This window comes from Crinia signifera, chromosome 5, assembly GCF_055691185.1.
Source record: "Crinia signifera chromosome 5, ASM5569118v1, whole genome shotgun sequence".
Classification (NCBI taxonomy): Eukaryota; Metazoa; Chordata; class Amphibia; order Anura; family Myobatrachidae; genus Crinia; species Crinia signifera.
In genome coordinates, this window is record NC_139221.1 from 313,720,727 (window position 1) to 313,837,027 (window position 116,301).

The window sequence follows — 116,301 nt, forward strand, 5'->3', positions numbered from 1 at the left end:
ACAGCAGTGAGGATGGAGACATGGTTCAGCCTCAGCAGCACAGCAGTGAGGATGGACAGATAGTACAGCCTCAGCAGCACAGCAGTGAGGATGGACAGATAGTTCAGCCTCAGCAGCACAGCAGTGAGGATGGACAGATAGTTCAGCCTCAGCAGCACAGCAGTGAGTATGGAGAGATGGAACAGCTTCAGCAGCACAGCAGTGATAGACAGATAGTACAGCCTTAGCAGCACAGCAGTGAGGATGGACAGATAGTTCAGCCTCAGCAGCACAGCAGTGAGGAAGGATAGATAGTTCAGCCTCAGCAGCACAGCAGTGAGGATGGAGAGATGGTACAGCTTTAGCAGCACAGCAGTGATAGACAGATAGTACAGCCTCAGCAGCACAGCAGTGAGGATGGACAGATAGTACAGCCTCAGCAGCACAGCAGTGAGGATGGATAGATAGTTCAGCCTCAGCAGCACAGCAGTGAGGATGGAGAGATGGTACAGCTTCAGCAGCACAGCAGTGATAGACAGATAGTACAGCCTCAGCAGCACAGCAGTGAGGACGGACAGATAGTACAGCCTCAGCAGCACAGCAGTGAGGATGGACAGATATTTTCAGCCTCAGCAGCACAGCAGTGAGGATGGACAGATAGTTCAGCCTCAGCAGCACAACAGTGAGTATGGAGAGATGGTACAGCTTCAGCAGCACAGCAGTGATAGACAGTTAGTACAGCCTCAGCAGCACAGCAGTGAGGATGGATAGATAGTTCAGCCTCAGCAGCACAGCAGTGAGGATGGAGAGATGGTACAGCTTCAGCAGCACAGCAGTGATAGACAGATAGTACAGCCTCAGCAGCACAGCAGTGAGGACGGACAGATAGTACAGCCTCAGCAGCACAGCAGTGAGGATGGACAGATATTTTCAGCCTCAGCAGCACAGCAGTGAGGATGGACAGATAGTTCAGCCTCAGCAGCACAACAGTGAGTATGGAGAGATGGTACAGCTTCAGCAGCACAGCAGTGATAGACAGTTAGTACAGCCTCAGCAGCACAGCAGTGAGGATGGACAGATAGTTCAGCCTCAGCAGCACAGCAGTGAGGATGGAGAGATGGTACAGCTTCAGCAGCACAACAGTGATAGACAGATAGTACAGCCTCAGCAGCACAGCAGTGAGGATGGACAGATAGTTCAGCCGCAGCAGCACAGCAGTGAGGATGGATAGATAGTTCAGCCTCAGCAGCACAGCAGTGAGGATGGAGAGATGGTACAGCTTCAGCAGCACAGCAGTGGTAGACAGATAGTACAGCCTCAGCAGCACAGCAGTGAGGATGGACAGATAGTACAGCCTCAGCAGCACAGCAGTGAGGATGGATAGATAGTTCAGCCTCAGCAGCACAGCAGTGAGGATGGAGAGATGGTACAGCTTCAGCAGCACAGCAGTGGTAGACAGATAGTACAGCCTCAGCAGCACAGCAGTGAGGATGGACAGATAGTACAGCCTCAGCAGCACAGCAGTGAGGATGGACAGATAGTTCAGCCTAAGCAGCACAGCAGTGAGGATGGACAGATAGTACAGCCTCAGCAGCACAGCAGTGAGGATGGACAGATAGTTCAGCCTCAGCAGCACAGCAGTGAGGATGGAGAGATGGTACAGCTTCAGCAGCACAGCAGTGAGGATGGATATATAGTTCAGCCTCAGCAGCACAGCAGTGAGTATGGAGAGATGGAACAGCTTCAGCAGCACAGCAGTGATAGACAGATAGTACAGCCTTAGCAGCACAGCAGTGAGGATGGACAGATAGTTCAGCCTCAGCAGCATAGCAGTGAGGATCTACAGATAGTACAGCCTCAGCAGCACAGCAGTGAGGATGGACAGATAGTTCAGCCTCAGCAGCACAGCAGTGAGGATGGATATATAGTTCAGCCTCAGCAGCACAGCAGTGAGTATGGAGAGATGGAACAGCTTCAGCAGCACAGCAGTGATAGACAGATAGTACAGCCTTAGCAGCACAGCAGTGAGGATGGACAGATAGTTCAGCCTCAGCAGCACAGCAGTGAGGAAGGATAGATAGTTCAGCCTTAGCAGCACAGCAGTGAGGATGGAGACATGGTTCAGCCTCAGCAGCACAGCAGTGAGGATGGACAGATAGTACAGCCTCAGCAGCACAGCAGTGAGGATGGACAGATAGTGCAGCCTCAGCAGCACAGCAGTGAGGATGGACAGATAGTTCAGCCTCAGCAGCACAGCAGTGAGGATGGAGAGATGGTACAGCTTCAGCATCACAGCAGTGATAGACAGATAGTACAGCCTCAGCAGCACAGCAGTGAGGATGGACAGATAGTTCAGCCTAAGCAGCACAGCAGTGAGGATGGACAGATAGTACAGCCTCAGCAGCACAGCAGTGAGGATGGACAGATAGTTCAGCCTCAGCAGCACAGCAGTGAGGATGGAGAGATGGTACAGCCTCAGCAGCACAGCAGTGATAGACAGATAGTACAGCCTTAGCAGCACAGCAGTGAGGATGGACAGATAGTACAGCCTCAGCAGCACAGCAGTGAGGATGGACAGATAGTACAGCCTCAGCAGCACAGCAGTGAGGATGAACAGATAGTGCAGCCTCAGCAGCACAGCAGTGAGTATGGAGAGATGGAACAGCTTCAGCAGCACAGCAGTGATAGACAGATAGTACAGCCTTAGCAGCACAGCAGTGAGGATGGACAGATAGTACAGCCTCAGCAGCACAGCAGTGAGGATGGACATATAGTACAGCCTCAGCAGCACAGCAGTGAGGATGAACAGATAGTGCAGCCTCAGCAGCACAGCAGTGAGGGTGGACAGATAGTTCAGCCTCAGCAGCACAGCAGTGAGGATGGACAGATAGTTCAGCCTCAGCAGCACAGCAGTGAGTATGGAGAGATGGAACAGCTTCAGCAGCACAGCAGTGATAGACAGATAGTACAGCCTTAGCAGCACAGCAGTGAGGATGGACAGATAGTTCAGCCTCAGCAGCACAGCAGTGAGGAAGGATAGATAGTTCAGCCTCAGCAGCACAGCAGTGAGGATGGAGAGATGGTACAGCTTTAGCAGCACAGCAGTGATAGACAGATAGTACAGCCTCAGCAGCACAGCAGTGAGGATGGACAGATAGTACAGCCTCAGCAGCACAGCAGTGAGGATGGATAGATAGTTCAGCCTCAGCAGCACAGCAGTGAGGATGGAGAGATGGTACAGCTTCAGCTGCACAGCAGTGATAGACAGATAGTACAGCCTCAGCAGCACAGCAGTGAGGACGGACAGATAGTACAGCCTCAGCAGCACAGCAGTGAGGATGGACAGATATTTTCAGCCTCAGCAGCACAGCAGTGAGGATGGACAGATAGTTCAGCCTCAGCAGCACAACAGTGAGTATGGAGAGATGGTACAGCTTCAGCAGCACAGCAGTGATAGACAGTTAGTACAGCCTCAGCAGCACAGCAGTGAGGATGGACAGATAGTTCAGCCTCAGCAGCACAGCAGTGAGGATGGAGAGATGGTACAGCTTCAGCAGCACAACAGTGATAGACAGATAGTACAGCCTCAGCAGCACAGCAGTGAGGATGGACAGATAGTTCAGCCGCAGCAGCACAGCAGTGAGGATGGATAGATAGTTCAGCCTCAGCAGCACAGCAGTGAGGATGGAGAGATGGTACAGCTTCAGCAGCACAGCAGTGGTAGACAGATAGTACAGCCTCAGCTGCACAGCAGTGAGGATGGACAGATAGTACAGCCTCAGCAGCACAGCAGTGAGGATGGATAGATAGTTCAGCCTCAGCAGCACAGCAGTGAGGATGGAGAGATGGTACAGCTTCAGCAGCACAGCAGTGGTAGACAGATAGTACAGCCTCAGCAGCACAGCAGTGAGGATGGACAGATAGTACAGCCTCAGCAGCACAGCAGTGAGGATGGACAGATAGTTCAGCCTAAGCAGCACAGCAGTGAGGATGGACAGATAGTACAGCCTCAGCAGCACAGCAGTGAGGATGGACAGATAGTTCAGCCTCAGCAGCACAGCAGTGAGGATGGAGAGATGGTACAGCTTCAGCAGCACAGCAGTGATAGACAGATAGTACAGCCTCAGCAGCATAGCAGTGAGGATCTACAGATAGTACAGCCTCAGCAGCACAGCAGTGAGGATGGACAGATAGTTCAGCCTCAGCAGCACAGCAGTGAGGATGGATATATAGTTCAGCCTCAGCAGCACAGCAGTGAGTATGGAGAGATGGAACAGCTTCAGCAGCACAGCAGTGATAGACAGATAGTACAGCCAGGGGCGGATTTAGGGATGATGGCGCCCCTAGGCACAACAATAATGTTTACTAAGTAGGACAGTTTATAGGGGCAGTATCTGCATGTCCTATCCATTTACACTCTATTTAAGATGGAATATAGTACAGTACAGTGGATATTTTGCAGTTATTGGTACATTTTGGGCTGACAGTACTATCACAGGCATCCAAGTGCCGCCCCCAAACATGTGCCGCCCCTAGGCCGGTGCCTCACGTGCCTAATGGGAAATTCGGCTCTGAGTACAGCCTTAGCAGCACAGCAGTGAGGATGGACAGATAGTTCAGCCTCAGCAGCACAGCAGTGAGGAAGGATAGATAGTTCAGCCTTAGCAGCACAGCAGTGAGGATGGAGACATGGTTCAGCCTCAGCAGCACAGCAGTGAGGATGGACAGATAGTACAGCCTCAGCAGCACAGCAGTGAGGATGGACAGATAGTGCAGCCTCAGCAGCACAGCATTGAGGATGGACAGATAGTTCAGCCTCAGCAGCACAGCAGTGAGGATGGACAGATAGTTCAGCCTCAGCAGCACAGCAGTGAGTATGGAGAGATGGAACAGCTTCAGGAGCACAGTAGTGATAGACAGATAGTACAGCCTTAGCAGCACAGCAGTGAGGATGGACAGATAGTTCAGCCTCAGCAGCACAGCAGTGAGGAAGGATAGATAGTTCAGCCTCAGCAGCACAGCAGTGAGGATGGAGAGATGGTACAGCTTCAGCAGCACAGCAGTGATAGACAGATAGTACAGCCTCAGCAGCACAGCAGTGAGGATGGACAGATAGTTCAGCCTCAGCAGCACAGCAGTGAGGATGGAGAGATGGTACAGCTTCAGCAGCACAGCAGTGATAGACAGATAGTACAGCCTCAGCAGCACAGCAGTGAGGATGGACAGATAGTACAGCCTCAGCAGCACAGCAGTGAGGATGGATAGATAGTTCAGCCTCAGCAGCACAGCAGTGAGGATGGAGAGATGGTACAGCTTCAGCAGCACAGCAGTGGTAGACAGATAGTACAGCCTCAGCAGCACAGCAGTGAGTATGGACAGATAGTACAGCCTCAGCAGCACAGCAGTGAGGATGGACAGATAGTTCAGCCTAAGCAGCACAGCAGTGAGGATGGACAGATAGTACAGCCTCAGCAGCACAGCAGTGAGGATGGACAGATAGTACAGCCTCAGCAGCACAACAGTGAGGATGGAGAGATGGTACAGCTTCAGCAGCACAGCAGTGAGGATGGAGAGATGGTACAGCTTCAGCAGCACAGCAGTGATAGACAGATAGTACAGCCTCAGCAGCACAGCAGTGAGGATGGACAGATAGTACAGCCTCAGCAGCACAGCAGTGAGGATGGACAGATAGTTCAGCCTCAGCAGCACAACAGTGAGGATGGAGAGATGGTACAGCTTCAGCAGCACAGCAGTGAGTATGGAGAGATGGAACAGCTTCAGCAGCACAGCAGTGATAGACAGATAGTACAGCCTCAGCAGCATAGAAGTGAGGATGGACAGATAGTTCAGCCTCAGCAGCACAACAGTGAGGATGGAGAGATGGTACAGCTTCAGCAGCACAGCAGTGAGTATGGAGAGATGGAACAGCTTCAGCAGCACAGCAGTGATAGACAGATAGTACAGCCTCAGCAGCACAGCAGTGAGGATGGATAGATAGTTCAGCCTCAGCAGCACAGCAGTGAGTATGGAGAGATGGAACAGCTTCAGCAGCACAGCAGTGATAGACAGATAGTACAGCCTTAGCAGCACAGCAATGAGGATGGACAGATAGTTCAGCCTCAGCAGCACAGCAGTGAGGAAGGATAGATAGTTCAGCCTCAGCAGCACAGCAGTGAGGATGGAGAGATGGTACAGCTTCAGCAGCACAGCAGTGAGGATGGACAGATAGTACAGCCTCAGCAGCACAGCAGTGAGGATGGACAGATAGTGCAGCCTCAGCAGCACAGCAGTGAGGATGGACAGATAGTTCAGCCTCAGCAGCACAGCAGTGAGGATGGACAGATAGTTCAGCCTCAGCAGCACAGCAGTGAGTATGGAGAGATGGAACAGCTTCAGCAGCACAGCAGTGATAGACAGATAGTACAGCCTTAGCAGCACAGCAGTGAGGATGGACAGATAGTACAGCCTCAGCAGCACAGCAGTGAGGAAGGATAGATAGTTCAGCCTCAGCAGCACAGCAGTGAGGATGGAGAGATGGTACAGCTTCAGCAGCACAGCAGTGATAGACAGATAGTACAGCCTCAGCAGCACAGCAGTGAGGATGGACAGATAGTACAGCCTCAGCAGCACAGCAGTGAGGATGGATAGATAGTTCAGCCTCAGCAGCACAGCAGTGAGGATGGAGAGATGGTACAGCTTCAGCAGCACAGCAGTGATAGACAGATAGTACAGCCTCAGCAGCACAGCAGTGAGTATGGACAGATAGTACAGCCTCAGCAGCACAGTAGTGAGGATGGACAGATAGTTCAGCCTAAGCAGCACAGCAGTAAGGATGGACAGATAGTACAGCCTCAGCAGCACAGCAGTGAGGATGGACAGATAGTTCAGCCTCAGCAGCACAGCAGTGAGGATTGAGAGATGGTACAGCTTCAGCAGCACAGCAGTGATAGACAGATAGTACAGCCTCAGCAGCATAGAAGTGAGGATGGACAGATAGTTCAGCCTCAGCAGCACAGCAGTGAGGATGGATAGATAGTTCAGCCTCAGCAGCACAGCAGTGAGGATGGAGAGATGGTACAGCTTCAGCAGCACAGCAGTGAGGATCTACAGATAGTACAGCCTCAGCAGCACAGCAGTGAGTATGGACAGATAGTACAGCCTCAGCAGCACATCAGTGAGGATGGACAGATAGTACAGCCTCAGCAGCACAGCAGTGAGGATGGACAGATAGTTCAGCCTAAGCAGCACAGCAGTGAGGATGGACAGATAGTACAGCCTCAGCAGTTAGTATGGACAGATAGTACAGCCTCAGCAGCACATCAGTGAGGATGGACAGATAGTACAGCCTCAGCAGCACAGTAGTGAGGATGGGCAGATAGTACAGCCTCAGCAGCACAGCAGTGAGGATCTACAGATAGTACAGCCTCAGCAGCACAGCATTGAGGATGGACAGATAGTTCAGCCTCAGCAGCACAGCAGTGAGGATGGACAGATAGTACAGCCTCAGCAGCACAGTAGTGAGGATCTACAGATAGTACAGCCTCAGCAGCACAGCAGTGAGGATGGACAGATAGTACAGCCTCAGCAGCACAGTAGTGAGGATGGGCAGATAGTACAGCCTCAGCAGCACAGCAGTGAGGATCTACAGATAGTACAGCCTCAGCAGCACAGCAGTAAGGATGGACAGATAGTACAGCCTCAGCAGCACAGCAGTGAGTATGGACAGATAGTACAGCCTCAGCAGCACAGCAGTGAGGATGGACAGATAGTTCAGCCTCAGCAGCACAGCATTGAGGATGGACAGATAGTTCAGCCTCAGCAGCACAGCAGTGAGAATGGACAGATAGTACAGCCTCAGCAGCACAGCAGCGAGGATGGACAGATAGTAAAGCCTCAGCAACACAGCAGTGAGGATGGACAGATAGTAAAGCCTCAGCAGCACAGCAGTGAGGATCTACAGATAGTACAGCCTCAGCAGCATTGAAGTGGATGGACAGAAAAGTCAGCTCACCACTGGTGTGGTTGTCAGAGGCACACAGCTCTGTGACATCTGCTGTGAAATGTTGTCCGAGGCACCACAACAAGCACCCTTATGAAAGCCAAAACCGAAAACAATGTTTTGCCTCATAATGGAATCCAAGCCTGGTGGAAAAATCAGACCTGAAGCCCAGGTTCCCTCAGTTTGATGAAGTTTGGGTGGGCTTGGTTTTCAGAAAACAATGCGCACTTATAACCCTTGCACAGCCGAGATTCTTAACCAATGGATTGCTGGGTTGGTGGGGAGGAACTAAACGCGCTTCAATTTGAGTTCTGCTCCTAGGAAGCACACGGTATTACTCTATAGGTCCCCGAGAAATCAGTGAATACAAAATAGGATGTATGTCCCACTGGGCGATCTCCTAGTGAGGATACCGTGCAATCAAACAGGTTCTGTCCAAGTGATCTTTATATTCAGTCTAGTCACAGGGGCTAAGGTATAAGATATAGAAAAGGTTGGATCACAAACTGTATGATAAACTGGGCCATATATATTAAGCCTTAACAAGTGATGAAGTGAAGGTGATAATAGAGTGATAAAGGACCAGCTAAGCAGCTCCTAACTGTACATTTTCAAACCCGGTCTGTGACATGGCAGTTAGGAGCTGATTGGCTGGTCCTTTATCTCGCTTAATACATTTGACCCAGTGGGGTAGATGTATGAAGCAGTGATAAGGGAGGAGAAGTGAGCCAGTGGTGGCCCATGGCAGCCAATCAGGACTGAAGTAACATCTATAATGTGCATACTATATTATTAAACAAAGCAGCTGAGCGGCTGCCATGGGCAACTTCTCTACGCTTTTCGCTGCTTTATACACCTACCCCAGTGTTAGCTGACCGCCTCAAGCCAAGCCCGGACCACCCACTCTGACATTTGGTTTTACACTTGCTCACTAATGGGAGCACTTGGCGGAGTGGAAGAGCAGTGGTCAAACTTGTATCCTGCTGTGAACCACACAAGTGCTGCTATACATGCGGGTGCCCCTTCAGGGCCCGTGTGCAGACTCCAGGTGGGCCCCCTCCTCTCCGCACTATCATAGACTCTGGCATTGTGCCAGAATCTACTGCACATGCCTAAGTATCCGGAAACATGGTGCCCAACATGTTCCGGAGACAAAAATTAGTACTGTAGTACGGTAGCCATTTTGGTGCCGATTTTTGCAGCAAATGCAGTGGCCAGCACGGGACTCTGGAGAGGTAGCTATTAAAACAATAGTGCAGTGGGTGCAGTGTAGCCCCCCCTAGGATCAGGGGCCTGTTTTCACCGCACACATTGCACCCATTATAGAAACGCCTATGGTCACATTGCTCTAGATCACAGTGTTCTTACTATTTCTTCCCCTTCGATGATTGATTATCAGTTTATTGTCCTGTAATAGAGGTGAATCTGATTCAGAATTAACCAGAAGATTTTTGCTGAGGCATCAATTTTATTGTTTGATGCTGTGACATCAGGGATCAAGATAATGGAATCTAGAGCAATAGATTATTCTACAGGTATCGAAATATGTTCTCTAGGCATAGCCAAAACCTTGTCCTGGGTTCTTTTCAAAGTCATGCAGTAATAACCCCTAGCAATGAATTTCAACATAACCAGATTCCTCAGCATCTTGGCCTCCGGTTTATCACTGCAGAATCTCAAAACTCTCTAGTGTTTTCTTTATGTTAGTGTTGAACTGATGGTTTTGTCATGAGACCAACACTTCTAGGTAATGAATGTACTGACTGCAAATGGAATATATAAACTTAATACAATCATCCGCTTGGTTAATTCTATCCATTGTAAATACAAATTCTGGTTTCTTGCCTGGACCTGGAATGAGCACGTCGTCAATGTATCTTAACAACTGATTGATTTTGTGGTATCTGGTTCATTGAAGGATAGATCCTCCCCAAGTGTAAACATGAAGGCATTTGCAAAGCTCAAAGCCACACAGAAGCCCATTGCACAGCCAAGTCTTTGACTATTCAGTCGAATAAAAAATAATTCCTTGTTAAGGTGAGCTCAATTAAAGACATGAAGACATCTATATCAAGAGCTTTCGTGGGATGGACAGATGAAAGACCATTGAGGTTGAAATGTTTGACGAGCCTATACTGAGAAGGGGAGGAGCTGTGACAAGTACATGTGTGGGTGTGGTCAAGGCCATGTGGATGCATACACCCCCTACACTATTAGACCCACTTGCAAAAGCAAGAGGGGCCGATGGTGGGCCGGGCTGGACACAGAGAAAGCCAGGATGGCTACGTGCAGTGCAGGTTCCAGAATCTCAAAGTTTTCTACTCATGGCACACCCCCATCAGCAGTGTCAGTTCTCCCTGTAACAGGCACATGCTCGGCCAGAATTGCCCCCATCAGCAGTGTCTGAGCAGGGCCAAAAAGTAGCCCCAGTAGCTTTATGCCACCGGTATAAACAAGTGTGACTCTATCTGTAGTGCCTATTCTTCGCTCAGCCAGATACCTTGAAATCAATCAGTTGTTATATAAGATTCATAGATGACGTGCCTTTTCTCGTTCAGGCAAGAATTTGTAACTACAATGGATAAAAATGAATCATGCGGATGATACTATTAAGTTTTCATATTCCATTAGCAATCAGAACATTCATTACTTAGCTATGTCAGTCTCACTACAAAACTATCACTATAACTGTATTAAATAATACATTTTAATACACTGCCATACCCAGGATTCGACCTCATAACATATTGCATTCCAGTAAAATACCCTACCCATTTAGCAATTTGAACAAAGATGAAAAAAGGTGCGTTCAGGCAGTGCAGCACTGCCTGTCTGTGTGTGTTCAAAAGGTTTATAGATATGTGTGTATGTCCATAAATATATATAGATATACATATGTGTACCCTAACACCCCTCTCCACACCCTTACCCTATGCATACCTCCCAACTGTACCACTTTCCGTGGGAATGTGCCGGTTTTTGGGGACGTTCACGCATCCCGCCTGGGGCAGGAGTGTCCCGCGGCAGGGGGAGCAGTTGGGAGTCCCCTCTTGTTAGATGGACAAAACCATGTGCACTGCAGGTGGGGTAGATGTTACTTGTGCAGAGAGAGTTAGATTTGAGTGGGGTTTTACTTCAAAGTGAGATCTATATTGCAGTGTAAAAATAAAGCAGCCAGTATTTACCCTGCACAGAAACAAAATAACTCACCCAAATCTAATTCTCTCTGCACATATTACATCTGCCCCCCTGCAGTGCAGTGGTTTTGTCCATCTAAGAAGGAGTGAACCAGATTAATCCCCAATATGATTCCCTTTGTTGCAAGAAATGTATCCAGTTTTACTGTAAACTGATTTACCGTGCTTGCTGTTACCACATATTCTGGCAAAGAATTCCAGAACTTAACCGCTCCTATGGTGCAAAATCCCCTCCTCAATTCAGTACGAAATGTTATTTCCTTAGTTCATGCCCTCGTGTCCTAAGTAAAGTCATGTTACTGAATAAGTCATCTCCCAGCTCCTTGTGATTTCCAATACTGTATTTCAGGGTTGCCGACCCTCCCGGAATTTGCGGGAGTCTCCCGAAAATCGGGTCCTTCCTCCCGGCCCCCGGAAGGGTGGGCAACCCTCCCGGAATCAGGGGGACCCCCACTGAGCCCCCCGATCGCGGCATTTATATGCCGCAATCCGCGGGTCTCAGGGGAGGGGGCGGAGCTAAAACGGCACAATTGTGACGTTTTAGCCCCGCCCCCTCCATGGATAACAGTTATTTTGGCTATTTGTCGTAATGAGGGCGGGGCTTAATGACGTCATAGTTAAGCCCCGCCCCCAAAACGCGTAATGCAAGATTCCTCTCCGGGCTTCTCCCGGAGAGGATTTTTTTAAAGTCGGCAACCCTGCTGTATTTGAACATAGTAATCAGATCGCCTCTCAGCCTTCGCGTTTCCAGAGAATACATATTCAGCCTGGTTAGCCTATCCCTATATCCCAGCGACTGAAGACCCCTTATTAGTTTAGTAGCCCTTCTCTGTACTAATTCAAGTTCCTTAATGTCTTTCTTAACATGAGGTTCCTAGAACTGGACAAGTATTCTAAGTGCCGCCTCGCCAATGATTTATAAAGAGGCGCTATCACACTAGCATCATTTGATTCCATTCCTCTTTTGATACATGCTAAGGTCCTGCTTGCTCTTGCGGCAGCACTTGAGCATTGTTCTTTATTACTCATCCTATCATCAATGATGACCCCTAAACAGTGGCTTAACAATAGACCCCGTAGTTGCTTGGAGGCGCTTAGTAAATTTAGGTGCCGGGGGTCTGTGGGAGCTATTGCCAGGACGGATACAGAGTGGGGAGAGAGACGGCGGGGAGAGAGTTGGCGGCACCGGCAGCTGCTGGGTTTCTTACATATTACTGACATGCTCAGCTACATCTCCCTGGCTCCGCCCCTGCCTGCCATTGGCGGAGACCAAGCCATGATCAGTCTATCACTTCCAGCCCCGGGGGCACCCTGTATATCCCCAGGCTGGACCCAGCGGCACCTGTAGCAGCACTGTGTATGGCCCTGGCCCCAGGACCCAACGCCGGCAGCAGCACCATGTATATCACGGGCCGCGGTACCCAGCCCGTGTCAGGCAGATAGCAGCAGTAGCAGCAGCACAGGACTCCGGTGCGGCCTCCCTCCTCCAGCAGCAGCGTATACCATAGATACTGTAGCTGCGCCTAGGTGAGATGCTCTGTCTATATTGACTGGTATATATATATATATATATATATATATATATATATATATATAACATATGGTACTTGTGTATTATCACGGCGCCCATCAGGTCCCATCGTATACCACTAATTAAGGTATACGATGGGATGCGATGGGACCCGATTTTAGGGTTTTAAGAGCAGACTGTACAATTTTAATATCGCGTCGCATCGCATGCCATTACAATGGCATGCAATGCGATGCGACTCGATCAGACCCGATTTTACATTGTACAGCCACCCTGATGGGTGATTACTATGTTAAATGCACCCCCAGACCCGATTTTTCATTGTACAGGCACCCTTATGGGTGATTACTATGTTAAATGCACCCCCATTGTTAACACCACCCCCACTATCAACGCCAACCCGACGCGAGGGGCGGCAGTACGCGTCCTCCGACCTTTTCATACCCCCACTATCCACGTCGGCGTAGAGTTGATGTTATATAGTGTGGCGAGCCACCGAGCCCGAAGCGTGGCGAGCGGACGCGGATTACTTCACATGTATTCCGGAGAATAGCCGGTGGCCGTCGGGACCCCGAGTGTCGGAGTTTTGACTGTCAGGATCCTGAAGTTGGGGTAATGACTGTCAGGATCCCGACTGTCGGGAAACTGTCCGGCACCCCCGGCTCAACCTTCTCGCCGAAGGAGGCCAGGCCATGACAGAATCTTCCACCCACGTGTTTCCCTCTTCGTGATGCCTGATGACGAGGTACTAACTAGGTACCGTTTACCAAGAGTCATCCTAGACACTATCTCTTTAATAGAGAGTGATCTAGAAAGTTGTCACCGGCTCTCAACAGTAATACCACCGCTCACCCAGTGGTTGGCGTGTTGCATTTCTGCGCCTCAGGATTGTTCCAGCAAGTGGACACCCCTATACTTCACGCCCAGGACCCTAAAAGTGTACCATCTTGCCCAGTGTGGACTTTCGGAAAGCAGGTACCCCCTTGTTACCAAACTACATCTGTGTGGCGGACACTGCTCTACAAGTCCCCCGGTGGCAAATACCAACTAGCCAACCAAGTGGGAAGGACCCTGTGAGCAGAAGCCCCTTCCAGTGTCTTTCCATCTCCTGGCGGACACCGCATCTTGGACCACCCTGGGGGCTATGATCCAATATAGACCATTAGGGCAGATTACCAGCAGAATAGCGGAAGCCTATGGTTCATTCCTACTTCCAAACGGCTTATAAATTACCATGATCAATAGTGAGGATAAAGACCGTTTGTTACAAAAGTGGACTTTCCTGGATCAAAAAGGTCACCCAATACCGGTAAAGTGCACTTACCTGTGACCCACTGTACCCCATTGCCCCTTGTTCCCCTGGGCCAATCCACACTCTATCCATTCTCCTGTGGCGTGATTTTAACATTTATTTTATATTGTGTATTGTATTGTGCATCTATTGTATACTGTTTACATATCTGTTTTTTATTATAGTAAAATATGTTTATTATTCATTCAACTGAGTCGTGTTATGTCTGCCATATTTTGGCGCAAGGGGCACTTCTTGGCAATGGCATTTGACCAGGATACACTTGATAGGTGTAAGCAGCAATTTCACCACCTTGCTGGTTTTCCTAATGTGATAGGCGCTGTGGATGGGACACATGTACCATTTGTGCCACCATCACACAGCGAGGCCATCTTCCGTAACAGGAAGATGTTCCACTAGCTGAACGTGATGGTGGTCTGTGGCTGTTTTCTGCACCCATTTTTTTTTGCCTAAACTCAATCTGGTTCCGTGCTGAAGGAACCAAGTTTTGAAGGTTCTGCTTTCTAAATGAAGGACTCCTTGTTTTGTTTTGCAAACCCTGGCTGCCATCATTAGCACTAGCAGGACATTCAGTATTACAAGGCCTCGCACTTCATCCCCTATCTGTTATGGGCCAGATGTAGCTGATGTGTGAATATTTTGTGATGCCTGTGTTTGTTTTGTACAGTTCCATTGCTTTATTTTATTTACATTCAATATTTAATATAAGTCCCAATGGTGTGGTGGTTAACACCAAGCAATACATTGTGTGTTATTGTGTACAGTATTGTCCAATGTTGTCACAACAGTTTTTAAATTATATGTAGTAGTGTGTGTGTGTGTGTATGAAGGAAATGCGTCATGTTTGCAGAGCTGCCGCTAGGAATTTTGGGGCCTGGGATTGATTTTCAGTCCACCCCCATCCATTCCAATGCTCACCCGGTGGTTTTGGCAGCGGCGCGGCATCACCCTCCTGCACCGCCTCAGTTCTTCTTGCGTCTCCTTGGTCGTGAGCGCACATTGTACAGTGCAGCCTGCAGAGTGCCGAGCCTGGGACACAGAAGGGAGCACCCGGATGGTGCTGATCGGCACTCCCCCTCTGTGTCCTGGACTCAGCGCTCTGCGGGCTGCCCTGTGTGGTGTGCGTGCTTGGCTTGCTGGCTGGGGAGCCGCCAAGTGGGAGGCAGTGTGCAGGCATGGGGGTGGCGCCGTGGACAAAATGAGCTGCCCGGGCCCTTCTAGAGGTCAGGGCCCTGGGAGAGTTGTACCCACGACACCCCCCTGTCGGCGGCCCTGCGTGTTTGTAGTTAACAATTTAACACTGCATCAGGGGATAATTTTGGCTATAAATAAGGCCAATTATGAAATTAGCCTTACAAGTATTTGCATGAAAACACAAGATAATCATGTGTATTTGCTTGAGAACACATTTCCACACGTAGAAAGACCAATGCGTATCGACATTGACAAGGTCCAGCGGACATTCCATAATCCGTAAGGCATTCTTCCACCTCCATCAGTCCCTACAGTTGAGACACGATACCATTTTACAAATGCCAAACCTAGGGGATATGTTAGCACACAAGAGGACATGACAGCACACGTCCACTAACACATCCAAAAATGTCATAATGGTTTTGCTTTGTAGGCTAATGAAATAATGCTGTTATCAATTTTTAGATCAGTAAACACATGTGTAGCATTGAAACGATCAACATTGATGGATGTCGACATTGAGTTGCATAATCAAATAATGACTTCAACTAAAACCAACATGTAAATGTATGAAATATTTAGTAACAGTCAGATATTTTTACACACAATTCTGGTGTATAAATTCATGAGAACATAGATGTGTGTATTGTCAGCACACCATCATGCAGGGGCAGATTGGGACTGGATTCCGGCCCGGGAGCGGAGAGGGCGCAGGGTGCGGCTGTATGTAATGCGTGGGGGGCAGGTGGCGGTGTTATGTAATGCGCGCGGGGGGGTTGGCGTTATGTAATGTGTGCGGGGGGGTGGCGTTATGCAATGCGCACGGGGGGTGGTGAGCGGCTCACCTGCTGCTGCTTCCTTCAGTGAGTTGCTGAGCGGCAGCTTCAAGGCCCTGAGAGGTGCTGTGCGCGCATGCGCAGCAGCCTCCCGTGGCCATTTTGGATTTGGGCCCAGCCAGCCCAGGGGGGGGGGGAGCGCGGCCGGCCCCTTTTTAAAGAGTTTTGTGCCGGCCCACCGGGAAATGGCCCGGTTTCCCGGTGGGCCAATCCGCCCCTGCCATCATGGTTGTATTGGTTAACAACTATGAGAGTTGACATATGTCGACTTGTAATTGTGAATAAATTTGAATAAAATTATATGAACAAATGTGTGTTGACATTAAGCAAGATGATAATGTGATGGTACAGAGGAGCAATTATAAATACTGGTGCAAGTGTGTTTTAGCACATGAAAGCTATATGTGGGTTGTGACAGTGTATAGGTGGAAGATGTTTGTCAGAATTATTTTCGGTCATTATGGTGAATTAGTAGTGATGTTCCCAAATAAAAGTGTCCACATGCAGAGAGCAACAGTTTATAAAGCGAATGTTATGAAGGCGTTACATATGCGCACACATATATATATATATATTAGATATGAAGCATGAAAGGTAAAACTGTATAAACAGCCTGCTGCCGCAGCGGGCTGTCCCCGAAAATTTCCAGGCATACCACTATTTTAGAATAGGTGCACGCCAGTGGTGTCCAGGTGTGCACAACTGGCGCAGCACCTCTAGAGCTCCCCACCCCCACTGTGTGCAGGTGCATGGGTGAGTACTGCGTGCAGGTGCATGGGTGAGTACTGTGTGCAGGTGCACGGGTGAGTATTGTGTGCAGGTGCACGGGTGACTATTGTGTGCAGGTGCACGGGTGAGTATTGTGTGCAGGTGCACGGGTGAGTATTGTGTGCAGGTGCACGGGTGAGTACTGTGTGCAGGTGCATGGGTGAGTACTGTGTGCAGGTGCATGGGTGAGTATTGTGTGCAGGTACATGGGTGAGTATTGTGTGCAGGTACATGGGTGAGTACTGTGTGCAGGTGCATGGGTGAGTATTGTGTGCAGGTGCATGGGTGAGTACTGTGTGCAGGTGCATGGTTGAGTATGGTGTGCAGGTGCATGGGTGAGTACTGTGTGCAGGTGCATGGTGAGTACTGTGTGCAGGTGCATGGTGAGTACTGTGTGCAGGTGCATGGGTGAGTATTGTGTGCAGGTACATGGGTGAGTATTGTGTGCAGGTACATGGGTGAGTATTGTGTGCAGGTACATGGGTGAGTATTGTGTGCAGGTACATGAGTGAGTATTGTGTGCAGGTACATGGGTGAGAATTGTGTGCAGGTACATGGGTGAGTATTGTGTGCAGGTACATGGGTGAGTATTGTGTGCAGGTACATGGGTGAGTATTGTGTGCAGGTACATGGGTGAGTATTGTGTGCAGGTACATGGGTGAGTATTGTGTGCAGGGACATAGGTGAGTATTATATGCAGGTGCATGTATTTTAGCTATTGTGCATGCTGATTGGTCTTGCGCACGTTGGTCCGCTAAGCTGTTGCCCTAAAGCTTGAGAGTCACTTTATTCTTGCGATGGATTTTGAGCTTGAGAACTCTGATGCTGCTTTCACATCGCAAAACCTGCTTAGACCCTGTATTTAAAACGTTTCTTAAAACGGGTCAGAGCAAGTTAAACCCCTTTCACATAGCATGTTGTAAACTGTATATTACCCGTTTCACCCATAGAAAACAGGTGGGGTGTTTGGTGCTCATTACATATGCAGGGGGTGGTGACTCATTCATTAAATATGCACTGCGCTGGGTCCCCACTCATTAGATAAGCACGGAGCAGGACCAGCTCGCTGCCTGGGTACTAAATACCGGTTCAGACCCGTTCACACTACACAAAAACCGTCTGAACCGTGTAGGATCCTTCTATTTTACCGTTTTCAAATACCGGTTTTCTGGAACCGGTAAATTCACTAGGGCACTTTCACATTACCGTTTAAAAACATTTTAAAATAGGAAAAATCCCGGGGTTTTTAGGTGCGATGTGAAAGGGGTATGAGTGTTCACACCACCTAGCACTTGTGGGCAACACCCTTATATACACCCCAGTTTCCGCCCATTTTTGCCCACTTTCCGTGACACTCCCACAAAAACATCCCCATCACGCCTACATTGGTAGTGCTAGTTTGCAAGTGTATTTCTTTTCGCAAGGGTGCGAGCGTGTACGGGTGATCAAACTGCGGACGATATACATGCGTATTGAGCAAAAAAATGTGCTGCGTGCGAATTTGCATGTGAACGATTTAACCTGAATAACCCCCACAGTGCAGAATACAGTGTGGGTTGGATAGAGTGTGGGTTGATACTGTAGAGGTTGGATACACTATGGGACAGATACATTGCATTATACATTGCAGGTCAGAGACACCATTAGTGCACTGACTGGGACATGGGGTGCCAACGGTGTCCTTAGTGTGGGGTGTCAGTGGTGTGTTCAGTGCTTGGGTACTGGCGATATCGGTACTGCTGAGATATCTGCAGCATGGGAGTGTCAGCTGTATGGGGGTGCTGTCTGTGCAGGAGTGCCAGCATTACCCTTGTTACAGGAGTGTCAGCAGTGTGGGGATGCTGGCAGTGAGGGGTGTCAATGGTGTCCACAATATGAGGTGCTATGACGTCGGCAGTGGGAGGATACCGGTGGTGTAGGCTGAGAGACACCATCAGCGGTCACCCAAACCTTGAGATCCAACCGATGGAACTCGCAGCTTTGCCTTTGATAGGGATCCTCGGATCCCCAAAGTTCAAGCAAGTTCAGATTTCTTATAATCAAGTCGCTTTTCTCTAGGTAAAGTTTTTATTCACTGCAACTTTCTCAACAGCAGGAAACAAATATTTTTCTTAGAACAAAGCAATCAAGGCAGTGAGGATTCCTGTTCAGCCTCAGCCAATGTACACAAGAGCAGTGGACCTGTCTTAACACTAAGGGGGAAATTTACTAAGAAAACAAATGCAAAAAGTTGCATTCGTATTCTTAATACGAATGGCTACGATTGCATACGGCGTATGCTAAGTCTTGTTCCGGAGGGGGATTTACAAAGCAGTCAAATACGACTGCTTTGTAACCCTCCGATGGCGTATAAATTCGTATTACCGGCCGTATATACGGCCGGTAATACGAATTAGTGTAGGCAGTCTGCACGGATCAGTCAGATCCGTGCAGGCTGCAGTGTGTAAAAAAAATAAATAAATTAAAAAAAAAACCGCGTGGGGTCCCCCCCACAGCTGTAACCAGCACCAGGCTGAAGGAGCCGGGCCGGTAATTAAAAATCAGGGAACCCGACAAGTAGGGGTTCCCCGATTTTTTACAACCAGCCCCAGGTTCCAGGTCGGGGCTGGTTCCCAAAATACTGGGGACAAAATGAGTAGGGGTCCCCCCGTATTTTAAGAACCAGCCCCAGGCCAAACCAGCCAGCAGGGTAATGCCACAGGCGGGGGGAGACTTTTTACACAAGTCCCCCCGGCCAAAGCATTAACCCCCTAACCGGTCAGCCTGGCCAGGGGCCCTGGGGGAGTGGGGAGCCCCCCAATGAAGGGGTCCCCCCCTCCAGGACTTACCTGACCAGGCTTAAGCCTGGTGCTGTCCCCGGTGGCCCTGGAGCGGTGGCCACCGGGCTGATTTGAGTGTAAAAAATTGAATAAAAAACTATTGTTTTTTTACTGTGGAACTATGAGTCCCATCAAGCCTCCCCCGCAAGCTGGGACTTGGAGAACCACAAGTCCCAGCCTGCGGGGCATTAAAGGGCCCGCTGGCACTTGTAGTTCCACAGTAAAAAAAATAATAAAATAAACACACGGACACACAATAAAAAATAAAACTTTAATACATCCAAAGCCCATACATACTGATACTTACCTATCTTGAGCCCGTAGGTAGGTCAATGGGTCTTGGTCCGGTGCCTTGTCCTGGTCCGGATCCATGTCGGCATTCGGCTCCATGTCGATGTCCATGTCGGCGGCGTCTGTCGGCGTCCGGTCCGGGTCCAAAGAAATCCATGGGGGACCCGTGGAAGGAAATCCAACTCACCCAGGTCCTCCTGTGAAGATCTGTAGTCTTGATCCGCCGTAGTCCTGGACTTCTGTCACCTTCTGTGACCTGCCGGCGACTCCATCAGCTCCCTGCATCGGACTGTTAGAGGCGCAGAAATGTTTCATCTTCCGCGCCTCTCCATCGAATGATTCTATTGGCCACTAGGCGGCCAATCAGGAGCTGAGAAAGTCGGCTCCTGATTGGCCGCCTAGCGGCCAATAGAATTATTGAAAAAGAATCCTGTGAGTTCAACCATTCTGTAGCAGTGATAGATGCTGTGTTTGCTGTTCTTTGCCAGTGGAAATGTTGTGAATCTAGATAATGATCATGTCACTCCCAGCAGAATCAATCTTGATAGGCTGAGAGTCTTGTTTTAATCCCTTCCAACCAGTCCACTCCAGACGAGTAACTCGGTACGAGTTCTGTACATAGAGTGATTATCGGTTTTATGTTTGTGTTTTTTTTTAAATAAAACGATATTGCACTATTGGGCGCCCCCCTGTCTCCTTCTCTTTTTCCTAGAAATCACCAGGTGCCTTTGGATAGGGCCCTATGCAGTGGGGAGCAGCGGTCCAAAAAAGAGGACAAGTGCATATGTAATTCTGCTATCTGGAGAGCAGAACAGCCCTGGGAAGGACTAATTAAAAGCAGGTGTCAGTGCTCCATCCCCAAAAAAGGTTTTTTGATTGCCTGTCTAGACCCGTGATCATGATTAAATATTAAAAGACGGATCCCCACAAACCCCAATCCATTTTTCAACGGTAGTGATGGAAATAATATAACCACAAGCAAGTGAAAAGGACAGGAAAGAGGATCGACAGACCTGTCAACTTACAACAGTCATATTATATATAATTATATCTATACATGAATATAAGGTTCCGCAATAATTGCATCAATTTTTTAATTAATCCCAGGATCAAATTAATCAATTATTTATGACAATACACTTTTTGCACTTTCAATTTGTGTTTTATCCACCCACACTATATTAGTTTTATTCACTTCACTTGTTTATCACAGTCATAATAATGAAACTCTATCTCTGTATATACAGCAATAGGGATAATAGAAAATCTGCACACCAATAAATATAATATACACTACATTAATCTTCCCACACCGTCACATGATCTAACACTGTACAACATACATGACGTTATGTGCACAAATATAAGATGTCCCTCACACTGCACATCCCAATTAACCAACAACATTTTCTATAGATGATCATAGAAATAATTGGTTAAAAGACAATAAAAAATATAAAATAAAATATAAAAAATAAATAATAATAAACAATAAAAAATTAAAAACCAACAAATCAAAAATCCATTCTTTATGTTCATGGAAAGACATTAATAAATTGATTTAATAACATGATAAACCATCACAGATAAAGATGGATTGCCACCCAATTATTTCATATAAATATATTAATATGAAACACTTGCAATTCACGGGGCAGATAGTAAAAACACAGAGAACGGGACCAATCTATTATCAAATAACATCTTCATGGCAAATCTAATGATTATCATTGGAAGATAAACCTGCCACTCAACTTGAGAACATAATCAACGCCACACAATAAGGTACAACCAACCTGGTCACTCATTGGATAATGATCATGTCACTCCCAGCAGAATCAATTTTGATAGGCTGAGAGTCTTGTTATAATCCCTTCCAAGCCGACAGCCAGGTTGGACCTATGATTAACCCCTTACCGCCGCAGCCTGTTTTTGCCTTCCTGACAGAGCCCTTTTTTTCAAATCTGACATGTATCACTTAAGTGGGGATAACTTTTTTTTGCTTTTACTTATCCCAGTGATTTTGAGATTGTTTTCTCGTGACACATTGTACTTCAAGTTAGTGGTAAATTTTGGTCGATACAGTCTGTGTTTTTTTGTGAAAAATACCAAAATGTCGTAAAAAAATTGAAAATTTTGCAATTTGCAAAATGTTAAATTTTCTGCTTGTGAAACAAATAATCATACCACTCAAAATAGTTAATAACTAACATAGACCATATGTATACTTTATGTTTCCATCATTATTTCAACCTCCTTTTAATTTTTTTGGACACTAGGAGGCTTAAAATATGAATAGCAAATTCTCAAATTTTCAAGAAAATTTCAAACACTGATTTTTTTAGGGACCAATTCAGTTCTGATGTGACTTTGAGGAACTTGTATGTGAGACACCCCCATAAATGATGCCATTTCAAAAACTGCACCCCTTACAGTATTCAAAACAGCATTTTGGAAGTTTGTTAACCCTTTAGGTGTTTCACAGGAATTAAAAAAAAGTGTAGGTGAAATTTCAAAATTTCATTTTTTTTGCAGATTTTCAATTTTAATACATTTTTCTAAGGAACACAGTAGATTTTACTAGAGAAATGTGACTAAAAATTGATTCCCCCAAATCTTTTGTTTTCATAAATATCCTATATGTGGCCCTAGTGTGCACGTTGACCAAACCACAGGCTTCATAATAGAAGGAGCACCTACTTGATTTTGGAGCCTCCTTTTTATGAGATTATTTTTTAGGCACCATGTAGGTTTCTAGGCACCATAAGATGCTAAAAGTTAGGAACCCCCCCACAAGTGACCCCATTTTGCAAACTACACCCCTCAGGGAATTCATCTAGGGGTATAGTGTACATTTCAAACCCCCAGGGGTTTCACCAATTATGGTACAACTGGGCTGTGAAAATGAAAAATTACATTTTTTACACAAAAATGCAGTTCTGGCTCAAAATTTTTCATTTTCACAAGGAATGAAGGAGACAAAGCACCCCAAAATCTGTGCCCCAATTTCTCCCGAGTACGGCAATGCCTCATATGTGACCAAAAAATACCATTTGGGTGCATGGCAGGACTCAGAAGGGAAGGAGTGATATTTGGATTTTGCAGCACACATTCTGGTGGAATGAATGGTGGGTGCTATGTCGCATTAGCAAGACCCCCGAAGCACCAATACAGTGGAACCCCCCCACAAGTGACCCCATTTTGCAAACTACACCCCTCAGAGAATTCATCTAGGGGTATAGTGTACATTTCAAACCCCCAGGGGTTTCACCAATTGTGGTACAACTGGGCTGTGAAAATGAAAAATTAAATTTTTTTACACAAAAATGCAGTTCTGGCTCAAAATTTTTCATTTTCACAAGGAATGAAGGAGACAAAGCACCCCAAAATCTGTGCCACAATTTCTCCCGAGTACGGCAATGCCTCATATGTGACCAAAAAATACCATTTGGGTGCATGGCAGGACTCAGAAGGGAAGGAGTGATATTTGGATTTTGCAGCACACATTCTGGTGGAATGAATGGTGGGTGCTATGTCGCATTAGCAAGACCCCGAAGCACCAATACAGTGGAACCCCCCCACAAGTGACCCCATTTTGCAAACTACACCCCTCAGGGAATTCATCTAGGGGTATAGTGTACATTTCAAACCCACAGGGGTTTCACCAATTGTGGTACAACTGGGCTGTGAAAATGAAAAATTACATTTTTTACACAAAAATGCAGTTCTGGCTCAAAATTTTTCATTTTCACAAGGAATGAAGGAGACAAAGCACCCCAAAATCTGTGCCCCAATTTCTCCCGAGTACGGCAATGCCTCATATGTGACCAAAAAATACCATTTGGGTGCATGGCAGGACTCAGAAGGGAAGGAGTGATATTTGGATTTTGCAGCACACATTCTGGTGGAATGAATGGTGGGTGCTATGTCGCATTAGCAAGACCCCCGAAGCACCAATACAGTGGAACCCCCCCACAAGTGACCCCATTTTGCAAACTACACCCCTCAGGGAATTCATCTAGGGGTATAGTGTACATTTCAAACCCCCAGGGGTTTCACCAATTGTGGTACAACTGGGCTGTGAAAATGAAAAATTACATTTTTTTACACAAAAATGCAGTTCTGGCTCAAAATTTTTCATTTTCACAAGGAATGAAGGAGACAAAGCACCCCAAAATCTGTGCCGCAATTTCTCCCGAGTACGGCAATGCCTCATATGTGACCAAAAAATGGCAGGACTCAGAAGGGAAGGAGTGATATTTGGATTTTGCAGCACAGATTCTGGTGGAATGAATGGTGGGTGCTATGTCGCATTAGCAAGACCCCCGAAGCACCAATACAGTGGAACCCCCCCACAAGTGACCCCATTTTGCAAACTACACCCCTCAGGGAATTCATCTAGGGGTATAGTGTACATTTCTAACCCCCAGGGGTTTCACCAATTGTGGTACAACTGGGCTGTGAAAATGAAAAATTCCATTTTTTACACAAAAATGCAGTTCTGGCTCAAAATTTTTCATTTTCACAAGGAATGAAGGAGACAAAGCACCCCAAAATCTGTGCCACAATTTCTCCCGAGTACGGCAATGCCTCATATGTGACCAAAAAATACCATTTGGGTGCATGGCAGGACTCAGAAGGGAAGGAGTGATATTTGGATTTTGCAGCACAGAATCTGGTGGAATGAATGGTGGGTGCTATGTCGCATTAGCAAGACCCCCGAAGCACGGTGAAATGATGAACCTAATAATCCATAGATGTGTGGTATATTTTAAAGCACTCCTTCATACATAGGCCGGGTTTGTCGGGGCAAGTTTCACATTGGAAAAAAGTTTGCTTTCGTATTCCCTTTTTATAGCAAACTTTGCACCTTTTTTGTGCCCTGCCCTTTTTTCCAGTGGAGGGGATTTCGTTAGGAAAATGCTGCCCTGATACAATACGGAGGCCAGGACTAGAAGTACTGGGGCCAGTACTAGAAGTACTGGGGCCCTCTGCCTGCTGGTTCCCAAATATTAGGCCCTTTATGACTTCCTCTTGAAAGTGCATAAATGTCCCCGTCTGGCTGGTAGAACGGAATACTACGTAAGCGTTATACAGTGCCATCTGGATGATATACACGGCCAGCTTCTTATACCATATTTTTGTTTTCCGCAGGGCACTGTACGGCTTCAGTACCTGATCTGAAAGATCCACTCCGCCCATGTACTTATTGTAATCTAGGATACAAATAGGTTTTGAGGTGTGGGTACTGGTACCTCGTACAGGGACGGAGGTGGTACTGTCTCCGTGAATTGTTGTCAGTATAAGGACATCCCTCTTGTCCTTATATTTGACCAACAACATATTTTCGGTGGATTGTGCCCTGCTTTCACCCTTTCTCAGTAAATGGGCAACGTGCGTTTTTGGGAGGCCTCTTTGGTTCTTGCGCACAGTACCGCAAGCTGCTGTACCTCTTGAACCAAGGGCCTTAAACAGGGGGATGCTGGTGTAAAAGTTATCCACATAGAGGTGATAACCCTTATCCAGGAAGGGGTGCACTAAATCCCAGACAATCTTTCCACTAACACCTACGAGGGAGGGGGGGCATTCTGGCGGTTCAATTCTTGTGTCCTTCCCTTCATATACCCTAAACCTGTGGGTGTACCCTGAGGTACTTTCGCACAGCTTATACATTTTTATGCCATACCTTGCCCTCTTATTGGGAAGGTACTGGCGGAATTTAACCCTTCCTTTAAAATGTATAAGTGACTCGTCTACACAAATGAATTTTTGGGGGATGTACATCTCAGCAAATTTGGCGCTGAAATGATCAATGACCGGCCTGACTTTGAATAGCCGGTCAAAGGTGGGATCATCTCTGGGTGGGCACTGTGCATTATCGTTGTAATGCAAAAATTTAAGGATCGTCTCAAAACGAGTCCGGGTCATGGCCATACGATGAAGTGGGGTGCTGTACAGAACATCTGTACTCCAATATTGCCTAATTTCTGGCTTTTTAACTATGCCCATATGTAACACCAGACCCCAAAACGTCATCATCTCTACTGCATCTACAGGGGTCCACCTAGCAAATGATGACGTGGGGTTTTGGGCAATAAACTGCTGGGCATATAAATTACTTTGGTCCACCATTAAATTTATAAAATCATCAGAGAAAAAGACTTTGAAAAAGTCAATTTCTTTGAGGCCTGTAGTATCAAATTGGATTCCTGGGTTGGCCAAAAACTCAGGAACCTGGGGCTCAAAATTGTCTGGTAGTGGGGTCCATACGAGATCAATAATTGGGGGGGGAGTCTCAGCTGCTCTACTGGGGCGTCTCATCACTAGAGGAGGAAGAGAAGCTTAAGACGAATGCAAATTCATCGCTTACTTCACTGGCTGTGTCAGTGTCAGAGGCAATAAGGGCATATGCCTCCTCCGCTGAAAACAGTCTTTGCGATGATTGGGACATTTTTATTATTTTTAAGTGTAGTGTTTCAACACGTGTATAGTGTAGGGGGGGGTACAAACTTTATTTCAACACGGGGGGTATGTAGTGTGTATGTAACACGTGTAAGTTAAAAAAAAAAAAGCTCCTGCGCCAAAAATTGAGCACAGATGTTGGTCAGTAACGTCCGTCACTGATCAGCGCTCAGCGGGCACAGGACACCCACAAAAGCACCGTGGGTGTAAAAAAAAAAAAAAAAAAAAAACCCACAGCACCCTCAAAAAAAAAAAACTGCTGATCAGTGATGCAACACTGATTAGCAGTGAGGGGCAGCAGGCACACAAATTTGGGTGCAACCTGACAGGGTATATATATAAAAAAAAAACCTGCACCCCAAAAAAGTTGCTGATCAGTTAGTTTATACTGATCAGCACAAAAGGGGGGCAGCAGGGGGCAGCAGATACAAAATTATATCACACAATATATATCTCTGACACAATGACGCTGCAGCAGCAGCAGCACAAGCAGCCAGGAAGCAAAAGCAACCACAGCAACCAGGATGCACCAGCAGCTGGCAGCACGGATGCCACCAACGCTGATCAGGTCAGTATAAGGGCACAGATTGGCACGGAGACCGCTCTGCACGCTGTTCCTGACCGGAATGGCGGCTGCAGGGCTGTCTCCGTTATTTTCTGTGTGGTGTAATGGCTGTGATTGGTCCGTCGGTCCGACGGACCAATCACAGCCTTTGGGGGCAGGTGGGGTGAGGGGGGGTGACCACCAGTGACACCTTTACACCCGGTGGTGATTGGTGCTGTACTTAACAGCACCAATCACCACCGATCCCTGTGTCACCGAGCGACATTATTCGCCGGTACACAGAAAACGCTGTAATTGGCTGTTCACATTGAACAGCCAATCACAGCGATCGCCGATGGGTGGGGGCATCGCTGCCCCCCCTGGGCAATGAGGGAAGATGTCTGCTGTCAGGGACAGCAGACATCGTCCCTCTGTCACCGCGTCTATAGACGCGGTGACAGTTTAATGGCATGACGTACATTTATGCCATGTGTCGGGAAGTACATCCCGACCATGACGTAAATGTACGTCAAATGTCGGGAAGGGGTTAAGCGTAACTGCGAAACGTACGTCAGGCTATCCAGTGGGATGCGGTGCACATAGTCAATGTGACCGATTCCGCCTGGTAGTAGCTGACCGCGTGGAGCGTGTATTCCTGATGCATTAAGCATTTAATTGTTAATTGTACTGTGTGTTGATTTATTTGTTTGGTACCTTGCTCCCCATCTCACTGACTATAAGTGACGGGGATCTGTGTTACAATTAAAGGCACAACGTAAAGCCTGAACCCGCTACCATAATTGTCGTGAACTTACCAATGTATGACATTGAAATATATCTGCACGCTGTGTCACCTCACCAGTTGGATCACCCTCTTCCCGATTCACTGACTGTCAGCCAGCAGGGGGCCGGAGCCGAGCCGCTCATTAGATATTCATATATTCACTGCATCCGATCATTACATATGCACGATCGGGTGCAGTGAATACTGGGTCCCCCGCTGGCTATAGGGGGGCCCTCCTCCCCTCCACATATGTTCTGGGGCTGCCAGGGAGACTTTAATCTCCCTGGCTGCCACCGTCCCACAGCTCCCTGCCAGCTCCCTGCCGCGGACGCTCGTCCGCTGCAGGGGTTAAGACTCGCCGCGAGTGGCGGCGAGTCTTAACCACATTTAATAGAGGGAGCAGGAGTGGCAGCGAGCCCTCCGGAACAGGGCGAGTGCATGGCGAGAGAAAAAATCTCTCGCCATGCACGGCAAATTTTTTTCATTGAATACTGCCCTATGGCTAATTGGAGAAGTGAATATATAAACATTTGATGTGCACAATACACGTCCACTATATAGACACAATACTGCAGCGGTTTCATAATGGGGACATAAAATCTCCTGTGACTATGTGGAGTTGATAAATTAATATCATTAAGAACCCCTTATCAGCTGGTAGCAAAACAATCTGTATTACTAACGCTGCAGTTTCCTTGTGTGTCTGTTTCCTGGTAGTGACACGGGACCCCACAGGGGAAGATTAATACGTGACACTGTGAATCAGCAGGCATGACGATTGTGCAATAATATTCTTATTCACTCAACTCCCCGTATTAAACTAACTGTCTAGTAATAATTAATGGTAATCCATTGTTCTGGATCACTACATAAGATCCTAATAGTCCAGTGACACATAACTGCAGAGTGCAACAAGGTTGCAGAAGCTAACTACAGTACATACACTGTAGCTTCAATACCATAGCAATCCAACAACCTGCAAATCACTGGATTTTGATGATCAGTGGCATAAGATATAACCATAGTCAATAGAACATCTGTGTACCACAACACCATCACACAGTTGCAGGACAGTCATTGTACTGTAATTAAATACACGCACACGACGGTCAGCTCCATTTTTTATATTTTTCTGTCACTTTATTTACATTTGTCACAATGGTTTTAATATATTTCACAGCTTCTTTTTAGATGCAATTAATAAAAGTTAAATTTTAATATACTCTTCTTGGGACACCATATCAAGGTATAAGATAGCTGTATTTACGAAACAAGTCAGCTCCGAGTGCCCCTTGTAGGAATTCTTTTCTTTTTCTCCAGTGCATGTAAAAAGTGCAAGGTACTGTACAAGGTGCAAGAAGAAAAGGCCTCCTTGGCCAGGAAAATGTCGATAAGAGCAACTATGTAACTTATGACCTTCTTATACTAATACAAGCATCTTGTTTATGAAATCCAAGGAGTGCAGAGGGGCTTGGGGTATGGCCAGCAGCTCTCAGCAGTGTAAACGGGGTGTGGCTTCCTGGTTGTTATGCGATTCGTAGGCCACGCCAAATGATTTCTCTTGCCTTCGCAAGTAGAAGTCAACAAATGAAAACGGAATTTTATTTGCGAGCACAACGCTGAAGAAGGGGTGGGCGGCTGATGTCCCGTGACGTTAGCCACCCACCCTCAGCAGAAATCAGCCTGTCCGCGTACTCATGGGAATGCCCAGCATTTCCATGGGGACACTCATAAAACATTGGCCATTCCCTAGTCCAGCAACGTCAAACCCACAGCCCTCCCTCCCCACAACGAATGGCTCGGCGGTGTGTAACTCGCCAAAGCGTTCCTTGCCTGGGTCTGCACATGCGTAATTACTAGAGATGAGCGGGTCTGGATTTCCAGCATTGGAGAGGGTTGAGGGACATTGTGGCTCTGTGTGTCTCTCTCGGTAGCTGGCGTAGGGTGGCTATCTGGTCGCAGTGGGAGTGTCCTGTGCAGTCCAGTCCTCAGATACTGTGCTATCTGCAACCGGTGCTGGTGTCCTGTGCTGGTGTCATGTGCTGCTGTATAATTCCATGCAGTGGTGCTGTGCTGTCTAGTGCTGCCATTAAGTCCAGTGGTACTGCCATTAAGTCCAGTGATACTGCCATTAAGTCCAGTGGTACTGCCATTAAGTCCAGTGATACTGCCATTAAGTCCAGTGGTACTGCCGTTAAGTCCAGTGATACTGCCATTAAGTCCAGTGGTACTGCCATTAAGTCCAGTGATACTGCCATTAAGTCCAGTGGTACTGCCGTTAAGTCCAGTGGTACTGCCGTTAAGTCCAGTGGTACTGCCGTTAAGTCCAGTGATACTGCCGTTAAGTCCAGTGGTACTGCCATTAAGTCCAGTGGTACTGCCATTAAGTCCAGTGATACTGCCGTTAAGTCCAGTGATATTGCCGTTAAGTCCAGTGATACTGCCGTTAATTCCAGTGATACTGCCGTTAAGTCCAGTGGTACTGCCATTAAGTCAAGTGATACTGCCGTTAATTCCAGTACTGCCATTAAGTCCAGTGGACATCCTCGCTTATGCAACCCCTGAAGTTCACTCATAAGTCACTGTTTAGTTCTGAAACTGTGGCTAGGATCGTAAGCAGTCAGGTACACCTAAATCTCCTGATCCTGTTGTATCCAAGCACCTGAAAACCACACCAACAACTCCCTCCTCAATTTCCTCCTTGATCCAGATCAGAGGTAGTCCTGCAGGCTATGTCACCAGCATGACTGACTCCTCTTCTATCCGGGATCCTCCGCAGGATCCTGCAGTGCTCCGCCCACTGCTGCCACTGTTGCTGCTGGGAGTCATTCATCATCCCAGAGGGACTGTCCAACAGTCATTTGCGATGACGAAATATCACAGCGGTCATCCTATGGCAAAGTGGATAACTGCAGTGTTGACAGCTATGTTGGTATTAGACATGTGTCCAGTGTCCGCCATCAGTGGAGTGGGATTTAGACGATTGATGGAGGTATTGTGTCCCCGGTACCAAATCCCATCTAGAGACCACTTTACTAGGCAGGCTATTCCCATGATGTACAGAGACGTCCGATAAAGTGTCCTCAGTGCCCTTAAAAATGTAGTTGTACCCACAGACACGTGGACAAGTGGTACAGGGCAAAATACAAACTAAGGACTATATTACTGTGACAGCCCACTGCAGATTCATTGCCTTCCACAGCAGCAGCATCTCCAAAATGCCAGCTCCTTCCAAGGCAGGCTACACTGTGTATCACCAGTTTCAGAGGAGCATTGCAGACACTTAGACTCTCCTGGGGATTTGTGGTATCGAACAACGCCAGTAACATTGTGCGGGCATTACATATGGACAATTTCCAACATGTGCCATGTTTTGCCCACACAATAAACTTGATGGTGCAGCATTTTCTTAAAAAGTGACAGGAGCATGCAGGAGATTCTTGCGGTGGCCCGCAAAATTGCTGGACACTTTCGCCATTCTACCACTGCCTGCCAAAGACTGCAGCGACATCAAAAACCCCTGAACCTGCCCTGCCATCACCTCAAACAAGAGGTTGTGACATGCTGGAACTTTACCCTCTATATGCTGCAGAGGATGGAGGAGCAGCAAAAGGCCATTCAAGCCTACACAGCCACCTACGATAGGCAAAGGAGCAGAGATGCTCTCGACTCATGCGCAGTGAAGACTGATCTCAGTGTTGTGGAAGGTTCTGCAGCCATTTGAACTAGCCACACGTGAAGTCAGTTCCAACACTGCCAGCTTGAGTCAGGTCATTCCCCTGATCAGGAAAAAATGGGTGGGGCACCAAGTGTCCCGTGAGGGCGCCTATAAACGGGTAGCTTTGCTATAGCTGCGGTTTCTTAAGTAAGGGAGTCAAGCCCAAACAAAAAGTATAGGGAAAGAAAAGGGTGTGAAACCGCGCTTTTATCTAATGACATGCAGCAGGTAGGAGATAAAAATACATTTATTAAAATACACTTTAAAATAGTTATTGTATATAGAATGGCTGGTACTACAATGATAAAAGGTAGAGCCAAGATAGTCACCCAATTTTTCCAAGGAAAAGTCCCAGTGTCCGTTCTTATAAATGCTTCCTGGTGTTGTCCCAATTCAATTTGGCCGATGGTGAAGGACAGTTGGGAGTGATGTTATCCTCCAACCAAGGGAGCACCTGATGGTGTTAGGGCTCAACCTGGTTTGTAGTTGGTACAATGTCCTGATTATATGCGGCTGATGTTATTTGCTGTGGAAGCTGGTCCGGTCACAGCGGGAAGGATGAGACAGAATTCCAATAGTGGGTATCTGGGCTCTGCCACACCGACGCGTTTCGCTCTTGGAGCTTTTTCAAGGTAATGTGGTCCACATCACCTTGAAAAAGCTCCAAGAGCTAAACTTATTATCGGGTCCGTGGATGGGGGAGGGGTTAAAATGATGCGAAATGCCCCGATTTGCGTCCTTTTAGCCCAGCCCCTTCCCCGCGGACGCGAAATTCTGACATTTTTACCGCGGGGAAGGGGGGAGCAGGGGCTGTTGCTACAATGCGGGAGACTTGCCCCCCTTCCCGGGGGGCCAGGAGGGGGACCCGATTTGCGGGACCCTCCCGGCCATTCCGGGAGGGTAGGCAAGTATGCCCTAAAAGTGGCCGGTGCACATCCCTGGTAAATACCTGCTTGTGAATGTGCAGACTCCCAAACATCGCAACGGGCTGAATTCGCCCCGTTCTGAGCACTAATGAATCGTAGCCACACTCATTAACTCTCACATATCAAACATACACACTCACACACACACACGCACGCACACACACACGTAGTTTACAGTTATAGCTCTGGACTCCTGACTTTTACGTTCCAGTAGACAAAGCATTTCTTGTTAGCCGGACTATAAAGTGACAGAATGTTCTGTGGCAGCCATTGAGGAGAAGACAATGTATAGCAGGAAGTGGGCATGTATACCAGCTTTGTTCTGCCAAGGTTTATGGAGAAGATGTTAGAGTGTAAATATACATACAATGGCTGCATACATCTCTGCAGAGACAACGTCTTATAAAGCTGTTTGTTTTATAGTAAGACTAATTAGTGCAAGAAAGAAACCACTTATCTATTAGATCAATTCACTGACTGGTTTCTCCATAACCCAGCACCATAGCTGCCTACCCTCCTGCATTCTGCAGGAGACTCCCTGACATAGCAGCAATCTCCCTCTCTCCCTCATTAGTCTATAATCTCCCTCATGTCACCTAGCCCACATTACACTGTTACATCATAGTTACCTCCCCTCCTGCATTCTGCAGGAGAATCCCTGACATAGCAGCAATCTCCCTCTCTCCCTCATTAGTCTAGCAATCTCCCTCATGTCACCTAGCCCACATTACACTGTTACATCATAGTTGCCTACCCTCCTGCATTCTGCAGGAGACTCCCTGACATAGCAGCAATCTCCCTCTCTCCCTCATTAGTCTATAATCTCCCTCATGTCACCTAGCCCACATACACTCTTACATCATAGTTACCTGCATTCTGCAGGAGACTCCCTGAAATAACAGCAATCTCCCCCTCGCCCTCATTAGTCTATAATCTCCCTCATGTCACCTAGCCCACATACACTCTTACATCATAGTTACCTGCATTCTGCAGGAGACTCCCTGAAATAGCAGCAATCTCCCTTTCTCCCTCATTAGTCTATAATCTCCCTCATGTCACCTAGCCCACATACACTCTTACATCATAGTTACCTGCATTCTGCAGGAGACTCCCTGAAATAGCAGCAATCTCCCTCTCTCCCTCATTAGTCTAGCAATCTCCCTCATTTCACCTATCCCACATTACACTGTTACATTTGGGGGGGGGGGGGGAGGAATGAGCGATAGATACATTTACATTGAATCATCAGCAGCATTTCCCAGCACTTTACCAAGTATAGTAGCTCTTACTAGCTGCTTTGGGGCTCATCTACATTTGGATATGTCATATTAAAAGATTCCTCTCAGATGTAGCAGTACACACCCACGCTTCTAGGTGCCATGTTCACAATCTCTTTTCACAATCTCTCCTTATATGGAGCATGACACGCCCCCTCAGTGAGGTGCTTTGCTAAATTCTATTACCAACTATAATCACCCTGAAACTAGTTTTCAAAAGTAGGCAAGTATTCCCAGCACACACTCACACTGTTACTGTCTATATATCTGTGATATTGTACCGCAGTATCTACTGTATCCGGCCCACTAGAAGCAGCGTATGGTCAAAGCAAAGGGGTATATTCAATCAGTGTCGAAACTGCCGTCTTGTTAAAAAGACGGCAGTTTTCGACATGAATACATCGGAAGGGGTTCCGATCTATTCAATCTTATCTTTTTTTCTTCGGCATGTCGAAATGTTTCGACATGCCAAAAAGCAGGTGGATTGATGGAAGAGCTGCTAATTCACCTGCTTTTGACGGAAACACAGCCAAAACTGCTGGGTTTCTGTCATTCTCAATCCGCCATAACAAGATGCCGGATTGAGGCAGGAAGGACGGCGCCGGGTGAGCAGCAGCAGCTTACACCGCACCGTATGTATGAATTGAATAAGGGATGCCGGATCCATTCCGGCAAAATAGATCTGACATCAATTGAATATTAGTCTCTTCATCACAGGCATGCCAATCAGTTACTTATTATTTATTTATTAACAGTTTCTTACATAGCGCACACATATTCCGCAGCGCTGTACAGAGTATAGTTGAACATTCACATCAGTCCCTGCCCCAGTGGAGCTTACAATCTATATTCCCTACCACATGTACACACACAGACATTCTAGGGTTAATTTGTTAGGAGCCAATTAGCCTACCAGTATATTTTTGGATTGTGGGAGGAAACCGGAGCACCCGGAGGAAACCCACTCAAGTACGGGGAGAATATACAAACTCCACACAGTTAGGGCCATGGTGGGGATTGAACCCATGACCTCAGTGCTGTGAGGCGTAATGCTAACCACTACACTATCCGTACTGCCCAGTTACTTGGGTACATTATACAACATGGAGGGGTATTGGCCATAGGGTTGACACTATAAAGGTTGACCACTAAAGGTCGACAGGGCTTATGTTGGCACATTCATTAGGGAGGCCATTGGTGATTTCCGGTATATGCGGCTGCCAGGAGGGGAGGTCAGTTTGCTGGGTGCTTACTGTGTTCGTCTGTAGTCAATGGTGCTCATAGTAATGCCTGTGAGAAGACAGGGCAGGGGGATGCGGTCATTTGGTCTACAGCATGATGGTCGACAGTCATTAGGTCGACACCATTAGGTCGACAAGGGAAAAGGTCAACATGGGTCTAAGTCAACATGGGAAAAGGTCGACATGGTTCTAGGTTGAAAGGTCGTTAGTTCGACAGGTCGTTAGTTCGACAGTTCATTAGTTCGATAGTGTCTAGGTCGACAGTGAACAGGTCGACATGGGGTTATTCACTGTTTTTTGAGCCGACATGTGCCGACAGGCGGTATTTCATGCTCTGCCATCCACTAGGGCATGGTGGGAGAATAAAACAGTGTGCCGAGCGCAGCAAGGCTCCGTGCCCGACGCATAGTGAGCACAACGAGCGATACGAGGGGATGCGGTGCACTTTAAACTGTGTCCATGTAGACTGTGTTGACATTTAGATAAACAACTGTGAAAATCCCCATGTCGGCCTTTTGACTGTCGACCTAGACATTGTCGAACTAATGACCTGTCAAACTAACGACCTTTCGACCTTTTCCCATGTTGACCTAGACCCATGTCGACCCAGACCCAAGTCGACCTAATGGTGTCGACCATCATGCTGTAGACCAAATGATCCCAACCCGGATTTATATACTACCAACATAGGAGTACATTTACTAAGATGAGAGTTCTATTGAAGATGGGATGTTGCCCATAGCAACCAATTAGATTCTATGTATTATCTTCTAGAAGGTGCTAAATAAATAAGTAGAGTCTGAATGGTTACTATGGACAACATCCCATCTTAGTAAATGTACTCCTATGTTGGTAGTATATAAATCCGGGTTGGGATCATTTGGTCTACAGCATTATGGTATATAAATCCTGTATAATAAAAGACTATAAAGTCTCCTCACCACTATGGGGGTAATCAAGTGTTTTGCACACGGACAGCCACTAGATGGTGCTGGGAACTAGTACAATGTAATTATGTAATCATCTCTCTGACCAACTCCTTCACTGCAGTGCACAGCGCGTTAATGGTTTCCTTCCCCTCTCTCTCTCTCTCTCTCTCTCTCTCTCTCTCTCTCTCTCTCTCTCTCTCTCTCTCTCTCATATCTATATATATATATCCTCCAAAAATGCAGAGGGCATGTCATAGGGTAACAACGTACCCAAAACACATTTATTTACACAAATGACACAATACAATGAAAGTTTGTAAAGAAAAATAAATCCTTAGGTTTCTATGGGGGATGTGAAGAAAAATAAATCCTTCGGGATGGATCTAATAACGGGGGAAGGACCTCTGGCCAAGAAGAAGCTCCTGCTGGTAACACCGTCCACACAGGGATCGACTGGATTTCCTGACGAAGGTTACAAGTAAAAAAAATATACGGCCGCATTTATCAATCAATCTTTGCGGTTAAATCCCTGGAAACACCCGTTTTCTGGGGTTATCTGCAAATATTGAGTACACCCCAAATGTATCAGGAGGGACCGCCGCAGGAATCTCAGATCCCTGCTGCGATCCCTCCTGCACCGTCCACCTCCCCGATAGGATTCAATGGGAGATGTGAAGCCGCCCGATGTATCGCCATTCTGAGATGACGGTTACCCATTGTAGCGTATGGGCTACACACAGCACTGCTGCCGGGCAGTGCATTCAGCGGGGTCGGCAGGGGGTCAGCACCTTGCGAATTAATATGCGTGCTGGGTAAATAGATGTGTGCAGCCACAAATCTATTCACAGCCGAGCAAATACCGTATGTCCGAAACCCATGGTAACAGGCGCACCATCGAATGATTTTTTACATTGGGCACCGCAGGCTCAGAGTAGGCAAAGACTTACTCCGCGGTGCGATAGATAAAGGCCTATCCGGCCTGGAGCTGACGTCACCCTCCACTAAAATGCTCAGGCACGCCTGCGTTTTTCTTAGCACTCCCACAAAAGGACCGGCTTCCACCCACAGACGTCTACTTCCTGTCAATCACCTAGCAACCAGCTAGCGAATAGACAAAGTTGCAGAACTTCATCGCAGCACAGCCTCGTTCTTAACCCCTATTAATTACACAAGGAAAAAACAGCATTAAAAACAATGTTTTTTGGGACAGTGGTAACAATGTATTAGATAATATCATATAGGCAGGGGTGTCAAACTCAAATTCATCGGGGGCCGCATCAGCAGTTTGGTCACCCTCAAAGGGCCGGTTGTATCTGTAGGTCCCCCTGTATAATTATAATGCCATGACACCACAGGCTGCTCCCCCTGTATAATATAAAATGAATGCCATGACACCACAGGCTGCTCCCCCTGTATAATATAATAAAAGTAATGCCATGACACATAAATGATTATACAGGAGGAGCAGCCTGTGGTGTCATGGCATTATTATTATTATACACGGGGACACCTCAGGAAACAGCAGATATATATTTTTTTTTATTGTGAGTGTGATCCTCATCCTCACTTACTGTTTCTCCGTCTGTCCTGCAGCTGCTGCGGCTTCCAGCTTTTCTTTACTGCTTGCTGCGGCCACACTGTCCCCGACTCCCGGTCCAGCTTCCCTGCCTGCTCCTACTTCTCTACAGACGCATGGGCGGGCGGCGTCATCGTCATGACGTCCCCACCCAGTGTCTGTCACTGCCGGGCATCAGAGGGAACAGGCGGCCGAGCCCTTCTCCACGTAGCCGTGGAGGCCGGCGGCCATGTTTCTGTAGCCGCATACATATGTGCCTACAGGAACATGGCCGCCGACAGTGGAGGAACAGGTAAGGCAGCCGCGGACGTGGACGCGGCCCGCAGCACTCCTGTTTTAGACACACTGCCCCTGCTCCACACATCTCCTCGCACGGGCCACATGACGAGGTCTGGCGGGCCGGATTTGGCCCGCGGGCCTTTCATTTGACACCCGTGATATAGGTTAAATGAATAAAACCTTCACAGCAAATACCGGCCGGTATATATTATCTAGTACTGTACTGACTAATTAAATAGAATAAACATCAATAACTACTCAAATCAATTTGCATGTATAGTATTTACTAAAAACCAGTGGTCGAAGTGGAAATTTTGAAGTGGGGGTATGGAAATTTTGAAGTGGGGGTATGGAAAAGTAAAGAGTGAATATAGCGCGCACCTTCGGACACCCCCCTGTCCATCAACGTCCCCTGCCAGACTGCCCCGTTGTACAGGGGTATTACAAAAGCACAATATGTGCTGCTGAGTGATCAGAGAGCATCCTGAGGGGGAAAAAAAACTTTTTTTTTTTATCTTCAGATTAAAGTGGGGGTATGCCATACCCCCGTATACCGCCCCACTTCGACCACTGCTAAAAACTATGATGTTAATTTAAAAAGAAACAATAAAAACATATAATTGATGCAATGAACTTCTAATAGTCTCACAATTGAATAATTGTATTTTCTGTAGACTGGCCAAGTGTATCCAGGCGTTAGTAAAGCTGTGTAGCCCAGGTTATTACAGGGTTAGGACGCAAAGCAGATGAAAAGAGCAACGCAGGACTTTAATTAGCAATCAAGCATATACAAACTATTGTAACTCCATGATACCGCTTTCACACTGCCTAAACGGTTAAAAACCGGTATTTTGAAACTGTATTTAAAACGGGTCTGAGCCTTCACATTGCAGTAGGTTACTGTTTTAAATACCGTTTAAGTACCATTCATCAGTCAACCCGTTTAATTCCCTGAACACGTTTCAAGGCAGAATACAGGGGACAGCCTATCACAGGTCTGTAATCTGTTGTTTTTACTAAATACTGTTTCAGAGCCATTCAGACTGCATAAAAAACGGCTCTGAAACGTGTCTTTTAAACGTTTTGAAATATCGGTTACCTTTAACCGGTAAATGAACTCTGGCGCTTTCCCACTGCAGCCTTAAACGTTTTAAAATGGAAAAAAAACGGCAATATAGCGTTTAACAAGTGCGGTGTGAAAGGGGTATGACTTTGAGCGCCATTGGTTTTCTGTTTATAATGGTCATGTAGAGAGGTCAGGAGTATAAGGAGATGTTAAACACAATATTTTAGCGCAATAAAACTTGATCCAAAGTAAGGACCGGATTCTAGTTTTCTCAGTAAGCTACGAACGTCACAGTTTACTGAGCACCGGAGACGCCACCCGGCCGATTAGCTGCTGGTATTACTAGCAGTTGAGCAACGGGATGGACGGCTTCCCATAGCGTCCTTCTATGGAAAGCTGTCCACCCCTGGGAAAATCGCTAAAATGGGAGATTTTCAGCCCAGTGATTTTCCCAATCATCGTTGTGAATACACGTTGGGAAAAATCACCCAGTGTGTATGGACCTTTAGTCCACCTTTCGAATGGAGCTCGCAGTTCAAGGCTAGGCTTCCATTACACATCTCCAAGGGTATTTCCCAGCTGTTGGTGCTTATCCATAAAAAACAGCCTTATCTGGAAAGGTCCCAGGGAATGTTTGTATAATCCGGCTGGTAAGTACCTGCAGTACCCGTATTATGCGTTTCTCCGCCTGGGGTAGGATCAGCGGGGTAGGATAGCTTGTTGGTTGTCATCAGCTCTGCCTTTCCCAAGGGAGTAGCCCCGCCGTATCCTAGGGTGATGGGTACAGTTGTAATGAAAGGAATAATGAAAAGTGATAATGTATTTTTGGCGTGATTCAGGTTGGTTTGAAAAAGCAATCTCCTTCTTTAATGATGTATCATGTGCAGAGAGAGATTTACATTTGGGTGAGTTATTTTGTTTCTGTGCAGGGTAAATACTGGCTATATTTAAACAAGGTGATAAAGTTACCCTAATGGTAATGAAATGCGTTGGTGTTTCACCTTGGGACCCACTCATCACTTGCTGGGATATTCACCTGCTCAATTATCTGGACATTAGCTTCTCTTCTCTTCCCTGGAGCCCCCTTTATACCCTAGGACTATAGCCGGACAATAGTGAGGACTTGCTGGATGCTGACCAGCCCCCTCCTCTGGGACTGCTACCTCTGAACGGCACCAAGTGGAATTATCATATCGGACTCCATCTGCTGGGAAACAATTCACCCATCCAATGCAGGTTATACCACCACATATACCCCGCTAGGGTCCCAAGTTTCTGATTTTAACGGCATTACAATTATATTCCCGTACCCATATTTTGTGTAATATTAAATTGTAAATTATTATTCCCTTATATATTTTGAGCGCTGTTTTTCTTCGTTTTTGTTCTTTCTTTATTTGGGATCTGACTAATCCCCAGAACAGCAGCTGTTCTTGAGCAAACAGCCCTGACTAGCGCTCAGTACAGTACCCACTGTTATTTTCCTCTCTTTTACGATATGTTCCTTGTTTTCCCAAACGCTGGCCGCTTCTGTCCCACTCCCATCCCACAATTCCCTCTGCCTGCCAATAAGGAGAGGGCATTCATATTTCTGAGATGCGATTACAGGTCTGCACATGTGTAGAACGCCTCCTGCTCGTGCGCTGTTTGCTGATAGGCAGGAAACTGTGGGTGGGATGGCTTATGCGATCCAACCTGAATGGCCCCATTTCTAACCAGTTGGCTTGCTGAAACAATATACTACTGTATGTATGGCCGGCTTGGTATGTGGTCCCTGAGTCGACAATGTCTAGGTTGACCACTAATGGTTGACAGTGGCTGACATCCCGTAGGTCAACATTGACAGAAGGTCAACATGGACATGGTTGACATGAAAAAGGTTGACATCAGTTTTTCACGTAGTTTTATATTTTTTAAAAATTTGTTTTTTTACATACTTTACTATTCAAGTGGGCATTGGGTGACCGCAGCGAGTCATGCGGCGGGACGCGGGACACTTATACGCTGTCCATGTCGACATATGTTGACATGGACAGCAACATGAAAAACTCATGTCAACCTTATTCATGTCAATTATGGCTATGTCGACCTAAAGCTTGTGGTCAATCTATTTAACAGGTTGACATAGACACACGAAAAGGTGGGTGTGAGTTTTTAACTTTTTTTGGTGTCAATGTCAGCACTAGTCGACATGGACCCCCAATTAGTGTGACGCGTACCCTCCCATGGCTTCCTTAATTCACTTGGGCCTGATGCCTCATTTTGGCCCTTATTCCGATCTGATCGCAGTATAAGTTTGTTCTCAAAATGGGCAAAACCATGCTGCACTGCAGACGGGGTAGATGTAACATGTGCAGAGAGAGTTAGATTTGGGTGAGTTATTTGGTTTCTATGCAGGATAAATACTGACTGCTTTATTTTAACACTGCAATTTAGATTTCAATTTCAACACACCCCACCCAAATCTAACTCGCTCTCTCTGCACATGTTACATTTGCCCCACCTGCAGTGCACATGGTTTTACCCATTTTGAGAACAAATTTGTACTGCAATCAGATCTGAATAAGGGCCTTTATTCAGTGCCAATACCCATACCCCTTGATTAGGCTATTCATTTATGAGTACTCCCCCCTCTCAGTACTTACAAGTGGAGTGGAAGTGAGCAGTATGCTTGTCCTTATATTAAGGAGTAGTGGAGGAGTAGTGTGCGGTCAGGAATCGGGTCCCTCTGTGTCTGGCTGCTGGCTGTGTACTGTCTCCGGTAGCGGAGGAGTAGTTTACGGTCAGGAATCGGGTCCCTCTGTGTCTGGCTGCTGGCTGTGTACTGTCTCGTAGCGGAGGAGTAGTGTGCGGTCAGGAATCAGGTACCTCTGTGTCTGGCCGCTGGCTGTGTACTGTCTCCGGTAGCGGAGGAGTAGTGTGCGGTCAGGAATCAGGTACCTCTGTGTCTGGCTGCTGGCTGTGTACTGTCTCCGTTAGCGGAGGTGTAGTGTGTGGTCAGGAATCGGGTCCCTCTGTGTCTGGCCGCTGGTTGTGTACTTTCCCCGGGGTTCCAACTAACACCTGCAGGATTAATGCCGCTGCCTCCTCCACCCACGTCAGCGTGGCACAGATGAATGCTGATGTCTGAGGGCAGAGTGGGTAGCTACCAGTGGATGCCTGGTCGGTCAAAAGCACGAGGAGACACAGATGACGCTGCAGATGGAACCCGTAGTGATGTGGCGTGGATAACCTCCTTCTTCCATCATCGAGAGACATCTTCTTTTTCTTCCGTCATTAACAATAATATTTTCCAGAGCCCCCAACCGGTCTGCAGCATACCCCCCCAAGGGTACACATACCCCAAATAATACAATAATACAATTATAAATAATAATACATAATTCAAACATCACAACAAATCCTGGGTGAATATTTAAAAAAAAAAATCACTCAATTTCACAATTCTTTTCAAAAAGACCCCAAATTCATAGCTCCCCTACGTCACCCTACTAATGTGCTGCTTGGATTATGCCTTCAATCAGCTTTACTTGAAGTCTGGCTACGGCTCTTATGAGGGTGTCGTTTAAGTGTTGTAAAAAGAGAAAGTGATTGTGAAACGCTGCGTGTACAGTACAATGATATCATGTATATTTGTTTTCATCTTAATGCAGTGTTCTGAAACTGGTGTGTGACTAAGCCAACAGCACCCGGCTTGTAAAGTATTGTATTTTAATATGTCTTTTTTAATCCTAATCACTTAGAAATCAGATCAAATTCAACATTCCTTTCAAAGCAATTCAATTAACACGTATTGCTTATTAGACTGAACTAAGTGCAAATTAAACTTCCCTTACTATGACAATGGAAACACAAAAGAAGTTGCTACCACACAGGACTGTGAATATACACACAGTAATTGATCTCAAAATACATACAGTAGGTTTAACCTTGTGTGTTCCACAGGATCTGCAGTAAGTCGCCGGCTCAGTTTATTGTAGTAATAAAAAAGTCTGGAACTTGTAACTGTGTAAGAGTTTAAATAAAGTTATACATATTGGGGGGTATTCAATGCTGTGGGCGAGCAGCGACAGCGAGCAGAGCTACCTGCTCGCTGTCCCCACTCACCCTATCAGTATTCAACGCAGCCCCCTCATACGCCAATTCCCCCTCGCTCCATTTTTTGTGTGAGGGGGAATTGGCGTATGCGGCTCCAGAAGCAGCGAGACTCGCAGCTAAATACAGCGAGTTTCCTGCATTATCCATGGGTCTCGCTGTTTTGGGGAATTCTCGCCGTCCTGTGACGGCGAGGATTTCCCCAGAACATTGAATAGAGCGAGCGGCCAGCGCGGGGGTTAAACAGCGAGGATCGCTGGTTTTCTGCAATCCTCGCTGTTTAACCCCCTCCCCGGCCGCATTGAATACCTGCCATTGAAGGGGGTTCATGAAATATATAACATGGTTGATGATGTAATTTTCAACTTTATCCCATTCACCAATAAACTGTAATAAGGTCCGAGGTTCAGTGGAGGGTTATACACAGGGTGACAAGGGTGGTCACCCCGGGGCCCCCACATAAACCACACACACCCCCCCCCCCCCTTCCTCCCCTGGTACCTAGCCAGCACGGGGATCCGGGTAACGGGTTCCCTGCGGCGGATGGGAGGTCAGTGACGGGGTCCCTGCTGCTGATGGTAACTAGTAGCGCCACTGACTGCCCATCCACCGCAGGGACCCCCCTGCCTCCCCAGCGCTGCATGGACCTTGCTGCCCAGATCACCGCACTGGCCAGGTACCAGGGGAGTTTAAAGTCGCAACCAAGGCATGTCCAGCATGCCCCACCTCTGGCAAACTCAAACCCCGCTACATATGCCCCAAAAAATGTAGTACTTTATGTGACTTTTAGGCTTATCTGTACTGGTGGTGGTGGAAATCCCACTGTTTTGACACGTAACTATAGTAGGTGCGAGGAGTGCCATTGCTATGGGTTCCAGAGGCTAGAGGGGCCATGGTGTAAAGCTGAATGTCTCAGATTTGCCTGCTAAGCAATTGGATCTGATCCACTGCCCAGACTGCACTGAGTGACATTACACTGTTAGTGAGAGGAGTGTGTAGTGGGTGTCATGGTAAGGGGGCACTGCAATGCAGCACAATATAATCCGGAGTACACTATCATCTAATCTGCTCATTGTCATTTGGAGGGTACTGTAAGGTTACATTATAAGAACTGGAGCACTTTCCTGTGGCACAATATTAAATGAAGGAACTATAGTGTGGCATATTATGAACTGGAGCACTGTATGCCTTAATGTGTATTTGGGATACTGTGTGGCATAATGTGTACTGGCATCCCTACAATGCGGCACTACTATGATTCAGAAAATAAACTACTATGAGGGCATACAATTATTAACTGCTGTGGAGAGGGTCTCTCTAGAGACACTGGGGCATGGTCCCCCTCAGCATGTTGCTATGGGGCCCACAAAGTTCTGGTTGCACCCCTGCTTGGGTGTCATGTCCCATGGGGGAGGGGGGATTGCCTCAGAAGTAAATTTGCTGGTGATGGCATTCCGTCACTGTTATTAAATAATTCTGAAGGTGCCCATACATCAGGGCTGGGCAACACCGGCCCTCCAGATGTTAATGAACTACACATCCCAGGATGCTTTGCATTAGTTTTGCTATGTGGCCATGCTGAAACTGACGCAAGGCATGCTGGGATGTGTAGTTCATCAACATCTGGAGGGCCGGTGTTGCCCAGCCCTGCCATACATGGTACAATTGCCGGGTGTGATGAGATGCGCGCTCCCGGGCACATTCCATCGCATGACTCAAAAAGTGTGCTTACTTTTTGGACTAGATTGCATCTCATTGGATTGCAAAACGTATGTGATGCGATTTTGTACAAATTGCATACGATAATTGTACCGTGTCTGAGCACCTTAAGGACTCAAGGGTCTGATTATTAATATTGTAGATATTACAGGTCAGGAACAGTAATATTAAACAAAAACTGGTTTTCGCCATATTTAAAGACAATTTAAGGACATTTTAAGTAAGGACAATGTTGACTGATAATAATCACTGCACCCGGTGAGGGTGCAGTGATTATTATCAGTCAACATTGTGGTGGGAATATTAACTCTTTACATAAAAATCCCCATATGGAAATTGTCAGTGGTCCTACTTCAGTCCCTAATGAGGATACCAGGGACTGCGGTCTGAAGCACTAATTAGCGACAATACATAAAATCATACAGAAACTTCCAAATGTTATAGAAAATGGGCATGATAAATGATTATCTTAGTAAATGATATATGCTACATACAGTATCTATGACATAACTATCTGGAGTTTGTATGTTCTCTCCGTGCTTGCATGAGTTTCCCCTAATACTCCGGTTTCCTCCCACAATCCAAAAATATACAAGTAGGATAACTGGTTGCTGGAATATTTTGACCACATCAACATGGTCAAAACGCCGACAGGTGAAAAGGTGACTGTTTCTAAGGTCAAAAGGTACGAAAGGTTGACAGTCTGAAAAGGTGAACATGCTAAGGATCGACACACAAATAGTGGACGTGAGTTTTTTTAAAGGCTCATTGCTGGAAGCGTGGCGAGCGAAGCGAGCATGCGAGGGTACACCTTTACAATAAGGGGCTTATTCTGGTTTACTCGCAAAGGCACAACCACTCTCTAATGGACAAAACCATATGCACTGCAGGTGGGGCTGAAGCAACATGTGCAGAGAGAATTAGATTTGGGAGGGGTTTGTACTTTAAACTGATATCTATATTGCAGTGTAAAAAATAGAATAGCCAGTATTTACCCTGCACAGAAACAATAAAACACCCAAATCTAACTCTCTCTGCACATGTTACATCAGCCCCACCTGCAGTGGTTTTGTCCATTAGAAAGTGATTGCGCCTTTGCAAGTGAACCAGAATAACCCCCTACATGTGGACACAGAATGACACCCAAAATACTTAAAAAGCTTATGTTGACCCTTTTCTGTCGACCTTTGACCCTGTCGAAACTTGTGTATCTGTCAAACTATTACATGGCGACTGTAGGGGCCCCGACCTAGTGACTGTAAATCTTAAACCTGCAGATCTATCTATCTACACTCATAGAAAGGGCAGATGCACTAAGCAATGGAGAGGGAGAAAGTGGAGCCCCATGTTGACTATATAGCTATGGGTGTGACGATGTTGGGGTTGGAAGGTCGACACAAGCTATAGGTTGACAATGCAAACGTTGACAGTCAACTATTATATTCTCCCACCATGAAGAGGTGTATGGTACATGTCGGCACATGTCGGCTCATAAAAATGTGAAAACTTTTGACTGTCGACATCGCCATTGTCGACCTAATGATTGTGTTGACCTTCCAACCCTGTCGACCATAGCCATGTCAACCTTTAGTTGTCCACCCTCTGCACGTTGACCTAACTAGGGTTGACTCAATCCAGTACCCAGCATAACTGTTAATAAATAAGGGTATGGTTCCAAAAAGTCGACAAACACAAGGTCAACATAGGAAAAAGCTGACACATGAAAAGGCCGGCATGAGGTTATTTGATGTCAGCTTGTAGAATTGAGCACATGGACCCCCAGAAAGTGTACCACGTACCCCTGCTTCGCTCATCATGACTCGGGCTACAACCGTGGTGGCCTGGCACACTTTACCTTTCCCAATTGTTGTCAACGTCAAATGTAATAAAAATTGTGTAAAAATCACGTCAACCTTTTCACGTGTCATTCATTACTACTGTATGTCGACTTTTTGCTTCTGGGCGACCTGGCTTGCAAACCCTTTCCCACTTGCAGCCCAACCCAGCATAAAGCTGGGCGGGTGACATCATTGGGAGCGGCGCTTGGAGATGAGGTGGCGCGGCGGCTTCTGTATTGCAGTGAACGGGAGCCGGGTCGCATCGACCCGGGTTACACCCGTTTCCACCGCTCCTGGACCCGGGCATCGACCCAGGTTATTGCCAACCCAATGTATGTCAACCCAAAGTCAGAATCCCAGTAAATAGTACATAATGGGCCCGATTCAGACCTGCTTGCTGGGCTGCGAGTGTTTAATGCCCAGGGCAGGTAAACTCTGCCCTGCAGCCCCGCCGAACGCACTCCGCCCTCCCCAGTGCACACAGGGGGGAAATCATTCACCATCAAATGATTTTCACTAGACTCACCCAGAGTTGCGAAGGCCGCGGGGTGACGGAGGCTGCTCCCTCCCAACGCGTCCTGGCAAGCGGATCTGAATCAGGCCCAATATGCAGTACATTTACACAGCATGTCATTTGGGACACAGTCACTAGGTCAACCCTATAAAGGTTACACGGGGTCGACAGGGCTTAGGTCAACACCTGAAATAGGCCGACATGACTAATGTCAACATTCAGGACAAAAAAACATGAAAAACTCATGTCAACCTTTTCACTGTCTACCTTCCCATTGTCAACCTAATGCTCGTGTCGGCTTTCTGACCACGTCGACCTATTTCAGGTGTCGACCAAAGCCCTGTCCACCTTCAGTAGTCGACATAATGTATGTCGACCTTCACTGAGTCGACCCAGTGACCCATACCCTGTCATTTTAGTACACATCTGAATCTATATGAAGTGCATGCTATTATACTGTATGTGGAAACATGACAATGTACTCTGTACATACATGTACACTAACACAGCAGCCCTGCAGAATCCCCCTGATGTACAGTGCTGTGTACATGATGGCACCATTGGTATACACGGTGCACTGTACCTGTACCTGTGACCTGCATCAGTCTCCTCAGTGTGCACCCTGCTCAGATGGAATGCACTTAGATGGGGTGTAATGATATGCATGACATCATCACCTGCCACCTGGGGAGGGGATAATGGGTGAGTTCCTGACTTGGGACCCTCCCTGCATGTGCTTATAAACTGCAGATGCTGAGCTATGCTATTATATAGGACACAGCCCTACTGTATGCCTTCATTACCACACACTGCTAAAAGTAATGGATCTCAGTTTAAGGTGAGCCAGGGCTATCTGAGACGGAATACCCAGGCAGCAGCCACTGATAAAGGAGGATTAATTGCAGCACCTACACTTCCAGCAGTAAAGGAGTGGTGCAGGCTACACACAGTACAGCATGACCTGGTGCACACCGTCACAGCTATAGCAGGGACAGCCAGTGCTAAGTATACCTGCTGCAACGTAATCTGCTCCACCTGCATCCCAGCGCAATAGCCCACCATGCAGAAGACAGGAGTTTACCTGGCTGTGGTGAGCTGCCTGTGCCTGGCATGCGTCTCAACTGTGGTGGAGGACAAGAGCTCCACTGCCACTGATACCAGTGCCCCCGCCAGCCTCCAGATTGTCACCTTCAAGTGGCACCATGTCCAGGATCCTTACATCATCGCCCTGTGGATTCTGGTGGCAAGTTTGGCCAAGATTGGTAAGTCCCCATTGCTGATGGTGTCAATGCTAAAACCTACCTACCTGCAGTTTATTCTATGGGGAAATGTACTAAAATACTAAAACGAGAGAGCTATTTCAGATGAGATGTTGCCATGGGCAACCAATCAATCTATTATCTTCTAGAATGTGCTAAATAAATAAGTAGATTCTGATTGGTTGCCTATAGCAACATCCCGTGTGAAACAGAACTCCCATCTTAGTATGTCTTCCCCCTATGTGTCTGGTATTGATCACAGGTGCCTTTGTGCCTTTCTTATTGTCACTGTGTGTAACTTATTGTTAGTGTGTTACATTGTGTCCTTGTAGCAACTCACATACATGATGGCTGCTTTCAAGTGCCCATTGGTTGCCAATAGCAACATCCCATTTGAAATAGAACCATCTTAGTAATATTCCCCATTAGTCATTAGTGAGGAGGTGGCGTGTGATTGTATTCTGTAATCTACCTGGCAACACCGCTGATATTGTTGTAAACTCTCCATACCCACAAGTGATGCAATGTACCTGGTAGACAGCCTATATACATGTCACTGCATGAGGACACACTTCCACACTGGAGGATAATGTGAACAATATCGCTCAGAAAGGGGCTTCTGAGCGATATCCTTCACGATATCGTCTAGTGTGTACACTCAATATGTTTAACAATGAGCTCTGCCGTGTATCGTTAAAGATAATTAATGAACAGGCGATAATTTACAGTTTGGTTATAAAGCCAAAAGACCTGCCTGTTCAGCGAGTCCCAGTGATGTCACTGAACGATATCGGTGTCCGATATTTTTCAGTGTGTACACGCAATATCGGGACCCGCAGATGATATTGTTAATTATTTTGTCCTTTTGTCCGTCGTTTAGTGTGTGGGGGGGGGTTTCTTTTAAAACAATATGCATGATAACGATATCGTGGATGATATTATCGAGCATATCGGATAGTGTTCTCAGTATATTGTTTGGTGTGTACGCCCAGAGCCGGCCCTTGCCTAAATGACGCCCTAGGCAAGATTTTGGCTGGTGCCCCCTAGCACCGCCACTAGTTCCGCCTCTGACCCTGCTCCCCTTTCCCAGCACCACCAACCCTCATCATAGCAGTCATCATTTTGGTGCTCCTACCCGCAAAATATTTTAAATAGAAACAGCGCACACATTCGGTGCGCAGCACAAACAGGGGTGTGTTCTTGCTGGGAAGGTGCATGGCCACACAATAGTTCCCCCAATTCAAATTATGCCACACAGTAGTACAACTTTATTCACATTATATCATGCGATGGTGTCCCTTATTACCGTTACATCACACAGTAGTACCACTTTACCTTATATACATTACTCCTCACATTATTCCCATTATACCCTTAGAAAAAAATCCTGAGAAAATATTGTATTTTAAGCAGCTCTATGGCCACACTGCAACCCAGCACAAAGCAGTGTGTGCTGGGCAGAGGAGAAGAGCTGCAGCTGCTGCTGTCACTTAAGGGGAGGGGGACCGGGGCCCCCACTGGGCCCTTCCATCAGACTTTGGCCTGGGTAATTTGTACCCCCTACCCCTTTCTCTCGGCACCCCTTATAATATCACACAGTATTGCCCCTTACACATGACACACATTATTAATGTCCTTATAACCATAATGCCCTACACATTATGCCAACTTTTATTAATGCCCTTCATACATATAATGACACACATAATGCCCCTTACACATATGCCAAACACTATTACACAACCAACCCACCCGCAGACCACATTTGCACAGCCGCTAACACTGTGACCTCTGCCTCGGCTTGGATACAGATGTTTCCACATACATCTTGCCTCAATAGGCCATGCAGCTCCTGGCCAGTTCTGCTAACGTTGGGTGCCTTTTTTGCTGAAAATTCATCTTCTTTGCATTTTTATGTGACCAGGACACACAAGGAGCTTCCATGATTAAAATGATATGTGGTATGGTTATATTCTGTGTGCGACTGTGGCTGGTACAGGAATGCTATGTTACAGTGATTTCCATGAATACACAATTTCATATGCAGATACAGCCTCACTCACACACAGAATATAGGCATGTTGCATATCATTTTAATCAGCAGAAGCTGCTGGTGCCCCTAGGCATTCCAAATGCTCTAGGCAAGTGCCTAGTTTGCCTATGCCTAAGGCCGGCTCTGTGTACGCCCTGTATCGTTCGTCCTGGAGCACCGCCCATATTGCTTACGATCACTGGCGGATTACCCATGGGTTGACAGGGGCGGTCGCCCCGGGGGCCCCCACACCTGCCACCCCACTACTGTGGCGGTGGCGGGTGGGTGCCAGGCAGCGGGACGGGCAGCGGGTGGGTGCCAGGCAGCAGGGCGGGCAGCGTGTCCCTGCGGTGTATGTGAGGTCCGCCGTGGGGTCCCTGCTGTGGATGGGAACTAGTAGTTCCCATCTGCCACAGGGACCCCGCTACTGACCTCACATCCACCGCAGGGACACAGCGCAGCACCGATCCCCACAAGGTACCGGCTGGCTGGGGGTCGGGTGTGTGGAGTGGAGTGTGTGTGGAGGGGAGGGGGGGTGGGGCCCTGCTTACTATACCCCATCAGAGCATCCATGTAGCGCCGAGCCTACACTCCCTTTCTTGGTAGTATGACAGCCTTGCTGGCCTACAGTACTGTATTTGTCAATTTGGCATTTTGGACAGTTTGGGTCTGATTCTGGTTCATTCAAAAAAGCAAATGCTCTCTCTTAAGGACAAAACCATGCTGCACTGCAGGTGGGCAGATGTAACATGTGCAGAGAGAGTTTCACTGTACCTTAGTTTCACTATTGCAGCACAGCAGGAACTCAATTTGATACCTGCTGCTACAATTTGTATCTCTTTACTATATTTGTAACATAAGGCAGTGGATACATCATATGGTTGATACATATTTAGACCATCAGAAAACTCTCAGTCCCACTACACTGGAGAATTCTCAAACAGTCCATTTAATGGTACAACAGTTCTGAGCACGCAGCAGGTTATAGCTGGGTTCAGAACCTCACCCAAGTATTGATCTTACAGAGGGTGGCTCCTTCTCAGATCCTAGCAGATCATACAACAAATACAAAGGCCCCGATTTATAGGTGTGCATATAGCCGATGTTTGCGGATATGAGCGATGTATTTTTGGACTGCGCAGCGATAGATTAGTGGCAGCGTGTATGTGATGTACTGGGAGTGGATTATCAAATGCGAGCATGTCAAAAGGGTTTGATGGGTGTGTCCCAGCCAGTGACCGTGACATTCGCAGCTGTACTGGCCCCCGGCGTCTTCTATTCAACGGTCATTCGAGCAGTCATAGTTCGATGATGTGACCGATGTTGCCGATGGTGCATGTTCTGTATTGTAGTGGCAGATTAGAGACGCCATATTTTCACAGGTCCTCTGAGTATAGGATCGCAGTGACAACCCAAAGTCTCATCATAGTCCTTTATTCAGCCCTATACTGGGGACTGAGTCGCTGGAGTTTCTATAATGGGTGCTAGATGTGCGGTATATGTGCACTGGAGGTGTCCTTAGTAATGCAGTGCGGGCACCATGTTCCCGGAGACCTGCACATGTGCAGTAGACTCTGTCATTGACAAGTGTGCATGTACTTGCTGATGCCGGCACCCGCCATGTACTCGTCGCTACCAATTTCGTTGGTTACACAGTCTCGGAAAATCATTGGTCGGTAGTTCTGTTGTAGTCTTGTGCTGTCCCTCACACGGCACCAACTCATTCAGACAGCAGCACTATTGGGATTATTCAGACCTGTCAAATGGATTAAACCATGCTGCGCTGCAGATGGGGCAGATAGAGTAACATGTGCAGAGAGAGTTACGCTGGCAACAAGCTTATTTGATTTATTCATTGAAATCAAGCAAATCACATGTGCTTTAGATCTGACCCGATGTGCGGTCCCGCGTGCATCGGATCGGAGGTCCTAGATCACAAGTGCAGCACGTAGGATTTGCGCGGATCGGAATGATTCCGGCAGCACTTGCCGGGGTCACATGCTATACGGGTGGGGTGTTCAACCTGAAATCTAAATTGCGGTGTACAAATAAAGCAGCCGGTATTTACCCTGCACAGAAACAAATTAAACCCACCCCAAATCTAACTCTCTCTGCACATGTTACATCTGCCCTACCTGCAGTGCACCATGGTTTTGTCCATTTAAGGAAAAAAAAAACAGCTTTGCGATCATGTTTGAATAACCCCCTAAGTGACAACTATAAATGGGTCAGTGGGGGCTGGGTGCAATTAAGTGGTTCGGCTGCATTAAAAATAGGTTAATGAAAAATCCTGGATTCAAATAGTCTAGAATAGGAGCAGCACTGTTATACGGAATCTAACTGCAATCTAGTGTTCTCTTTATGGTATAAGCAGGAAAGTCGGTGTAAAATCTCATGTGATATTGGGTTTTTTTGTTTCTTTTTTTATTTGCTAAATTTAAAAATATTTCCTGTGAGAAAAATGTGACAATGACTGTTCTACAGAGCAGACTTCTGTTTTGTACAGTTTTATGGATAAGAACAGGGGGGCCCAATTCAGACTTGTCTGCTAGGCTGCATATGGTCGCAGCCTAACGAACATGTAAACGCCGCCCGGCCATACGCTTGTCCCTCCCCCCCCCCCCCCCCCGAATCCCCGCTTACACATCCACTGGTATGTGGCCGCACGAGTGAGAAATCATTCGGCTGACTTTTATTCTCTACAGAGATGGCCGAATTCGGGCGGACGCTGACGTCATGTGACATTAGCGCTGAGCAGGCATTGACAGGATTGCGAATTGGCACGCCCTGTGTTTTTTTTAGCCCCCTTCCCGCCATCGCAAAGTGAACAAGGGTGAGTGTGATACTTGCCGAAGGCATTCGCAGACCCGCACAATCGGCCGAAGAAGTGAATTCGGACCTGGCCGTCCAGGCCTGAATCACCCCCAGACTGTGGGTCCCTATTGAGGCACTGGGATGAATATGATTGAACCACTGTATCTGATGTGAGATGGACATAAGCCCCGTACACACTACAGGATATTGTGAAAGATATCACTCACTCAGAAAGAGGCTTCTGAGCGATATCTTTCACATTAACATCTATTCAGTGCCGGTCAGTGGCGTAGCTACAGGGGTCGCAGCGGTCGCACCTGCAACCGGGCCCCTGAGCCAGGGGGGCCGATGGCAGCAGGTCCCCCTCTGGATGGGCCGCGGACCACAAGACCAGTGGCGTCACTAGCCAGGTGCGGGGGGTGCGGGCCGCACCGGGTGTCACCAGTCTCTGGGGTGACACCCAGAGCTCTGAGTTGGCCGGTGTTCTCTGTCCCGGCCCTGGCTGTCAGTCACTCTCAGTGACAGCCAGGCCAGGGCAGCAGGCTGTGTGCGACTGCGGCGGCGCACAGACCAGGAGGGGGGGGTGGGACTACAAGTCCCAGCATGCAACACACTCACTCAGCATGATGTCAGTTGAGCACCCGGGCCGCACCGCACACACAGGGGGAGAGGGGGGCGGGTCGGCATAGCATGATGCGCACTGCGCATCATGCTATGCCGACCCGCCCCCCTCTCCCCCTGCTGTGTGTGCGGTGCGGTGCGGCCCGGGCGCATTGCTAAGGGAGGCTGGGCGGCTGGCGGCCGATTGTGGGGATTGGCCACCCCAGGGGACGGAGGGAGGGACCACCTTGTTTGGGCGCGCAGGCAGCCTGTGACGTCACTCGAAGGGGAGAGGGGGCGCTGGATGATGCTGGATAGATGGGGTCAGTAGAGCAGTACTAAGGTAAGCAGTGGTCAGTAGAGGTAGATTAGGGAAAGCAGGGGTCAGTAGAAGAGTACTGGTGGAAGTATTGGCCAGTATATGATGCTGGATAGATGGAGTCAGTAGAGCAGTACTAAGGTAAGCAGTGGTCAGTAGAGGTAGATTAGGGAAAGCAGGGGTCAGTAGAAGAGGACTGGTGGAAGTATTGGCCAGTATATGATGCTGGATAGAAGGGATCAGTAAAGGAGGACTAAGGGAAGCAGTGGTCACTGCAGCAGGTGAGGCTTCTGGCACTGTGGGGGCATACAGTATGATATCAGTGTCTGTCTGGCACTATGGGGGCATATGTGAGTGTAATGGCCCAATGGGCATCATGGTGTCGGGTATATGTCTGGCACTGTGTGGGGGCATATCATATCTGGCACTGTGGGGCGGGGGCACACAATATCAATGTCTGGCACTATGGGGGCATAGGTGAGTGTAATGGGCATCATGGTGTGGGGTGTAATGGGCAGCATTATGGTATGGGGAGTATTGTGTATTAAATAATTACCATCACACTGTGGGGTGTAATGGGCATCATGGTGTGCAGTGTAATGGGCATCACGGTGTGCGGAGTATTGTGTAATTGGCATCAGGGTGTGTGGCATAATGGGCATCATGGTGTGCGGTGTAATGGGCAGCATTATGGTATGGGGAATATTGTGTATTAAATAATTACCATCACAGTGTGCAGTGTAATGGGCATCACGGTTGCGGCGTAATGGGCATCATGGTGTGCGGTGTAATGGGCATCACGGTGTGCAGCGTATTGTGTAATTGGCATCACGGTGTGTGGTGTAATGGGCATCACGGTGTGCAGCGTATTGTGTAATTGACATAACGGTGTGCAGCGTAATGGGCATCATGATGTGCGGTGTAATGTGCATCACGGTGTGTGGCTTATTGTGTAATTGGCATCACTGTGCGGCGAGATTTTAATTTTGTTGTATGTAGGGGGGCCCCAAGCTGACCTTCGCACCAGGGCCCATGAACCTTTAGCTACGCCCCTGGTGCCGGTGCTCACCGCTGCATGGAGGGGGAGGAATACGGCCGGCGCGCCGATCCAGGGGGGGGGATTCGGCTGCCATGTTGCTCCGGGGGCCAGGGGTGCGATGCGACCCAGCGCGCTGATCTAGGGGGGGATTCGGCTGCCTCGCTGCTCCGGGGGCCGGGGAAGTGCGATGCAGCCCGGCGCACTGATCTGGGGGGGGGGCATATGGCCGCCGTGCTGCGCCATGGGGGTGTGCGATACGTCCGGCGCGCTGATCCAGCGTGGGGGGGGGGGGGCGAATAGGGTGCAATGAGGTTGCTGCGGGGTGGGGGGGGGGGGGAAAGTAGTGACCGCCGCTCTCAGCTCCATCCGGGGGTCCCTGCTCTAAAAACTACCGCCCCCCCCAGTGGCGCCGGCCCTGCATCTAGTGTGTACGCTCAATATCGATAACGATGCGCGCTCTCGTGCGTCGTTAAAAACCATTGATGTCTTCTGAACATACAGGGCCATTTGGCTATATAGCCAAACGACCCACGTGTTCAGCGGCAATGAAACGGGACGATATAGTTTACTGTTATCATTCAGTGCGTATGCACAATATCGTCCGCTCGCAGCCTGTCTAATGAAGACCGGTGATTATGTTATTTTTTTATTTTTTCTTAATTTTTTTAGTTTCTAAATGGCGGCGAAGATAGGGAGGTGAGTGGCAGGGGGCAACGGTCTGTAATTTGTAGTGGTGGAGGGTCGGTGAGGTTGGGGCTACTTTGAAAGTTGGGAGGGATCAGGAATGGCCCTCACATAAAGCGGACAATGTTGTGATGGGGGGTGAACCAATATTGGTGTGCCTACAGGTGGCCTGACCCCCAAATTCTCCCCAGCTTACTGGGGAATTCTTTGCCGTTATATTGGAAGGATACATAACCCAGGTGCTACACAAGAGATATGGGCCCTTATTCAGATCTGATCTCAGTACAAATTTGTTCTCAAAATGGGCAAAATCAGGTGGGGCAGATGTAACATGTGCAGAGAGAGATAGATTAGGGCGGGGTGTGTTGAAACTGAAATCTAAATTGCAGTGTAAGAATAATGCAGCCAGTATTTACTGTGCACAGAAACAAAATTACTCACCCAAATCTATATCTCTTTATACATGTTACATCTGCCCCACCTGCAGTGCACATGGTTTTGACCATTTTGAGAACAAATTTGTACTGCGATCAGATCTGAATAAGGGCCATGGTGCAATGTGTTAACAACCTCCCGGGGTCCATGTATTTGAGTGCATTTCGCATGTGTCAGTGGTGAGATAAAGAAAACATGGTAAGTTCCCCAAAGACTACTGTATACTAGCCCCATCTGTGGATGCCTGACATTGCAGGGTACCTCCATGGTAAATCCCAGGGTTCCGTTATATTACATATGCCCCTAAAACATAATTAGCATTGTTAACTCCATCCAGTCCAGGTTCCTTTAGCATGCGGCAGAGAAATGTATGTGTTATGGTCTATATTATAACGTAGTATCAATTTGTGATGTTGCAACTCTTCTAAGATTAATAATTGAAACCTGTAGCTGCACAATGTGGTGAGTCCAGGAATCCAACACAAAGGTTTAGGAGTGTCGTGCGGGACAATATTGGCCGAAGTCTCATTTCTAACAATGCGCTGTGCTAATATCAGCTGCTATAAGGTGGAAACAGCACCAAAAGGTAGTATCTTCTATCCAGGTCAACTCACAATCTTGGGGATCAATTCAAATAACTAGTCCCATATATGACCTAATCGGGCCCTGACTTGGGAGGAGGTACCCTTAATGCTGTTACTCAACCCCTTGGTGGAGTTGTTCTGTACCTGTTATTAACCCTTTGAGCACCAGCATATCTGTAAGAGATGTGCAAAATATCCACTAAACATACCAGCGTCGCTCACATTTATTATATCAATTCAAATAAAAAATGTTGTGTGAAAAAAGATTATATTTCCCAAATAAGGTAACATTACAGGTCGTTATGACGAATTACAATGTTTGCTATCCAATTTTAGCATCTGCGCATGCTCCATTATCCGCATGTGCAGACGCTTGGTGCATCTTCACCATCGCACACGCACCTAGCAGTGCGGGCGGGGGGTGGGGGGCGGCGGCAGAGGGCCCAGTACATGGGAACGCTGAACTTTTCATGCTGGGCGTTCCCATGGTAATGACCCGGTGATGCGGGTGCGGGAGCCTGGTAACTGACATCAGCAGTTGTCAGCTGCCCCTCGAGTTGTCTCAGATCTGCGAGCACTAAAGATAACATTCAATGCTCGCCGACCACGCACCCAAGGATGATTATGCAAATCATCCCTTCGTAGCCTTGTGGGGAATCGCGGGTCCCAGGGGGGTGTCGGGTGGCCCGCAAGGGCGGCGTCTGGGGGACTCGGAGGCTGCAAAATTCACAGACTTGCGAGTCAAAGAGAATAAGGTCCCTGACTTTTTTACCCCAAAAATAGGGATTCTCCACAACTTTTCACTTGCTGACACCAGCTATTGGTCTACAGGCAATATATGGACACATGAAAAAGGTCAACATGGTCTTGGTCCGACATTGACAAAAGGTCGACATTTCAATGGTTGACACAGCTAAAGGTCTACACTAGTTTTTCATGATTTTTTTTGGTACTCTTTACCTAGAACGGCGCCCATCGCGACCATCGTATGCACTAAAAAACGGGTGCGATGCGATGCCCGCGATGGCCGCGATTTCCCATAGGGATCAATGTTAAAAGTGAGATTGGACGCGATTTTAGTGTTCAATGCCTCAATGCCCGCGATTTTTCCATAGGAAACAATGTTAAATGGGCCACAGAGCCCAAATAGTCACCCTAAAGTCTGAAATGGCCCCCACAATTGTTAACGCCACCCCACGATCAACGTCAACCCGAAGCGTGGCGAGCGCAGCGAGCCCGCGAGGGGTGGCGGTACGCGTCCTCCGACCTTTTCATACCCCCACTATCCACGTCGGCGTGGAGTTGAGAATAGAATAGTGTGGCGAGCGCAGCGAGCCACCGAGCCCGAAGCGTGGCGAGCGCAGCAAGCCCCGCGAGGGGACGCGGATACCTTCACAGGTAAACGCGTCCCTTCGCAGGCTTCACAGGTATCCGCGTCCCCTCGCGGGGCTCGCTGCGCTCGCCACGCTTCGGGCTCGTTGGCTCGCTGCGCTCGCCACACTATTCTATTCTCAACTCCACGCCGACGTGGATAGTAGGGGTATGAAAAGGTCAGAGGACGCGTACCGCTGCCCCACGCGGGCTCGCCAAGCTTCGGGTTCACGTTGATTGTGGGGTGGCGTTAAAAATTGTGGGGGCCATTTAAGACTTCAGGGGGACTATTAGGGCTCTGTGGCCCATTTAACATTGTTTCCTATGTAAAAATCGCGGGCATTGAGGCATTTAACACTAAAATCGCGTCCAATCTGACTTTTAACATTGATCCCTATGGGAAAATCGCGGGCATCGCGGGCATCGCGTCGCACCCGTTTTTTATGTGCATGCGATGGCCGCGATGCCCGCGATTTTTTTACCCCCGACGCCCGCAATTCCAATCGCGGGCGCCGTTCTAGGTAAAGAGTACCTTTTTTTTAATCGCCTTACGGTCCCAGTGGACATAGAGTCAGATTATAATAGTGTGCCCAGAGCAGCAACACTCCGTTCCCAAAGCAAGGCGAGTGCAGACATAGGGGGTTATTCTAGTTCACTCTTTCTGACAAAATCCTTCTTAGATGGACAAAACCATGTGCACTGCAGGTGGGGTAAATGTAACATGTGCAGAGATATTTAGATTTGGGTGGGGTTTTGCTTCAAAGTGAGATCTATATTGCAGTGTAAAAATAAAGCAGCCAGTATTTACCCTGCACAGAAACAAAATAACTCACCCAAATCTAATTCTCTCTGCACATTTTACATCTGCCCCCTTGCAGTGCACATAGGGCCTTATTCTGATCAGTGCGGCCGGATCCGAATATGCGGCCAGGACCGTGCGTGCAAAACCCCGCCTTCCATACGGATCGCCAACTCCGTCCGTACGCGGTAAGAAGCTGGCCGAACGGACCGCACGTGTATTTTTCACGGAATACGCCTCCTCCATCTCAGGGAACCTCCCCCATCATTCGATGGTCGCACAGGTGCGTCACGGCCGCATTACCATACGTACGCCCAGCGTTTGCATGGGAACGCCCATGAAATGCGGGGCGTATGCATATGGTAATGAGCCCAAATAGCCCTTCACGCCCCTCTCCACCCCCTGTTCGGAGTGTTCACATATCATGCGGGATTTGGCCGTACGCCCCGCTCGCACATGCGCAGAGACGCCTCTGCACATGCGCAGACACAAAACATCGGCGGCACGAACGCACGCGGATATTACCGCACGAACCAGAATAAGGCCCATAGTGTTGTCCATCTAAGAAGGATTTGTCAGAAAGAGTGAACTAGAATAAGGCCGATAGAGACCAAAAATAAATGAAAACCATAATCCACCCTTTTTTCTACATCTGTCTCCTGACAATGGCCCTTATTCAGATCTGATCTCAGTACAAATTTGTTCTCAAAATGGGCAAAATCATGTGCACTGCAGGTGGGACAGATGTAACATGTGCAGAAAGAGAGTTAGATTTAAGGTGGGGTTTGTTGAAACTGAAATCTAAATTGCATTGTAAAAATATTGCAGCCAGTATTTACCCTGCACAGAAACAAAATAACTCACACAAATCTAACTCTCTCTGCGCATGTTACATCTGCCCCACCTGCAGTGCACATGGTTTTGCCCATTTTGAGCACAAATTTGTACTGCAATCAGATCTGCATAATGGCCATTGTGTAATACAAAAAAACTTTTAAGAATAATCAGTGCCATTAGTAAATACCAACAAAGTTAATGCATTTACTTTCACATTATTTCCATGTGATTCTATCATTTAACCTTTGAATGTGTTTTGTCACAGAGGTAGAAGTGTGCAGAAACAGGTGCACTGTTACCTAATGTATTTATGTGCCCGAAGGGCTGGCGTTCCTTAAATGAGTAATACTCCACTAATGCTGGTTGGACAAGTTGTTTATTGCTGACCTTAGACTCCAGTTGTAATTGGCGTATTTCATAGTCACTGATGTGGAAATAATTGCAGCAATTTGGAGGTGTGCAGTTACTTAGTGCAAACTGTAATTTACTATTACATGGGGCATTTTTAAAAATACAATGAAACAAAAAATGATTCTATTTTGCAATTTATGGTACTAGTGTATTATCACGGCCGCAGATACGTAGTCAGCGTAGTGTCCCTGTCAGAATCAGCCTAGTGTTCCCGTGGCCAGTGTAGTCAGCTTGTGTCTGCGACTGTGTGTACGTTCGCGCCTAACCGGAACTTACGCAGTTAGCATAGTGAGTCAGCGTTACACAGTTAGCGTAGTCAGCCAGCGTTGTGTCAACGCTTATTACATTGTGTTGGATCCATTGATCATTTTTAACCTGCCTGACATGACAGGTTTGAATGTGTTCCTGAAACAACCCCACTATCCACGTCAGCCCGAAGTGTGGCAAGCGCACGCGGTACGCTTCCTCCCGACCTATTCATACCCCCACTATCCACGTCGGCATGGAGTTGACTTTCTAAAGTGTGACGAGCGCAGCAAGCCACCGATCCCGAAGCGTGGCGAGCGCAGACAGCCCCGCAAGAGGACACGTAAAACGAGCCTGACGCTAGGAATGGCCATCGACCATCGATGATTCTAAATCATTGATGGTTTATGGCCGATGTCGAATACTTTTGCCATCGATGGGGGAGAACCAGATTTCCCTCCATCGATGGAACAGCAAAACGATATTTTTTTTTTTTTTTTTTTTAAGTGCCGGTACACAGAGCATAGCTCCACCCCTGACACCTGTGAAGCCCCGCCCCCAGTGTTAAGATTGGCCCACAGGCCAATCAATCAAACACAATGGATGACCATCAATATGTAAAAATGTCGATGGTCAGCCATTGCATAGTTTAGCACTATCGATGGCCAGTTGCAGAATTACCATCGATGGCAACCATCAATGGCAACGATGGCCATCCCTATCTGACGCATCCTGCCATACCCTGCCAGACGAATTACTGAGACGCACAAGCGTATGAGACGCTCGTGCGTCTCAGGCAGATGGAGCGCCTCTCCCCACATGATCGCACAGGATCTGGTGTGAGAGGCGCTCACTAGGCTTACCAGCGATGCGGGGGACAGAGCTGCAGCTCGTGGGGACAGTGCGGTAACTACGCTGCCTGGCGGGGACACTACGCTAACTAAGCAGAGCTGCTGCTGTGACACTACGCTATGCTAAGCTGCCATTGGGCTACACTGACGGCATAACATAGCTCGCCTCCGTGAAACTACACAAGTACCTAAATGATTAAATTCAACTTAAATGCTTGAATCTACTGTATATTTTTACGTTTAACCCTTTGAGCGCCAAGGGGATTTGTCAAAATAGGTGTGAAAATTGCCAAGGAAACATTTTTATTCATCACAATGACCTGTAATGTTACCTTATATAGGAATTATAGGGTGACATTTAATAGGATGCGATTTTTTGTTTGCAATTTTTTTGCGGCTGTTTTCGAACGTTTTCTGTAAACCGCACATTTAATAGGATGCAATTTGCGGGGGGGGGGGGGGGGGGCGGATCACACTTTTTGCCGCAAATTTGCACATTCTGATCTGGCGATTTTTAGTAACACTTACTAAACGTTACTACAAATTGCCAAACAAATAGAGCAGGTTCTGAAAGGCGAATTTGACAGAACCATGCACAGATCATTGTGATCTGTTCATGGTTCTGTCCAAAGAAAGGATAAAATTAATAAAAAAATTGTGTGGGGTCCCCCCTCCTGAGCATGACTAGCCCCGGGCTCAAGGAACCAGTCCTGGTTTCATAAAATCAGGGAGCCAAATAAATAGGGGTTCCCTCACTGGCGTAACTATAGCACCGCAGCCCCCGCCACCGCGGGGGGGGCGCTGTGCATATGGGGGCGCCGGGGGTTGCGGTGCTATAGTTACACCTCCCCCCAATCCCCCGCAGGCTTACCTATTTCGCTGGTCCCGGCGGCTCTGTTCTCCTGCTGAGGACCACCACAAAATGGCCGCCCCCATATAGCACACAGTTCTCTGAAACTGTCTGCTGTATGGGGGCAGCCATTTTGTGGTGGTCCTCAGCAGAAGAACGGAGCTGCCGGGACCAGCGCGAAAGGTAAGGCTGCGGGGGATTGGGGGGTTTGAATGGGCGGCGGGGGGGCGCCCAAAACGTAGCTACGCCGCTGGGTTCCCTTGACTTTATAAAACCAGCACCAGGTTCATGGGCCGGTCCTGGTTCCCAAAATACGGGGGACAAAATGAGTAGGAGCCCCAGTATTTCAAGAACCAGCACCGGGCCAGCCAGCGAGCAGGGTAATGCCACAGCCGGGGGAAACTTTTTATACAAGTCCCCCCGGCCAAAGCATCATCCCCCTGACCGGTCAGCATGGGCAGGGGTCCTGGGGGAGTGGGGACCCCCCCCCCAAACAAGGGTCCCCCCTCCCTGCCCATGCTGAAGCCCGGGGCTGTCCCCAATGTCCATGGGCGGTGGCCATCGGGCTGATGAAAACAGTAAAAATAGAAGACCCTAATGTGTATTGCTGTGGATCTACAAGTCCCAGCAAGCCTGCACCACATGCAGGGACTTGGAGAACCATAAGTCCCACCATGTGGGGCATGAAATAGTTAAATACACACACACACACACCTGAAAAATAAAACTTGATTGCATACGGAGCCCATACATACAGATACTTACCTATGTTGATAGTAGACCGGTCCCCTTGTCCAGTAGTATCCATGTGGGATCCCTGTTGAAGGAAAACATACTCACGAGCCGCCTTCGGACTTCTCTGAGACCCCTGCACCGCTGTATCCAAGAGACGGTCTTCTGTTTACTTCTGGGGCTTCGCCCCCAGACCGGGGGTTAGGCCTGCCCACCAGCCAATCATGGTCCGCCATCGGGATTTTCCAGACCATGATTGGCTGATGGGAGGGTCTAACTCCCGGTCCGGGGGTGGAGCATTCCAGCTAAGCCTGCCAGAGGCTGTAGCCCGTGCGATCTTTGGCTAAGATCCGGTGCGCATGGGACTGTACGTCGGATCTTGACACTTTTCATCCAATTTCTCACCCCGATGTGTTGGAATAGGATGAAAAAGGCAAAAATAGTGCTAGTGTAAGGGGGCCTGGACACTATGCGCATACGCAGTGTCAGTTTCTCAAGAGAACGCTTATAAAAATGTGAGAGACTCCTCTAATACCAATTATTGCTTTAGTTTCTCTGTGAGTTACATTGAGTGCATAGAGGAAGAGACACCTGATGCACACTCTGCATTAACACCCCCGCCACATCCAAAAATGCAAGGTCTCACAAGGTCCTAGTTTTCAGCACTTGGGGGATGGGGGAGGGGCGGGTCATTTCCATAATCTCGGAGATACTTTTTGCTGTTGGAGTCTACCGTAACTGGACATTTTGGTGCCCTGTTCCAGAAAAGGGAATCCCCCCCCCCATATATTTAAAAAAGGAACAGTGTGCCAAAAATGTAGGGGCGTGGCTTCACAGTGAAGGGGCTTGGTCACATTATAGTAACAATAATGCCCACAGGAGTAGTGCCCTTACACACATAATGCCCACAAGACTAGCACTGCTTGTGCACACAATGCCCACAGGAGTAGCATGTACATGTGTGAGCATGTACACCCCATGGCAACGAGCGTGTGACCCCCTGGCAATAGGCATGTACAGAGGAAGCTGGCTTCATTCTTGAAGGGGCTGGCGAAACTATCACCAGCCCCGCCAGCTCACGCCAGGGGGCGAGCGCACATGAGACGCTCGCACACCCTGTGGCAACGGAGCTCCCCGCGAGTCCCCGCCACCGCCACCAGTCCCCCTCGCTGCCCTGAAACCCCCCCCATAACCCTGCCAATCTCCCTAAAGAGGAGACGGGCAGGGACCCGCTGCCCTGCCACCGAGAGACTGGGACACACATGAGATGCACGCACATCCCAGTTTAATGGAGTCCCTGTCCACCGGTGCTGGCCAGAGGGGAGCAAGGACAAGGGGCGCTACACCTGTAACTCTCTGTCAATGAGTATGTAACCCCCAAGTAACAAACAAAAACCACTGGCAATGAATAGCAAACCCCTGGAAAAGAGCATGAAAACCCTGGCTATGAGCATGTAAACCCTGGCAACGAGCATGAAACCTATGTCAATGAGCATGTCACTCCTGTCAATGAGCATGAAACCCCCGGCAATGAGCATTTAGGTAAAAAAATAATATTAAAAAAAAAATGTTTTGGGCAGGGGGGTACAAAGTTTCTAGTTACGCCACTGCTTATGAGAGAGTGCTGTGTGTGGTGGATCCTTCTGCCTCTGTATTATATCACTGTAGAGCCAAAGGTTTGCAGGTCACTTCTAGAATGAAACCCGGGTTCTACCTCTGCGTGCTGAACTCAGTGGAGTGTGGCTCGCATTTTAAGTGCTAATTACCTCTCTATCCTTGAAAAACTGGATGGAACCTAACTGAAACCAGAATGTTTTAAGACCAAATAAAGCTATACTTGAAGTATACAGCTGCGAATATGTTACACCTTAAGATATAAACTTGCTCAGTCAAGGTTACTTTTCTTGACATACGTACAGGTTCCAGGAACCTATTAAACAAAGTATATAGGAACCTATTAAACGAAGTATGTCTTATAAAGTAAGGAACACAATGGTAACACTGATAGCTCCATCAGTGGTGTTTGTGCAATAATTATCCTTTATATATTGTCTACAAAAAACCTGTATCCTGTATATCTACATTTAAAACTATGGGGGAAATTTACTAAGATGAGAGATCTATTTCACATGAGGTGTTGCTATGGTAATCTATCGGCACACCTCCTCCCACCCTCAATCCCATGGGAAACGCCCGGCATTTTCATGGTGATGCCTAAGAAGCGCTGTGCGTTTCCATTGGCGCGAGCCGGGCCCGCTGTCCCACGCCCCCCATCCGCACTGCTCCATGCAAACGGGCCGGCTACAATGCAAGTCGCCGAGTCCATTCACCATGATAGCCTGTACATGCGCATAAATCATTATGCGAATGTGCGGAGGAGCGATAGAACCAGTATGACCCCCAGTATCTGATTGGTTGCCCATGGCAACATCCAATCTGATATACTGTAAAACTCCCATCTTAATAAATGTCCCCCTACGACTGAGTAGTTGAACCCGTATACTACCGATAGTCTCATGATTGATTTCACTTGTTAATCATTATTGAAGTTCTTCCCTGTCACTTTCCTTGGGAAGAGGAATCAGAAACCTCTATCAATATGGTTTTGAAAGTAATTGTCAATCTCTTCTGAACTTTCCTTTAAACCTTTTACCTCTATGAAGCCCTTTGTCTGGGTCCTTAACTTCTGTAATGTTCTAGAGCTGAGTTTAACATTGAGGTGACCAAATCAAGAGTTCTAGATCAACGAAGTCCAAGTTAAGTCGGATTAAAGCATAATAACACTTTAAACACTGAGCGACCATATTGCCAGTGATTTTTTGTGCTGCGGTGATATATCGCCGGGTGCGCGCTCCCGTGCTCAGCCCCCTAATGGTCGCTGGTCACAGGAGCTTGCTCCTGCGACCAGCTGTTTCCAACTGCGGCTCCCCCAGCAGAGTCTCCTTTTCATCGCTGATGAAAACGGGACACTGAGCAATGTATGCAAAATATACATTCACATGCGTGCCGGAGAAAGCAGCGCGCGAGGGGGTGTTTCAATGGCTCGCAGAGTTGCGTAATTCACAGCTTTGCGAGTCAACCAGAATAAGGCCCTTGGTCTGTTAAGTACTCAGTTCCTCCATTAAGCTGAGTACATTCTACTTCTGGTGTTGTGCTGTGAAGATATCCGTAGGCTTAAAAAATTTAATATTTAAAGGGAATTTAATACTTAAAAAAAAATCTTTATTTTGCTTTTCTTGAGAACCAGGATTTGAACTTCAATTACTAAATAATTAACTAGTTAATAGACTTCTGCAATGTATTTTCACTTTGAGCTGTGACAGTTTTTATTTTCCAGTTTTGAGTTGTGACAGTCCTTATCTGCTCCTCAGGGCAGCCAAGAGGTATGCCGGGCCCTGGTAAAATTTTGGGGGTCTGACCTAATCACGGGAGGCGTGGCAACCTCCCAAGATTAGGCCACACCCCCAAAATGTTTAGAGGGGGTGGAAAAAACACTCTAAAGTCAGTGAGATGTTCTTGCTGAGCCTGCTGTCAGCACACCACATGCTGTGTGCTGCTGCCCGGGAGGGACATGGGTGTCGAACCAGGGCCCCCACCAGACCCCTCCAGCAAGCCCGGGCCCAGGTAATTAGTACCCGACACCCCCCCCCCCCCCCCCTTCTCGGTGGCCCTGCTGCTTCTACCTCCAATCTGTCTTCACAGCTACCTCTCTCTATAAGTTTGCAACAGATCAATGTCCTTGCAAAAATTGCTTTCAGTCATTTGTTCCGTTGCGCGGCCAGTGACGGCACTTTAGAAATATATGGATGTCAATACCCAATGAAACACCTATTGAGATCGTTTCACTACTCCTGGAAGACATTGCCTTCTTCCATGTGTAGGGAAATGACCTACAACATATACCATAACGGTTACCTCTCCCCACACAGACGTTGCGCCATGGGTATTGCAGAGACTGACACATGCCCGAAGTGTGGCTGCTCGGGAGCAACATTTAAACACTGCATGTGGGATTGTCCGCTTATACACCGTTTTTGGAGACAGGTGCAGGGGTTCTCTGTAACTTATCTACTAAATAGCCTTCCCTTGACGGCGGAGTGGGCTCTGCTGGGAGCGTTCCCTCCCAATACGCCGATATTGCCAGACAGCAAAAAGATGATGCTGATAATCTCGGCTGTTGCCCGCAAATGTATTCTACACCGGTGGATTCATGCGGACCCTCCATCCGTCCAACTATTCAGGGCTAAACTTTTCCATGTCTTTCACATGGAATGGATAGAGACATCCCTCCAGAAGGAAGAACACACAGAGAACTTCTTTCAATTATGGGAGGGTTTTATTGATTCCTTACATAGGCGTGTGCACGGGGGGTGCCGGGGGTGCACAGGCACCTCCTAATGACCGGCATCCCCCCCCCGCACGATTGCAGCTCCTCCCTACTGGCAGCAGCAGTGCAGCTTGGGGGGACCCGACGTAACAGCAGAAAATCCCCTGCATCCAAACCTTTTGCTTTATGGTTTAAAATAATGTCCCTCGTCAGCAGCACAATGAAGGGGGAGGAGCACCAGCGTGTCATTGAGTCCCCTCCCCTCTCCCCCCTGATAGCGCCGTTGCTGAGGCTTGACGTCACAATCTAGTGACAGCCCCGGCGCGAAAACCAAATGTACCTGCTGCCAGGCCAGCGCTGTGACCAAGGGAGTTCCGGCGCAGTGACCTTTAAAGTCCCGGCATTGTGTCCCCCTGAGACAGCGGAGACCTGCGCCTGATGGAGACGCTGTGACGCTGTCTCCGTGGCAGAGACTGAGCTATGTGCAGGAGATGCGCCACTACTAAAGGTAATTGTGCTGTATGGGAATCTCTCTCTCTCTCTCTCTCTCTCTCTCTCTCTCCAAAAAAGATAGCACTCACTACTCAAGGGGACAGGGCTGACACAGGGGGAGGGGTACAGGGCTCAAACTATGAGGGGGACATGTCTGACAAAGGAATGGGGACAGGGTTCTCACAGGGGGAAGGAATGGCATAATGTGTAACAGTATGCCACACACCGTAATGACTGTGTTATGGGCATCACAGTGTGTCAATTAATCTGTAATGGTCATCACGGTGTGTGGCATAATGTGAAATGCGCATCACGGTGTGAGGCGTAATGGGCATCATATTGTGAAGTGTAATGGGCATCACGGTGTGAGGAGCAATGTGTAATAGGCATTACGATGTGGCATTTGGTATACTAGTGATGGTGTGTGACGTGTAATAGGCATTACGGTGTAATGGGTATTACAGTGTGTGGCTTTATGTCGAATGGCCTTTATTTGTGATGGACATTATGGTGTGTGGCATTATGTGTAATTGGCATTACTGTGCGTGGCATTATGTGTAATGAGCATTACAATGTGTGGCATTACAGTGTACATTTTTGCAGCGCGCAGTCGGCGGGCACTGTCCCTGTTTCTAGTATGTGTTGGGGGGGGATGATTCATTCCGAAATGCATATACATAAATAAGTCACCTTCTATTTAGTTTACATTGATGCCCTGTAGGCGGTGATGGACACGCCCAGTAGGTGGTGAAGGACACGCCCAGTAGGTGGTGATGGACACGCCCCTCTAATTGTGCACCCCCTAACAAAATGGGCTGCGCACGCCTATGATTCCTTATCAAACAATACAAATCGACAGATGTTTTAGATACACACAATGGTACGAAACTAGAAATCTCTTGGGAGAGGCTCCTCTGGACCTTCCAACAGGCCAATAGCCATCCTGAACTCAGGGGGGCCTCCAAACCGTGTCCACACACATAGCTATCGCCTGTGTAAGAAAGAACAGAATAAAAATAATAATAATTGTAACGTACAATACTGTAACCTGATTTACATTATTCCTTTTTTCCTTTCTTCTTTTTGTTGTAACAAACGCAAACATGTTTACTGAACGTATTACTTTAATGCTCAATCCGGAATAAAAATATTTTGAAAAAAAAAAAAGAAATATATGGATGTGTTGAAATAATTGCTAATACATTTATATTTTGTTTTTTGTTTTTTTATAGTTTTTCACATATCGCACAAAGTTACGACCGTTGTGCCAGAAAGCTGTCTCCTGATTGTGCTTGGTCTGTTACTGGGCGGCATCATTTGGGCCGCAGACCGCACTGCTTCCTTCACCCTAACACCGACGGTATTCTTCTTTTACTTACTTCCCCCCATTGTACTGGACGCAGGGTACTTTATGCCAAACAGACTATTTTTTGGTAACCTTGGCACCATCCTTCTGTACGCAGTCATCGGGACAGTATGGAACGCGGCTACAACCGGGCTGTCGCTCTACGGTGTTTACTTAACCGGAATAATGGGTAAGGATTCATTTCTATGCTTCTGTTTCTAGAGATGTTAATGGATTTCTTTCTTGCTTGTACCACACCTGTCCTGTAAATGTACAATTACTCATTAATGTACTTTCTCTAAAATGCCCTGTAAAAATGTATATATTCAGATGTAGCCGCGCTCTTTGTTGATGTGGTGAGACCGCTCGTGCTTGTTAGGCGTGTCTTTGTCGCACCTGCAGCACGGAAATGCTACGCTGCGCCATCGCCACTCAGTGCTTTTCTATAAGCAGCCAGAGCAAAAGAGAGGCACAAGTGTGAGCGCACCAATCACCAGGTATGTTGCATGTGGCAATTGGTGCAGCAACGATGAGCCCGCCTACATCTGTATGTGTATGTGTATATATATATATTTGTACATAAAATACAGTTGTGCATATATATCGATTAAACCTCAAAAGTCCAAACGCATGAACCACAAGCTTCAAAAAATGTCCCGTATGAAGAGTACCCTTATTTAGTAACCAACTTCTCCGTGTACTTAGGGCTTGAACCATAAAACACTGGGCGCTCCCCTGATCGGTCCCCTTGTCCGCCCCTGCCCACCCTCTCTGCACATGAGCATAAACGTGTTTGAACATGCGAATAAACTCGCATGCGCACCATCGGAACGGGGAAGAATTTGGCCCCTTCCAATCGGGTCTGAACGCCTTTAGATATCACTGGGATCTGCGCTTCCTTTGCACTATTCTATTGCTAGAACACCAAAGAAAGTAAGGAGCGCTTCATGGTGCATGTAGCCATTGTACTGGACGCAGGGTACTTTACGCCAAACAGACTATTTTTGGGAAACCTTGGCACAATCCTTCTGTACACAGTCATTGGGACAGTATGGAACGAGGCTACAACCGGGCTGTCGCTCTATGGTGTTTACTTAACCAGAAGTCATAGGGCATGTAGTCATTAAAAGCAGTTTATTTATAGATGTATACAGGGCGGCGCCACCACTAGACAACCTTAGGCATTTGCCTAGGGCGCCGGCCACTGGAGGGCGGCCACTTGGAGCAGCCCCCCCCCCATGAGGTGAGCAGATCCCTCTCTCTCACCAGCAAACCCCTCCCCATGCAGCAACGCTGCGGCCATCGCCGCATCTCAACAACCCCCCCCCCCCCGCTACGACCATCTCCCGCCACCCGCTCACCCACCCCCCACCCCGTGAAGCAAGACGCTGCTCCTTCACTCTCCTCCTCCTCCGGCTCGGGGTGTATATAAAACACACACACACTGGTTTAAAATCATGAACCATAAATCGCGGTCAGCATGACCGCAAATATAAACAGTTTCAAATGATGGATATCACTATATAGCAGTCTGGCTGGCGCTCTGTCCTTTCCCTGTTCTGCGTGCTCACTTGCTGGACCACATCCCTATGCGTTTCGTCATATAAACATGTATTCATTTTCTTATGAATTTTTTCACTTCCGTTAGAACTCCAAGAGAGCTAGTACTCTGTGATAATGCTGATCCTGTGCTGCTTTGTCCCGTCCTACAGGAGATTTACAAATTGGCGTGCTGGACTTTCTGCTTTTTGGAAGCCTCATTGCTGCCGTAGACCCAGTCGCTGTCCTGGCTGTATTTGAAGAAGTTCATGTCAATGATGTCTTATTTATCATTGTGTTTGGAGAATCTCTACTGAATGATGCAGTGACAGTGGTAAGGCCGATGAATTTCACCTTAGACATGTACAATGGACAATGCGCACACTTGACCTAATCTTAGACAGTTATGGATTAATCGGTTAACGTTATCTAGATGGACAGTCAATACTAGGTCGGCAATAAAAATTTGACACGCACAAGGTCGACCTGTTCATATTTCGACTCTATTCAAGTCACCATTTTGCTTGTGTTGACCTTTTGTCAATATCGACCTTGTTCGTGACCTTGTGCATGTTGAGCTTTTGTTTAGTAGTAACGAAAGTACTTACTTTCTGATTCAGAGTTGTACACAAACCTGACATCCACTCATGTGTGCATCTGTCTCAGTCTCATTGCGCATGTGCCTTGTAACGGTACTGGCAAAGAGTATTTCGTTGGCAGGGACCATAGAGCGTCTCAGAAGTGAGATAACGGAATGGTCTGCGATCGATGCAACATTTCTGTACGCAGCTGCTGGGACCTGCATAGTCGGCATCTCAATACAAATCCAACCAGTAGCGCCATTTGCATCATTTTAAGCAGTGGCCACGGACTCATGTGCAGCAGTGATACCATTAGCGCCAATCTCTGCACCTGCCTCTTAAGGGTATGAGTACACACAGGGTTATTTCTAAGCAATTTGACAAGATCACTTAGAAATTAAACACACATCGCCTCGTGTGTATACCTCCCAGCGATGACGATGCGCGGTTGTGTGCGTCGCTGGCGCCCGACTAGATCTTAACTGCATGCACTCAGAATATAGTCAGATCACCAGTGTTCTCACCAGAGAACACTGGCCCGCACAGATCGCTCAGCAGGTGTGCCAGTGATGTTTGCTGAGCGATCTGTGCTTAAGCACGTCGCTCAGCACGGGAATCCCATCGCCCGTGTGTACTGGCCTTTAGCTCATACACATGGGGGGGGGGGACTTCAAACTCGTGCTGAGCGATGCGATGTGTGCTGAGTGATCTGTGTGGGCCAGTGTTTTCTGGTGATCTGACTTGATTTTGACTGCATGCAGTCAAGATCTAGTCAGAAGATGTGGACGTGTGGGACCTGGTGACACTCTAGCACCGTGTGGGACCTGGTGGCACACTAGAGAATAGTTCAAAGCACAATAGCTTTGGTTCTCAAACGCATCTTGAAAGACCCAAAAAGTTATATTTTTTCTGTTCTCCCGACAAAATCACCTGTGGATATTTTAAAATTTGTAAGTAAGGAAATATCAAAAATTAAGTATCAAAATGTACACATTTATTTCATACATTTTTAAAAAAAATTCAAATTTTTAAGACAGACCCATCAGTGGGTCCGGAGATAAGTGAATGCATAAAATGAATACAAACTACTGTAAACTTATTGAAGATGAAAATAAAACAACACCAGGTAGTATGCCCATGGGAATTGCCTGTAATGATTCAGAAAGTGAGAGATTTGGTAAGAAATGTCCAGTTTTTTTTTTAAAGCGGCAATCATTTATACCGCAAAACCAGTTTGATTTTCAAGTGTCAATGATTGCTGCTTTAAAAAAAACTGGACATTTCTTACCAAATCTCTCTCTTTCTGAATCTCTCATCCTATTAAATTTCCCCCAATGGGTCACATGTAAATTTGCTCGGTCCTGAATGGTTCCGCATGTTCCTATATTTCTTTCTTGGATTTTTGTAAAAAGGGAAAGCCTACTCAAATTTAGGGCCCTTTGGCAATTATCCAGCTTTGTTAAGGACTCCCCCACACCCTAAGCTGTGTCCATGTGTCCTGTGTATGTCTCTACGTTGATACATGTTAAGAACTGTGGATGTCCTCACGTTGTTCCTTGATATACTTTGAATAATACTTCTTTGCTTCTTGGTGTTCGCTCTCCATTCTCTTCATAATGGTCATGCTATAGTGCAAGACAGGCCAACCTGTGGCTCTCCAGATGTTGTGAAATTACAAGTCCCAGCATGCCTTGCCACAGTTTTAACACTCCCTTATAGCAGAACTGTGGCAAGGCATGATGGGATTTGTAGTTTGACAACATCTGGAGAGCCACAGCTTGGCCAGGCCTGCTATAGTGTATCAGTTTGATTGCTCCTCATCACTTGGTCCTCCTTTTATTGTGTTTTATATTTGTCCTTATGGTTAAGTTATCTTGGGGGGGATGTATCTTTGTTTTTTTGGTACCCCTTTCACTAAAAATACTTAATAAACAGAAAGTGGGCGGGATGGGGTGTGACTTATGAGAAAGTCCTGTGTTGGGTGTGTGGTCAGTGTTAATGCTTTTCTTTGATAATTGAGTATTTTTGGTGAAAGGGATACCAAAAATAAAAGATTTAATTGGAGGGCGGGGCTACGATGACATGATTTGCGTCATTTGGTCCCCCTGTACCCCCCACGGAGGAGGGGTTGCGGGAGACTGGCAACAATGCTGGGAATTTGCCCACCTTTCCAGGGGGGCTGGGAGGAGGACACAATTTTATTACTATTATTATTATTATTATTATTATTAGTGGCCAATATTGTTTTGGATTATCGAATGCACAACATTTGTGTTATACAGTTATGTAAGCAATATCATAAAATTTGAGTTTATGAATACAAAGAATTGTTAAAATTGCTGCTGGTAACCAGGGCTGGTGCAAAGTGTTTTGGTACACAAAACTTCAGCTTACTGCCACTCCCCCACCCTCTCAGTGCCACTGCCCCCCACCACCACCACACACTTAAGGTACCCATACACTAGTAAGATTTATCTTCAGATCTGCCTGGTTGGAACAAAAACATGGTTTTGGCTTAGTGACAGTTTGTCAGTTTTCCAGCATTTCCACGCAAATGGTCAACTGTCATTTGCTCTCATCCATAACCAGGTTTTTGTTCCAACCAGCCAGATCTGAAGATAAATCTTCATGTGTATGGCCACCTTAATACCGACTTTCCAGAACCTCAGGTGAGAGTATGGAGGTGGCGTCTTCGAGGTTCAACATCTTCCGTTTGTATTAGGTTCATCATGGACGCCTCTCCCAGAGTTATCCTTCATTTTGTGATAGCCAGACTCAGGGGCCCCGCAGATTGCAGAGCCCATAGACCGCTGCCTAATAGTACAGCCGTCCCCGTTGGTACATTGCATAAGTCAAGTTCATTGCAGACAATATTATTGGTGTCGCCTTTAGATTACTAATATCAAATCTATGCTTCATTTCAGGTGTTGTACAATGTGTTTGACTCTTTTGTTTCCATCGGCGGTGCTAATATTACCGGTGTGGATTGTGTCAAAGGCGTTGGTATGTATAGATTCCATACTCTTCTATTGCTTCTTTGCTATTTGAATGTTTGCCAAAAAATGACGTTTTGGTAGTGCTGGGCATACAGCACCTCTAAAGGGGGTAAATGAGAAATTCTGGGGCAGTAGATTTACTAATGTGCGGGTTTATAGAAGTGGAGATGTTGCCCGTAGCAACCAATACAATTCTACCTATCAATTATCTAGCACAGGGATGGGGAGCCTTTGGCCCTCCAGCTGTTGCTGAACGACACATCCCAGCATGCCCTGCTACAGTTTTGCTATTTGGCCATGCTAAAATGGTAGCAAAGCATTCTGGGATGTGTAGTCCAACAACAGCTGGAGGGACGATGGTTCCCCATCCCTGATCTAGCACCTTCTATAAGGTAATAGCTTGAACCTGATTGGTTGCTAGGGGCAACATCACCACTTCAATAAACTTTTGTAAATATACCCCTTAAGGCCTCATACACTACGCGATTTTGGCCTGATTTTACCTAATTCGGATTGGGCCGAGAAATCGGGTGAAATCAGCCCAAATCACATGTGCATTATGTTTGATTCGATGCATTGTCCTGTGCGCCTGGTAAATGGGGGGGGGGGGGGTGTCCAAAAAATGCAGGTGGTTCACAATCATTTTGGGTAGGAAGGGGTGTTACTGCTTGGAACTGCTTGCTTCTTCCAATGCTGTTTGGCCCTGGGGCCACAGATTATAAACGCATGGGGCACAAAGCAATAAACTGTTTCAGGACCCCCTTCCTAAAAGTCTATCCCTTTAAATTTTGATAGGGTAAAAATCATTTTAGGTGCTTTTTACAATGGTATAATATACTACAAATGTATTGTGGTGAAGTTTAAACCACATCAGTAGGGCGTGTCTGGTTGGAAGCAACGGCAAATAAGGGGAGGGGTCTATAGTAATCGCTACCTACTATTACCAAGCCTTCCAGAAATCTACCATGATATATTCAGAGGTTATCCAAGCCCTAAAAGTGTTTAACTTTGGCTTAAAATCAGGTGTATTGTACTGCTAATTGCTGCCTGCAGGGCATGAGAAGTATGGGTTGCTGCCAAGCTGAAAGCAGAATACTGTAACACATTCGGGTCAAAAAACAGTGACTGTCGTCTTTGCCCATGTCTACCGAATGCTTACTCAGCGGTGCAGTGGATAAAGGCATATCCGGCCTGATGCTGACGTCACACACCCTCCCCATAAATGCGTTTCCCTGGCACTCCCAGCGTTTTCCTAGGCACGCCTGCATTTTTCTTAGCACTCCCATTATACTGCCAGTAACCACCCCCAGACACCTACTTCCTGTCACTCACCTTGCTAATGAACAGAAACAGTTGCAGCACTCCATCGCAGAATGGCCTCCCACATGCGTACAATGGGCCGTAGGCATGCGCAGTGTGTCAATAATCATCCACGCACTGTCTGATTTGGGTCCAATGTGACCGCTGTAAAGCAAGGTGTCAGCCGTGGTTCAGTATTCCGTCGTTACAACACGTTTCCATGCTTAGAGAGTACTGTTACACAGGGCTGCCATCAGGAATTTTGGGGCCTGGGACTCATGTCCAGTCCTGGCCCCCTCCTCCTCACTTACCGTAACCCGGCTCCTGCTCCCCCATCTCCTCTTCCACTGTAGCCCAGAGGTCCCGGTGAGCAGGCTTCTACAACTCAGGAAGCCGATGGCCAGTGGCGTAGCTTGGTTTTGGGGACCCCCGCCGTTAATGGGGGGGCGCTCCTCCCCGCCGGCCTCGCCACCCTGGCCGCCGGTGCCCCCCCCCCCATCGCCGCAGGCTTACCTGTCTGCGCGTCCCAGCTCCCCTCCTGGCTTCAATTAATAATTGTATGCAGACGGACCACGATAAAATGGCCGCCCCCATACCGCAGACAGTTTCAGAGAACTGTCTGCTTTATGGGGCGGCCATTTTATCGTGGTCCGTCTCCATAGAATTGATTGAAGCCAGGAGGGGAGCCGGGACGCGCAGATAGGTAAGCCTGCAGGGGATGGGGGGCGGGGGCATTACTATAGCACCGCAGCCCTTCCAGAGGCTAGGGCCCGGAACAGCTGTACCTAGCGCACCCCTCTATTGGCGGCCCTACTGTTAAATAAGAGTGGGTCAAACACTATAGCTACTGAATATGTCATTTATAACATAAATGACCGCAAGCAAACGCAAAACAATAAAAGATCTATAATAATAGCCATCCGGACTGGATACAAAACACGACGGTCTCCTCATTATGGGGGTTATTCTGGTTCACTCTTTCTGACAAAATCCTTCTTAGATGGACAAAACCATGTGCACTGCAGGTGGGGCAGATGTTACTTGTGCAGAGAGAATTAGATTTGGGTGGGGTTTTACTTCAAAGTGAGATCTATATTGCAGTGTAAAAATAAAGCAGCCAGTATTTACCCCGCACAGAAACAAAATAACTCACCCAAATCTAACTCTCTCTGCACCTGTTACATCTGCCCCCCTGCAGTGCACATGGTTTTGTCCATCTAAGAAGGATTTTGTCAGAAAGAGTGAACTAGAATAAGGCCCTATGTCAGTAAGGAGATTTTCCCGAACCTGATTAATGAACTATTACGTCAGGCTGGAAACCTTCCCACCATACAGGAAAAAGTTTCCAACCTTACACAACATAATATAACTTTCCAGGTTTTAGTTATTAATCACGGCATTTATATTCTTTGGAGAGTATCCATGCTTAGTAAAGGAAAGTTACTTTCTGTATCTGTATGGCTGGCAGTTACTCTATGGGCCTGATTCTGGTTCTCTTGCAAAAGCCACTTCTATCTCTAATGTACAAAACCATGTGCGCTGCAGGTGGGGCAGATGTAACACGTGCAGAGAGAGTCACATTTGGATGTTATTTTGTTTCTGTGCAGGGTAAATACTGGCTGCTTCATTTTTACACTGCAATATAGATATCAGTTTGAAGTACAAACCCCACCCAAATCTAACTCTCTCTGCACCTGTTACATCTGCCCCACCTGCAGTGCATATGTTTTTGTCCATTAGAGAGAGAATTTACTTTTGCGAGAGAACCAGAATCAGGCCCTATAAGTATATTGGTCTCTCCTTCACTTGATTATTGGTATACAGGGTCAACTGGGTCTAGGTCGATAGAAATAGATTGACACCAAGTGGTTGACATGCCCAAAGTGGACAAAGACAAAATGTTACATTTTTGGGGTGTCAATTTAATGATTTCATAAAATAAGCTCCAATTAGCCTACCATATCCCATCATTCGCCACACATCAGGCAACTGCCTTGCTCCACTACCACTGCTTTCCGCATGCTTTTCAGTTCCCATTCGGGAAGTACTGTATGAAAAAGTTATAGAGAACAATCATGTCAACCTATTCATGTGTCAACCACTTACACACTCACATACTTACCTAAATTCCCATGTCGCCCCTCGGTTCTCTTCTCCGGTAGATCTACAGGGTACCTTTAAAAAAAAATGAATACTCACCTATGCCCGTGTGTAGATCGGGCCTCTTCTTTCCATGTAGACATCCACAGGGTAAAAAAAAAATGCAAGTAACGTGCTCCAAACAGAACTTGCATGTTCCAAACTCAGATTTATTTTTTAAAGGCGCAATCATTTACAAGGCTATGCTGTAAGTATGCCCCTTTAAAAAAAATGCCCCCCCCCCCCCCCCCCATGAAATATTGTATAGGTATTAGCGATGGAGGGGGTGGGGGAAGGAGACAGGGGCAGTGAGGAGAGGCTGGACTTCATAGAGGAATCAGCTACAAGTGAAAGTACATAAACAGGATAAGTGCCACCAACAGCGCTCCCCCTACCCTGCGGTGCTGTGTGCAGTGGCATAGTCCTAGTTACGGTCCTGCATGACAGCTTGGCCCGTCTCCTCTCTGTCTCTAGTAGGATGGCCAGGTCTCTGCTCCGGACCACAGGTAGGCCATACTGAACCCCTCATCCTTCCTCTACTTTCCATGTATCCCAGTCGCTGCTCCGCCTACCGTTTTAATGTGGCTCTTGCCTGAGCCTTACTCCCTAGCCAGCCATGGAAGTGTTTCAGCTGGTGGAGGGCATTATATATTCTGTAATAGGCTTATTTGTGTCTGTCTCACGTTTTATAGTTGTCATTTTCCTAGAGGCAACATGTTTATAACATAATGGACTTTTTAGTGTTGTATTACATGTAAACTGTTCATTAGAAAAATGCCTCTGGACATGGGTGGTAATTAGTAGAAAGTACACGGAGTCAATTATAGCCCCTGTGGCAGGCACATGAATTGGAAATGACTACTTATTAGTCATGATGCAATCTAGGCAGCAGTATCGCCATCAAAATCATACAGCCACAGCTTGCTTTCTCTGTACCTGTCATTATGCCAAATTTTGTAGCGTTCTCGGCCCCACGTGCCTGCACCTCCACAACCAGCCTCCCTCCTCTGACCCCCACCACAAATCAGCCCCCTGCGGCGACGGGGCCGGGATGATGCAGTTTTGCGTATACGCCCTGCTCCACCCCTAACCTGCATCAATGCCCTTCAGCCACACCCACCGTCATGCCAAAGCTGGCTGTATCCTCCCACAGGGTTCAGCCAGTACAGGTATGTTGGAATGTATGAGTGGAGAGAGATAAAGTACCAGCCAATCCGCTCCTAACTGTCATGTTAAAGACTGTGGTCAGGGCCGCCAATAGGGGGGTGCTGTGGGTAGGGAGATAGGAAGGATACACAAGGATAAGCACTAGAGGTGCCGATTTATGGTTTGCTGGTGGGTGCTCAAGGGGGCATGTCCTTTAGGGAAGGGGTGTGGCCCTGCAATGGGCCCCCTCAGCCCCCCTCCTCCCCAGTCTGGGACAGAGGCAAATGGGGATCCGGGCAGCGCCACAGTGGGGTTCGTGCAGCACTGGGGAGGCAGTAGGGGTCCTGGCAATCAGCAGGGGGCTCCCAGCAGCGGAAGGGAACTAGTATCGGTATTGGCAATACCGCTACTAGTTCCCATCTGCTGCAGGGACCCCGCCGCTGAGTTCCCATCCGCTACAGGGACCCCGCCGCTGACTGCCCAGTTGTTCCGCCATTTCAGACTCAGCGGCACAGGTTGGCGGCGAGCGGCGGGTGAGCTCCGGCCGTGGTCCATGGGCACTTATCATTTTCCATGGGTGCTCGGGCCCCGGAGCACCCAAAGAATCAGCGCCTATGATAGGCACTATCTATAGTATAGCAGTCCCAGCAAATTACCAGGAACAGTCCTTATGGGATGTAATTAGAATGAAAGCTATTGAAGGTTACGTAAATGAAAGGTTATGTATAGTAATGTATATTAGCTTACACTGTATAGTGGTATATATATATATATATATATATATATATATATATATATATATATAGGTCACATTTATTATGAACTTGGTTTTACTAGTGCCTTTTTTCCTTTATTTTTTTTAGTGTCCTTTTTCGTGGTGGCCATCGGAGGCACTCTGATCGGCATTGTCTTCGCTTACCTGCTCAGCCTCGTCACCCGATTTACCAAGCACGTGCGGATCATTGAGCCTGGATTCGTCTTCATCATTGCCTATCTATCTTATCTTACATCAGAGATGCTGTCTCTTTCGGCCATCCTTGCGTAAGTAGTTTACAGGAGGACTGATATAGCCATGCTGAGGAAAGAGGAAAGAGATCCACATATTTTCAATGTGAATGTTTCAAGGAATGGTAATGGACATTATGGTATGGGGCAGGTGTACTGACTACTGGAGAGTGACAGAGTGAAGTGAAATAAACTACCAATCACTTAGGGTGACATTTAATAGGGGCCAAAATCGTCTGTTTTCGCAATTTTCCCGCAAATCGCATATTTTATAGGGTGCGATTTGTGGGAAATATCACACTGTTTTCCGCGAATTCGCACATTTTGAAGATGCGATTTTTAGTAACACTAAAAATCACATCAAGATGTTTTCCCATTACAAAGTATACAAATCGGAAATTTAATGGGATGCGATTTTTAGTAAAGGTTACTAAAAATCGCAAAACAAATAAACCAGGTTCTGACTGGCGAATTTGTCATGCACAGATCATTGTGATCTGTGCATGGTTCTGGTATTAAAAAAAAAAGGATAAAAAAAAAAAAAAGAGCCGGTCCTGGTTTCATAAAATCACAGGGACAAACAAGTTGGGGTTCAGTTATTTTGCAAAACCAGCACCAGGCTCAAGGGCTGGTCCTGGTTCCCAAAATATGGGAGACAAAATGAGTAGGGGTCCCCCCCGTATTTCCAGAACCAGCACCGGGCCCAACCATCCAGCAGTGTAATGCCACAGCCGGGGGGGAGACTTTTTATACAAGTCCCCCCGGCCAAAGCATGGGCAGGGCAGTCAGCATGGGCAGGGGTCCTGGGGAAGTGGAGACCCCCCCAAAGAAGGGGTCCCCCCCCTCCAGCACTTACCTGCCCATGCTGAAGCCCGGGGCTGTCCTCGATGCCCCTGGGCGGTGGGCATCGAGCTGATTAAAGTATAAAAAAAGGAAAAACTATTGTGTATTGCTGTGGCACTACATGTCCCAGCATGTGGGGCAATAAAGGGCCTGCTGTGACTAGTAGTCCCCTAGTAGTTCAAATAGTAAAAAAAAAAAACACACTTACAGTAAAACTTTATTACATACAGATCCCAGACATTCAAACTCACCTGTCCTGATTGGAGATTGGTCCCTTGTCCAGTAGAATTCATGGGGGTGTACCTGTGGAAGCAAATAATACTCACCATTCGGGATTTCTCCGGACCCTGGCAATGCTGTCCGGTATTTGGGAATTGGTTTGTTTACATCTGGAGCTCCGCCCCCAGACCAGGAGTTACCTCTGCCCACCAGCCAATCATGGTCCAGGAAAATCCCAATGCCGGACCATGATTGGCTGGCCGGCGGGGCTAACTCCCGGTCTGTAGGCGGAGCTCCAGCTGATACAGCATTGCCGGGGTCCAGAGAAGTCCCGAAGATGAGCGTTGTGAGTGGCCAGTGCTGGGTGGTTGGGTCCGATGCTGGTTCTTGAAATACGGGGGGACCCCTACTCATTTTGTTCCCCCGAATTTTGGGAACCAGGACCGGCCCTTGAGCCTGGTGCTGGTTTTATAAAATCCTGGGGAACCCTATTTGTTTTGCCCAGTGATTTTATGAAACCAGGACCGGCTCTTTGAGCCCGGGGCTGGTTATGCTCAATAGGGGGGACCCCACGCCGTTCTTTTTTTTTTTTTCATTTTTTCCCCAAAAAATCGCACATGTATGAAAATGCGCACATTTTCATGACAAAAAACATAACATATAGCACTTTATCGCAATTTTTTTGCCACGAATTAGCTTCTCATTAAATATGCAAAAATCTGGTAAATATTGCGATTTTAAAAAGTGCGATTTGGTGCGATTTCGGAAAGAGCGATAAAATCGCACTTCATTTAATGTTACCCTTAGTTCCTAACTGTCATTTTTCAAACACAGCCTGTAACATGGCAGTTACAGATGGAGCCACATCCATCTATCCAGCCGGTGCGCCTGAGTGACCCGTCTCGACGCACCCTACGCTGAGACGGGAGCACGCCAGCATCTCACATGCTCACGCATGCTTTGCCACGAATGGGGGAGGTACACGCGCCACATTCGCAGCACCGCATGCTGGGAGATGCATAGATGGATGTGGCTCCATCTATAGGAGCTGATTGAATGGCAGTCTGTCTCTCTCCAATGTATCTCTCTCCAAGGCTCAAGCTGGGCATTCACCAGAACAAAATCAGGCACGAATGTACAATTTTGACGGGTCATGTGATCGATTGTGTGCACACCATGTATATCGTTACAATGTGCGTTCCCAGGCCTCGGACCATACACAATGCGCGTATGATCCATCTGTTTTGTTTTCGGGTTGTAAGCAAATGGTATGTGCATATGATCAGGTCCTGTGCAAGTCGTCCTAGTGTATGGCCAGCTTGGGTGCAGGTCGTCCTGGTGTATGGCCAGCTTCAGTGCACCCAGGGGCGGATTGGCCCACCTTAAATCAGGAACAAACAAATAAAATTGTGTCCATTTATTGATATACTGTACTTTAATATATTTATATTCTAGCAGCATTCATTGACTGATAGGATGTAACATGGGCCCTTATTCTGGTTGGTGCGGTAATATCCGCGTGCGTTCGTGCCGCCGATGTTTTGTGTCTGCGCATGTGCGAGCGGGGCGTACGGCCAAATCCCGCATGAAATGTGTTCACTCCGAACAGGGGGTGGAGAGGGGCGTGAAGGGCTATTTGGGCTCATTACCATTTGCATACGCCCCGCGTTTCATGGGCGTTCCCATGCAAACGCTGGGCGTACGTAAGGTAATGCGTCCGTGACGCACGTGTAGGGGGCGGACATATGACATCGCCGGATGTCAGCTGCCCGCCCAGATCTCTGCTTTTGCACGGAGAAATGTCCGTGTGGTCTGAGGTTGCGGGAGCTGGTGGAGCACTCGGTCCTGCAGCCGATGGTCTGCGACCATCGAATGATGGGGGAGGTTCCCTGAGATGGAGGAGGCGTATTCCGTGAAAAATACACGTGCGGTCCGTTCGGCCAGCTTCTTACCGCGTACGGACGGAGTTGGCGATCCGTATGGAAGGCGGGGTTTCGCACGCACGGTCCTGGCCGCATATTCGGATCCGGCCGCACCGACCAGAATAAGGCCCATGGTAACTAAGAATGCGCCTCTCATTGCAGCATTACCTTTTGCGGAATCTTCTGCCAGAAGTACGTGAAAGCCAATATTTCCGAACAGTCGGCGACTACTGTGAGATACACCATGAAGATGCTGGCGAGTGGAGCGGAAACGATTATCTTCATGTTCTTGGGAATATCAGCCGTCGATCCAAGCATTTGGGAGTGGAATACGGCGTTCATACTTCTCACGCTGCTTTTTATCTCCGTTTACAGAGTTCTCGGTACGTAGCAAAGTGAAACGAGGTTTATGCGTATTTTATGCACTCTGTATATCGTACCGGGTGTGGGAGACATATAGTGCACCGAACTCCTAACTCGCACGTGTACCTCCGCTGGCCCCAAGGGTCCCGACACAGACATCTAAATACCTAAAACCGAGATATGCCCATTGCCAAGATGAGCATTAGGGAACTTCGGGACCCATTCAGAACGTTCATTCAGGTCCAAATTCGGCCCCGTTTTCGATGGTAGTGGTGGTGGGGGGGGGGGGGGGGGCAGTCTAAAAAATCGCACCCTATTACATCTCACCTATAGGATAGAAAAGTAACAGAATTGCTGCGGAATCGTTCCTAGTATATTAAATATTCTTGTTGTGCCCGAGTCCTTGTTCCCACACAGATGCCGCTTACAATACATGTGTAGTTGAGCAAATATGCCGCAGGAATATAAGGCAGCATTGGCATTGGTCTGGTATCCGGAGGGTCGGTTGATATTGTCCAGATCAGGGGTGGGCACTTAATACTTCCAGCAGATATTCAAAGGCCGCACTCCAGAAATAGGGGGTGTGGTCACTTTAAAAGGGGGTGTGTCTTTGAATGTAGTATAGCACACAATAGGCCCCTTATACTTTCCCCTTACATTAGCAATGCCACACACCTGCCCCCATTAGCAATTCTACACACACCTCTCACATTTCCACACTCCAGCTTCCCCTTAGTTATTCCACACACCTGCCCCCATTAGTAATGCCACACACCTGCCCCCATTAGTAATGCCACACACCTGCCCCCATTACACCTGCCCTTCTTTAGATATTCCAAACACCTGCGCGCCAGCCTTGAAAAATGGCCCCATACAGTCATCTTTGGTGTTGACCTATTGACTTTCTATCCAGACACTGTAACGGCTGCTTCTCTGGCCGTCCCCCGTCCCCTGCAGTTTGTCCTAGTTGTGGCATGAAGACTAATGTTCTCCTGGCATCGCTATCCGGCTGTTCATTTCTGCTAATTCCTAAACTGGCACCAACATGCCCTGCAGAAATAGCGCACCCTTGCCAATAAAGCCCTTGGCACTGGCATGTCTCCAAAATCTCTGCGCTTGCCAAGAAAGAATCTTCTATTGGCAAATTCCTCTCTGCTGATGAACTTCGCCTGTTATCATCATCATCCTCACCTCGCAGCCCAGGTCACACTGAGACTGTCATGGTCCCCATCATTTACTGTATGACCCAACATAAATATTGTTCATTTGCATTTGCTGCCCACCCAAAGACCCCCACCATTCAGTCTCACACAATAAACAAGCACATCACAGTAATCAGCGCGGTCTCCTGGTGGCATCGCATTGCTACTAAGACATACTTTCGTCAAAAAAGACACTAAACGCTAAGAGAGTTGCCTGGCGGCTCACTTATGCCCAAAGACTCTGTTTCTGGAGTAGATACTGACCCCAAGACTCTTTTACAGGGTGGGTACTGACACCAAGACTCTGTTCCCAGGGTAGGTACTGTCCCCAAGACTCTTTTACAGGGTAGGTACTGACACCAAGGCTCTGTTCCCAGGGTAGGTACTGACTCTGAAACTCTGTTCCCAGGGTAGGTACTGTCCCCAAAACTCTGTTCCTTGGGTAGGTACAGACCCCAAGACTCTTTTCCTGGGTAAGTACTGACCCCACATTAAGTGTTGAGGAGGGGGCAGCAATGCACATTTGGGATGGATCATGCACGCAGCCCTGCCAGGACAGACACCCTTCGCAGCTGCCGGCGTCCGGGCCCGGAGAGGAGCCTCTGCCCCCGCTCCTAGTCTCAGCGTCCAGGCTCCCAGCTGTGTGGTGACTCTGCAGACTAGCACCATCTGCACATCGTTTTCTAGTAGCAGCTTACACATGTCCGACATTGTGACAGGCAGCCCTGATCAGCACAGCAGCAGCGACGGCACACAGTAAGCAGGGAGAGAGCAGTGGGGTAACAAGTGCAGCTGTAAGTCACCACCTGCCACTGCAGAAGTCCATTGGTTCAGATGGGATGGGCACTGGGGGCCTGCCTGGGCTGCCCCGGCGGAGGACCGGGGGATAAACCTTTTCGGCAGGGTTGGAACCCACCCACCTAAAAAAGAGGGCGTGGTCAAAAATCACCGGTCCCCCGCTGGGCTAGTCCGAGCCTGGATCGGACTAATCACCATTAATGGTCTCCACATATGTACAGAACTCAAAGGAGAAGTGTAATTACTGCTTTTGTTAAAGGCTCGTTTTCTGGAGCCCCTGTCCCTACATGTGATAAATACAGTGCCGCATTACCAAATAGGCAGAGTAGGCAGCGGCCCATGGGCCCCACACCTTTTAGGGGCCCAGCAACAACAGATCAAAATAATATGGGGGATCATTCAGTCCTGATTGTTGTTGTGCGTCTTCGCAAGCCAAACCTTTATCGAAGCAACAAATATCACCAATTTTTTCATAACTCTGTAGTTTGATTGACTTGAGTGTCAGGAAGAGTGCAGGCTTGCCCAAGCGTTGTCAGGGAGGGTATACAGGGCTGCCACCAGGAATTTTGGGGCCCAGGACTGATTTCCAGTCTGGGCCCCATGGGCCCCCTGCCACAGACCCCAATCCCCCCCTTCAGTTACCGCCCAACTCAGTAGGTCCCGAAGCACAGCCTGGCTTCTTCAGTGCAGGACACCTGTGGCCAATTATGCAGCACCGGTGGGTAAGCCAGTCAGAGCTCGTGTACCGGCAGCCGCTCTTATTGGCTAACAGTACACGGGCTCTGATTAGCTCAAAAGACTGGGCAGCATTTTAATTGGCTGCCGGCTTTCTGCATTGAAGAAGCCAGGCTGTGCTTCGGGACCTGCTGAGGACTGAGCGCAGTGCAGGCAGAACACAGTGGAGGGTTGCTGTGGGTAAAATGAGCTGCCCGGGCCCTTCCAGAGGCCGGGGCCCGGGACAGCTGTAACCACAGCACCCCCCTGTCGGCGGTTCTGAGGGTATATGACATCAGCTCCGGCCTCAATCAGCCTGTATCTATAGCAGACTTGTGGAAGGGTCAGAGTTACACACAAGTCGGGGAAATCATTCGCAGGCTTGCATGGGCTGATTTTGCATTGCCAATGGGAAGTTATCTGATCGCAGGGCTCTGCAATTTCACACCCCCATTGATTTGATCTTCAAAGAAATGATAATCATGCTTTATTATATTGTTTGCAAAAGATAGAAAAAAGTGAATCAACTCAAAATAAAGAAACTTTATATTGTAGACTCTATAGAGAAAATACTGTATTGATGTAATGATCCCATTAACAACTTAAAGTACATAAAACACACAACAAATTCACATTACAGCTTTCAAATCAGACTGTTGGTTGGTAAAATTTAAATCGTATTAGTAGATAATTTCAACTACCTAGGGGCCTCAACCTCAACTGGATGGATAAATATTACATTCGGGCAATGTATTTATTGCGAAAGATCGAAACAATAAGAAATGATAATTACCTGGTCTGAAATCCAATATGTCCCTCATAGGCATTTCTATAATGGGTGCAAGCTGTGCCGTGCACACTGGCCAACACCACACCCAATTATATTATACTTACCCCTCTGGAGTCCAGTGGTGGCATCCCTGCACTGCAGACAAAAATCACTTGGAAAATGGCCACCACGCTTGTTTCCAAGTGCTTTTGCATGTGCACTGGAGATGTTCCCTGGAACAAGTGCCGGCATAATGCCAGTCTATTGCCAGAGAGGAGAGGGCCCGCAATGAAGGCTGAACATGGGTCCTTTGTTAAAACGCCCATGATGTCCATTATTCTGAATCTGGCAACTCCACGCATTGGGACCCAAGTCATCCAGACAATCCAAATACATGGGCACAGTCCAAGCTGGTTTCCCCCTATAGACCAATTGGTGTTCATGAACGGGAGTGTAGGGGACCCAGTAAATTGCATTGCTCAGGGCCTGCAATGCTGTTAAGACAGCGCCCGCTACTGACCATCTGACCATTCCACTGGGACCTAACCGTAACTGTCCCCCACTGTGCCTATTTCCTAACTGTCCTTTCTTATAGCCTACCCTAAAAAACCTCCTGGTGCCCCCAACCCTAACCATCCCACTTGTGCCTACTTACAACCATCCCACTGGTCCCTAACCCTAACAATACTTTAAGACAGCCAATACTAACAGTCCCCCTGGTGCCTAACCCTAACCTTCCCCCTAGTGCCTAATCCTAACCATCCCCCTGGTGCCTAATCCTAACTGTCCCCCTGTTGCCTAACCTTAGCCATCCCCCTGGTGCCTAACTTTAACCATCCCCCTGGTGCCTAACCCTAACAATCCCCTGGTGTCTAACCCTAACCTTACCCCTGGTGGCCAACCTTAACCATCCCTCTTGTGCCTAGTCATAATCATCCCACTGGTCCCTAACCCTAACAATACTTTACCACAGCCAATGATAACAGTCCCCTTGGTGCCTAACCCTAACTGTCTCCCTGGTGACTAATCCTAAATATAATTTCCCATAGCCTAATTCTAACCTTCCCCCTGGTGCCTAATCCTAACCATCCCACTGGTGCCTAATCCTAACCGTCCCCCTGGCGCCTAACTCTAACCATCGCCCCTGGTGCCGAACCCTAACTGTCCCCTTTGGTGCCTAACCCTAACCATCCCCCTGGTGCCTAACCCTAACCATCCCCCTGGTGTCTAACCCTAACCATCCCCCCTGGTGCCTAATCCTAACCATCCCCCTGGTGTCTAACCCTAACCATCCTCCATGGTGCCTAACCATCCCCCTTGGTGCCTAACCCTAACCATCCCCCTGGTGTCTAACCCTAACCATCCTCCATGGTGCCTAACCATCCCCCCTGGTGCCTAACCCTAACCATCCCCCTGGTGTCTAACCCTAACCATCCTCCATGGTGCCTAACCATCCCCCCTGGTGCCTAACCCTAACCATCCCCCTGGTGTCTAACCCTAACCATCCTCCATGGTGCCTAACCCTAACCATCCCCCTGGTGCCTAACTCTAACCATCCCCCCTGGTGCCTAATCCTAACCGTCCCCCTGGCACCTAATTCTAACCATCGCCGCTTGTGCCTAACCATCCCCCTGGTGCTTAATCCTAACCATCCCACTGGTGCCTAATCCTAACCATCCCCCTGGCGCCTAACTCTAACCATCGCCCCTGGTGCCGAACCCTATCAACCTTATGGTGTCAGTGAGTTTTGACGTTTTTGTTGTCCACCCTCCATCCTGATACCATTGACAAGAAACCGTTTAGGTTAGAGAATGCTGCAGGTATTTATGACGTTAAGCTGCACAAGTTAACCTTGTACTAGTCTTTAGGTCAAAGTATTATGATTGTTTCATAATCTCATTATATATTGTTGCCAACTCAAATAAAAGTGGTAAGTACTGATTCTATTATGACCTGTGTAAATCCACAAAAAAGTCAATAGAGACTAAAACGTGAAACGGTCGTTTACAAAGCAATATATCTTATATGGGTTTTTTTCATATGAACATTTCCTATGTAGTCATTGCTGTTAGTTTGCATAATTAGGTTAGTAAAGAGAACGCAGTCTGCAGCAAACTTTCCCTTTATTTACCCATTGAAATCCAATCTAGATGCCACCAGACGCTTAATTCACTTCTACATAACAATTGTGACTAGGGCGGCACTTCGTGGGGTGTTCATAACATCATTTGGATGATTAATGTGTACAGTCACTTTTCTGAGTATGTTTACTTAACTAATGTTCTAGTACTTCTCAAACAGAGAAGGATTCAGTAGGGTTGCTAGTGATGAGGGGGCAGAGTTATTAAGCTCGGTGAAGTGATAAAGTGTCTGGTTTTTATCACCGACCAATCAGTTCCTACCTGTCATTTTTCAAACCAAGCCCGTAACTTCACAGTTAGGAACTGATTGGCCGGTGATAAAAACCAGACACTTTATCACTTCACCGATCTTAATAAGCTTAAATCTGCCCCTCGGGGGCAGATTTATTAAGCTCGGCCTCATAGGCTTTTTTAGTCCCTTTATGTGTCCGCATGTTCAATTTGGTGTTCAGTTCATCCATATTGTGTGAAATCTATAATGAATCTATTTTCTATTCTGAAATTTAGTCCCCACAATGCACAAGTTAGGATGCAAGTGGGCTCTATTTGCCCATAGACGCAGAAGCCAAATTTACCACCCTATGACGATTCCGTACAGCTAATGTGAGGAATCACGCAAATCTTGAGCTCATATTTTGAATGATATAATCTGACAATTTATGTTGTTCTTTCTCTTAGGTGTTGTGGTGCAAACATGGATTTTAAATCGTTATAGAATGGTACAGCTGGAAATAATAGATCAAGTTGTGATGTCCTATGGCGGACTGCGGGGAGCTGTTGCCTTCGCGTTAGTCGCTTTACTAGATGGGAACAAAGTAAAAGCGAGGAATTTGTTTGTCAGCACAACAATAATTGTTGTGTATTTTACAGTCATATTTCAGGTATGTCAAACTGTTGGACTAACCACATTTCCCGCTTACAGGCACATCCAATTGGTTGCGTAAGTTTGGTTAAACAAAAAAAAATTATACCTGCTCTCTTAATATTTTATTGAAAAAAATTGTGCGCAAATTTTATTCGACAAAACCCTTTAGGAAATTGCCTAAAAATAGGGAATAGCCTATATACCCTAGTTATTAATGTCCCAAAGAAAAATAGTTTGATGTTTAAAAATGTTAATTTGTGATTTTTTTTTAAGTAAGAATTTTATTAATTTCACTTAAATTAAAAATGCAAAAAAAAAAGTAGATAAAAACATAATTTTTTCCGTAATTTTATAATGGAAAAAAAATATTAAAGGCAATTCTTTTAAATTAAAATAAATACTTTCATCATATTTGGGTGTCATAGAAAAATGAAAACGTTTATGTTGGGGCAATTTAAGATTTTTTTTTTATCCCCAATAATGACATGTAATTATTGGACCAATTAGAAAAATTTAAAAACTTCCGATTACCTAATTACACAGGAGGGGCTCTGTGCACAGGGTTCTGAAGGGGGTCTCCAACATTTTTACTGTAAAATAAGGATCACATTTTTTAGATCTGCCCTGCCGGTTAAGAAAATTAAAGCTGCAGCAATTTGTTTAGAAGTTATTGTGACTGATTTTCTAGCTGTCAATATTTTAAATTTCGCCCGCAATTGGAAATGTGTTCCTATACTTTTTGCAAAAAAAAAAATGCAAATTCTATGCCGATCATTGACCGATATTGCTAAATGTCTGCAGTATTTTATTCTGAATATAACCAGACTTATTTTTAGATGAAATCAGCGGTGCTCATACCATATGCAGAAAATTACAACCTTACTATGGGGCCTATTTATTAAGCATTTTTACGCAGTGTTACTTCATTATTCACCCGTTGTGTGTAGCAGCAGTGGATAATTAAACAGCGGGACAATTCAACACTTCTCAGTTGCGGGCACGGCTGATTGGAAGCTCTTTCCCATGATTCCTGTCACCACTACGTTGTTGTGCATAAATCTGGCACCACCGAGTCTTACTCAACATTTCTAGTGCACACCTGTGACCTTGGGTTCACACATTTGCACAAAAAAGCCAGCTTACAGCAGAGGGAGCCAAACAGGGGTGGTGGGTTCCGAAAGAATCCCTTTCTGAAACCCCAACCTCCCAGAGCAGGGTCCAGAAATCAGAGCGATCTGAAGATGGCAAAGAGGCAGGCGCTGCAGTGTGACATTAACCTGCAGCGATTGGCTCCAGTCACTGAGGATCCTGCAGTGCTGTAGTCTTAAGTTCAAAGGCAGCCCACCCCCCCACCCCCACCACCACCACCACCACCACCACCTGAGATAGGTTATCAGTGGCTTCCCCCCACAAAGCTACAGGCTTTTGATGATGGCAATGGCCCCAATGTGAGGTCAAGCCTCCTTTCCCAAACCAACTTTTTCAGATGGGGGTGTCTTGGAGGCACCAGGTGTCAACAGATACTTCTCCTAAAAGGTATATCTAGGAAAGAGACCACATGCACAGAACTTAGTGCGCCGCTTAGATCTGTCCATCTGTGCAAACATCTTGATATGGATGAATTTTTGGTGCACTTGTACAATACAGAAATGCATGAATTACCCAAAAATAATTCCCGTACGTCAACTCTAAATAGAGCCCAATGTCTGCTTTAAGCTATGTATTGCTACAGCAAATTACTGCTCTCTTTGATTTCCTGATTCGCCAGGGGTAGATTTATCAAAACTTGGTGAGTGATAAAGTACCAACCAATCGGCCCCTAACTGTCATTTTACCGGTGATGTTTTAAAAATTACAGTTAGACGCTGATTAGTTGGTACTTCGACTCTTTCCACTTGATTTCTCTCCAGTCTTTAAAAATTCTGCCCCCCCCCCCCCAACATCTTAAGTCTTTAAGTCTTCATCTTCATTTTTCTTCACCTTTTTTTTTTACATGATCCCTGATTTCCACAAATTCGATTTCCCCGAGTCTGCAAATAGTGCATAATATTTTCTGCCCATTTGTATTCATTCTCTATCACAAAATAAAGAAATTCTATAAATTGTTTTGTCACTTTTAAACAGGGATTAACTATTAAACCTTTGGTGCAATGGCTCAAAGTGAAGAGGAGTGAACATCGAGATCGAAAGCTAAATGAAAAGCTTCATGGCAGAGTAAGTATGAGCTGCACTTTGTACATGTTTATGCAGGGGTGCCGAGGGAAAGGGTGGGGGGTAGTAATGACCTGGGCCAGGTCTGCAGCAGCCTGGATAAGCCGGTGACTTGGGCAAATGCCCCCTTTTGCAGTGACACGCCTAGTATTCTCCAAGCTTTATTTGGAGTAGGCGTAATCACACCTCTTGGATTTGACCATACTGTAGGATGTGGTCATTAGGTCCTCATGGTCAAACGTTCGACATGAAAAAAGTTTTTTTTTTCCTGATTTTGTTTTTAAACCAACTTGTTCATACTTTACCATCCCAGTGGGCATAGACGGAGAATATAATAGAGCCCGAAGCTTGGCGAGCGAAGCGGTCCACTTAAACGGTTTCCATGTTGACCTATGTTACAGTCAAGGGCAGTGGTTCCCAAACGGTGTGCCATGGCACTCTGGGGTGCCTCAGGCTACTTGCAGGGCCCGGGCGCCTTAGTTTGGTGATCCAGGACCAATTCAAATTATTTATGGTGTTCTTAAAAGCTAAAACTAGTGTTTTTAGCTGCCAATCAAAAAATTTGGGATCAATCAAAAGTAAATCCTGTCCATCACCACTTAATAGAACCTAAGGATAACATAAAAAATCGCTAGGGCACCATGATAAAAAAAAAACAGTTTGTGAACCACTGGTCTAAGGTACAATGTATGTAAGCACTGCATAAACAATTTACTGATATTGAGATGGTATCGAGACTAACCAGAAATGATGGCTCAGAACAAGAGTGAGAGACTCAGTGGCAGAGGGGTTAAAGTAATGCAAACAACTTTGATTTAAAGTTACTAATGTGATTATTTTTCCACAAGGCATTCGATCACATTTGTTCGGCTATTGAAGATGTCTCTGGACAAATTGGACACAACTACATGAGAGACAAGTGAGTAAGAATATAGAATACGCTTGACAAATACTGAACCATGAGAAAGGATCTTACATTTTGTCAGTATACTGAGCAAAAAAAAGTTAATAATTGTTATTGGTTATCAATCCGGGAAGAAATTTTGATAATTTTGAGTAAGTGTCACAAAGTATTTATTAAAGTGTATTTTGAAAAGCTTTAGGGGCGCATTTATCATTAGAACGCGATGCCGGCGCGGTGACATCGCCGTACATCGTATTGTGGTACCCTGCAATACCGCCAGGAATTATCATCTGGCAGGCGCAGGGACAGGGCTCCGAAAAGAGCCCATCCCTGCGATGCCTGTAGCCGGAAGCCGGGGGGTCTGCGCATGCACGGTTACGCGCTGACCCCCCTGCGACCCCGCTGACCGCACTGCTGCTCGGGCAGTGCGATGTGTAGCCATAGACTACAATGGGCTACCGCCATATCAGAATGGCGATAGCCCAGAGGTGCGAAGCCGGGCTGCCTGATGTTGATACATCGGGCAGTTTCGCATCCCCCATAGAAACCTATGCGGGATGCGGCCGGCGGTGCTGCAGGGTGGGGTCGCAGCATGGATTGCAAATATTACTTGATAAATGGGCCCCTTAGTCAATTGACCACATAACTAGACCAGTTTTCAATTACAGCATCTAGGCGTGCTGCTGATTGCTGCACTATTTAATTGAAGAAAAATTTTGATCAACATTTTGAGAAAAACCTGCAACCTGCAACCATGTTACAATTGTTTTGCTAACATTAATGAGATATATATATTTGGTTCAGTAAAAGAATATTAAAATTGATAAAAAGAGCTAAAAAGGTACTCTTTACCTAGAAGGGCGCATCGCATGCGATGTGACCGACGCGATGACCGCGATTTCCCATAGGGAACAATGTTAAATGTCCCAATTGACCCGATTTTCCTGTTCAATGTCCCAATTGACCCGATTTTCCATAGGGAACAATGTTAAATGGCCCACAGATGCCAAATAGGCACCCTGAAGTGTGAAATGGCCCCCCCAATTGTTAACGCTACACCCCACAATCAACGTCAACCCGAAGCGTGGCGAGCGCAGCGAGCCCGGGAGGGGCGGCGGTACGCGTCCTACGACCTTTTCATACCCCCACTATCCACGTCGGCGAGGAGTTGAGAATAGAAAGTGTGGCGAGCGCAGCGAGCCACCGAGCCTGAAGCGTGGCGAGCGCACGCGGACACCTTCACAGGTATACGCGTCCCCTCGCGGGCTTCACAGCTGTCCGCGTCCCCTCGCGGGGCTCGCTGCGCTCGCCACGCCGACGTGGATAGTGGGGGTATGAAAAGGTCGTAGGACACTTACCGCTAAAAATCTTTTTTAATTCTAATTTTTGCAATCCAAGACCCGAAATTTGGATCTAAAATCTGGAAAGATCTAAACTGGGACTCAGTTCAGATCATATCTCCTTGTAAGATCCCAACTGGGCTTTGGTTTGGTTTGGATCTACAAAATTAGAGTGGATTCGGATTTCTGGAGAACCAAACTGCACATCTCTAGTTTATTACTGTCCTAAATAAAAACATTTTGATATTTAAAAATGCTGCAAATCGCTGATTCAGGTTCTAAGTAAAAAAAAATAATGGAAAATAAAATGTTTTAATTCAATCAGAAAAGTAGAAACTTTTGATTTTGGGGTAATTTGAAGCCACTTTTATTGCAAAACAAATATAAAAAAAAGTGATAAAATAAACAATATTTTTCATTTAAATTGTAATTAAATTTGGGGTGCGGAAACTAAAGAAAAAGTTGATTTTGGGGTAATTTGATGCTATTTTTTTTTGCACCTCAATAATGACATTTATTGGGGCAAGACTTTCAATTGCTTAATTATTTATTGAGCGGTGGGGGTGTCCAAGGTTGTCCAGGGGGCTCTGAAGCAAGTGACAACAGAAAATGATGCAGGAATTGCTTTAGAAATTACCGCAGCTGAATTTCTTGCAGCCTGTTGAATATAAATTTTTGCAGCTGCATGAATAAATAAAATGTCCCTTAGATTATATGCTTTTTGCTAGATTGTTAAAATTTCTTTAAAGTTTTTTCTGATAGACAGAAATCTAGGACGAGAGGGCAGGAGTTTATTTAAAAGAAAAAATGTCTTTACAGTCAGAGCAGTCAAACTGTGGAACTCTCTTCCTGGAGAAGTGGTGTCGGCAGACACTATAAATACGTTTAAAATAAGGTTGGATAAACATTTATTGGTTAAAAACATCCATGTGTACAAATAACAAACATAATGGGGGAAATTTACTAAAGGAAATTTGTAAAAAAAATAGGTGTATTTGTATCCAGAAATACATTTCTTTTTGACATTTACTATCCCGAAAATAAGGCAATTCGTATTCGTATTGATAGCACATCAATACGACTACGAATTGCCGTATTTTCGGGATAGTAAATGTCAAAAAGAAGTGTATTTCTGGATACAAATACACCTATTTTTTTACAAATTTCCTTTAGTAAATTTCCCCCAATCTGTCTTTAAAATATCAGAACATACTATACAACAAGGGATAAGCTAATATAAACATAGGGTGAACTAGATGGACGCAAGTCTTTATTCAGCCTCACCTACTATGTAACTATGTAACTATGTATTTTATCCTTGGAGAATAAAATTGAACAAAAAAAATTCTAATTTATTTAGTTGGTAGAAACTGAGAAAGCAGATTGAATAGAGACTACAGAATAGTAACAGAAATGAATACAGAAATTGTGCCACCTAGTGGCTGAAGGTTACAAGCATACACCTAAAGAACAGTGTTACCTATACAGAATGCATGACCTTTGTCTATGCTTTATAGACCTGTAATGCAATGGGATAGGGGTATAAGGGGTATTCAATCTTTGATAGCGACACTCCCCAATTCAATAATGCCTTTTCCCACAGCATTGAAGGCTTTCAGATTCATTTTTGTCTAAGTCGAATCTGAAGTGTCTGCTAATTGTCAAATTCACAGACGATTCCGACAATTTAACGGCTGCTTCCGACAAAACATGGCCATTCCGACACTCGACAGTCAGAAAATTGAATACCGACTGTCGAGTCATAGTTGGAACGGGTCGAAAACGGACGTGAATACAACTGTTGGAAACGTCCTGACAGTCGGAAACAGGATTGAATACCCCCGCAAGGGGTACATTTGCAAAGATGAGAGTTCTATTGAAGATGTGAAGTTGCTACGGGCAACCAATCAGATTCTATCTATTATTTCCTAGAAGGTTCTAAATAAATAAGCAGTAGATTCTGATTGGTTGCTTAGTGTATCTTCACACATTGTTTAGTTTCTACGAATACGAGTGCATCCTCTTGGCAATATAAATCTTAATACTATGTATATTCTCTCAGGATCTCAAAGATTGACTCGAAATATCTCAGCAAAATATTTATGCGGAAATCAGCCCAAAAGACACAGGATCGAATTCTCAATGTTTTCCACGAGCTAAACATGAAAGATGCTATCAGTTATGTGACAGAGGTACGTGACCGTACGAATGGTTGTGTTTATCATTTATCTCTCATTTATAAAATGTATCTATTCCGTAGCTTCTCAAACTCGTTCCTCAGCACCCTGGACAGCTCAACCCTTTCAGGTCACCCGGCAGCTGCACAGGTGCACTCATTACTCACTCACACATTTGAAAAGATTTGCAGGTGGAGCTAATTATATCACCTGTGATTGATTGAGGAGAACACCTGGAAAACATGGCGTGTCCGGGGTCCTGAGAGCTGAATTTGAGAATGAATGCAGTATCTTCATTTCCCCTCCACAAAGCCATAGTATATACAGATGGTACAACTATGCGGGACAATGCTTAAATCTGTTTGCAGGAGAATAACAGTTGAGTTCATTCGTGCAATCCTGACTTTTTATGGTTACATCTGCTGCAAGGCATAAACCAGTGCATATCATTTGTACTCAGCAATAACACCCACCCCCCCCCCCCTTCCAATACTATTTTGATTGACAGAATATGCTTATCTATACAAACCAGTTGTATTTGCGCAAAGTATGCATTTACCAATACACAATGGTCCCAATTCGTATTGGTTTGCTCCCCTCCGCATTCGCACATGGGAGCGATGTTGTGCAACTGCGCATGCGCATAAACTTTGATGCGCATGTGCAGCCGCTTTGTGCGAGCGGGTGCGCCAAATTGATTATTTGCCGGCCCATTCGCAAGTAGCAGTGCAGGTGGGGGGGGGCGGGGCCACAGGTAGCGCCCATGCGAATGCCCAGCGTTTCAAGGGCGTTATTGCAGCCGTGATGTCAGCTGCCCCGCCCTCTTCCCATAAAAGGGCGACGCAAATCTAAGTCGCCAGAGAAGGATTTCGACCAAGCACGCAAGTTGCGAATGGATGTTTATGCAAACCAGCCAGGCATTTGGTTGCCTCGCAAGGCTGCGAAATCCGCAGCTTTGCGAGTCAACCAGAATGAGGGCCCATATACTTTGCAGTGTGGTTTTGTACTTTTGCAGTTAAAAAAAATTATATATGCTATACAACACTGAACACACTAAAACAAAAGTACAAAGTGGTAAAACAAGTTATGTGCCCACTAACAAGGGACACAAGTAGATTTTATTGGTGGCCTTTGTGAGTTGCTTTATGAAATGTATTTGCACACTGTGCTGTACAATCAGGAGGTGGGCAGCGAGTATCCTGCGCTATTGTTCTGAGAAACGGGTCTGTTCCTACGGGTCCGAACTCGGCCCTGATTTTGATGGTGGGGAGTTTGCGCCTGTGCAGACCCCCTGTGCGACACTCGCCAAGGAGTTCACACGGGCAAGGGAGGAAGGGTGACAGTCAGGTGGTGGCATTAGCGGAATGCCCAATGTTTTATGGGCATTCCCGTGAAAACGCTGGTCGTATACTCTCAGCCTAGCAAACAGATCAGTGATGCCTGCCACCCCATCAAATGCCACTTGGCTGCGCAGCCGCACGCACTGCCGGTCAGCCGCACGCACCGCCGGTCAGCCGCACGCACCGCCGGTCAGCCGCACGCACCGCCGGTCAGCCGCACACACCGCCGGTCAGCCGCACACACTGCCGGTCAGCCGCACACACTCAGCGATATAATGCACAATCGTGCACCATATCTTTCATGGCCACATTCAGGCGCAAGATGTCAGGTGCTGGGTCGCCCTATTGGCCATGCAGCACAGCAGATGGGATGACCCCGATGTCAGCGGGCGGGGGTGTGCAGTAGAGTCTATACATTACACAATGTGCACAAGCCCCAACAACATATCTTCTAGTGTGTTCCCAGCCTGACTCAGGGTCTTTTTCAGAGATAGGCGCAGCAGCAAGGCCTATGCTATATGCCGCAGGGGGGCATCCTGTATAAATAGATGCCGTTTTAAAAATCTACAGGTGACCTGGAAAACATGACCTGCTGGGGTCCTGACGACCGAGTTCAAGATCCTGTGATCTAATAAATAAATATAGTTATCATCATTTTTACGATGACACCTCGTTTACTCTCATTTCTTAATGTGTGCTTATTAAGATCGGAACAGTTGATTATCGCTGCTATTTTGCTTGAAAAGGAAGAGAATAAGCCGGTTGTCGACTATAATAAAAATTATACGGTCTGCACTTGAAAAATATCATTATGAAAATTGTTTACGTTAGATAACGATTTCCCAACTGAAGTCAATTTACAGTACGCTACTAAAAGTGCAGTGTTCCCGTATTCTATCACTAGGGAGAACGCAGGGGCTCACTGGCCTTTATCCGCTCGCCAAGCATGGAAAATATGGCCAACGTGGATTTCAGCAGTCCGCGTCCATCTGTCAGCGAGCCCTCCGTCTCCTACTTCTTGTAAGTTGGATTCATTTATTTCCTTTTCCTTCACTTTTATATTTCCTGTTCATTTACATGCACACTAATCTATTATATGCTTTTATGAGCTTAATTCTTTTGAATGAGAAATATTATTTCTAAGAGCTTATCGTAGTACGTCTTCTTTATTAATATGAAAGATCCTAAAGGGGCCTACACGTGACGTGGGGAGATTTGCTGAAGCATTCTGAACAATGATAGAATGCTCAGAAGAACTAGGGCTTAAAGTAGTCCTGGAGAGGAGGTGGAACTCCACTCATGGCTGGTTGGAACAAAAACATGGTTATGGATGAGAGCAAATGACAGTTGACCATTTGCTTGGAAATGCTGGAAAATTGATAAACTGTCATTCAGATATTACCAGATTTTTGTTCCAACCAGCCAGATCTGAAGATAAATCTGTAGGTGCATGGCCACCTTTTACATGCCCTGTGTCCAGCAGCTTCCCCACCTCTGAGTTTCTACAGCCTCCTCTCACCCTGTCTTCAGCAAGCACAGAGCCTGCTCCTCTTAGTGGCTCTTCTTCACTTCAGCGGTAGTGACGGTATGACATCACATACGCCGTGCCAGAAGAAGAAGCCGATGGGATAGGCTTTTCTGTTGGAATTACTGCTCAGGGCTGTGGTAGAGGTGGAACTCAGTTCCCCCTACCATTAGAGGTGGTGAAACTCAGTTTCACCCCATTCCCCCTCACTTTAACCCCTGCTCAGAACGCTCAGAAAGATTGCCCAGCGTACAGCGATGTGTCAGCGCTGTGTGCCGAGCGATCTGTCAGGGTCAGTGTTCCCAGTGGCCCTGACCGGTGATTAACTAGATTTATCCAGCATGCTGGATATTAATCACCGGGCGTGGGGCCGCACACTGCTGACACTATGGCCCCTACACACGGAGTGATGTAACTAGATCACTTAGAAAAATCTCTGAAATTGCCCCGTGAGTAGGCCTCATGAAAATCACATACAGGCTATCATTATTTTGTATTATAACTGTATTATTTTCATATAGAGGGCAAGTTAATGAATTAATTGTATGCCCTTCATTATTAATGGTATGATGTAGTAGTTTTACAGGTGGTTTCATTGTACCTGCTCATAGGAAAATGCAGGTGGGGGGGAGTTTCCAGTTGCCCCGAAAGCCCTCTTCCCCACAGCCTGGCACTTGCCCCTGCTGCCCATACTCCCAACACTTCATGAAACCAAAGGTAGTTTTGGGACAAATAAGAGGGGATGCTGGAGGATGGGGACTAGTTCTGTTGAGTGGCCCCTGCAGCCATGGTCACACCCGCTATCACACACAGGAAGTGTGACTAAGGGCCAGATTAAAGAAATATAGGCAAACCTAACCGACATCTCCTGTCGACTTCTTTAATCTGCCGCTGTGTATAACCCTGTTGGGCTACCCTCCTTCGCGATGCCGGCCTCGGTATATTGCGAATGCCGGCATGCCAACGGTCGCTCAACTGTATGTATCCAATCTGTGCCTAGAGAAGTTTAAGTGGTATGACTTGCTCCATGCCTAGAGTAAACTTACTTCTTGAAGGTACCACACCGCCATGATTCCAATACTTGGCCATTCCCAAACCTGACTATGATATCCTTTTCCATTTCTCAAAAAAGCCCATTGACCTAAAAAGAGTATAAGGGGCAGATGGTCTAAGCCTTGTGCAGCCCTGTGTAATCCTTGAGTGTCCCAATTTAAAGGGACATTATCGTAAGCCCAGCTATAAACATATAACTTTCCATTGCAGAAGAGAAAATGTCAGTGCCGTCTGCCTAGACATGCAAGCATTGGAGCAACGGAGGAAAAGTTTAAGAGATGTAGAAGATATGTTGAGCCACCGTACGCTGCAACAATATCTATATAAACCTAGAAGACAGGTAAGCAAACGTTGTAACTGGAGACCATGGCTTTAGCCTTCTTGACACATGTTGATACCACTGACATAATATATATCAGAGTGGCCCAACAAGATGAGTTGTCGCTGTTGACTTACTTGGAGATACGAGATCCATGTGTGGATTTTTTATGGCAAAATGTACATTGGGGCTTTTAATTAAGAGAGAGAGAGGGTGGGGGAAGAGAGAGAGAGGGATGGAGAGAGAGGAGGAGGAGGAGGGAAAGAGAGTGGGAAAGAGAGAGATGGGTAGGAAGAGAGAGATGGGAAGGAAGAGATAGAGGGAGTAAGAGAGAGGGAGGGAAACAGAAAGAAGAGAGAGGGAGGGCAGGCCGAAACTAGGATTTCTGGTGCCCAGGGCAAGGCAGTAAAGGTGATGGTGCGAGACGGCCTCCCGGCTCTCCTGTTCCCGAGCACCTGCTGCCGCTGTTCTGCTCCACGGCTATTGCTGGTCCTGGTGCCGGCGGGTGCTCCTCGCTCTCCTGGCCCCCGGGTCACATGACCCCATAGCCCCCCCATATTTACTGCCCTGGGGAGGGAAGAAGAGGTAGAGGGAGAGCCGGAGAGATAACTGCACTGCAGGAATTATATTAGCAGGTAGCATCGGTCCAGGTGCACTGCAGGAATTATATTAGCAGGTAGCAACTACACAGACACTCCAGTGGAATAGGAGTTTGATCTGTGACCAGACACCCAGTAGGAACTGATTATTGGGGGTATGAAACAGAAAAGGGGAAAGACAAAGAGAAGACGGAGAGAGGACAGAGGAAAAGGGATGGATGGTTGGGGATTGAACACAAGGTCCCATGCACCACTGCCTGGGGGCCCATCAAGGTTCTAGACTGTGTACTTGGATTATACATTATATACACATTATTCTTAATCTGTTACATTATAATGCATAGATTAGCAGTATTTACTGTATATATTTACTGAGGTTAGCCCAGCCTATATGGGAGCAGGTCACACCCCTATTTGGTGGCTGGCCATACCCTTAATAATGGGCACCAAAACCTGTATTCCCCCAGGTGGGCCCTTCATGCCCAAGTCCGATACTGGTAATCTGTGTCATAAAATACAGTCATGGACCACAACTATTGGATCACAGTTCAATCCCACCAAATAGGGAAGAATGTGTCCACCATGCCACAGTTACACCAACACTGGTCAGGAGAATGTGGATACAAGTGATGCGTCCTGTTGGGAGTCATACTTTAACAGAATCCATGACAATACTACTCTTGATGCCAGTCCATTCCTCGTCACCCAATCCGAGAGCAGGGTTCCACAGATATAGCACTCCCACGCCCCACGGTATACATGCATCGTTGTACACAGTGTGAATACTTATGGAGCATCTAAGAGAACTTGGGAACATATGAAGCCACAATCTGTAAAAATGGATAGGTCGAGGGGGGGGGGGGGGGTGGTAATGTTAACGTAAACATGGCAGGGGCAAACTTTCCAAAGACATGCAAAAATTCATGTACCCCAGACACAGCAAGGCCATCCTATCTGAAGATCATAGCGGAAATAAAAACGGGGATAGGATGTTGGCGCCTTCACTTTACTGACAGCTACTCATTCCATTGGCTGTAATCATGACGTTGCGATGGTCCTTTATAGAAAAACGATATAAATGCTTAGACGTGACTGGACTTTATTGAGTACTTAGAATGGTTCTCTTACAACACAAGCCGCCTTGATAAGTAACATGCTGGTACACAGAATACATACTGAAGACCAGCATCGTTAGCAGTATAGATTTTAATGAAGTTAAAAATTAGCACTATTTGATCTTATCACCCTTTTTTTTTTTACATTATAAATACGATCACAATAAAGTCAGGTTAATGATCTACTAACCACTGCCCTGAGATAACGGCGACGTAGTATAATCTATAAATGTCCCAAGGCTAGTTCTGTATTGTCTGCGCGGTGTACAGTCAGGAACGTTTTATAATAAATAGCACAACAATAAAACACAATGTTCACATAAACACTAATGTGATCTTATTTTAACAACTCTAACACCATAATGTACTTCTGATTTAGGAGTCCATTTATTAAGCAGTATTTGGGGATACACAGTACACCGGAAAACACACATTTTCTGGGATCGCTGCACCTATAGGTTTTTAAGGGGAACGCGATGCTAAACGATTTGCAATTGTAAAGCGCAATGGAACTTGCTGCGCTGTATAAGAAACTGTTAATAAATAGCCCTAACTGTGCTGAGTTTGTATATTCTCCCCGTACTTTGGTGGGTTTCCTCTAGGTACTCCGGTTTCCTCCCACAATCCAAACATATACTGGTAGGTTAATTGGCTCCTAACAAAATTAACCCTAGAATGTCTGTGTGTGCATGTGCATGTGGTAGGGAATATAGATTGTAAGCTCCACTGGGGCAGGGACTGATGTGACTGTTCGAATATTCTCTGTACAGCGCTGCGGAATATGTATGCGCAATATAAATAACCGGTAATAAATAAAGAATAATACATACATTTACCATTCACAATGTTGGTCCCCACAGCTACTGCAATCAGATTGCAGTAATCCTTTGTAGTCCAGGGAGCTAGGTTTAGGGTTATAAAATACCGACATATAGAATGTATACAGGTGAAAAAGTCAACATGACTTTTGGTCGACAGGTCGCGAGGTTGACATTGTTTTTTTCACTATTTTTGACCCGACATGTGCCGACAGGTGGTATTTCATACCCTACCATCCATTAGGGCTTGGTGGGAGAATAAAATAGTATGCCGAGCGCAGCGAGTGAAGCGAGCGATGCGAGGGTCTGTGGTTGACTTCCAGCTGTGTCCATGTCGACTGTGTCGACATTCGGGTAAAAAAAGGTGAAAAAACCCATGTCTACCTCGCGACCTGTCGATCGAAAGTCATGTTGACTTTTTCACCTGTCTACATTCTATATGTCGTTATTTTGACCTTGTCAGGATTTTAAATGTCGGTATTTTGACTGTGTCGGGATTTTGACCTTGTTGGGATTTTAAATGTCGGTATTTTGACCTTGTCGGGATTTTGACTGTCGATCAATAGCTGTCGGTATTTTGACCATTGGGATTTGTCTAAAAGTCTGCACCTTTCTTCCTGACTGGTTGCCCACAACTGCTGAAACTGTCTCGAGCAGGGCCCTCTACGCTGCAGAACTTTGTGGCCCCTTACAAATAAACAATTATGCTAATGCAAACACTTTATTCCATTGGAAATATTTCAATTAATTTGTAATAGCTTTGATTACAGTCAGGCTTAATATTTTGTATTTTATGTTTGTATTTTATATCAGCAAAAGCACCTGTACAGTCGGCACGAAGTTATATTAGATGAAGATGAAAAACAAACAAAGGAGATATTCCAGAGAACAATGAAGAAGCGGCTGGAGTCCTTTAAGTCAACTAAATTTGGGCGTAAACAAGCCAAACATCTAAACAAAAATTACAAAAGAGATCGAGGGCAGAGAGTAAGTAAAAATAATGTATGTTATATATGGGGGGTCCAAATCAGGGAAACGTAGCCACGTCCACTCTCCCAAACCCCCACCTCCCCCCCCCCCCCCTCCCCAAAGTACAAGCAATCAGTGTGATGGTCATCCTTACCTGTTACAGGATATGGGGGCAGATTTATTAAGCTCGGTGAAGTGATAAAGTGTCTGGCTTTTATTACCGGCCAATCAGCTCCTACCTGTCATTTTTCATACCAAGGCTGTAACTTCACAGTTAAGAGCTGATTGGCCGGTGCTAAAAACCAGCCACATTATCACTTCACCGAGCTTAATAAATCTACCCCATGGTCCCTAGACACTATGGTGGAAATTTACTAAAGGCAATTTGTAAAAAATAGGTGTATTTGTATCCAGAAATACACTTATTTTTGACATTTACTATCCCAAAAATACGGCAATTCGTATTCAAATTGATATAACATCAATACGAATACGAATTGCCGTATTTTCGGGATAGTAAATGTCAAAAATAAGTGTATTTTTGGATACAAATACACCTATTTTTTTACAAATTTCCTTTAGTAAATTTCCCCCCTATGAAGTACAACATACATTATTAGCTGTTTTTTTTTTGTTGGGTGGGGGGGGGGGGGTATTATGTATACCAGTAGAACAGAAGACTCTTTTTTTGTGGGGGCACTTATTGAGTAGGTCATAGGATGCGTTTCATTTGTACATATGTGAGTTCTCTGAAGCGAAATAAAATATCACTTTTATTATTTTTCATTAAAAAATACATTTCTCTTATTTTTACTGTATAAGAATACATTTATACATAGACAAGACATAACAAAATTGAGGGATTAGGAATCATCCAGTTGGACCACTGTGATGCTTCAGACCTCAAACAGAACTTAAAATAAAGGGGTTTATTCTAGTTCACTCCTTCTGGCAAATTCCTTCTTAGATGGACAAAACCATGTGCACTGCAGTGGGGCAGATGTAAAATGTGCAAAGAGAATTACATTTGGGTGAGTTATTTTGTTTCTGTGCAGGGTAAATACTGGCTGCTTTATTTTTACACTGCAATATAGATCTCACTTTGAAGTAAAACCCCACCCAAATCTAATTCTCTCTGCTCAAGTAACATCTACCCCACCTGCAGTGCACATGGTTTTGTCCATCTAAGAAGGAACTTGCCAGAAGGAGTGAACCAGAATAACCCCCAAAGTATTCTTAATTGCTTGTGGAACCCGGACCCAGGCAAATCCAATCAGTAAATTGAAATCAAATCACAATAATTACGTGCTTTATACGTTAATCAATATAGATATCATTGTTTAAATACATGAAAGATGAGACGTAGCGTGTGCTTCCTCCGGACCGATTATCAATTACATAGTTTAATTATACTATCAATAATTAATCAATGCACTGTTTTTGAAAATCAATAAGAATATTGAAGAAGAATCAATAAAACCGTAAAGGGAGTACATTGTGGATATGACTGCTTAGTAGTTATACAGATGGGGTGTAGACGTTATTTCTTACCTTACGTTATAAGATATGATTTTGGTTTTGCAGAGAAACAGCAGTATGCTCATGCTGCAGAACGGGAGCATTCCGTACGACAACAAGGAGAACGGTAAACTCATAAGATTCTTTTTTTTTTCCATTATCTATACAAAAGCTTATTCGACCCCATCCCTGAAGTTTGGGGTTTGCACATGTGGGATTATGCAACTAAAGCTTCTAAAAATGAAAAGAAGTGATGTTGCCCATAGCAACCAATCAAAATCAAGCCCCGCTCGTGTATATCGCTGTTGGAGGTTGATATTTAATGTACACATATCACAGTGCACCTCTGCAGAGATTTTGGGTTCCAAATATAGGTTGACAATGACCAACAGTCAATTGGTTGACCCCATATGCATTAGGTCCACAGGTACAAAAGGTCGATACGGTCAAAAGGGTAACACTCAAATTGTCGGCGCTATTTTTTTTCCTGTTTTCCCAACCTTTGCTTGGTTACCGTCCACTTGTTCTATGAGTTGGAATGGTAACCCGTGGCGGGTGCATCTCTAGCGGGGCGAGCTACCTTACCAGCAGCGTGAAGGGAGAAGCAAGCCCGTGAGGGTACACGTTTCCACCGATCGTGCTAAAATATAATGAAATAATTAAGCATACAAAATGACACTAAAAAACTTTGTAAACCGGTGTCTACCTGTTTTGTGTTGACCATTGTCATGTTGAACTTGTGATTCTGTCAACTTTTTTCATCTGTCGACCTTACCCCATTTACATTTTACCTGTCAACATTTGATCCTGTTGATCTTTTTGACCCAGTCGATCAATGCATGTCAACCAAATAGGGGCAACCGGATGACTGTGTAGATCTTTGATACCACACGCAAAGATTTTTCCCCTCTCCACACACTTAGGGGCAATTTTACCACAGCTTCTAAAAATCAAGAGAGGTGAGGTTACCCAGAACAACCAATCAGCTTCTCTATTGCTTACTAGAAAATGATAGACAGCATCTGATTGGCTGCTATAAGCGACATCACCTTATGTTTTATAAGCTTTAGTAATGTACCCCTTAGTGAATCCTCACTGCGCCCATCTCCATAACAGTAGGCTCTACCTGTCTCTGGGCCAGATGTACTAAGCATGAAAAATGATAAAATATAGAGTGATAAACCAACAGCCAATCAGCTCCTACAGTACCTGCCATGTTATAGCTTTGTTTGAAAAATGTCAGTTAGAAACTGATTGGTTGGTGGTTTATCACTCTCCAACAGGGTTGCCTACAGACAGTTTAGTCAGGCACAGGGGGCGGGGGAAACTGACAGAGCGGGATGGGGAGGGGCAGCAGGCAGTGGATAAATGTAGGGGCATGTCCAACACAATCACTTCCTCATGACCACGCCCCCATGTGCAGTGACGATATTTTCGGCATTGCACAGCGGGGAACGGGGCTACAAAGACACAAATTGCGTCAGTTGCTCAAACGGACCCCCCCCCCCCCCGCTGCGGGAAGAGGGGGGGTCACGGAAGTCTGCCCAAATTCCAGGAGTCTTGTCTACCTTTCCAGGGGCCGGAAGGTTGACCCAATTTCTGGGAGGGTAGGCAACCATGCTCCCCAATTAATAACTTTTTATGGCTTAGTACATCTCGCCCTATATCTTGGGCCTAAGGACGAAACTTTAGTGCATTTTGTGGTTTATGTTGATCCAGAAATGGACATAGATCTAGAAGAGACGATGGAATACGACGCTCAGATGGACGGCAGCATCACGTTCCTGACCTCTCTGACAGAACACAAAGGAATGACGGACCCAGCAATCGGTAATGTGAACATGTCATACAAATAATAAATGACACAACAAGGGGCAATTGTTTTCTCTGCTAATTGTTTTATTGCGCTTGGCATGGGCTATCTTGCGTAGTACCAGCAGATAAGGGAAATGTGTCTTTCAAGTTTGTGTCTACGGTTGTAAATAAATTATATTGTAAGTACATATTAGTCACATCATATAACACTTACAGCCTGCAGTATCTACTATATCTTATCGACAAGGGAGGTTTTATTACATTACAGGCCTAGATTAGTCAGCTCCGTCGCCAAAGCTGGGCAGGCACACTTCAATAGCTGCAGTGATATTGGGCTTCGTATCACAGGTTCCGTGGCCTTAAAATAACCTTAATAACCCTAAAGTTCTATATTAGTCTAATAGAAATCAGTTTCAGTGGGTGATAACTATCTGTGTGTGCGCGGTCATATTCCCGACAGCACCAAAAGACCCTAGATAGAGGAGGGATCAGGTGTTGAACATTGTCACTTCGACCTTCTATCTGTGCTCACTCTTTCTTTGTGTCGACAATATGGCGTCAACCTATTGTCTGTCATCTAACACCGTGGTTCTCAACCTTGGTCCTTAAGTACCCCCAACACGTTCATGTTTTCCAGGTGCACTCATTACTCACTGACACATTTTAAAAGATCCACCATCGGATCTAATTATTTAACTTGTGATTCTGTGTGGAGACCTGGAAAACGGGCACTGTTGGGGGTACTTGAGAACCGGGGTTGACAATCGCTGTTCTAAGACTCTGTTGACCTATCATTCGAATCTCATCCATATGACATAGATCTGCCGGCTCAAGCTTTATGTGTCTGGCCAAATGAAACGCACTAATCTCCAGGCCCAATTCATTATTGTACGCAATGGCTGATTATTACGCAGCAGAAGCTATTATTGGCGGACTGCGCGTGTGCTGCGGTCGCAAAGCACCTGCTCAAAGGTGCCTCTGGGATCCGGCTCGCAATGAGGAAAAGTGATTGTTGGGAAATTATGGTTTGGAGGCGGAAACTGAATTAGGCCCTCTGTGTTAATGCGGCACATACATCGGTCAATCAGAAATGACAAACGGCGGCCATAGGTCAGCAATCCACTGGAAATCAGGGAAATTCTTCAGGTTAAAGTGAAAACCTGCCCTGTGCAAATGGCTTGCGAAAATCATGCCGATCGGCAGCTAGCTGCAAATCCATTCGCAACTTACACACCATCTCAGTGGCGTAAGTTCGTTCCCGTTGCCCGAAGGCAAGATACATTTTGGTGCCGCCCAAATAGCTCAACCAGTGAGGTGTCTGTGTCCAGTAAGACAGGTCCTGGGTTCTAATACAGGTTGCAAAAATAATGTTAGGAAGGGAGTCAGCCACAGTAGCGATATGAAAGGCTTTCAGTTAACTGGTTCAAACTCACAGGGGAAGCGAGGTGTCCCCTTGGGAGCAGGAGACCGGCGGCAGATGACTCCATTGCCTTCCAAAGTTACACCTCTGCACCATCTAATGATTTTCCAGTCTGTGCAGCTTGTGCGTAACCCAGAACCTACTCTGCCAGTGCTATAGCAACAGGCCAAGCAGGGCCGGAGCTGATGTCACACCCCCCCATTAAAACCGCCTGGGTACGCCTGCATTTTTCCTGACACGCCCAAACAACGACTGGTGACCACCCCCCAAACATCGGCTTCCTGTCAGTCAAATAGTTTGTAATTAAAAAAAATTGAAGACTTGTAGCTGTTTGAAAATGCACATGCGTACTGTAATTTGTACACATGCGTAGTCAGTTGCCGTGCGAATTCGTTGCACAACAACAATTGGGTCTGAATAATGCACAGTCACACCAATGATATTGCTAATAGACCATACCCCACCAATTATTATATTGTTTAATGATTGTGACACATCAGTAAGAATTGCGAGAGAGTTCTGCGAGGACAAAGGAAGTTGTATAAAAAGATTAATTACAGTACATATAACTAATCAATTTAGGTGAATAATGGTTCCGGGAATGCGGTCATCTGTTCTGATTCTCTTTCTAACCTTTCTATATTATATATTATTTCATTTTCAGATGGTTAACCATATGTATGTTTTAACTAAATTGTATAACGCTGAAACGTACCCAACTCTCGCACCTTTTTTTTAACGCTTTTCTGATTTTGAAGAGGGCAGAAGACGATGTTATGACGGAGAATGTTCACAAAACTAAAATCTTTTCAACTCCAAATTTTAGGAATTGATAATCCTGTATTTTCCATTGATGATGAGCAAAATATCACTGCGACATTTGTGCCATGGATGAACAACGAAGACGCAGTAGTTCTGTCCCAAAGGGCTCAAGTACAGATTCCGTATTCTCCAAACAACTTCAGGAGGCTTACGCCGTTGCGGATCAGCACTAGATCAGTTGATTCCTTTTTGATAGCAGACGGTGCAGAGGAGCGACCCAGATCTTTACTTCCAGAGACAACAAATATGTAATATACGAGATCAAATATATTGATTAAATTATATCTATACTACTTTCCTGGTCAATTTAAAGGCCCCCCATACACTATGCGATTTGGGACGGATTTCACCCGATTCCGGCGGTTCAGGCTGAGAAACCGGGTGAAATCATATGTGTATGAAATCTCATGTGTATGAGAGCCGATCCAGGGTGCATCAGACCAGAGTCAGAGGTTGGACCTACAGAACATAAGATAAATCGGAATCGGACCCATCAGCGGTACATCGCGGGTGCTTTTTAGCACCTATCTGCAGGTCCGACCTCCGAGTGGCGTGTGGCTGGCAGGAGATTTAAACAAAAAAAAACATTCAAAAGAATGAGCGGCCGCTGAGAAAGCTCTCTCAGCCAATCAGTGGTGTCCCAAATGGGAGGCCGCTGATTGGCTGAGAGAGCGGTTTCAGCCAATCAGCGGCCGCTCATTCTTTTGAGTGTTTTTTTTTTTTTTAAATCTCCTCCCTTGGAGAAGTCGTATATTGTATGGGGGCCTTTACTCTCAAATAATAAAACAAGAATAAAACATCATATACTGATTATTCTTAATAAGTTATAATACAATAATACACTAATGTTTGTTCTTAGTAAAAACAATAATAATATTAATTGCAATTTTTAAAGGCTTTTTTTCCTCTATAAAACTGCCACAAATACTTTTTCTCCTCTCTCCACCTTCTATCCCAGACCTTTATTATCACTCAACTGTGTCTATTTTTTATCAACACTTGATTTTACTAAATAGATTATCCTTAACCTTTTCCTCTTCACCTTTACTATTGTTCGGTTTTGGATTTTCTTGCTTCTACAGAATGTTTTTCTTCCTCTACACTATAATGGTCACGGCGTCCCTGTGTGCCTATTTCCTGACATGATTTTTTTATTATCTATCTAGCTATATATCTGTCTATCTATCAAAACATTAGTTGAACTTATATTATTACTAGATGAATACAAATGTCTGTACTCAACAAAATCTTGCTAACTTTTAAATTGTATTTAGATCTATTTCCTTTCTTTTATTTGTGCATTTGGTATTCGGGCTCCTCCCCCCTGGTGTGCCTAAAACAGTATATGTCATTTACATCAATGGAAATGTAATGCTCGGAGGTTCCCTGGTCTGTCACAATGAATGCCACTAGGTAGATTTCCTTCATACAATTAGTGAGCTTGATAGAAGAACAAACACAACTGCAACTTTTCTACATAGTGTGTCCTCAACTCACCTGACAGGTGTGGAATGTGGGGGTAGTATGATGCAAAGAACAATTATAAACTGAAGAAGGTGAGAATTTAAGTAACGTAGGGGCAGATGTACTAAGCTTCGGAGAGTGATAAAGTACCAGCCATTCAGCTCTCAACTGCCATATTACAGGCTGTGTTTGTAGAATGACAGTTAGGGGCTGACATCATACAATGAATGTTGATCCCACGGGTTCTTTGCACGGGTTCTTTGATGAGACGCGTGTTGTTTTCTTTCATGGTGCTGCCCCAAACAAGGATACAATCTCCAAACGATCGCCCAACGGTATAACTCGTCGAGATGCTCCATGCAACGTTGGAATCCTTCTCTGCCCCCAGGGGAATGAGTATTTGATCACATGAGTCAGGGATGATCCCTTGTCCAATGAGACTCCAGGGATGATCCTTTGTCCAATGAGAATCCATGTTTGGCAAACATAGTGGTAAATATCCAATTACTAAAATTAGATTAGAACAGATCAGCAAAGACTTTGGACTTTGGAACATCGTGTTGAGTGACATCAGATTTCCAAAGTAGTAGCGCCAGGCTTCTATAGGATAATACCATCTTGAAAGGGGGTCTTCCTATCCAGGCCAAGTGCTAGAATTTTTTGCATTCTGAAGCTTGGTATTTTATATCTCACAGCTTTGGAACCTAAAATGGCTGCTTCAGCTGTCAGAAATGGAGGGAAAATGTATCTGGAGGAACCTTAGAAAATTCTTGGGCCTTGTATTGAATCAGTTTCTTAAGTCTATTCAGATAATATATGAAACTGAACCATTTCAAAAACCAATGGTAGTTCGTCCTCTGGTGGGTTAGGGTGAAGCTGTGGGGTGGGGACAGTTAGTTTTAGGCTGTAGGAGAGGTGGTTTAGGCCTCAGGTGTAGGGTAAGGTTATGTAGTGGGAGGAAAGGTTAGGTTTAGGCTGTAGGAGAGGTAAGTATTCAAATACTTACCAGGATTTTGACCCTCACCCTGACAGAATTATGACTGTCAGGCTTTTGAACTGAGCCCGTGCAACATCATCATTGTGTCCATCTCTGAACCCGGCTCTTGGCGAATTCCCGAGATTTTGTTACCTGTGAAGTCCTAAGGACAGAACTTGAGAATTCTGGGAGACCTAATATTCTGTTTTGGGCACACTCTATCAATTGCATAGTTTTAAAACTTGCTTCTCTTTCCTCCTATCCTATCCGAAGGCCTAGCTGTTCACTTTTGGTGCCCTCTCCTAAACTCATTCTCACTTTCTGACGGTTATATGAATAGTGACAATGGTGAAAATTAATTCACTTCTCATTCCATATAATTAAAACTTTGTTAAAAAAAAATTGTGATCAGTGGATGAAAGAATAGAGATATCATGGACCATAGATGATATATTGTTGTATGTATTTTTTTGCAACTATAATAAATATGCATATATAGCCCAATTCTGCTTTGATTGGTCTCCGGCGTATTCGCTCCGGGGAACGATGGTGCGGCTATGCGCATGCCTGTGGCAGATTATACGCATGTGCGGGGCCGCTGTGCAAACACCTTTGGTGACTATCACAGTCATTACCGCCACTAGTAATGTTGGGGCCCGGGACTGACCTTCAGTCCGGGCCCCTGGGCCCCCAGTGGTACACCACCCCCAATTACTTACCAGCAGCGGTGACACGGCATCTCCCTCCAGCAGCGATGGCGCAGCATCTCCCTCCAGCAGCGGCGCGGTATCTCCTTCCTGGACAGTCTGGAGCACACACTGCACAGTGCAGCCTGCAGAGTGCCGAGCCCCTCTGTATCCTAGGCTCGGCGCTCTGCAGGCTGCACTGTGTATTGTGCGTGCCTGGCTGGGAGGCGCCGTGTCGGGGATGGTTTGTGCAGGTGCGGGGGGGGGGGTGGCACCGTTCCACTGTAGGCAGCTGCCCGGGCCCCTCCAGAGGCAAGGGCCTGGGACAACTGTACTCACGGCACCCCCCTGTCGGCAGCCCTGATCACAGTCACCTAGGCTATCGCACGGGTAGGGGAGGGAGTGGACAGGCAGGGGCCGGAGCAGTGGAATGGGCAGCGTTTTATGGTCGTCCCCATGAAAACACATGAAATCAGAGCCCGCCCCCTCTTCGGCGGACTCCGACGGAAATATAAGTTAGATTAGACTGACTTTTATTTCCAAAGGGGAGATAAATCATTCTGGTGTTGGTGACAACAGATTTCTCTACATACCCGCATGTGAGGGTATGTATTTTCGGAACCATCACCTTGCATGTTACCAAGAGGTGGGGGCGGGCGTTTGGCTGGGCAGTGGCGGCTTAGTTGAGTGGTACTGAATCAGACCCATAGTACTGAGATTTAATGTTTAGGTATATTGTGTAACTATATATATTCCGAAATAGCATTGTGTATAGTATTGGAGGCTAAGCTTTATTAGAGATGGAGTGAAGAAAGTGATTGAAGAGCTGCCAATATTTACAGCTGATATAGAAAATATAAAAACAATTTATATTAAATGTATGTTTCATAATGACTTTTTTTTTTATCTCCAGGTGACGCCATCACTCATGACCTTCAGACTTTGGAGTCCTCGATGGAAAATATAGAAGCTGTCACACATGACAAAACCAGATATAGTTCCTTAAGTGCTTTAGAAACACCAAAGATTTTGCCTCTTTGTCTTCAGTGGCCTTGGGTTCCGAACTGCGCAACACTAGACCGGAGAGGAAAAACCAGCCTGGCAACCATCATGGAATATATTTCAAATGATCAAACGGAACCTTTTTATGAATGGAAAACAATGTTGGACGTGAAAGGCTCAGCCTTGACTGCACGCTCTTCTGATTCTTTCCATGAACTGAAGGACACGGAACAAAATAGTAGAAGTACACCTGACTTGGAAGACTCTAACAGAGGCCTTCAAGAGGAGAAGCCACTTATCACCTCCACTCCACACTCCACTCCATTGAGTTCCGCTATCACAAGACGTGTCCAAAACCGTCACTTGTTCAATTGTCCAAAATCTTTTCCGTACCATGGTCGGTCGCAGAAACTCAGACCATTTCCACTTTGTCCCGTTCCTCCCCATTCCTTAGAACAGGAGGAAACACACCTCTAAAAACAATGTTTCCCAAACACGGCCCTTAGGATCCTAAGCAGTTCACATTTTTTAGGGTCATCTAGCAGGCCCACAGGAGTATTTATTATCTACTGACGCATTTTAGAAGTTCCAAAGGTAGCGCTGATTATTTCACTTGTGATTCAGTGCAGGGCCACCAAGAGGGATGGGGAGGTGGGTACTGGTTACTCAGACCAGACTTGTTGGAGGGGTCATAGGGTCAGCTACTGAGGGAGAGTGGGGCCGCCGGCACTCCCTGTGTGGTGCGGTGCTAGAAAAAAAATTCTTGTTTGTTTTTTGGAGAAAGAGCATGACTACACCCGACCACGCCCCATTCAGTAATGGAATCCATGGCTGCTCTCGTAAGCCCTGATTCTGTAAAGAGACCTGTAAAACGTGAACTGTTGGAGTTCCTGTTGGAGAAGTATCTAATAGATACCTTTTCAATCCCAAACAGCAGACGGAACATTTGTTAATTTTTAAATTATTTCAAAAACCTATTATTTTTTGTGTAAATAAAAACTGGATGCAAATAGGTGCACAGATAAAATATTGATGAAAGGCTGCTACGTTTAGTAGAAAATAAAACTATTTCCTTAATGTATATTTTTATAAACTAAAATTGCTTCCACAATTTTATATATATCTTAACGGATCATTTTCTCAGACTTTGCTCAACAAACAATTTATGTGCGTATGTTTTTGTTTTATTGTGGGCTGTTGATTATTGTTCGTTAAGAGCAGTGGTTCCCAAACTGTGGGCCTGATTCAGGTTGGCCCGCTACGCAGCATACATTCGCTAACACATACCCCTGCATGCAGCCACTAGCAGGAAAAAATCATCCGGTGGTCTCTGACCATCGAATTATTCCTCCTGCCTTCAGTAATAAAAGTCAGTCTGAACTGAATTTTATTATAGCCGCTATCCACCAAAACGGGGGAAGATGCTGACGTCAGGTGATGTCAGCCGTCCGTCCCACGCAGGTATCGGCATAAAAGGCTGGTCGTTCACCTGCAGCCATAAAGGTCACGCGTGTGCACAAACGCCAGGACCGATTCGGCGGCCCAGTCCATCACTGCTGGCAATAATAACATATGGGGACCAACAGAAGCAAATGTTGTCCCTCACTACATAATTTAACATAAAGATGACATATGAACACAATTTTTTTCAAATTAATTTCTCAATAAGAATTTTTTGGCCTAGGGGGTGCCATGGATAAAATTCTGATACTATAGGGTGTCGTGATTCAAAAAAGTTTGGGAACCACTGGTCTAGAGTACGAAATAATAAAGTCTGGGGATCTTCACAGGACAATCTTGGCCTGACTTTCCAATGCCGCTTGATGTCCCAAAAGGGCGCTGACCAAGAATTTGCATAGTATGCTAATTACCAGGTCACTGGACTTGGGTTGACCTTTTGACACCAAGCCGGGTTTTTGCGGTGGTGTTAAATGGGTATTAGTCTTCCATTTGTTTTAGTTTATATTATGGGGAATCTTGTGGACTGCGCCGGACAGAAAATTGCGTATGCATCGCAAATAACAATGATTATGCGGATTAATTTGAAAAAAAGAACCATACTGATATTTTTCGCTATCTGGACCTGCGCATGAAAAATGTTTAAATATTAAGATTTCCTCTCCGTTATCATTTATACTGTGTTATCAGAGTCTTATCTTTGCAGAATTTAGCTCAATTTCAATCTAATCTTAAATTGTTTGATTACTCTGCATATATTTCTAATCTCAAATATGTATATATATTTATATGTAAACAAACAAAATGTCATTTTATATAGTATCAGTAATTGTATGGAAAACGACATTTGATGTTAATACACAAAGAATGCGTATGTACTAAAAAATTTTTTTGATCTATCAAAATGTGAACAAAACTTGCACAATATTGTAATTAGCAATAAATAAAAATGATTTTCCCTCAATGTATTTGCTTTCAAGCTTGACATTACATACCTTATTTATTTACATTTATGTCCTCAAACTTCTTATGCAATGAATTTTTAATTTGAAGTACTATCTCTTATATAAAGGTAAATTGTTATTTTAAAAATCATTTTTATTGTAAATAAAAACTAGTTGCAAGTAGGTGCACAGATAAAATATTGAAAAAAGGCTGCTACATTTAGTAGAAGTGAATACTAATTTCTTAATGTCAATTTTATATATCTTATACTGCTTTCACATTGCAGAAATGGGTAATGACACGGTATTCTTAAATGGGACTTTAAAACGGGTCTGAGCCTTGAGACCTTTCACATTGCAGGTG

The 116,301-nt window shown here is 46.4% G+C and overlaps 1 protein-coding gene across 3 annotated transcripts; it reads left to right on the forward strand.

Moving 5' to 3' along the window:
• The first annotated feature begins 47,920 nt into the window (after window positions 1–47,920).
• SLC9A3 (solute carrier family 9 member A3) lies at window positions 47,921–114,797 on the forward strand. Of its 3 annotated transcripts, none has more exons than XM_083186417.1 (16): window positions 47,921–48,156; window positions 68,809–69,111; window positions 70,634–70,794; window positions 73,966–74,044; window positions 79,485–79,662; window positions 82,773–82,993; window positions 89,276–89,478; window positions 91,587–91,676; window positions 92,522–92,592; window positions 95,980–96,109; window positions 98,339–98,454; window positions 100,223–100,352; window positions 103,677–103,850; window positions 105,417–105,477; window positions 107,070–107,180; window positions 109,412–109,852. In XM_083186417.1, exons 1-16 carry the CDS (start codon window positions 47,955–47,957, stop codon window positions 109,657–109,659), a joined length of 2,478 nt encoding a protein of 825 aa, XP_083042543.1. In that variant the 5' UTR covers window positions 47,921–47,954; the 3' UTR covers window positions 109,660–109,852. The 3 variants fall into 3 exon arrangements, with proteins under 3 accessions (XP_083042543.1, XP_083042542.1, XP_083042541.1); XM_083186416.1 differs by lacking the exon at window positions 47,921–48,156 and adding an exon at window positions 113,447–113,548 and having other exon boundaries at window positions 68,872–69,111; window positions 109,412–109,655; XM_083186415.1 differs by lacking the exons at window positions 47,921–48,156; window positions 109,412–109,852 and adding an exon at window positions 113,447–114,797 and having other exon boundaries at window positions 68,872–69,111.
• Window positions 114,798–116,301: the final 1,504 nt, after the last annotated feature.

Bases quoted from the DNA above. Each gene is read 5' to 3' on its own strand.
- SLC9A3 (XM_083186417.1), top strand. From the start codon at position 47,955: ATGCAGAAGACAGGAGTTTACCTGGCTGTGGTGAGCTGCCTGTGCCTG. The intron at 48,157-68,808 runs GTAAGTCCCCAT...GTTTTTTTATAG, and splicing joins GGCAAGTTTGGCCAAGATTG to TTTTTCACATATCGCACAAA. The intron at 89,479-91,586 runs GTATGTCAAACT...ACTTTTAAACAG, and splicing joins ATTTTACAGTCATATTTCAG to GGATTAACTATTAAACCTTT.